Source organism: Marmota marmota, unplaced genomic scaffold (assembly GCF_001458135.2).
Source record: "Marmota marmota marmota unplaced genomic scaffold, marMar, whole genome shotgun sequence".
Taxonomy (NCBI): Eukaryota; Metazoa; Chordata; class Mammalia; order Rodentia; family Sciuridae; genus Marmota; species Marmota marmota.
The window spans coordinates 2446-118829 of record NW_026000082.1 but is presented as its reverse complement, the minus strand read 5'-3'; the positions used below and the strand labels follow the sequence as shown (position 1 = coordinate 118829).

Here is a 116384-nt window from a genome sequence, read left to right as displayed (position 1 = left end):
AAAAAAAAAAAAAAAAAAAAATCACCAAGTTTAACTATAAATCTAATTGGATTTTGAATTATTATTCATGAATAGGGACTGCCTCCGTTCTGTGAAACGGAATGAGAGTTCCACCAGGTGGGTAAAACAGTGGGTTCAATGGGTTTCGTAAGGCAGGAACAAGGAAACAGAATGGGGGGTGGGGAAACTGATTGGTTAACACTAGGTTATTTTAGATCATTTTTTGTAAGGGCTAAAGCACACTCAGATATCATATTTTAAGTCTTCCTTAAAATTTGGGTTTCATGATGTGGCATTTAACCTGAGTGACTCCATCTTGGTTTGGTCTGATCTGCTGGGGCCAGTGTAGGAGCTCAGTCCAAAACAAAGTCCTCCCATAATTTATGTTTAACAGTTCCCTGAAAATCTTTAATGCCTTTCATATAAGTAAGTTATTGACAAATGTTGAAAGAATGAATGAATGATAAACAATGGCCCCAACTGTTAATTCTATCTGCTACCTATGAGAAGGAAACAATATTACATGAAGGCATCAAAGAGCTTTCAGACCTCAGTGTGTGTTATGGTTTGCAGGTGAGGGTGTGCTCCCAAAGGTCCCATGTAAGACAATGCAAGAAGATTTGAAGGAGAGATGATTGGGCTATAGCCTTAACCTAATCAGTGAATTGATCCCTGATGGGATTAACTGAGTGGTAACTGCAGGTGGGCTGTGGCTGGAGAAAGTGGTTCCTTGGGGGCGTGGCATGGGGTATATACTTGAATCTAGTAAGTAGAGTCTTTCTGTCTGCTTCCTGGTCATCATGTGAGCTGCTTCCTTCTGCCACACTCTTCCTCCTTGATATTCTGCCTCACCTCAAGCCCTGAGGAATGGAGTCTGCTGTCTATGGATTGAGACCTCTGAAACCATGAGCCCCCAAATAAACTTTTCCTTCTCTACAATTGCCCTGGTCACGTCCTTTAGTCACAGAAGCAAAAAAAGCTGATGGAAACAGTGTGTTTTCTGAAGCTCTTTCATAACACTGCATTATTTTATCATCACTGTTGCTTTTTCCCTAAACTGCCATTGTATAATTGATGAGAAAGCAATGACCTAATGTATATAATTTTCTTCTCAGCAATGCAGTCTTCTTTTATCTCCTTAGATCATTTCAACATGACACTCATTTTCAACTACTTTTTTTTTTTTTTTTTTTGCTTTTAGCTGAAACCCTTCTTCAAATGGCTTCATATGGAACAGTTAATAATACCTCTGTGAGCAACAATATTCCTCATTTTGGGGGGAGCAAATCTATCTGCCACACTAATTAGATAGTTCTCTGGCTGATAATCAGGGACAGACAGTGCAATAGTGCAGCTTGTTAAAGAAAACGGCCAAACAGGTGTAATCACCTTCCAGAACATTAATTAAAGAACTTACTTTAAAAAAAAAACAACAACTGCTGAATTCTAAAAGGACATTCTTGTACCTGATAGGAAACTTGGCATAAGGAAATGTATTGCTTACAGATAATTCTTTTTGTTTGTTTGTTTTTGGTGCTGGTGATCGAATCTGTGTCTTCCCATGTGCTAGGTCCCCAAATTATAGATGATTTTATTGGTAACAGTCAAGAGGAGATAATCCACAAGGATTCATTTTATTACATATTACTGTTTTAAATGCCTTCTAATTTTATTTTGATCCAGCCTGTTCATTTTCTGAATGAAGCTGAGGTTGGCTTGGTGATGTGTGCAGGGCATTCTGGGGACAAAACTTCTCTCTGACTCCCAGACCAGGCTCTGTTACAACCCACGCTCAATTAACGACTTAGAAACCCATCAGCGGTTCTCATCCTACTTGAATGTTCAAATTACTCAGATACCTTTTTAAAGAACAACTTGAAAACACCAAACTACGATAACCAAAGTACGAAAGCCTGAGCCCCACTGTCAGGCCCGAAGATACTTTTTAAAAGCTCATCAGGTTTTTTTTTTTTTTTAATGCACTGCCAAGGTGGGCAACCACCAACTTGCTTGCTCCTCCTTGTTTAAAAAAAAGTAAAATTAAATTTAAAAAATGGAGCTTTCACTCTAGTCCATTATGATTTTTCACCCCCAGTGCTTTCATCACCTCTTTTCCTCGGGGATAATAGATGCCAATCAGTAGGAGCTCCCCCTTTTTGGTACGGGGATTGAACGCAGGAACACTTTTACCATTGAGCCACACCCCCAGCCCTTTTTATCTTTTTTTTTTTTTTTTTTTTTTTTTTTNAATTCTCTCTCTCTCTCTCTTTCTTTAAAAAAAAAAAAAAAAAAAAAATCACCAAGTTTAACTATAAATCTAATTGGATTTTGAATTATTATTCATGAATAGGGACTGCCTCCGTTCTGTGAAACGGAATGAGAGTTCCACCAGGTGGGTAAAACAGTGGGTTCAATGGGTTTCGTAAGGCAGGAACAAGGAAACAGAATGGGGGGTGGGGAAACTGATTGGTTAACACTAGGTTATTTTAGATCATTTTTTGTAAGGGCTAAAGCACACTCAGATATCATATTTTAAGTCTTCCTTAAAATTTGGGTTTCATGATGTGGCATTTAACCTGAGTGACTCCATCTTGGTTTGGTCTGATCTGCTGGGGCCAGTGTAGGAGCTCAGTCCAAAACAAAGTCCTCCCATAATTTATGTTTAACAGTTCCCTGAAAATCTTTAATGCCTTTCATATAAGTAAGTTATTGACAAATGTTGAAAGAATGAATGAATGATAAACAATGGCCCCAACTGTTAATTCTATCTGCTACCTATGAGAAGGAAACAATATTACATGAAGGCATCAAAGAGCTTTCAGACCTCAGTGTGTGTTATGGTTTGCAGGTGAGGGTGTGCTCCCAAAGGTCCCATGTAAGACAATGCAAGAAGATTTGAAGGAGAGATGATTGGGCTATAGCCTTAACCTAATCAGTGAATTGATCCCTGATGGGATTAACTGAGTGGTAACTGCAGGTGGGCTGTGGCTGGAGAAAGTGGTTCCTTGGGGGCGTGGCATGGGGTATATACTTGAATCTAGTAAGTAGAGTCTTTCTGTCTGCTTCCTGGTCATCATGTGAGCTNTTTTTTTTTTTTTTTTTTTTTTTTTTTTTTTTTTTAGGCAGGGTCTTGCTACATTGCTTAGGGTCTCTAAGTTGCTGAGGCTGGCCTTGAAGTTGGGGTCCTCCTGCCTCCTCCTCCCAACCCACTGGGGTTACAGGTATGAGCCACCACACCTGGTGAGGAGGAGCACTCTTACCCTACCACAAGGCAATCTACAAGCTTATCTTCACCTTTCTTCTTTCTTTATTTCCATAACACAAAAGAGGAATGCCTCTCCTCTGCCAGGCTAATCTCTCCACCTGGCCCTGGACCCTCTCCTGCTCTGGTGTCTCTTCAGAGACTGGCTATGGTTATGTGTATGCCATACTTGTTTCCAGCATTTTCCATTGACTGGCTCAAAACAACCATGGCAGTGACGAATTGTCCATTCCCACTTTCTTTCTAACAGAACTACTATGTTACTGATGGCAGCCATGTGCCCAAAAGGCATATGGCCCAGCCTCCCTTGCAGCAAAGGTGGTCAAGTGACTAAGTTCTGTTCAAGGAGATGTGCATAGAAACGGTTAGAGGGTTTCCAAGGAACCCTTCCAAGAGGAGTATGGACAATGAAATAAATATCATCTCCTCTCCCTTCCTCTTTCTTTCCTGCTGACTAGAAAAAGGACCTGACAGCTGGAGCTTCAGCAGCCGTCTGAGCCCACAAGGCAATCTGGAGGTAGAAGTCATGCAGTGAGGAGGGTGGAACAGAAAGACAGACGGAGCCCATGTCCCTGATGATTTGAGGAGCTGCCCCAGATGACTTATCTCAACTTCTTTTAACTGAAACCAGCATTTTGGGGTAGTTAGTTTTCTGGAACAGAGTCTATTTTGCCTAGGTGGCCTCAAACTCCTGGGCTTAAGCGATCCCCCTGCCTCAGCCTCCAGAGTAGCTGGATGACAGGCATGCACCATAATGCCCAGAGGACACTGATGCTTATAAATCAGTTATTGGAAGTCTTGCTATTTGTATTTGATTTAATCCTAGTGGTAATAGGTAAACAAGTACATTTTACAGAGAAGGGAAGGAGTATGCCTCTCCAGTGCTTACGGAAGTCTGCTTAGCATTTCATCACAAAATGTCATAGGTTGGGTGGCTTAGACAACAATTTTCCAGAAGCTGGAAGTCCAACATGAAGGTGGCACAAGTATTGGTGTCTGAGGCCTCTCCTGGCTAGTAGATGACCATCTCCTTGCTGTGTCCTCACATGGCCTTCCTCTGTGCTCATGAGGAGAGAGGGAATGAGAGAGGGAGAAGGACAACTCTAATGTCTCCTTCATAGAAGGTCACCAGTCTTTTTAGATTAGGACCTCACCCTTATATTTTCACTTAAAGTTAATTCTCTCCCTGAGGCCCCTCTCCAAATATCTTATATTGGAAGTTAGGGCTTCCACATATGGATTTGGGGACACATTCCGTCCATAATATTGTTCATCTATTCTCTCCCTTGTTCCCCTTCTCTCTCTCTCCTACACTCTCTCCCTCTTCTGTACTGAGGATTGAACCCAGGGGTGCTCGACCACTGACTACATCCCTAAACCTATTTTTTAATTTTTATTTTGAGACTGGATCTCACGAAATTACCCAAGTTGGCCTTAAACTTGTGATCCTTCTGCCTTAGCCTCCCAGGAGGTGGCTGGCATCACAGGTGTGTGTTACTACACCCTGCCCTAGTTCCTCTTTTCTAGGGACTGCTCCTTACTTCCTGTCTACATGATCTTCAGTGTCACCCCAATCAGCCAGCTGCAGTCAATTGGTACACACAGGTGACATATATACCTGCTCCCTGCTAGGCCAATCAAAGGCCTTTCCAGGACCTGCTTCTGGAAACCCCAATAGAGTTGAGCATATATACTTGACACATGCTGGACCAAGCAAAGCCTTTATTATGGTTTGGATATGAGGTATCCCTCAAAAGCTCATGTGTGAGACAATTTGCAAGAAGGTTCAGAGGAGAAATGATTGGGTTGCGAGAGCCTTAACCCAATCCATAAATTAATCCACATAGAGATTAACTGAGTGGTAACTGAAGTGGTAGAGTGTGGCTGGAGGAGGTGGGATTGGGGCGTGGCTATGGGGTATATATTTCTTTCTAGAAAGTAGAGACACCTCTCTGCTCTCTTATCATGTGAGCTGTTTCCCTCTGCCACATTCTTCCTCCATGATGTTCAGCCTCACCTTGAGGAATGGAGCCCGCCTTCTATGGACTAAGACCTCTGAAACCATGAGCCAAATAAACTTTTCCTCCCCTAAAATTTTTCTGATCAGATCTTTTAGTCACAGCAGCAAAAAAGCTGACTGAAACAGCCTTTTTCTAAGAATTTGGGAATTAGATCTGAGAAAGAGAGAGAGGGGCTAACTCTCTCCAGTGACAGAATATTCAATACCTGGTTTAGAATCTGTTGTCAGTCTTGCTTTTCTCCATGTGGCCAGAATAAAAGGATGGGTCTGCAGTCAGAGCAAGAAGAATAAACAGTAAACAGAAAGGGGCAAAGAGGAGAGATGGAATGAGAGTCTTAAATGCACTGAGTCCCTGGCTTTGTTAATAAGATTCAATCACATTCTTGATGGATGGTTCGTGAAAAATTTTTATCATTCAGTCTTTATTCTTAAGCTACTTATACTTGGGCTTCTCCTATTTATGATTGTGAATCTTAACTAATACCACTCCCTAGAATAAAAATGCAAAGGTTTTTATCTTTTTAAGTGTCCCAGAATCCACATGATTTTAATGATTAGCAAAGACTTACAGTGTTTGTTTTATCTTATACATTCATTTATCTGAAATTGAACAGGGACAGCTTCACAAAGAGATATTTGATGCTGTTTTTAGCAAATTGTTGCTGAGGTTAAACCTCAAGTCATCCTGATGACTCTTTCTTTCACCAAACCTCTTTGCAGTGGTAGATGGAAGAATTGACAATAAATACAATTCAACTTGAAGAAAACACCAGAATTTTACAAGATCACATTATCCACTCATGCACTCTACCTGGAAACCTAAAATAGAACTAAATGTTTAGTGTTTTTACTTTTATAAATGATTGTATTTGCCATATTTTAATCTCAACAATTTCCCTGGATAAAGGCATTTGATATCATTTAAGAGGAACAACTCTCTAAACTACACGTCTGAATTTCAGAGTGTGAGTAAAGTATGGCTAACCAAAATGTACAAGCAAATCGATTCAAACTTCCTTCCTATTGCTGTAAACAAAACTCTTCTGCATGGTACCAAGTTTGAGGAGATGGATGATAGAAAGAGAAAGCACCTTCATGAGGGTCGGCACAGAAACTAGATAACTCTGTTATAAAATAGGGAAGAAATGACCCAAGTGTCAGCTCCCACATCTGTGAATAGGCTTCAGGGATACTGGGTGTCATAGCTGTTAACCCACAAACCCCACAAACTAAATATTAGTGCACAGATGGAAGAAAATGCATCTGCCATAAATGGGCTGCACGAATTGTTACTGAGTTCTTCTCATTCATTATTTAATCTTCCTCACAATCTGCGAGGTGGGAGTTATCAGCACCATTTTGCAGCTCAGGAAACTGAGTCAGAGATATGATGCCCCTTGCCTAGCATCATCAGTCAGTGGTGGAGCTGGCTCTTGAGCATAGGTCTCCTCCCTCCCACTGAACATGACCAACTCGGCACCCGGCACCCATCAGTGCCAGGAATCCCTCAACCCAGGGGAGTCGCTGCTTCAACTATTGGTTTGAATCACCCTGCAAGCCTGGAAACTAATAGCAGTTACACCAAGAGGGTATGAAAGTTAGCAGGTGTGTGTGATAGGGCATTGGGAAAGGCACCCCTGCTACACACATTTGGATTCAGCCATCTACACAGTAGACCATCTGAAAACAAGGCTTCACCACTGAATGAGACATGTGATACTGGACCGAGTCCTGTGCCTGGGTGAGTGTGACAGATTTTCTCCCAAGAATACTATTGGGACACTCAACAAAATTTTAATATTTTAGATCATAAAAGGAAATGTGCTATCAATGTCAAATTTCCTACATTTGAGATCTTTACTCTGAATTTTTAAAGGCACATCTTTTTTTTAATGCTTTTATGAATCCATTATAGTTATCCATTATAGTTGAGCTCATTTTGACATAATCATACATGAATAGAATTTAATTTGTTCCGTTTAAGTCCCCAGGTCTCCTCTTTCCCTTCTATCCTCCCTTACCCAGTACCCTTCCCTAACCTACTGATTTTTCTTCTATTTATTAATTTTTTAATTGATGCCTTATAGATATATATAAAAGTGGAATTCACTGTGGTACATTTAGACGTGTATATAGCAAAATTTTGTCAAGGTCATTCCTCATTTCTTCCTCCCATTCTTCCTCCCTCTCCCTCAAACTCCTCCTACTCCACAGATCTTCCCTCTCTCCTTATATTAGATGCCCCCAACACTGTTTTTCCCCCTTACTTTACTCTAGTTACTGCATATGACAGAAAACATTCAACCCTTGACTTTATGATCTGGTTTATTTCACTTAGCATGATGTTCTCCAGTTTTATCCATTTACCAGCAAATGCCATAATTTCATTCTTCTTTATGGCTGAATAAAACTCCATTGTGCATATAGACCACATTTTCTTAAACCATTCATCTGTTGAAGGGCATCTGACCTGGTTCTATAACTTGGCTGTAGAGAATTTTGCTGCTATAAACACTGATGTATCTTTATCACTATAGTATGCTAATTTTAGTTCTTTTGAAAAAATTCCAAGGAGTGGGAAAGCTGGGTCATACAGTAGTTCTGTTAGCAGCCTTTTGAAAAATCTCTATACTGCCTTCCAGAGTGGTTGTACTGATTTTCAGCCACACCAACAATGTACAAGCATACCCTTTCCCTCCCAGCATTTATTTATAGGCTTGATGATTATAAAGGTATATCTTTTTTTATGTCTTTCTTAACATGAAAACACTCTGAAATATTAATAGCTAAAGTGCCATAATACAAACAAGCAACCTGTCTCAGAGTTTAGCAGAAAAATTATATGGAGGGGGAAAGAGAATGAGAATAAAACAATTGGACAAAATGTTAAAAGTAGATAATCTGGTAAAATATATTTGGAAATTCTTTGTATGATTTTTACATTTGTTCTGGAAATCTGAACTGCTTCAAAATATGACATTAATAGAAAAAGAGCTCTAGGCTTAGACTCAGGAGTCCTGGTTTCAGGTCAAATTTCCCATTATCCATCTAAGTGGTGTTTGTTCTTTCATATAACCTCTCTATGCCACATCTCTCTTTCATCAAAAAATAAGAGTTATTTGTTTTAAATGTGGATTGGCATTCCATTATACACACAAGCCTCAAATATCCCAGTCCTTTTCACTGGGTGGTTCCGTTGTAGGGAACAGACAAGGCAAGACACTGGAGACAGTAGGAAACAGATTTATTTGACTGCAGCAGGGTTCAGAGGGCAAAGCTTTCGCTGTAATCAATCAATTCCCCTGAACTCTGAGTTCAGACAGTTTCAGAACTTTATACCCAGTGTGTAAGGGGAGGGGCTCAGAAGTTCACAATCTGCAGAAGTTCACACAAAAGCAGCTTTTTCTTTTACTGTTCTGGGCAAGTTAACCCTTCAAGGACAACACCTGAAAAGGAGAGAGCTTCTTCTCCCCTTTCTTCCTCCCCCTGCCAGCTGTTACCATGGAGCCCAATTGGTAACATCTTATCTTTGAAATGCAAACATCTCTGTGAAGCTCAGGCCCAAGGCCAGAGGCCTCAAAGGATCTGGTTTCTTATCACAAGTTGCATTTGCAAACACATTTCTACAAACTATTATATATATATTGTTGTTATACTAGATAGTCCACAAATGTATGTGAAAAACTAGTTAAGAAGTGTTCAGCTGATCTCTTTCAAGCCCCTGGCCAAGTAAGCTAGAGTCACAGGAAATAGGAAGCTTAACTACATTGAACTCTTCTGTAGAGATTCTTTTGCTGATAGTCCTAAGATCAATTACAGTAAAGATTTCTGGAGAAGCTTAATTAAGATTTTATGTGGAGGAGGGGGGTTCCTCTACAGTTTTGGCTTCTTTCCTGTTAAAAACAGTGCTGCAGTGAACATCTGTTTCCATGTTCTCTTATGCTCATGTGGAAATATATCACAGGCATCAATGTGGGTAAGCTCAAAAATAGAACATTGGGCTGGGGCTGTAGCTCAGTGGTAGAGCACTTGCCTCGCTCGTGTGAGGCCCTGGGTTTGATCCTCAGCACCACATAAAAATAAATAGATATTGTGTCCGTCTATAACTAAAAAATATTTTAAAAAAATAAACATTGAGTGGAAGAGCACACCACAAAATAAAATATTTAATGTAATTTTATTTGTGTAATATTTTCAGATACTTAAAAAAAGTTCATAAATTTACAGTGGAGTTGTTGGGTGTGTGGGAGACCTTGCCTTTTGGTTATCTAAGGGATAATTGGGCCAATCCTGAGTAGAGAATTTTATCAATTTTTTGGGCTTGATCTCCAGAGTTAGACTGAGGGTGTCCAAATTGTTGAGAAGGCATTTGAGAGAGGAGTCCGTGCCCCCCATGGACTATGAGGAAGGGTATGCTATGTTGACTGGAGAGGCATCCCAGTCGAGCCAAATATCAGAACAAGACCTCAGAGGGAGGATTCGGTCGTCACCAACATCCACCAGTGAGGGAACTCGGAGGGCCGTGGCAGCTATGGGTCACCAAGTTTTTCAGAACGAGAAGGGGGAGCAGGAGACCCAAGCTCAAGGGAGAGGGGGTTGCCAGTTCTCAAGCCAGCCAAGACCCATAAGGAAGGGGAAAGGCTCCAAGAGGACCACTGTGACCGTGAAGGTCTGGGTGGGGTGTATTCCTCCCCTCGAGACACCACAGGGGCTGCTGGATGACAGATGGCCAGTTCCCTGTTACCATGCCTCAGTGGGTTTAGGAGTCCGGAGAGGGAGATTCACCGATTTGTAGGCAGATGGTGGATGCAAAGAAGGCGATAGAGAAGATGGGTGCAGGTTGGTCTCCACTCAGGTAGTGATTTTATTGGGGGGCTGCTGGAAGGGGAAGACAAGGAGAGAAAGAAGAGTAGCTTCAGCTTAAGAAGGGTTGCTTTGGGGATGTGGCAGGTGCTGATTGGCAGGGTGGGGATTGGTCAAGAAAACTTTTGACTTTGGCGCCCTTCGGAGAGGAGGGGAAGGGTAAGGGGTTACCTGATGCTCTTCTCAAGAGATGGAAACTTAACTTCAGCACGGAGAAACCCAGTGGGGAAAATAAAACCAAAAGGTAAGGTCTTCCACACACCCAACAGGAGTAATATTTACCAACTTTATCATACAGCTAACTTCTGGGCAGGGAAGGAACAGAAGGGCTGGGGTGGGCATTAGTTGTACCTGTAATATTTATGTCTTAGAGGGGGCATAAAGAGAGAAATCCACAGTAAAAAGGGGTTCAGTAAAGAATCTTGCAAGTTCCTTCCAGCTCTAATGGTCTACCTTCTAGTTAGATTTGTTAGCCTGTTTATGAGTGTGTGGACACTTGAACAGAAGTCAACAAGCACATACAAAATTCTTTATGCAGCGTGTTGGAGCTGCCTCAGGGTGGTCAGAGATGAATGAAACACCAATTGGACTGCTTTGAAGAAAAAGTACTTGGAGTTGTGTTAAAGAAAAAGACTTGGTTAATCATTTCCTTGAGATAATAGTATTTAAGTTACAATTAAAGTATTTAAGTTACAATTAAAGGAGATGATGAACACAGGTGAGAAAGGCTGGCTTTGGTTGGAGATGTGCTTTTAGCCATGTATTCCTGATAAAAACAGGAGCTTTCCATTCTTAGCTCATTGGCTCAGAGAATGGCCTGAAGGAAGTGACATCCCAGAAGGAAGCAAATTATTGCACATTGGAATCGACTGGTTCTCCATAAGTAGCTAGGATTGAATTGCATATGCTGCCATAGCAGAAAATCATATAGAAATAGAAAATATATTTTTAAAAATCAAGAACTGGTATCATTTAAATTAAAAAAAAAATAGAAATTTGGTAGTATCTGCAACTTGATATCCAAACTGGATAATTAAAGCAAAAGTTCATCTAGTAATACATATACTCTTGTGACAAAACATCTACCTCTGAGAGTCACCTTCTGTAAATATAATCGGAAGAGGGGTTTATCCATCAGGGCTCTTTTGGTACCAAAGAACAGAAATTCTGATTCAAATGAACTCAAATGAAACAAGCAAATCCAAAGATAGACTTAACCTCAAGCTATGCTTTGAGCAAGAACTCGGACAATGGCACCAAGACTGTCTCTCTCTATCTCTTGTGCTTTCTTCTGCAATATAAACATCATTTCCAGGCTTCACATGATGGCCACAAATCTAGTCTCAGGCTTCCTTTGCTGTTCCAGTTCCATGGAAAAAGAGATGGTCTCAGCTAAGTAGTTCTTACACAAACTCTAATATTTAGATTGTTTGGCACAATCTGAGTCTCATGCTTGTTCCTGAACTAATTAATCACTGTTTCCAGGGAATGCATGGCTCTCATTGGCCAAGTCAAGTCACATACCTCTTAGGAGTCAGCATTGGAGTTATCACCACTCAGCACAACTTCTCAAACTTTGATATGCATCCAGATTGTCCAGGGGAACTTTGAAAATGCAGATTCTGACTCAGTAGGTCTAGACTAGGCCCAAAGAGGCTGCGTTTACAACAATCCTTTCAGCACATGTTGTGAAAATTCTTTATACAGAGCCTTGAGCTACCTACAGTATAGCCAGCTGAGACTCCCAGGTAGTCTGCTGAAGTGCTAAGGATTGCAAATGTTCTCAGATGCAGGCTGAACCTGTTACCTAGTATGAGGGCCTAGTGCCAAGTGAGCCCCTTGTGCAAAAATTAAGAATTTCAAGAAAAAGCATCAAATTAATGCTCAGCATTTCATAGCAGAGCATTAAACCAAGCACAGGGGTCTTCTCAGCCTATGGCCAGTTCAACTTCACAGCTCACATGGCCATGAGGCCTTATGCTTTGCTGTATCTGAGTTGGGTCAAAGCAGGATTACTCTGCACAGTTTGGGAAAATCAAACCCTCTGGGTCCTTCTCCCAGACAGATCCAGCAGTAGCACCAGTGATTGGCTTATTGCAGAGCCCATGTATCTCTGTTCAGTCTTATCAGGAGAGGCCTGAAATGCTTCCTCCTCTTCCCTCAATTGCCGCTGATTCTGCCCCCATATTAGGTGAGATATTCTTGGGTGTCCCCAAAGCCACATTTACAATCACATCATTTAGCACATGGCATTTCTGTTAACTAGTCTCTTTGTCCTCCTTCCTGGCTTATAAGTTAGGGGAGGATGGGGCAGTCTGTCTTGCTTACCTTCGTGACCCTTTTCACAGTGCCTGGGATAAGGTTTCACATGTATCTATTAGCCAAGTAGACAATTATGGTAATAGTGAGCATTTTAGGCATTCTGGTGGGTAAGGAGTGGTATCTTACTATGGTTTCAATTTGCATTTCTTTCATGACTAATGAAGTATAGCACCTTTTCCTGTATTTTTGGCCTCCTGAATACCCCCTATACTCATGTGCTGGGGTTGCCATAACAAAGCTCTACCACAAACTGGGTGGCTTCAACAGCAGAACTTTATTTTCTCACAGTTCTGGAAGCTGAAAGTCTGAGACCAAGGTGTGGGAGGTTTGGTTCTTCTGAGGTCTCTCTGTTTGACAGGCAGATGGGTGGCTGTGTTCTCCCTGTGTCCTCATGTGGGCTTCTAGGCACTTCTGTGTCCTGGTATGCTCTTATAAAGACATTGGTCATACTGAATCAGGGTCTATCCTAATGTTCACATTTTAACTTAATTACTTCTTTAAAGACTTTATCTCCAAACAGGGCCACATTCTGAGGTATGGGGATTGGAACTTTAACATGTGAATTTTAGGGGGTCATGATTCAGCCCATAATACAGTCTTTCTGCAGAAATATCTGTTCAGGTCTCTTGCTTGTTTTTCTTTTGAGTTATCTGCTAATAGGAACTCTTTATATATCTTGGATTCAAGCTCTTGGTTGTTGGTTAAATATGTTACAAATACCTTTCCACTCTCCTAATGGTATCTGCTAATGTATTGGAGTCCCTGATTTTAATGCGGTTCAATTTTCTTTTATAGTAACCATAAATGCATTTATGCATTTATTTACTGTTTGGAAAATCCTTGCCTCCTCCAAGGTCATGAGACATTCTCTTATGTTATCTTTGAAAAGCATTATTTGTTATACAGTGCATATTTAGACATACAGCTCACTTAAAATTTCTTTGTATGTATGGTGTAAGGAAGAGATCAATGTGTATTTTTCCATACATATATTTAATTAACCTAATACCAATCATCGGGAAAAAAAATCTTTTCCTCTTTGCTCTTGTATTTTATATCTAAATTTTCTGGATGAAATTTTCATAATATTGAGCCTTTAAATATATAATCTTCTTTGTATTTATCTTTCTTCAGTCTGTGGTTTGATATCTCTTATTATTTTGGAAAACTATCAGAAATGATCTCTCCAAATGTTGTTTCTGTCCTCTTCTCCCTCTGTGGACTCTAGTTTCATGTTAGAACTTTTTATTGTGACACACATGTCCCGTAATTCTTTCATCATTTATCCATCTGGATATTTTCCTCTAACCTATATTCCAGTTTACTTATTTTACCTTAGGTCCCATCTAATCCCCTGTTAAAGCAATCCTTTATGTTCTGGCTTTGTAATTGTATTTCGTAGAACTTCCATTTGATTTGTTTTTATAGATTTCAGTTCTCTGCCCACATTTTTTTATCTTGTATTTGAATTCTTAAAAACGAATTTCTTCGGTTCTAAAAGAACTAAAAATCTCATAGTTTCTTTTAAATCCATATCTAAAGACTCCAATACTTTATATCTTCTCGGCTTCTGCTTTCATTTTCTTTTAAGTTTGGGGTCGATTCTTATTTTTACAGGTCCCAATAATTTTTACTGAGCTCTCACCCTTGTATATGAAAAATTACAAAGGCAATTTCAGGCTCTGTCTACTATTTTCTTTCTCCAGACAGGACTGAATTTCGTTTCTGGCAGGAAGTTGAACTAGAGGTGGACTGTTAATGCCATCTGGGTCTGAACAACCCAGCCCTAGGCCCATTTCTTGTGAAGTCTAGTCTCATTCACACTTACCCCCAGGATGAAGCCCTGTGGCCCAGCTGACAGCCTCTAGTATTTAGCTTCATTACTCTGCCCCTCCATTTCTTTGTGCCCACCTCTCAGGGGACTCTCAGCTCCTCAGCCCCATATTTATGAGATATCTGAGGGGAAAGAGAATCCAAAAGCCAGGCTCATATCTAAGATTTCTTTTCTTTCCAAGTCTTGGTCCTGCAGGTTCTCACTGTCTTCCCCAATCATCTGCCAGTTAAGTTTGGATGTAAAAATATGAAATCAGAATCAGCTTCTCAGATACCGACTTTCTCAGGACACACAGACTGGTCCGCTTGTCTTTTGTTTTTGGTTTGTTTTCAATTTTTTTATTTGTTCTTTTTAGATATTATGGTAGAGTGTATTTTGACATATTATACGTCTATGGAGTAGAATGAATCGGACATAACTTTCCTAGGTTCATATGTGAATACACCACCAGCAAAACTCCACTCTAAGAACGGAATCCTAATTAGAGTAAATTACACTGAGGTGTCTTTTGAATGCCTCTTACTACTCCCTCTTGAACACAGAGCCCCGTCACCAGTCTTGGTTTTCTCTAACAGGCAGGAGTCTACCTAGGGACAAGCATGCCTTTCTATAGTTTAGATTTTTTTTTTTTTTTTTTGGCACAGGGCTTGAACTCAGGGGCACTTGACCACTGAGCCACATCCCCAGCCCTATTTATTTATTTATTTTTTTTAATTTAGAGACAGGGCCTCACTGAGTTGTTCAGCACCTTGCTAAAAGACTTTTGTTGAGGCTGGCTTTGAACTTAGATCCTCCTGCCTCAGCCTCCCAAGCCACTGGGATTACAGGTGTGCACCATCATGCCTGGCTATAATTTAGATCTTAAATGTCCCCCCAAAGGCTCAGGTATGAGAGGCTTGGTTCCAAAGTAGTACCATAGGGAGGTAGTAGGACTTTTAAGAGGTGGGACTTACAGAAGGTCTTTAGGTCATTGGGGGCATGATTTTTAAGGGAGCTGTGGGAACCTGGTCTCTTCCTTCCTCTCTTGTTTGTATTCCTTGACATGTGATACAAGCAGTTTTACTTTGTCACACACTACCCCCATGATTTCTTGCCTCACCACAGGCCTAAAAGCAATGGGTCTGCCGAATCTTGGACTGGAACCTATGAAACCATGAGCCAAAACAAACCTTTTCTCTTCATAAGTTAATTATCTCAGGTATTTTTGTTATCACGACAGAAAGCTGACTCTCACATATTTAAAAATATGTCCTCTGAAGAGTTATTGCTTTGAAGACATTTTCCCCATGACCTCTTTGCCAAATCTGTATGTTTTAAGTTAGACCAAGAGCTCTGTCTTAAAGCTGGGTTGTTGGACAGAGCTCAGCTAACAGCATGAATACATCTGTGAGCAGCCTGGTGTGAGAATTCTGCACAACAGCAGCTTGGAGAGTGACTTCATTGGGGGAAGTCACCCCTAAACTTGGGTCCACCTGAATCTCAGAATGTAGCCTTATTGGGGAAGAGGGTCCTTCAGATATAATTATTAAGATGAGGCCATACTATAGTGGGACCTCAATCTAATGACAAGTGTCCTTATAGGAAAGCCACATAGGGACACAGGCATAGATCAGATGGAGCCATAAGCCAATGAGAACCAAGGGCTGGTAACTGAGAGCCAACAGAAACTGGGAAGAGAAAAATGATTTTCCCCTGAAGTCTTCAGAGGGAGCACGACTGGCTTTGAATTCAGACTTCTGGCCTCTGGAACCATGAGAGAATAGTTTCTGTCGTTTGAAGCCACACAATTTGTGGCAATTTGTTATGGCAGCTGTAGGAATGAATACAAACTTAATCATAACTTCTGTCCTTTATAGTATTAAAGCTGAGACACTGTCTGGATTTAATCAGGGGTTTAATTTATAGAGGTGACCGAGTGACCACATGGAGAGGTCAGTGCCATTGAATGCTTTACTCCTCACATTTCCCAAGAGATGGGGTACAGTACCACACAGAGCCTCATGGAGGGGTACCAGGGTTGGTTAGGAGTCCGAAAAGGAGCAAGGGAAGAGCATAACCCAGAACCTTTGTGTGGCTCCATGAGAATCAATGGGTGAAGCATGATAGATAAGGCAGAACGGGCTTAGGATGGGACAGTCTGAATAATTTTATTGGGTTTGGGTTACTGAGATGGTTTCTAGTTGATCAGTGCCTCTCCCTGGGATGGTTTAAGGCAGGGGAAATCCTGGCTTGGTGTAATTATTAAGATGAGGTCATATTATAGTGGGACCTCAATCTAATGACAGGTGTCCACACCATGGAGTCACCACGCCATGCAGATGACTTGGTGGGTGAGGGTTGGATACAGAGGTTCACTGGGGATGTGGACTTTGGTCTGTGTGTGAAAGACATGTTCAGAGGCATGTCCTTTACCATTTCTAGGATTAGCTAGCCTTGGAGGAACAGTCTCTCCCTCAGCCCCAGGATGTCAACCATAAAGATACAGAAAATAACACAGTCAATACGGACATACAGGGAGAAGCAGAAGTAGTGGAAAGGAAAGAATCTTCTTTTCAGTGCCACATTTCTTGAAAGAATAACTCACATTTCATGTTCTCCTCTCATCATTTCTCACGTACTGCTTGGCTTTCTCCCTCTCCTCCTGATGCCAGATCCAGCCTGTACTTGCATTTCTGTCACCTTCCCCAGGAGTCCTTTCCTTTCCACCTGCTCTACATGGTAGAATTGGTCTCGTGTGCATCGATGCTCTTTTTGTACCTGATAGAAACTTGGATCCAACACCTTAAAAATTTCATTGCAAACATTTGCCTAAGTGTGTACTCCCTCTACTAGAATGCACACTGCCAGACCATGAATTTTGTCATTAATGTTTAAATTGTTTCTATCCTTGATGTTTAGAATGGAACAGGGAGTGAGTTCCCAGTAAATCTTGTTTAAATGATGTAGGTGGATGAAGGTTCTCCTCTGAAGCAGAACTGTCTTCTGCTCCTTGGCTGCCAAGGACACCTCCTCCTTCATCCTCACTGATCTTTCTCTTCTTATTTGCCCCCTTCCTCTTACAGTTTCTTGTCAATCTCACTTTTTTTTTTTTAGGTCCATTAAAGGCTATTGTTTCTAAGGGTTCCAAGAAGCCTATAAAATGTCCCTGAGTGTGATTTCATCCATTTTCATATTTTCAGTCACCACACCATGCAGATGACTTCCACGAATGTGTCTAGGTCAGAGTTTCAGGCTATGTAGTCATCCACCTAGGAGACATCCCTACCTCACAGCCCCACACTGCTGCACACTCCACACATACAAAGCTGAACTCATTATGTTCCTCATGGGACATGATTCTCCTTCAAGTTTCTTAATATTCTTCCTTGAGGCATTCTGCTTTTTAGTTCCAGAGTGACTTACTTTAAAAAGAGGATTATGTCGATTTTTTTCAGTCCCTCAGTCGTTCTCTATACCAAACTCTCAAAGCTAACTGCATGATTACATGGACAAGAAACTGCTGGACTAATTAGGTGAAAGCATGTGTTAGTTTTCTGCTAATATAACAAATGCCTGCGTTATCAATTTATAAAGAGAAAAGGTTTCTTCTATTTTGACAAAGTTTCTTGTTCTCAACCTCCCCTCCTTGATGATGAGGATACTACTTTCCTTCTGGCATAGACAGGACATCTTCCATGTGGGGTTTTGTCTCCTGCTTTCAGGAAGAAAAATGGAGAGTCAGAATATGCTTCTTATTCCTGGTGTTTGTTTGTTTTTTTTTTTTAAATGCGTATAACTAAATATATATGAATCCTTATTTCACAGAAATTACTCAAAACTCCCCTAAGCTCAACTGCACATAGACTCCCTCTTGCTTCTTTCTATACAATCCCTGTCTCCATGCATCAACTTTCTCTATACCTTTTTGGGTATGCAAAGTTCCTGTCCATCCTCACAGACCGAGCTAAAGTGTAGCTATCTGTGTCATGCTGATTTTGATTTTGTGAGAATGATTCCCTGATCTCAAGAAATCACATCTCTTTGGATTAATTCTGCAGCGGTGCATAATTTATTTGTTTATTTTGTTTGTTTGTTTGTTTTGGTACTTGGGCTTGAGCCCAGGGCCTCACACATGCTAGGCAAACACTGTACCACCGAGCCACATCCCCAGGCCAGTACTTACATTTTATAACTGTTAGAGATACTTAGGTACCACAAGAAATCAAACTTGTGCTTGAGAGTGGGTAGACAAGGCAAAGAAGGACCTTTTATTTCTGCCAGAAGGGTGTGCTTCAGAACCTGCCTAGCAAGCTTACTGTGGGTGGGCAGTGCGCAGTTCTGCCCTTCACCTTGATTGGAGGACTCTGGGTACAATCTAGGCGATTGGCTAATTTTAAAATTAGGGCGGGCATAGGGAAGGGCTATAATTAAAATGACTACAAACGGCTCCAATTAAGGCTGAATACTATAATCTGAAAATGGACCACCAGACTTTCTATTTCTCACATAACTTACTCTTGCATATGTCATGCTGGTTTTAGACATGAAATATCCACACATATTGACATTCTCTGCCATTGGCACTGTTAGCTGAATGAATGGTTGAACAGCTAAACAAATGTCACAGATGGGCTTTAGGAAGATTAAATTGGCTAGAGAGTGATCAGGAATATAGTACAAAGGCAATGAATTCTAAACTGGGATACTAGTAGTGACAATATAAATACTAAGCATACCAAGATGAAAAGGTTAAAAGGATTTGGTGACCAAGTAGAAGTTTAGAAGAAAGAAAAACCAATTCTAAATCGATTTTGTTCAATTATACACCCCGTTAAAATCCAAAAATGAGAACATTTACTGTGGGGAAAAATTGTACACATACTCATTCACAAAACCTTTTTTTCATATTAAATTGGGAGATTCCTTTCTTAAACATCCTCCATTCAAATTTACAGATCTGTACTTTACAGTTAAGAGATTGGATGGCTTGAAGAAGGGTGGTTCCATGTCCCAACCCATGAACATCTTGAAAACCAGCTGGGTTAGTGAAGTAGAGGATGGTGGAAGTTTTCAGAATACCAAGGAGTTATCCCAGCCACATGTCTAGCAAGTGAATCTCGACTTCTTTACACACAGGCCCTACCAAAATGAAACTGATCAGCACATGAAATGGGTATATACAAAGGAAATCTGTAACTCTAAAAGGCTATTTTTTTTTTTTTTTTTTGGTGGTGGTGCTGGGGATTGAGCCCAGAGCCTTACACATGCTAGGCAAGTGTTGTACTCTGAGTTACATCCCCAACCCATCTAAAAGGCCAATTCAGATTATAAGCCTGAACAAGCTTTGTCCCATGTGAAACTGTATCCTTATGTAAATATAGTCATTCTACTTTCCAATCCCCGGAAACTATGACTGTGTTAAATGACATGAAAAAATAGAATTAAGGGGCTGGGACTGGGGCTCAGCAGTAGCGCACTTGCCTGGCATATGTGAGGCACTGGGTTCAATTCTCAGCACCACATATAAATAGATAAATAAAATAAAGATCTATCAACAATTAAAAAAAATAGAATTAAGGATGCAGGTGGAATTAAGGTTGCTAATCAGTTGACTTTGAGATAGATTATCCAGGGAAGCTGCAAGGAGCTGAAGACAACCCAGAAACCCATCAATACCAGTTATTTTAAAATTTAAAGCTCAGTGGTTAAGCAATTCTGGGTTAAATCCTGATAACAACAACAAAAAAAAAAAATACATACACACACACGCACAAACACATAAATGGCTAACTAAAAGTAGCAATAATGTTTTATAAAACTTACAACATATGAAAGTAAATATATAAAAATAGCACAAAACTATATGAATAAATGTGTATTCTTGCAAAATTATTTGATTATATATGAATTGGTACAAAACTATTTGAAGATAGACTAATGTATAATAACACATATTTGCAAACTATCAGACACAAGAAAAGATGTTGCAAGATATACAGTTTAAAACAACAAAATGAATGCCATATGTCATCTGTTTGGTAAAAATAACAGAAGAAGTAGTGTTTACTATCAGTGATTATGTGGCATGCTGGTGGAAGTGTGGGTTACAACCTGGCATAATCAATTTTAGTGAAGAGATTCCTATCCTTGATCCAACAAGGCACTGGTGAGATCCTGCTACACACAGGTAAGAGCACCATATATTTATGCATATGTATATGCAAGAATATTTTGATTTTGGTGAGTATTTGCATTGTTTGGAACTGGAAAAAACCTGAAAACCTATATGTAAGAGAGTGGTTGACTAAATCCTAGTACATACATCATATAGAATACTTATTGCTATTGCACTCTATGTAGCTATGGAATACATTGTGTAGAATACTTGTAGAGTTACAGCTATTGTCCATGTTAAGGCAACGAAATTTATTATGTGGTAAAGGAAAAGACATATGTATAGATAGACACAGAGATACAATAGCTCCATCTGTTTACATATAGAATATTTATATATTCTATATTACTTAAATATGGAAAACCTATATGCTTTCGTGTATCTGGAAAGGCATAAAGAGAGATAGAAGGGGCTGGGGATGTGGCTCAAGCGGTAGCGTGCTCGCCTGGCATGCATGCGGCCCGGGTTCGATCCTCAGCACCACATACAAACAAAGATGTTGTGTCTGCCGAAAACTAAAAAAATATAAATATCAAAAAATTCTCTCTCAGGGGCTGGGGATGTGGCTCAAGCAGTAGGGTGCTCGCCTGGCATGCGTGCGGCCCGGGTTCCATCCTCAGCACCACATACAAAGAAAGATGTTGTGTCCGCCAAAAAATAAAAATAAATAAATAAATATTTTAAAAAAAAATTCTCTCTCTCTCTCTCTCTCTCTCTCTCTCTCTCTCTCTCTCTTTCTCTCACACTCTTTCTAAAAAAAAAAGAGAGAGAAGGAAAATTGTTGAAATTTGGTGCTACTTATAGTGTTTGGTAGAAAGGGATGCTTAAATGAGTTTCTTCCTGTATTCAATTTAGCTGAGGTCCTACAGGCCCAAATCAAAACACTTTAGCATGTGTCTCACACAGATAGTAGTGCTTTGTAACAGTGACATCTGGTGCCTCACGTTGTCCTCCTGTTTTAAGCAGAACATTCATTATCCTTGTTCCACAATTTCACATGCTGGGTAGAGGATGGGGTGCAGGTAACAAGTGTGTTTTAGTTTTGGGTCATGAACCCAGGAGAGCCCTGTCTGACTAGGAAGTAAAGCCTGGCTCTGAGCTGGAGTCAGTGACTGAACCGGACTCTGGATTGTCTCACGTGGGAAATCAGAGAGAATTTACTATGGTTAAGAAACGTGGAGCAAAGGAATAGTTGGGGTCTAGGAGAGTGGAATGCAGAAAAGGATGTTAATGCTGACCAAAAACCCACATCCCACAGTACTCTTCACACTTGCACTGAGATGTGAGATGGGGGAGGGAGAGAGAAAATGGGAGATATAGCCCACGGGTAGGGTGCTTGTATTTCCTAGAACTAGTATTTCCTAGAAAAGGCCTAGCATGTGTGAGGCCCTGGGTTTGATTCCAGCACCACAAAAGCAAAAAAAAAAAAAAAAAGAATACATGTACGATTTTACTATTTTTGAGAAATTTTACTATTTGTGAGAAATTTGCTTGTATGTGAATTGCTCTCCTCTTTGTTAACCTACCAAGTTTTGTATCACCAACACTTCTACCTTAATGGCCAGATGATTGTCATTGGGTCACAAGATCCCTGAATCCCATAACACCTGTGTTTACACTGAGCTGCTGAGAGGAGCAGAGCCAGTTTGTGAACCAAGTTCTTATGGTGCAGGAACCTGTGTCCTTCGGTGTTTAAAATGTGTCTCAATCTCTCAGTTTACTCTTTACCCTTTATTTTTATTTAGCAGGGCCTGTGGCAATCTAAAGACCTTTTGCAAATGCATTGTTCCTCTCTGAGACATGACATTTTCCATGTGGCTTGTCCATCTATAAGAGGTGTCTATGCCTGCTCAATGTCCATTGAGAAGTTAGATTATGTTTTGAGAATATTAAGGGTTCACCAGAATCTAAGAATCTAACATGGTATGTATAATAAACCTTTTCAATGCACAATAAGTATATTTAAGGATTATACTGATTTCCTTTAACACTTTGGAATGATGAATCAAATTAATAAGTCAGTGAAAACTGTTGAAAATTAAACTTGCAGAAAATGAGGCAGGAGGGATGAACAATTACTCTTGGATGCAGTCCCTTCATTGTAAGTAAAAGGTTAAAATCATGTTAACTTCTTGCCAAGTTTCATGGGTAGCAGCACTCACCTGATGCTGAAATCTCTCTGTTGGCCACCACCTCTTACTATTTATCCTAAGTGACATTTAGGCAGGATACATCTCAGTTACTCAGAGAACAGTGTGAGTAAGTATTTTCAAGGTGGTTAGTATCAACAATGAGCCAAAGTAGACCTTTAAAGGGGTGGAAATGGAAACCAAACTAGTATTTCCTAGAAAAGGCTCTGTCACTGTCACTGTGGTTATTCGCATCACTGAATTTTTGATTTGCAAAGGCCTTCATCTGTGCAGAAGCCTGTATCCACCCATAGACTTAAAAATCATCACCCCCAACAAACACAGTTGACATCTTGGTTTATGGGATCTGGCTCTCTTGTTTCGCTAGGACTTCTTTGCTGCCTTTGTTCTTCAGAAAGCACAGAACCAAGAGCTGCTTTTTTGTTTTATTTTTTGTTTTCTTGGATTTTGGGGTTTTTTTTGGGGGGGGAGAGTGGCTGTTGCTTGTTCTTCCTCACTAGTCAGGTAACCACAGGCCACTTCCATGTCTCTATTACTCAAAGTCCTGAGGAAGAAAAGGAATAGAATGGAAAGAGGAAAGTAAAGAGGTCTTTACAGATGGAAGGGTCACTGACTTACAACAACTATATATAATTTTCCAATTGTTTTTTAAGTTGTAGATGGACACAACACCTTCATTTTATTTATTCATTTTTATGTGGTGCTAAGGATCGATCCCAGTCCCTCACACATGCTAAGAAAGTGCTCTGCCTCTGGGCCACAATGCCAGCCCTCCAATTACCTTTTAACTGTTCAAAGTTTTGAAGATTCAACAATACCAAACTTTGATCAAAGAGAACAAGGTATCTCCACAAAAAGTCAATTCAGTTTAATAAATGTTTATTGAGCTACCTGTCCCGTACCACTCATGCACCAGGTGATGGAGATAAGGGAGTAAGCAAAACACATGGGATCCTTGTGCTCATGGAGCTTATAATCCAGGCAGCATTCAGTATAAGAGAACTACTATTAACAGTAACACAAATGTTCCCTCAACATGAACCCTGCCTGGAATGGTCTGAAGGCATGACAGTTCTTCTAATAATATTTACATAAGATTAGTTATCTTCTGACTTCTTGAAAAAAAGAGAACCAAAGAAGGCTATCATTGTTATCTGAATCTTATTGTATTCTCACAATTATTTACTGTGCTTGCTTAAAAATCAGAGTCCAGTCCTGCTCCAGTATCTCTCATCTGACCCCCACAGAGAAAATGCCTCAGAGGTATTTGGAACACCATCTAGTGTCTGACTGAGCAATTTTGTAAGATGCTGTAGATAAAACTTAGTAGAGCAGGGATCTTTCATCATTTTAGATTATGTACTCCTCCAATTAAAAAAAAAGGTTTTTAAGAATATATCCTACATATGCATGAATATACATACACATCTGAATATGGTCATACATAAAAATATAAATTGAAACTAAAAATAACATGGAATAAAATATATGTTTGAATAATTACTTTATGAACAAAATAAAAGGCTTTCTTCTCCCTTAAAATTATTGAAAAAGAATCTGATCCATAAATTATGCAAACTCATTATTAACCTTTGGCTCCCATAATCTTATTCTGATTTCAATCAGTTGTTCTTTCTAAATAATCAGAAGCCATGCCTAATGGCGTTTTTGTTTGTTTGTATGTTTGTTTAACAAGGGTTCAAAATCCACTGAACTGCTCAATTAAAAGACTAGATTTCGAGAGGTATGTGAGATTGGACTCACTACTATAAAAGTTATTAAAAACAAATCAAAGTAAGTTAATAATGTTAGCCTCTAGGAATAACATTGCTGTTGATCCTGTGTAGACTCAGTGAATCAATGAGCAAGCTCATTTTTTCACATTAAAAATTGAGTCCTTTGCACACAAGTAAATAACATATTATGATAAATATTTATTACAATAAATTGTACTTCATTTAACTCTAGATAACACAACTGTCATACCATTGTAATCAAGTAATTGTGTTAGATATGTATATATTCTTTCAGAGAATGTTGTGCAAGTTTTTGTATTTTTCTTTGTTTCAATTGTTTACTAAAATGTAGTCTTATTTCTATTAAACAAAATTTGGCCAAAACAAGAAAAAAAAAATATGGAAACAAGAGAGTAAATTGTTTCCAAGGTTTTTTTTTTTTTTTTTCCTTTTTTCTCCCTCCCCACTTTTCTTGTTCTTTCTTTTCCTTTTCTTTTTTTTTTTTTTTTTGTACTGGGGATTGAACCCAGGAGCACTTTTACCACTGAGCTACAACCCCAGTCCTTTTTACTTATTCATTTTTTTTTTATTTTAAGAGGGTCTCCCTAAATTACTTAGGGCCTCCCTAAATCACTGAGGATGACCTGGAACCGCTATCCTCCTGCCTTAGCCTCTAGGATTACAGGGATTATGGGTGGGCACCACTGTACCCAGTGTTCCAAGATTTTTTAAGCTTTCTTTTTTGTAAGTGGCAAGCTGAGATAATTATCAGCAAGAAAAACACAATGGCAAGGTTTTGAAATACTTGGACTTTTTTCCCCCCTTTTATTGGTTCTTTTTAGTTATGTATAACATTAGGATTCATTTTGACCTAAGTATAAAATCATGGAGTATAATTATTCTCAGTTCCCAGGACTTCCCCTTTCCCTTCCCTCTAGTCTACTGATCTTTTGCATATTTACCTATAGTTTTTTTTTTTTTAATTAGTATCTTGTGGACGTACATGATGGTGAGATTTACTGTGGTATATTCACATGTGGTACATAGGAAAGTTAGATCAGATTCATTCCACTGTCTTTCCCAATCCCATCCTTCCTTCCTTCCGCCTCATTCCTCTTCTTCTACTCCACTGATCTTTCTTCTATTTTTATCCGCCCCCCCACCCTTATTTTGGTGTAGCTTTCACATGTTAGAGAACATTCAATCTTTGACTTTTGGGGACTGCCTTATAAACTACTTCTTTTAAAATGTTCTATTTAGAACCTACAAAATGAGAGAAAATCTTTGACATCTGCACCTCAGCTAGAGTATTAATATCTCTCTCTCTCTCTCTCTCTCTCTCTCTCTCTCTATATATATATATATATATATATATATATATATATATATATATATATATAAACTCAAAAAACTTAGTACCAAAAAAAAAAAAAAAGACACAATAACCCAGTCAATAAATGGGCAAAGTAACTGAACAGACACTTCACAGAAGAAGAAATATGATTGGTTAACAAATATATGAAAAAAAGTTCAACATCTCTAGTAATTAGAGAAATGCAAATTAAAACTACACTGAGATTTCATCTCACTCCATTCAGAATAGCAATTACCAAGAACACAAGTAATTAATAAATGGTAGGTTCACTCATACACTGCTGGTGGGACTGCAGAGTGGGGTGCAACCACTCTGGAAGGCAGTATGGAGATTCCTCAGAAAACTTGGAATGGACCATCATATGACCCAGTTATCCCACTCCTCGGTATAGGACTTAAAATCAACATACTACAGTGATGCAACCGCATCAATGTTTATAGCAGCTCAATTCACAATAGCTAAGCTTTGAACCAACTTTCAACAGATGAATGGATAAAGAAAATGTGATATATATACACAATGGAATATTCCTCAACCATAAAGAAGAATAAAATTATGGTCTTTGTTGGAACTGGAGACTCATGCTAAGTGAAATCAGCCAACCCCAAAAAACCAAGAGCTGAATATTCTCCCTGATAGAGAATGCTAACACACAATGAGGGGTAGGGGAGGGGAATAAAAATACTTTGACTTAGACAAAGGGGAATGAAGGGAAGGGAGGGGGGTATGGGAATAGGAAAGACAGAATGAATTGGTCTTTCCTATGTTCGTATATGAAAACACAACCAGTGTAACTCCACATCATGTGCAACCACAAGAATGGGAAGTTATACTCCATGTGTGTATAATAGATTTTACTGTCATGTATATCTAAAAAGAACAAATAAAATTTAAAAAATAAAAATAATAAAGGTGCTGAAGTTGTGACTCAGTGGCAGAGCGCTTGCCTAGCACATATGAGGCCCTGGGTTCGATCCTCAGCACCACATACAAATGAATAAATAAAATAAATGTATTGTGTCCAATTACAAAACAAATATTTTTAAAAATTTTAACAACAACAAAAAATATTCTCTTTAGCTGAGTGCAGTGGCACACACCTTTAATCTTAGCTACTCAGGAGGCTGAGATAGGAGGATCATAAGTTCAAAGCTAACCTCAGCAACTTAGTGAAATCCTAAGTAACTTAGCAAGACTCTGTCGCAAAATCAAAAAAGGGGAGGGTGCTGGGGATGTGGCTCGGTGGTTAAGCACGCCTGGATTTAACACCAAATAAAAAATATTCTATTTATAACTTCTTCTCACTTGGTGTTAATATAATCTGAAAGGGCAAAAAAAGAACTAGTGAGTTTGGGGGGTTTTCAACACTATTTTTATAAAAAATTTCTTAGATACATTACAGAGGTAAATAATGTATTATTGAGAATTATATATCATCACAGAAAAACTTAGCAAGTTTAGAATATTTTTTTTCTTGAAAAATACTTTACACATTTTTTTTAGTTGTAGATGGACCTAATAACTTGATTTTATTCATGTGGTGCTGAAGATGGGATCCAGTACCTCACACATGTTAGGCAAGTGCTCTACCACTGAGCTACAACCCTATCCCCAATAACTCACTTTTAACCAACTCTTTTAATTTTGTTACAAATGATTTTCACAATAATGTACCATCTTGTTACAAAGTAGTATTGATTCTATAATTTGAAAGTTACTTGTTTCAAATTATTTACATAGACAAATTACTGAAGAATGTAAACTACAGTATGTCAAAATCTCAGAATTTGTACACTGTCAATCATAAGACATACATGTTCATATTTAAGGTCTCCTAAATTACAGGAGGTCTTAAGTTACTTCCTGAGCAGTACGGTGAGGCCATTGTCCTTAGGTTAGGCAGGGCAAGTTCAGCAAACCCGGACTGGACTCAGTGGTTTGGAAGAATACTACAGAGACAATGGGGTGGGGTGTGGGGAGCTACTGTTTTAAGAAATGCTGCCTAGTAGTAACACTAGTAGTAGTCACTGGGGATGGCACTGAGTGAAACAAGCGGTCAGGAGTGATGGGCTCTAAAAGTGAATATATATCAAGAAAATTTTTACAAATTTATTTGATTTAGCTATGCCTTTCTTTCGAATGTACATGAACAATGGATAATAAACAGGAGTCTAAATAAACCTAAAAAGAATATTTCAATAAATATAACAATTTTAAAAGGTTCTTAGTGATGAGAAAATGTTGTGCCATAATTTATGAGACAGTTCTTACCTGTACATGATGGTATGTTTTATGACCAATCAATTCCCAGATTCAATGAAATAATGTTGCAAGGGCGCCGCTGCCACTCCCCACATTGTGTCCCTCTTCAGAACCGCACTACTATTTATGGCTGGTGTCAAGTTAACTCTTAAAGGTTAATTTCTTTCTTGTTCTTTTTTGGATTTTTAAAATTTTTTTAAATTTTTATTTTTTATTTGTTTTAATTAGTTACACATGACAGTACAATGATCTTGACATATCATACATTTGAATCAAATGGGGTATAATTTCTCATTTTTCTGAGTGTATAGGTTGCAGAATCACATTGGTTATACAGACACGAATATACATACAGCAATACTAGTGTCTATTTATTCTGCTGCCCTTGCTATCCCCCTTTCCCCTCCCTTCCCCTCCCATCACTTCTCTCTACCCAATCTAATGTGACACACTTCTTTTTTTCCCCTCACATCTTTCTACATGTAATCTGTATAACGATGAGGGTCTCCTTCCATCTTCCATGCAATTCCCCTTCTCCCTCCCACCTCTCTTCCCTATTTAGTGGTAATCTTCTTTTCATGTTCTTCCTCCCTATCTCATTTTGAGTTACTCCCCTTATATCATAGAAGACATTTGGCCTTTGTTTTTTAGGGATTGGCTAACTTCACTTAGCATAATCTGCTCTTATGCCATCCATTTCCCTGCAAATGCCATGATCTTGTTATTTTTTAGTGCTGAGCAATATTCCATGGTATATAAACGCCACTTTTTTTAATCCATTCATCCATTGAAGGGTATCTAGGTTGGTTCCACAGTCTAGCTATTGTGAATTGTGCTGCTATAAACTTTGATGTGGCTGTGTCCCTGTAGTATGCTGTTTTTAGGTCTTTTGGGTATAGTCCGAGAAGGAGAATAGCTGGGTCAAATGGTGGTTCCATTCCCAGCTTTCCAATGAATCATGCATTTTATCCGATCATAATGGAATGAAATGGGAAATCAACGATAAAATAAGGAAGAAAAATTCCTACATCACTTGGAGAATAAACAATATGCTACTGAATGAACAATGGGTTACAGAAGACATCAAGGAGGAAATTAAAAAATTCTTAGAGATAAATGAAAACACAGACACAACATATTGAAATCTATGGGACACTATGAAAGCAGTACTAAGAGGAAAATTCATTGCATGAAGTTCATTCCTCAAAAAAAGAAAGCCAACAAATAAATGATCTCACACTGCATATCAAAGCCCTAGAAAAAGAAGAGCAAATCCACAACCAATGCAGTAGAAGGCAAAAAATAATTAAAATCAGAGCTGAAATCAATGAAATCGAAATAAAAGAAACAATTGAAAAAATTGACAAAACTAATTTCTTTCTTAATTGTTTGAAAGCAAATACAGATGAAAGTTCTTCCCTCATCCCAGTGGGTGGTCTTGCACTCTGCTGGCTCTAGACCAGGGCGCTAGGGGGAGGTAAGAGCTGGGCGGTCCTGAGAGCTTAGAGGAAGAACACCTCGGGGAAACTTCTCTGGAGGAGTGCCGCCAAGAGTGCCACTGCTCCCAGGCGGTGGGAGCCCAAAGCAAGAGTGTCTCCATTATCCTATCTTGCTGTGCGCTGACTCGATGAGTCAGTCTGCGCTGTCTCATGACACAGGCTGGATTACCCACATTTTTAATGCAGTGTGCAGAGAGAATTACCTTGCTCAAGGCGACACAAGCACAGCCCACAAGTGGCGGAATCCCCCGCCTCCTCTTGGACAGCTAGCGGGGACCACAGGTCCGGGCTGCACGCCCCGCAGCTGGACTATTCAGCAAGTTTCCTTCTGATAGGTGGCCGCGGCCATCGCTGCCACCCAGTGCCCCCACCGGGAGGCTTGGTGGCCAGCACCGCCTGAGAGCGGGAGCTGGCAGTAGGGGCGCACCAAAGGCCACTGCGGGAGACACGTGAGACCAATAGCATCCGGACCGCCGGGTCTGCGCCGGCGCTGGCCACTGTTAGAGCGCAGTGAGTACCCAGGGAATGGCTTGGGGGTGGAGAAGGCGCTGGGGATCCCAGGTCCAGTCCAAGCCGGGTATCTAAATACCCTCTGGGCTTGCCTCTCCCCGGGGGATTTGGGTGGCATTCTCGCTTATGGCCCTAATCCTTTGAGCACTGATGTTCTCTCATGGGGGCTGGTTTAAAGTTTGGCTACATGGAGAAGGGGCTCTCAGACTGAGCCTCTGAGGCATTTGCTGGGACAGAGCACAGAGTAGTAGTGCACTCCAAAGCATGAAGCAGAGGACTCCCCTCAGGGGCCAGCCTTACTCCATCCCCACAGGCGTGACTCCTTGCTTTGTAAGGAATTTCATGTCTGTACAATTAGATCTAGGTTTTACAATTACTAACCCAAATACAAGATTTTCCCAAGTATGTCTGAAGAACAAGGAATAGTCAGTCTTTTTTATTTTTTTTTTTTTAAACTCTGGTTAATTGTTATAATCTGCTAAGTATGTGCCCTATGTGGAAGAGCTTCTACTGTGTCCCTGACCCTTGGGTATACATTGCTAACCTATATAATAATTCTTTAAAAACCCAGTGAAGGGGCTACTGGTATTCCCATTTTGCAGATGTGGAAACTTGAGCACACAGATAGTGAATTCCAAATTTTATGTTCCTTTGACTTGTAACTCTAGTTCATAACATTATATCTACACCCGCATGAGCACACAAATACTATATTCACTTTCTCCATTTACAAAGAATGTACACTACTACCCTATTTCTCTGTGCAATTCAGAACTGAGAGAATTATAGTATCTAAAAGCCATTTATATTATAGTATTATAGTATATAAAATTATATTATCTAAAATCAATTATAGTATCTAAAAGCTACTAAAAGTATAGTATCTAAAAGCTACTATCAATTATAGTATCAATTATAGTATCTAAAATCCATCTCTTCTCCCATTCCAATGCAAAATTCTCTGTTCATTACTATCATTCATTAGGCACAGCAAGCCCTGGGAGAGTTTGCAAAGTGCTGTTATTGTGTGTCACAGTTGTTGAATATCACCATGGTTAGATAGGACAGTAAATTTCCAAATGCTTCAGATTCTGATCTTAGTATTCATTCTTAGAATGAATTTTAGTATGAAAAAAAAAATTTCTAAAGCACAGGTGTGGGTTTTAAAGGAGAAGAATCCTCATGCAGTAAATGTTGCATATCATTTATCAATGTGACTTTATTTTTTAATTACTGCACATGCTTTGTTTTCTAGCACATCATTTCTCACCCTTATAATTGCACTCACAGCACTGCTGTCAACACTTACATATAAATTTGTGCAAACTAACCTGGAAAGAAAGTCAAATCCGGGGCTGGGATTGTGGCCCAGCGGTAGAGCGCTCGCCTAGCACGGGCAGGACCCAGGGTTCAATCCTCAGCACCACATAAAAATAAAGACATTGTGTTGTGTCCATCTACACCTAAAAAATAAATATTAAAAAAAAAAAGAAAGTCAAATCCCCCAAGAAGTCTTGGATAGTTTAGTCTTTGAAGTTTCTAGCACTCTCTACTAGAATTTGCTGGTAACAATGTTTGTCCTTGTTGTTTTCAAATACAAATATGTATTGAATGTCTATCATATTCAATTCATTTGCTGGACACTAGTAAAAGTAAAGAAATATAAGACCCAGTTTCTGTCCTTGAAGAGTTAGAATAGGCATTTGGCATGAAGTCAGAGAATTGGAATCTCTTCATAGTAAAACAGATGAATGGGTCAAGAGCAGAGCTGTTTAAGTTAATTCTAACAATGTGCTTGAAAATTAAGTGATATTGTCCTTTTCATTATCATCATCAAAATAGCAATGATAATGATTGAGCTCTCACTATGTACCAGGCACTATGCTGAGAGCTTCCCAAGTAATCCTTGAAATAATCCTGTGAAGCAGATGCTAATTTTATTCCCTTTTTACGATGAGGAAACTTAGGCTGAGTGATTACATGACTGTCACAAGCCACGCAGCTAGAATTATTGAGAGCTGAGACTTGAATGTCCTGGCCAGGTCCTCTGCTCATCTCATTACTGCTCCAGTTGCTCAGCAGGCTCTTGTGGAAGTTGGGACTGGGATGATGGGAGTACAGATGGTTCAATTCATCTTCATGTGGGTCACTTTGTGGCATCAGCATGGAGCACTGTGGGTTGCTGAGAATAAATGAGGAGTGCGAGCCAATTCCCACAGAATTTAGATGGACAGAAAGGGAAAGCTGGTGAGATCAGCAAACATCAAGAGTGAATTTTCAACCCAGGCATGGTAGTACATGCCTATAATCCCTGCAGTTCAGGAGGCTGAGGCAGGAGGTTTGCAATTTCAAAGCCAGCCTCAGTAACTTCGAGAGACTCTGTGTCAAAATAAAAAATAGAAAAGGGCTGGGGATGTCAATGGTAAAGCCCCTCTGGGTTCGATCCCTAGTAAACACTTCCCCTCCCCTCAAAAAAAAAGTGAATTTTCAAAAGGAATTGAGAGGAAGGGAGGAAGAAAGGTCATGGGAAGTATTGGGGAATAAAATCTACCAAATTATGCTATGTCCATGTAAAAATACACCACAGTGAATCCCACTTTTTTAAAAAAAAAAGTTTTAATTTCTCAGGTGATCACGGAGTAAAAAGAGAAGCATGGCATATTGTTCTAATCTAACTCTGAATTTATTCCTGGTTTTCTATGTTATCTTGGTCACCTTGCAGATTTTTCCCCCTATAGTATAGTGAACCAAATGTTAATAACTGAGTTATAGACTCTATATTGTGATAAATTGATAATAAAGATCAGAAAAGAGATTAAGATTAGAAATATTGGGCTGAAGATTTAGCTACAAAGTAGAGCACTTGCTTAGCATATGCAAGACTCTGGGTTCTATCCTTCAGCACTGCAAAAAAAAAAAAAAGAATATTAATTAACATTCATTTTGCAATGATATGCAGGAAAAGAAACACATTAACATCAAGCAGAGATATTGAGATGTGCAGAAACTTCAGCTGAATTCCTAATTTACATGAGAAACCTTGTGGGGTGGTCATTAATCTTAGCTTTTTTGCTTGATTTTTTTACCCCCTTCCCAAGTGTGCTTCCAGTTATCTTATGATAATTATGCAACTCCTGCAAAACTCTCAAAACAATGCAACTATAATATGCTTCAATATTTTTAAATGTTTTTAGTACATTATAGTTAGACATAATATTGGAATTTATTTTGACATAATTATGCATGCATGAAATATAATTTGGTCAACTGGTATGATGGCACATTCCTGTAATCCCAGCAACTTGGGAGGCTGAGGCAGGAGAATTGCAAGTTCAAAGCCAGCCTGAACAATTTAGTGAGACCCTAAGAAACTTAACAAGACCCTGTCTCAAAATAAAAAAGGGCTACGAATGTGGCTCAGTGGTTAAGTGCCCCTGGGTTCAATGCCTGGTACCAAAAATAATAATAATAATAATAATAATAAAAAGAAAGAATAGAAGTATAATTTGTCTCATTTCAGTCCCCAGCACTTTTCCCTCTTTCTCCTCCCCCTGTTCTCCTTTCTCTATTCTACTGGTCTTTCTTCTACTTATTATTTTTTAAATTGGTGCTTCATAGATATACATAAAGGTGGCATTCACTGTGGCATATTCATATGTGTGCATAGCATAATTTATCCAATTTCATTCCATGGTGCTTAAATATTTTTAATGCTGCATAGTGCTTTATGAAAAGACAGAGATTGATGTTACAAAGTTGATGTTACTATTCTCCATTAGGCACAACAAGCCCTGGGAGAGTTTGCAAAATGCTGTTATTGTGTGTCACGGTTGTTGAATATCATCATGGTTAGATAGGACAGTAAATTTCCAAATGCTGCAGACTCTGATCTTAGTATTCATTCTTAGAATGAATTTTAGTATGAAAAAAAATTTCTAAAGCACAGGTGTGAGTTTTAAAGGAGACAAAACTTTCCCGGATTTCACAATACCAGAGATCCAAAGGTCAATTTCTTAGCAAGACCGTACAACGCCATAATCTACAAATAAAGACGTGTAAACTGAGGATGTCAAAAGAGAGAACTTTCCAATAAAGAAGGAAAGTAATGGAAGAGATTTAATTTTCTCAATAAGTATTGATTGCTTTGTGTTATTTGTTTGTTTTGTTTTGAGATGAGGGGTCTCGACATGTTGCCAAGCTAGCCTTGAACTCCTGGGCTTAAGAAATTCTCCTGCCTCAGGGTCCCTGGGCACACACCATTTTTAAAGCAAGAAAAGGTAGCTCTGAAATGTAAAGTTACTTTCCTGACACAGGTAGAAGTGGAGGAACCAGGGATGGCATCAGGTCTTACATCCCAAAACGCCATGCTCTTTCCAGTACATCATCCTTCCTGGTAGGAGATGGCTTATGTTATCTATAGTTCTATTAAAATGCAGAGAGAGAAAATTGAGGAGGCTGGATTTTGAAAAATTGTTTGAACAAGTGCTGTGAAAGCTAATCAGAGAAAAAAAAGAACACATCAAATACTATCAGTTGATTTGAAAGTGCCTTGTTTAAGACTCCCTGTCTTGCTTCTTTTTTCTTTCTTTTCCTCTTATTAATCTGTTGGAGGGATGCTTGTTCATTTTCTAAGGTGGCTCACAGTAAGTACCAAGGATTCAGTGATGAGTTGGGGCAGGATAAGATTCCCTAATTTATTTCAAATATGATTTGTTTATACGCAAGATTTCAGGAGCCTATCAATTATGTCAAGTGTGATTTATCCAAAATGGAAATAAAGAAAACTAGAATTGACAGAAAGAACATTACAGCAAGTCAGAAAAGAAGGCAGAAAAGGGTAAGGGAACTACATGTAAGAAAAATGATAAAGAGATATGAAGAGGTAAAGGAGAAAATATGCTAAAATTAAAAAAAAAAAAAAAAAGTTTAAAAGTCTCCTGAATTTGAGCAAGAAAGAAATTTTCTGTCCTTGGGTAAAATTAAAAAGAAACCTCAGAACTACAAACACTTACCAGTGAGATAAGAGAAAACTTAAGGGAGCCCCAGCAGCTACAAAGAAAGGAAAACATGTGTATAAAACTCAGCTGGGGAGTCGGGGGCTGGGATTGTGGATCAGCGGTAGAGCGCTTGCCTAGCACGGGTGCGACCCGGGTTCGATTCTCAGCACCACATAAAAAATAAAGGCATTGTATTATGTCCATCTATCTACAAAAAAAAAAAAAACAACAAAAAAAAAAAAACGCAGCTCCAGTCAACCATGTTTGTACCACTGGGTAGAGGGGGAGGGAGAGGTAGTTGATGTGGTATTGCTTTCCTTCCCCTTTAAACCATTTCACATACCATGAAAGGGCAGAATTGATGATGAAGCCCATGTTATGGCTTGTTAGATTTTCCATCACATGGTGGGCTCAGAAAAATAAAAAGGAGATAATGCTTCAGTCAGAAGACTGTTTTTTTTTATAACCTAGATCAAGAAAAGCCATAGAGAAAAGCGTGGCTCAGTGACCAAGCTGTGAATTAGCTACTGGGCAGGTTTGATTTGTTCTGTCCCTATATTGCAATAGATAATTAGATGTTTACATATTATATATGTGTACAGGATTTTGTTGCTTGATCCTTTTTTGAAGGAGGTGGGTATCAAATGATAAAACTTTCTGAAGATTATATGCCTTAGGCATAGTAAATGATTTACCTGAGGGGTGACACAAAGATTGTTTGTAATTTTCAGAGTCCCAGAATGTAATAGATCAACAGAATATCACATTAGTATTAGTGGTCGCTTTAAGATTAGCATTATTTGTCTTTTGCAGCCATTATTGCCACTAAGAAGCAGCCTCCCATGCTAGAAGCAATACTGGATTAGAAATTAGGGGATCTAAATTCTGATGTGGATTCGGCTATCAACTCGATCTTAGACAAGTACCCTCTTTTCTCTAGGTGTCCATTATCCATCTGTAAAATAGGGAAGGTGGAATAGATGACCTCCAAAGTGCAGCTTTATAATGATCTACCACCAGTAAACCATATCTGTACATAACTTTGCAAACAAGAAGGGACGAATTTTGTTCCCTGCCTCCCTAAGTCTACTAGTCATTAGCAGCTTAGCAGCTTGCATCTGTGAGAGAGCCAGACTTGCTGCATGATCAGAACAATCATTTGGTAGTTCTGTGGTAGCCCAGACAGAAATATCAGTTATGGGGAGGGAAAGAGACAGCAGGGGCTAGTGGGTGCCATCTAACCTCTGAGGTCCCTTCTTTATTGCCTAACATACATTTTCCCCCTACTCTAACAAATCACTGAAAGTCATAAATGATTTAGGAAAGAAATGCTAAGCAGGACTCAGGAGAAAATAGGAAGTGGCCTCAGTAGAGACTATACTCTGTGGCAAGTATTCGCAGGGGCCCATGACACTGGCAGGGTAGTCCAGGCGGTGTCATTATGTCTGTTGCAGGATTAAGGAAAGGGTGCCTTCGCAGCTGGTAGCACTCAATGGGATGAGACTTGCTGCCATTTTCCCTTGAACTTAACATGGTGCTACAGAAGCAAGCTAACCTAGAAGCACAAAGCATTCCTGCCCACGTGAAATTTTCACCCGTGGAAAAAAACAAGAATTGTGTTGTTTTGTTTTCCTAGCCGTGTGCAGACAGTTTTGAAGCAGCTGCATGTTCTGTGCTTCTTCGGGAGCACAGTGTGGGGGGGGTTTAGGGGGCGTGGGTTAGGGGGTTGGCCGCCGCCCTCCTGCCAGCTTGGTGTGGTTCCCACCCACCCCCACCCTCTGTGACATTGTTTTCACTGTCTGGAAACTGTCACAACTTGAGTGATGAGTCAATGACATGGCACACTCTTTGATTCTCTGATTCAAGTTAGAATTGTAGTATTAAGATCGACCTATAGGCAGGCTGTATGAAAGATGTTTACTGTTGATAGCAGGTTTCATTTTATTGGAAGATACCTCATTTACTTGAAGGTCTTTGGGGCTTCTGAGCTTCTCATAAATGGAGTTGTTTTCACAGAAAATTAGCAAATGTGTGTTTGTATCAATGTACTATGTAAACTCAAATTACCATTTTATCTGTTTCTTATGTATGTTTATATTAAATACTACATGTAAAATACCTTACATATATTATAAATGGTATGTCTTAAGCTATTTAATATATAGGAAATTTGAATTTATAAATATATATTTCAAGTATGAATACATCCATTTTAAATCCTTATTTTGACCATTTAAATATTTTACTATTTAGGGAATGCTATAACTTCACAAATTGAAATGCATATAGTGCTATTTATATTATCCTTTATAATTAGGAAGCAGAAATGTTTAATTTCTATGTATCTGTTCATTCAGCCATCTTCTAATTCAATACATAACTTCCTCTATGCCGATGTAGCAGCTAGGTTGGCTATGGAGGGACAGAAAATTACCCTCCTTCCTCTTAGAGTCTCAGTTGGGATCAAGAATTAAACTGACATATAAGAGGTTAACAGGAGAAAAGCATACAAATTAATTTAGCAAGTTTCATGTGGCAGGGGAGGCCTTATAAATAAATAAAGACCCAAAGAAGCAGTTAGTCAGTTACTTATACACTGAATTGGACAAAGAATAGCAAACTCTGAAAATGTGACTGAATTATGTGGGATGCTTAAAAGATAAGTTATTCTAGCAAGGTCTGTACCGTATTCTCTCAGTCTCAACTTCTCATCCTTAAAGATAAGGATGTTGCCTATCTTTCTAGCATGAGGAAAATGTCTTTCATATGGTAATTTCATCTGCTTTAAAAAAATAGTATGAAGGTCAAAGTGATCATCTTGAACTTGAGGTGTTTCAAATGTCTTCAGCCTAAATAGCTAGTATTCCATCCAGGCTGGTATATTTTTAACCTTTTCACCAAACCAAAAATTTATTAATAATGCCAATCATAATGTAGTATAATAAAATTTAATGTGGTTTAATTCCATTAAACTAAACTAGAAATAAACTAGATGAACACAGAAAACCCACGTAAGTTTCATCCAGGTCAGCACTATGTGCCACACACTGTGGCATCTGCACACCGCAAGATAATGGAGGGACAGACACCTCAATCAATTAGTTCTGCTTAATAAAGCAGGTGCTAAGACAGGAGGATGCCGGGAGGCGGGAGGTTTCAGTCTCACCTGAAGACGTAAGTATGGCTTCCTGAGGTCTGACCGTGTGTTTTAGTCAGCTTTTTTACTGCTGTGACTGGCAGAACATCATGGGGGAAGAGTGTGGCAAAGGGAAACAGCTCACATGGTGATCAGAAAGCAGAGAGAGAGAGAGAGCGAGAGAGAGAGAGACTTGACTCTCCAGATACAAAATATATTCCCCAAAGCCACATCCCCCTCTTCCCACTCCTCCAGCCACACCCCACCACTTCAGTTATCAGTTAATCCCTATCAGGGGACTAATTCACTGATTGGGTTAAGACTCTCACAACCCAATCATTTCTCCTCTGCACCTTCTTGTGNAAAAAAAAAAAAAAAAAGAGAGAGAGAGAGAGAAGAAAGAAAAAGATGATGAGCAGGAAGGCCATGCTGTGGCTGAGAAACCCTTTGTGGTGAAGACTTTGGATTTTATTCTAATTAGCAATAGGGACACATTGGAGGTGTTTAAATGGTGTTGGTTATAATGGGTAACATGATCAGATTTACCTTTCTAAAAGGTAGTTGGCTACCTAAGGGTAAGGATGGACTGGAGAGATGTGTTAGAGGGCTCCTGTATTCTAGGGGAGAGATGTCAAAGTAGATTGGAGTAGGATGGGGACAGTAAACATGCAGAGAAGTGGATTGAACTGTGACATATTTTTGAGGTTCAGTGGATAGAACCAGTGATGGTTTAATTGAAGAGGATGACAAAAAGAGTAGAACCAAAGATGACTTCTGAGTTTTTAGCAACTTAGAGACATGGATGACATTTGCTGAAATAGAACAAGCTGAGGGAAGAACTGGTTTGAAGAAGGGAGGCAAAACTTTGACTTGAACTTAGTATTGAGAAGACTATTTTATATCCAGTAGGTGAAGACAAGGAAACAAACATGAAACCAAAGCTCAGGGAGCTGTCTGATTGCAGATCTACATCTGACAATCTTCAGCTCATAGATGCTATCCAGAGGAGCGCCCCTAGGGAGAAAGTAGAAAGAGAGAGGGGGAAAATAGTATATATGTGTAATCCTGAGTGTGCTGAGATTCTCCACAGCTAAAAATCAGGAGGAAGAAGAGCAGGCAGAGAGACTGCTGAGGAAATGCCAACATTGCTAGGGTCTTACCTGCTCGATAACTAGGTGATAGGTGGAGGAGTTCAAGAGGCACTTTTCTAGAATCCCACCAGGGCAGGAATGTTGTGCCTCTAGTGCTTAACATGGTACCCGGTACCTGAAAGATGGCCATCAATCTGGATGAGTCAGTGATTTGTTTTCTTAGGCTCTCCCAAATATTCTGTCACATTTTCTAGGCCTGGGGATAAGAGGTGAGCATTTGTGTTGGCAACTTCCCAGTGGACTGATATCACAGAAATTTCCAGCCTACATTATAAATTTGAGGCCCACTTTTAAAAGAATTTAGAGAATTTGTTAAGACGAGTAGAGTCACTTCTTAAGTTTGAATTGAGAACAGATCAGAAATCAAGAGCTTACATTTTCTGAACCATTCAAAGTAAAAACACTCTCCAGACATGGTGGTGCATACTCGTGATCCCAGTGACTCAGGAGTTAGAAGCAGGGGAATCTCAAGTTTGAGGCCAACCTAGAAAACTTAGCAAACCCTGTCTCCAAATAAAATTAAAGGAAGAAAGGACTGGGAATGTAGATCAGTGGCATAGCATTTGCCTATCGTGTTCAAGGTCCTAGGATCAATCCCCAGCAAGTAAAGATAAAATAAAATCAGCCAAATAAGTCACAATAAACAAGTGAACAAGTAAAATTGAGCTTCTATAGAAACCCAAACAACCCCCTTTAGACTGCTGAAATTCCTTTCTTATTGCCAAAGAAATCAATCTTTTACTAAGTTCCTGGATGGTTATGAACATTTTTTTTTTTTTTGGTGATGGTGGTGGCGGGTACTAGAAATTGAACCCAGGGATGCTTTATCACTGAACTACATCCCCGGCCCTTTTTACTTTTTGTTTTGAGATAGGGTCTTGCCAAGTTGCTGAGGCTGGCCTCAAACTTGCAATCCTCCTGCCTCTGCCTCCTGAGTTGCTGGGATGACAGGTGTGTGCCACTATGCCTGGTTCATGAGCCTTTTTTATTCTACTGTTGTTTTGAATCACATGACTAGATTAGAAATTCTCTCTAGTCAAAGTATTCCATTTAACGATGATGACGATGCAACCCTGTTTGGAAAAGAAACAAGTTTTGTGTGAGACTCAGGTTACATAACTTGTACATGCTCTCAANGATGCTTTAAGTTATTCTGAATGATTTTGGTTCTGGTATTTTCTGAATGTATTTGACATGAATGAATTTGTCTTCTTTTACAAGGAAAAGCACAGGATTGAATTGCAGAGTCGACTGTTGATGGCACATACTCTTAGAGGATGCTCTTTGGAACTTGTTTTTTTGACCATGTGGCTATTGATTAAAGCACACATTGGTAAGATATGTCTAGAAGTTTATATTTAGAAAGATTTGTGTTTTAAATTCTCAGTTACAGATGACCTGTGTGTTTATTGTAAATGTACTGGTAACGGTCTTTTATAGTCAATCTTTTGTCATTTAAATGGATAAGTCTGATTCTGTGTTTATAAGCAGTATATATTTTATTTGATTTATTCCAATGATGAATGTAAGAGTCCAATCATATCATTTTCTTTTTAAAAAGTAGTTAGGTAACCCTGCTAGAAAACCCAACTGGTCTTCGTAAATTTATGATTTACTTTACAGTATATTTTAACAGAGGGTATTTATGGATAAATTAGTTATGCTAAAAAAATGGCTGACATTTTCTCTGCTTTTTTAATAAGAGTTTATTTTCAGCTTTCTGGCATATTAGAATCAAAGAAGATCAAAGAAACCAAGACCAAACATACAAATAAGATTTAAGAAAAAGAGAGACTCTATTTTAGCTTTGCAAATAAAAATAAAAAGAATTTTCAGTATTTTCTTTACTTGATTTAAATAAGTTCTTGCTAGGGTTGTGGCTCAGGGGTAGAGCACTTGCCTAGCATGCGTGAGGCAGTGGATTCGATTCCCAGCACCACATAAAAAATTAAATAAACAAAATAGAGTTATTGTGTCCATCTACAATTAAAACCATTTTTTTAAAAAAAAAGTTCTTTACCAGTTCCTATTTAAGGTAGTTGATCCAAGCATTCTTACAATTACTTTAAAAAAAAAAAAAAGACAATTTTCAGTGGAGGCTTTATATCATCCCTGAAAATTCAGGGTGAATCTTTGTTTCTGAGATTTTTAAATTGAACCTTGTCAATGAAAAGCCTCTTGAGGAAAGCAAAATGCTGAAAAATGAAGTAATGCTTTAAGTTATTCTGAATGATTTTGGTTCTGTTTTAATAAGCATTTAATGTGGCATCTGGAATGTAGTAAACAGTATAGAAAACTCTGTTAAGAAGAGGAATACATTCATGAAGTTTATATTAGCTGTTTCAGGTAAAAGTTCATCCACTCCAGGGTCTTACATCTTGAAGAAATATCAAAATATGGCATGGTAACACTCACTTTCCATCTTTGATGCCAACTCCCAACACACCAGAGCTTTTGAATGTTTTCTCTTTGTTATAAAATAATGTTGCAGATTCACACATATTTAATACCACGAATATAGCAAGAGAAGAATTATTCCTAAATATGATCCTAAAGTTTGCAATAGTCTTTTAAACCTGTCTTTTTTCTCTCTCTCAGTATGAGTATTGAAGTAAGCATTATAAATCACAAATAGTGATGAAAACAAATGCAATTTATTCTGGGAAGCCTTCTTTAATAGTCTGAAATTTTTACATACACAAGATGCTGGGTTTTCCTGGAACTGTGTTCCTGAATGTTCTTCCAATTCTACTTTCTCACCATCCTCCTATTTGTAGTTTTGATTACAGTATTACTGTTTTGAGAAGGATGAATGTTTTAATTTAAATACAGTTAGACTTTAATATGATTGCTTCCTGCTCTCTTGTGCATCACCAATACTGCTAGAGTGATATAGGTTATTTATATTCCTGTAATCTGTTAGGTTTAATTTTATCCTGCTTTTGGGATTGCAGCAACCCTCCACTTTGAAATGGGCCTGTTATTGTCAATCAAGTATTGCTTTTGTATTTTATTGCAGATGTGTGCACGAAAGGAGATGTTACTGTGAAGCCCTCCGATATAATTTCACATGGATCAACTGTCAATATTTCATGTTCCTTGAAACCCAAACAAGATTGTTTACCCTCTTCCAGATTGAACACATTGGTCCTCTACAAGATAGACAAAAAGATTGGTCACTACCCCGGTCGCTCTGTCAGTATTCAAGTCACAGATCTTTCCCTTGGTTCAACCTTGTTTCGCTGCAGACTTGCCTGTGGGAGAAGTTATGAGACTCCAGTATGTGGGGCAGAGATCCTTGTTGGTGGTGAGCATTCCTTTCTGAGTTCCTAAAAACAGGTGATCTTTTGGTGTTTGTCATGTGTTAAGCAGAATCCAAACACAGGACAGAATTCTTTCTTCTCCTATCACATGAAATATTTTATCTTGATGCCAATATAAACATCTTGATGTAAGAAGTCTAGAAATCAGTAGATTCAGGGGTCTTATTTGATAAGATTCTCCTTCTCTCTCTCTTTTCCTCCTCTTTCTTTCTTACTTTCCCTTCCTACCTACCTCTCTTTCTCTCCTCTGTGTCTGACCATTAAGACCATTTATTTACCTATTGTCCCTGGACTCTAATGGTAGGACACTGGATTTCTGCAGTTGGGTCTTTGTGTCTTCTTGACTTATGAACATTTGCTCAAAGCTGCAACTTCCAAAATACAGGAAAGATGTATCTGCTTCACCTTAGCAACTCAGGTGGATGACACATGGCGTAGCGCCTCTTCCCTCTTCATTTAGTACCTAAAACGTGGTCCTTCCATCCATGCTCACCCCTGACACTGGTCATTGTACTTATCAGAGGTTAAAAGAAAACCATGATTATACTTACAACCTTTTACTGGGATCTCTAGAAAATTGCCTGAAGCAAATCCGACATGCTAACACTTCAAAGGGGAAGGGGAGTTGTACAGTCTCAGGTAGGCAAGAATGAGGAACAGAGCCAGAAAATGAGTAAAAGCAAATACTATTTATGTGTCACTTAACAATGGGGATAATTCTGAGAAATTGGTCATTTGTTGATTTCAGCATTAAGCCAACATATAGTCACCTAGAATAAGATGGGTACAAACAACATCATTGGGCAATACAATCTCATGGATCACTATCATATATGTGGCCCATCATTAATCAAAATATCATTGTGCAGTGGTGCATAAGGGCACAAGGTAGTGATATTCCTGAGCTGGCCATAGCTTCAACAGAAAATACATGTGGTTGTTGTCACTTAGGGACATCACCAATACAGTGACAAAGGAAAGAAAGAAGAAATTAACTGACTCCACTTGGTCTAAGTTTACCTCATAGGACATCAACTCCCCTGCACTTCTGGCTCTCATTGCTTTCCTCCAGGAAGCTGCTGAGAGGAAAGAACTGAGATGTGACAGCTGGCATCTGCTGCATGAGCTACAGGCACAGGGTGAGCCAGCAAACACTTAGCTGCAGTTTGCAGCTACTCAGGTCTAATGGGGAAAGCTAGTGAGTATGCATGGACTTTGAATGATTCCATGGCACTTGTGCCTCAGGGATTTCAGGGAAGCTCTGGAGTGGCAGGTGAGAGGCATGAGACTAGGAATTGCTGTAGCAGGCTGGATGACCCAGCTTTAGGGACATGGCCCATGTCATAAAGGCAGTGATACAGAGCTCAGTGAGGTTTCCCGTAAAGGTGGAAACCTCTTCTCTGTGACCTATGAGGTTATGATTGCTGCCAGGCAATTTCCTGGAGAGCCATCAGAAGCATTGAGCAGATGACCAAGCAAATAGCCAGGCAGATCATTGGTGGAGAGGAGGCATAAACTAAGTTCAGTACTTCTCTTCCAGTTCAGGACCACCTGTTCAAAACATGTATGTATTGACCATGTGTTCTCACCATTGACAGTCCTGCAATAGAAGGTCCATCTGTGGGCTTTGAATCCCAGCCCTACTATGAACCATGAACCCCTACACAACTTAAATTCCATGAGTCTCAGTTCCTCTATCTGTGTTATAAAGATAATAATGCCTACTTTGTAGGATGGTTGCAGTGATTGTATGACCCTTATATGCAAAGTGCTTACTCCAATGCCAGGCACATAATGGCACTTAAGTGACTTGCACTAGGGTCACAGTTCCATCCAGTTGCACTCTTCTTTTTCATGCATGCATCATGCTGGGTAGCTGTGCATTGACCATAGACAAAATTATATTTTTTCTCAAAAAACACTCTTGGAACAGGTGTGGTAGTGCACGCCTATAATCCCAACAACTTGGGAGGCTGAGGCAGGAGGATCGACAGTTCAAAGCCAGCCTCAGCAACTTAGCAAGGCCTTAAGCAACTCAGTGAGACCTTGTCTCTAATAAAATATTAAAAAGGGCTGGGGATGTGGCCCAGTGGTTAAGCACCCTTGGGTTCAAACCTCCATACCAACAAAAAACAAAACAAAAACCACCATTGGAGGATTAAGTTCTCGTTCAGTGATAGAGCCCTTGTCTAGCAGGCAAGGGTTCAATCACCAACACTGGAGGGAAAAAAAAAAGGAAAGGAAAAGAAAAGAAAAAGAAAACACCATTGTTTCTTACCTCCCTTCCCTCAGAGCATCTGTCACGCAAGTAACTCACCATCTTACCAGATAGTGTTGCATATTTGCATTAGACGTTCTCAGCCCTGCAATATCAATTCCCAGGTGTCTACAGTGGTACTGGCATTTTCTTCTTTTTTGTAGTCCTACAACAGCTTTGACAGTACCTTTCGGATGTACTTAGCGATTTCATTCCACTTCATAGCTGTGCTCTCATAGATTAGAGTGCTGCAAACCCTTTTCACGTTTTACTTTTCCAGCCAGTATATGGGAACATATGTATGTGACAGTTTGCAGCATCAGAAGGTCTAGGGAGGTGGTAAAGAGTATCTCTCATGGTTCAGTTCAGTTTGGTGGTGCTGCCGAATGTTGCATGTGCAATGCTCAAGTGTAAACCACACAATCAAATGGCTGCTCTTTGGGCAAGTTTAGCACTTTTGAGAAGAAGGATTGACTGGAAGTGACACCTTACTCTGGGTATGCAACTCATTCCAAGAAAAGACACAATGAATTTTGGTTTCACTCAATATAGTCAGCTCAATGCTATCTGGTGAGGGAGTAAGCAGCCTATTTTCTTTTTGTGGTAAGGGGTAGGCCATTGTATGTTGCATATCATCAGGGGTCTATCATCAGGTTTTTCAGAACTAGGAATAGGCAAACTGTCTTTAAGCATTTTCTTCCCAGTTCTTTCTCATGCTTTGGCTTCTCTACTGCCCAGAAATCATTCAAATTATGTAGAAACTAAGCAATCAGTGCACAAGCTTAACCTCAGAAGATTGAACTTAGAAAATGAAGATAATAAATAAAAGACCTTGGGTTCTTGCTTTCTCTGTTGATATTTCTGAAAGCTGTTTTTCTAAAACTTTATTTCCCATATGATGTAGGGTTTTAAAAAATAATAATTACCCTAATCTTCTGACAGCGTCTTCTATTGTGAGTTCTATTGTAAGTTCATAAGAGTGCAGAGACTTTGATAGCTGCTTTTTCCTTGGCATCAGTTATTATACATTTATATCAAGGAGAATTTTGTCCAGTTTCCCCTGGAAAGACAGTCCTGGGCTAAGGGACATTTTGATTTCATGATCCACTGAACTCACATTGAAAATGTTGACTTACTCTATGGGTGAAAGTCATTGTCTTTAAGATGAATTTCCTCTTTTATAGGAAGGGTAGGAGTTGATTATTTATTATGTAAAGTGCCACGTTCTTTATCTTACTGGCTCACCAAAAGACTCGAGGTCTTTAAGGGCAAAAATGGCAACTGGGCACAAGTATTTGCTTTCTCTTCCCCTGAAATAAAGCCAAGATGCTATTAAGTTTTCCAATAGCACATATCCTCAAGGTCAAAAAGGATGGGAGGGGAGACACACCAAAACTAAAATTTTGAAGTTGGAAAGGAGATGGACAAATGATAACAGTTAGCCTACATAGGTAGCCAGGAGAAAAGTTGCAACCTAATATAAGGCAGACACCATTTTGGGGGAAAAACTCAGAAATTGACACCATGTACTTCTGGAAGGGACAGTAAAAGTAGGGTTAAAAATAGAAGATTTGACTGTAAATCTATTTGAAAAGTGCTTTGGGTACCTGAGTCCTTCCCAGCTTCATGCAGCCAGATAGGTGCTGCTTGCAGCACTGGAACCTGGAGGCTAGGGATGGGGGAATGCTGGATGAGAAGACTCAGCCTGAAAAGCACAGCAATCAATGGAATATTGGCATACAGCTTTCTTCAAGCCTGAACCCTCCTTCAGGCAGATTTTAAAATATTTTTTCCTAGGAAATCTGACCAGGCCAAGAGAAAATGCCTGAAAACATTGACAACAAGGTTTCTTCCCCTAAATCCAGATGGAGTGAAACCCAGAATCATCAAATGCCCCCACTGAACATAGAGCTGCAGTGTCCCACTCATGTATATGGGCAAAAATACCTGGATCGGAGGAAGACATCTAACAAGAACAGAAACCAAAACAAACTTATGGAACAAACCATAACAAAGAAGAAGAGATAACATGTAGTCAGAAGTGGTAAAAACTATTCTTAATACCCCTAGCAAATTAAGAGAAAATATTGTGAACAAAACAAAGGTATGATGCTATAAGAAGGAAATATACAGAAAACGCTCCCCTAAAATTAAAAAAAAAAAAAAAGATAAGCAGAAAGGAAACCCTTTGAGGTTGTCTCTTCCTAGATAGTAGAACAAAAAGATCAAGAGATAAAATATAAAATAAGAAAACATAACTTATGAAAATTATAGATTTTACTTTCCGAAAGAGAAAGAGAGGAAGGAATCATCAGAAAAATAGTGCAGGAAAGTTTCCCAAACTGAAAGAGAAGAGTTCCCAGAATGTATGAACCCTTTGAGAATCAATCAAGAAGGATGTTTGAAAATAGATCCCCAGTAAGTGCATCCTTGTGAAAATCCAGCATAATAGAGCCAAAAAGAAGAATCTATACTTTCCAAAGAGGAAAAATAGACTCTATGCAATATCAGAATGACTCAAGGCCACAGAGAACAGCAGCAAACTGGAACATAGAAGAAAATAAAGCCCTGCCATCAGAGTACTGAGTGATAATTTCCTTTCAACTTAGAATCCTCCATCAGGCCAAAGCAGCAGTCTACCTGAAGGCAGAATGAAGACATTTTAAACCATGCTCAAACTATTTCCTTCCACACACCATTTTGCAGAAAACTGTCAGAGGATACACTCCACCAACACAAGTAATTAGGTCAAGAAAGAAGAAGGCATAGAAGTCCCAATGCATCTGAATATTTGAAGTGATTCAGATAACTGGGCCGAGAGTTGTATTAATAAGGAAACAAATAGAAAAACAAGATAATGAATTACTAATTCCAAGACAAAAAGTTAATAGTATTCCAAATGGCTCAGACATGAGTAATGTGTATAGATGTATGTGTACATTGTATATATAAACACATACTGTATATTCATGTATATTCATGAATATATATTTATGTAGTATATACACATATCTGTATACATAATATTTACATTTATGTGTCTAGGTATACACGTAAGCATAAACATATATATATATTTATATTTTATATACAAGCATAATTTTTATATACACTGCATGCATATATATATATATATATATATATATATATAAAATCCATATGCATATATATATATATAATCCATATGCATATATATATATATATAAGAAAAAGTCTGTTATTTTAGGAAAAGAGTTTTTTTATTTTAGTAAATAAAGCTATATGCCCCTTTAAAACAAAACTGAAGCTCTGAGATGGTAACTTGTCCAAGGTCACACAATGGACATTACTGTGCCATGTCTTTGGGTGCTAGAGACAAAAATGATGTTTATTTCATCAATCACATCTTTTGGAGAGGCAGGCACTATCTAGGGCTTCCATAGTATGCTTCTTTTATCTCACCCAAAAGAGCATCTATCTACATGTGGGTCTCAGTAATTAGGGAAGAGTGGGATGATGGGCTAAAGTTTTTTCTCTTACCTCCATTGAGTCTGAGAAGCTCCAATTTTGAGTCCTATCTTTGACTAGAAAATGACTTCATTTAAAAATACCTTCCTTGAAGTAGAAGGAACCATGCTTGTCTTGTACACCTTTGTATTTTCACAGCTAACACTGTGCCTGGCCCGTGGAAGGTCCTCAGAGAGAACCTTTTATGTACATAAAGAATTACTTTGTAAATGTACATAAAGTGCTTCAAGCAATGTAGTGCAGAAATTAGATACAGGTAGCATAGCTCATGACTAGTGCAAGTGGGTAGAGGTCTTTGCAACCAGTTTCATGTTAGTGGAGAAAGATAGTCCTAATTTTCATAGGTTTCTAATATTGAATCGGCACCACTCTAGTAATGTTAGCTTATCATCACCAGGGGACGTACAGCTGGCAGTGGATGTTCACCTGTTAGGCAAAATGGTGGAACCTGGGATAAAAGGCTTGGACATGTCCGCCACAACTGGGCTGGAGCCCTGATCCTGCCATTTCATAATTTTTTTTTAAGAGAGAGAGAGAGAGAGAGAGAGAGAGAGAACACTTTTTAGTATTTATTTTTTAGTTTTCAGTGGACACAACATCTTTATGTGGTGCTGAGGATAGAATCCAGCGCCCCACGCTTGCCAGGCAAGCACACTACCGCTTGAGCCACATCCCCAGCCCCCATTTCCTAATTTTGCTGACTTGAGCCAAATAGTCCACCTAAGTCTTAGTTTCTTCTTTTATAAAATGAGGATGGTAATATTCAAATGGGATATATTTGAACTTGACAGAAACTGGCTTTATCTGGATTTGTGAGGCTTGGGGGAGATATTATCATCTTGTTGGCAAATAATAGCAATGTGATTGATATTTCAAATATGATGTCTTAAACTCTTTCTTTTCTTTCTTTTTTTTTTTAAGTTGCTCCAGAGCGGCCTCAAAACTTAACTTGTACACAGAAGGGAGAACATGGGACTGTGGCCTGTACCTGGGAGAAAGGACAAGAGACTTACATATATACTAAGTTCACTTTACAGTGAGTGAGATTGTGGTTTTTGTTGCTGTTTGTTTGTTTGTTTTTGCCACCTGCATGGGGGTGATGCTCTACCACTGAGCTACATCTCCAGCTCATGACTGCTCTTGCAGTGGTTTTGTAGGTCCTCTCTTCGATGACATTTAGCAACATCATCAGTTTTATGATATCGCCAGGAGAAGCAGCAACAGATACCTCAAGACAATTAAATGCTTAAGAATAAAATTCTATCATTCATCAATTAAAATTGTTGCAAACATCTTGTTGCAACCTAACATCTTGGGTCTGAATTCTAACTCAGAGGTTTTGTTAGGGAACCCAAGGCCAAGTTAGGGGTGTACTTCCTGCTCAAATATGGTTAGACTGACTATAAAATACCTTTCTTCTCCTTTGGAGTCACAGACTCTTAGGGCCATGATGTATAAATAGACACTTCCTTATGGTAGCTTCTCATTATCTTAGAGGAATTTCTTTTTAAAGCAGAATTGGCTGATGTGAGAGAGTCCACAAGAGAAGAGAGCCTGGGGAGATTCCATTTTTTGGAGTAGGTTCCATATTCCTTTCCAAGACCCATTTGGTCTGCACTGTGCCTGAATGAGTTGGAGATGAGGAAAGACAGTGGGGCCAGGAATCTGGTCTGTCCACTGCTGTGCTGGGAGCTGTCACTTTTGTGTAGTCGATGTTGAGGTGGCCACAGATCCTTTGGATGATGGTTGTAACTGCTTGGGGGGAGCCAAGATGATAGCTAGGGTTTGGGGAATTCTGGCAGTGTAGACACATACACTCATCTACATAAATATCCAGAAAGGGGAAAAAAAAAGTTCTACCAATGAAGAGAGAAAACAGAAATGTGGGAATAGAACATAAATATTCCTATAGTGTATACCCTAACAATAAGACTGACCTGAAAAGATTGTCTAAAATTTTGTATGTTTGAACCTTTTTATCTTTTGAACAGAACACATAAAGTATCTTGCTAAACACAATTTTATTCTGTTTATAGGTTAAATGGACCAAAAAATGTAACACGGAAGAAGCACTGCAGTAATTGTAATTGTTTGGACCTTGGAATCAGGCTATCCCCCGAGTTATCTGAATCCAGTTTCATGGCCACAGTTACTGCCACCAACAGTCTTGGAAGTTCTTCTTCATTTCCGTCTACATTCACATTCCTGGACATAGGTACGTTTTATTTCACTTTTTATAAGTGTGATTCACTGGAACATGGAAATTATTATTATTTTTTAAATCACTCAAATCTTTTGCCGATAGCTGTTTTGACAGAGGTCGATGGGAAGTGGCCAGCCGTGCCTTTACCAAGCATAGGTAAAAGATAGAAGTTACTTTATTCAAGTGTAAGGCCACATGCCTATGGTCATGTAGAGATGGCTATGCCAAATGGGATCTTTTTATTGTCTTTACTAGAGAAATGAGTCCCTGACTTCAAACACCATGAAAGTGCCTATTGCCAGTAATGCCATCAACTGAAAAGAGGGTCCCAGGAGCTCATTCAGGAAGCTCTGGGGAGGCCCTTCTAGGCAGAGGTTTCTTTTTATCTCTATGGCTATTCCCACTGTTCAGATTGGCTACAAGTAGACCGGCTGGACGAGAGCAAACTACAAATAAGATTTATCAAAATATAAATGCATCTTGCTCTGAGAATACTTAGCTTCTACTCCCCTCATCAGTGTGGTTACTGGCATAAGCCAGTCCCAGCATGTATCTGAGCAAATATCATTGGCCCAGTTCAATCAGAGGCAGTTCTCAGGCATCCCAAGTTCTAACGATCCCAGGTGGGACTGGGCTTCTGGCCTGTCTGAAGTCTCCACCTCACTCTTCTCTGTTCCCACGGCACCTCTTTGCATAAATGCTGCTAACCATGAGTCTGATCACAGACATTGACCATGAACTTTCCTCCATACTTCTCCCCATCCCACTTCCCATCACTTTACACAAATCATTCATCTCTTTTCTTTGTTTGTTTGTTTTAAGACAGATTTGCCAAGGCTGACCTTGAACTTGAGATTCTCCTGCTTCACTCTTCCAAGTCACTGGGAGTACAGGCGTGCACCACTGTACCGGGCTTCAAGACCATTCATCTCTAAGCTACCCTCTCTCTCCTTGTCCTTTCCTCTCTCCCTCCATCTCATTGCTATAAATTTTTCTACCAGCATTCTTCCTCCTTAAGCAACCACCATTAGCTACGTCTGTCTTCTTAGTCACGGAATCTTTCAGGTTTGGAACATTGGTTTTCCTTTAATCATTGGATTAAGTGGAGTTGATACATGCACTACTTGCCAAAAATGAAGTTTAAATTTGGAGAAACCAACTTTATTTTTTTATAGTTTGCGTCAGTACATAAGGCAATTTCTGATCATGGAGCCTGAATCACACTTTTTTGTTTGTTCTGGTTATTAGTGAGGCCTCTTCCTCCATGGGACATCAGAATCAAATGTTCAAATGCTTTGGGGAGCAGATGTACCCTTCGATGGAGAGATGAGGGGTGGGTGCTACTCAGTCGTCTCAGATATCGGCCCAGTAACAGCAAGTCCTGGAATATGGTAATAGTCTTCAAGGGGAAGGGAGAAAACATTACAGTGTTCTTAGTATCCCTGCACAAACCTCTGTCTTATCATACCAGCAAAATATGGAGTTTAAGAATATTTAGGGGGTGAGGTATGATTCAGTGGTAGAATACTTGCCTAGCATATGAGAGGCCCCGGGTTCAATCCCCAGTACCACAAAGGAAAAAACAAAAAAAGAATCCTGAGAGTACACACCTGTGATCTATCAGAAAGTCATGTGCATCTCTATTAACAAACATCTGGGTCATGGTTATGAATTTTTTTTAAGCCAAAGGAATTTATAAACCAATGTTAATTTTCTACAATTTATTTTTAGTAAAGAATTTATTTCTCTTTGTTCTCTCATTCCCTAATCTATATTACTTTTTAACATTTTTAAAAAACATATTGGAAAGAGGAATAACTAGGCAATGTCCACAGAGGCTTATGTGAAACTAACTAGTATGAAGAAAAGGCCTACAATTTGATATAATATTAGGCATTACATTTTTTGCAATAAAAAGGATAGAATTATGGTTTCTTCCAGAATTTTTGCAAAAGATAATGACTTATAATACTAACAGTGGATCAGTTTCACATATAACTGATACCCAAAAGATGTAAAATAATTAAAAAATTTTTTGAAGCCAGTTCTGTGTCTGTGTTAAAACATTTTATCACATACCAATTTTACCCAAATAAAAAATGATATCTAGTGTAGAAACTTCTACAGAGCTTTTTGAAAATGAAAGTTTTGAATTGTTAGTCATTTTCTAGCTAACTTTAGGATCTTCCTGGGAATGTGAATAGATGAGTTCTTAGTTCCCAGAGATTTCATTTTTGTTTTTTAAATGGGAAACTATTATTCAAGATTCAGGTCATGTATGTTCAGTAATGCAGTTATAAAAAGGGTCATCTGGCCTGGCTTCTTTTTTTTATGTTAAAATTCTTTATGTAATTTAGTATTAACCATCACTTTAAAAAATTTTGCCAGGTACAGTGTTACACACCTGTAATCCCAGATACTCGGGGGACTGAGGCAGGAGGATTGTAAATTCAAAGCCAGACTCAGCAATTTAGTGAGGCTATAAGCTACTTAGCGAGACCCTGTCTCAAAATAAAACACAAAAAGGGCTGGGGATGTGGTTCAGAGGTTAAGCACCTTGGGCTCAATCCCTGTGTTTTAGTCAGCTTTTTCACCACTGCAAGTAAAAGACCTGATCAGCACATTTGTAGAGGAGGAAAAGCTTATTTGGGGGCTCTCAGTTTCACAGGTCTCAAACCACAGACAGCAGAATCCATTCCTCAGAGCTCCAGGTGAGGCAGAACAACATGGCTGAAGAGGGTGGCAGAGAGAAGCAGCTCACATGATGATCAGAAAGCAAGGAGAGTGACTATTCTCCAGATAGAAAATTTATACCCCAAGGCCACACCCACAGGGACCACCTCCAACCACACCTTACCTGCATTCAATTACCACTCAGTTAATTTGATTAAGGCTCTTATAATCATTTCTCCTCTAAACCTTCCTTCATTGTCTCACACATGAGCTTTTGGGGGACACCTAATATCTAAACCATAACACCCTGGTACAAAAAAAAAAAAAAAAAAAAAAAAAACTTATTTGTTGTTTGTCCCACCATTGCAAAATTCTGTTCTTCAGCAAGATTAACTTACTAGTTTCCAAAAATGAGTAAGAATATGTGGTCTCTGTCACTAGACACTGGGGAGGGCCAGGGGCAAGGGGATTCAATAAGGGCATCAGAGCACAGCTAAGAGATTTCTTCTGATTCTTCTCTAACCCAGTAGGATGACTATTGCTTAAAAAAAAAAAAAAAAAATCTATGATATATTTCACATGACTCAAAAAGAAGATTGCTGAATTCCCAACACCTAAAAATGATTAATGTTTGAAAGGATGTACATGCTTATTACCCTGATTAGATTATTACACATTGTAGACAAGTATTAACATAATATACAAATATTATTTCTCAATTTGCAAAATCTTGTCCAATTCAAGGTTAATGTCACAAATGCCAGAGGAAGACATGACTTGCTGGATCTGAAACCACTTACAGAATATGAATTTCAGATTTCCTCCAAGCTACATCTTTTTAAAGGAAGCTGGAGTGATTGGAGCCAATCACAGACAGTGCACACACCTGAGGGAGAAGGTATGTGTTCGAGGGAAAAGGAGGGAGAGGAGGAAAACATGGGAAGAGGAGGCGTGATGATTCCCTTGGAGTAGAATCTCTGAGGCACTTGTACTGAATCAGAAAATATGATTGCATTAACTAACAGGTCAATTTTGGGGCTGTGCTGGGGCTCAGTGGTGCACACTTACCTGATATGTGTGAGGCACTGGGTTCGATTCTCAGCATATATAAATAAATAAAAATAAAGATCTATCAACAACTAAAAAATATTTAAAAAAAAAAAAAGTCAATTTTGACATTAGCTTAAGTGTCCAGAGAGAGCGATGTTTATACTGCTAAGAAATTTTTAACATTAAGCAAGTCCTTTTGCCACTGGTCCCATAGGCTACAAGTTTGTGACTCGGTAATGTTGGGTTAGACTTATATCTATTTCTCCTCCTATTTTAGTAACTCTTGTTTTATTCCACAAAGCTGTACCCAGTAATTAACCTCATTCCTTTATAGTTAACCTTGATACATTTTATCTTTTTGATCCTCTGAAAATTAAAATGACCCCTATGAGCCATACTAAAAGCTTGAAAGAAGGTAGGCTCAGAAGACATAATATTCTAAAATAAAATGTAATATCTAGCAATTCTTCCTCCTCCAAATATACAGTGCAGCACTTTTTCAAGCCTTTGATCTTTAGTGCTCAAATAAGCACCACCACACCACCCACAGCTGGGAAAAACACAGCAAATGTATTTTTCGGTCTATTAGACTTTTCTTTTTGGTGATTATTGGAGAAGCAATTTTTTTGAAGTGTAAGCAAACATCTTTTTGAAGAAAAAAATGTCTACATAAACTTTATGTCAATATTACAGGTTTGGGGGCTGGGGTTGTGGCTCAGTGGTAGAGTGCTTGCCTAGCACATGTGAAGCATTGGGTTTGATCCTCAGCACCACATAAAAATAAATAAATAAAATAAAGGTATTGTGTCCACCTACAACTTAAAAAAAATTAATAATATTACAAATCTTTGAAGATACAAGAAATTATCATCTAAATATTAGTTTTTGAAAGTACTCAATTACCTGGCACAGTGGCACATGCCTGTAATCCCAGTGACTTGGGAAGCTGAAGCAGGAAGATTCAAAGCCAAGCCTCAGCAACTTAATGCCACCCTGTCTCAGAATAAAAAATGGGTTGGGGATGTACATCAGTGGTAAAACACCCCTGGGCTCAATTTCCAGTGACCAAAAAAAGAAAAAGAAAAAGCATCATTCAATTAATGATACAGTATAGAATTTTTCCTAATTTATGTAAATTTGGCTCAGAGGAAAATTATTGGTATATAGTCCATTGCTTATTATCTGGAGCTTTCATGATTTGGGGGGTGGGGTGTGATATCCGGGATTGAACTCAGGGGCACTCGACCACCAAGCCACATCCCCAGCCTTTGTATTTTATTTAGAGACAGGGTCTCACTGAGTTGCTTAGAGCCTCTCTTTTGCTGAGGCTGGCTTTGAACTCGCCATCCTCCTGTCTCAGCTTCCTGAACTGCTGGGATGACGGGCGTGAGCCACTGTGCTCGGCTCTTTCATGATATTAATGTGAGAAAACCTAAATGCTTGTTTGTGAGACTCGTGGATATGTGTACAGGTAAAATAGACTTGCGATCATGTTGCACTAGTTTTCTTCAAGCCGCTGGTGGCTTTTGGTAACTGATGACACTTAGTGATGGTGCTCCAATGGCATTCAAGGTCTGACAGGGGATCTATTAACAGAATATTATACCTACTATATAATTTGTGGAATAATCTTAGTCTTCTTTTCTTCTTATACTAAGTACATTTCTCTGTTTAAAGATATTTTTAAATGAATTCATCCAACAAATGATAATTAATTACCTCTCATTTTCTGAAAAAATATCTTGTGATGTTGGTCTTGATCGGAGAGGTATGAAAAGATTTTTCTATTCGTATTTTTTGAAAGCATTTATCTCTTCAATTAAAACTTCAAGGCAGGGTGGTATAACTCTTATATCCTAAATCATAAACCATTATCATGTCCAAGAGCAGCACCTGGTCCCAGTGGTGAGGCTGCCGGTGGCAGTAAGCTGAACCCAGGTGGCCCCTTATCAAAGTCACTGCAGGCGTTCATAGAGAAACCGAGCTCTGAGACACAGGCTCACCAAGCTCCTCGGCTTCCTTTCCACATCTGAATCTCCCTTTTCTGTGTTCAATCTTTCTGGGGATTGTCGTAGGGTCTCTGTTCTTGCCCCAAGCTGTGTGGTTTTCGGCCCTTACCACAGTTTCTGTATCGGTTTCTTTATGAAACACCAACTGATGTAAACCTAAAAGGTGTGAATTTTTTTTAACACTTCTTCCTTTTAACCCTTTAGATGTGTACTCATATATAACTTGGCATTAAAAAAAATTACTAGTAAGCTTTTTTTAGGTACTCTCAGAAACTGTGAATGATTGCAACCTTGAATTCCCCAAATGGAGAGGAACCTACTGTCTCTTGGTGACCAGGGCAGCTCCTTACTTCATTTCAGCAGGGTGAGGGAGTTCTTCACTCCATATGGACCTTTCTTTTGTTATTAAGTTCAACTCCTCTAATGGCCTTCCAGGAGAAATGACCACTAAGTAAAGGGTAGAAATAAAGAAACCACTTTCCTGTGTTTAAGAGAACAATTCCCAAATCAATACCCATCAAAGACAGACCTGATACTGGGAAGTGAGCAACTGTATTTCCCTTCCAAGGGAGTACATTCTGGAATCTGGGCTTTGAGGTGTTCAGACAAACATGAGAATAGGCTAGGTGCTGGGGAAGGTGATCCCTCACCATTCAGAACACCCAGTAGAAGTCTCCACAATGATGAATAAGATGTTCTTTAGAACATCTTGCCAGTATGTTTCTATCTGTTCATTCTCCATTTTTTAAAAGTCTTATTTACATGTTTGGCATTAATCAACTCTGTTATAGACAATTAACAAAGCAGATCTAGATAGTAAATATTTTCAGTTTCATGGGCCATATAGTCTCTGTCACAACCACTAAACTTTGCTGCTGTAGTATGCAAGCGATTATTGACACTGTCAATAAAGAGACACAGCTGGGTTCCAATAAAACTTTATTTGTGGACACTGACATTTGAAATATTACATAATTTTGTCACTAAAAATGATCCCTCTTGGGTTGGTGGTGTGGCTTAGTGGTAGAGCTCTTGCCTGGCATGTGTGAGGCACTGAGTTCGATCCTCAGCACTACAGAGAAAAATAAATAAAGTTATCTGCAACTAATATATATAAGAAAGATTCCTCTTTTAATATTTTTCAACCCTTTAAAAATGTAAAAAACATTATTAGTTTGCTATTATACAAAAATGGACATCAGACTGGCTTTAGCCCATGGGCCATAAGCATGTCAACCCCTAAACTAACTATAACCAAACTGGTTGGCATCCTACTTGTCTCTTTGCCTAATGCTTGAAGGGCACAAGAATGAATGGTTCTTGACCTTTCAAAATTTTGAAAATTTTTTTGCTGGAGCCAAACATCCTTTACTCCCTTTTCTTCAGTCCTTTGAGTCTCCTCTCAGATTAGCACCTATCCTGGAAGAGTGAACACTTTTGCTCAGCTTTTTGACCAGATGGTGACCACCCCAATAGAAAGCAATGTTTGTTCATGAATCCCTCTAAACAGAAACCACTGGAGAGAATATATGCTTTTCTGCATGGTCAATAGAATATTTATGTCTCAGGAACTATGCCAGGTACTAGGACATAATGGCAACCAGTCAGAATTTCAGGCTAAAGCAATTACAGTTTATCTTGGAAGGCCAGGGAAAGATTCCCAGGGGAGGTAACACCAAGATAAAATGCAAAATCCAAAGGGAATCTGGTGGTTTTCCTCACTACTGTGAACTAAATATTTATATCCCCAGAAAAATTCCTATGTGGGTTACCCTGTTGTAATGGTATTAGAAGGTGGGATCCTTGGGAAGTAGTTAGATCTTGAGGGTGGCGCCCTCATAAATGGCACAGTGCCCTTATAAGAAAAGGAAATAACAGCTCACACTCTCTCTGTTTGCCATATGAGGATACAGCAGGAAGAGGGCTCTCACCAGACACCAGAGCTCATAGAACTGTGATCTTGGACTTCCTCCCTCCAGAACGGTGAGAAATAGATATTTGTTGTTTAAGCCAGTCAGTTTGTAGCATTTTTGTCATAGTAGCCAAAACTGGTTTAGGCACTCCATCTAGAACATAAATCCGACAGGCTCATTGCAGTAGGGAAAGGGAGTTACTTCCTCCATGAAATACTTGATTCTCTTAAGTCTCATGTTCCAACCACCTATTTCTTCATCTCTTCACTTAAATGTCAGTGATATCCCAAACCACAAGTAGCCTCAATAAAGACTTACGTTTTTCCTCCAAAATGAGATGTTTCTGAAGTGCTTCTGCTTCAGTCTTTCCCACCTCAGTAAACCATCACCTTCCTCATCATGAAAGTCTCTTTTGCACATGGCACCTCTATCCCAGGTTGTGTGTTTGCCCTCCTCACATATAGCTCCCACAAATATGCCCTTCACTTGTTTATGAGCTTTATAAATGTATATACTATACGTAATCTGCAATTCACTTTTCTCCTTCAGTGCTCTAACAAAGCCCTCATTGATTGTAGTATGGAAGAAATGATGTGGATGAACTAGGACACTTGATTTCCTCACCATCTTCTCATGTACAATAGTGTCTCCAAATAAAGTCTTTGCATGATAAATTAAAAAAAAAAAAAGAAAAGAAAAGAAACACTCCCTGAACTTGTGATCTGGATGTTAAAAGGTTGTGTTTCTTGAAGAAGTGGGAAAAAGATGGAGGAAATATTCAAATATATCCAATGCTGCTGCTAAGACCCATGAAATAACAGAAGACATGACTGTGAGATTTGGCAACATGGCCAGCCAGGAGCTGTGCCCGTAGCATGGCAGAGGAATCTCAGCTATTATGGGGTGAGAGCAAATGTGGAGTAAGGAAATGAAGGAATCAACAATTCGCAGTTCTTTTCAGAAAGTTCTATGAAAGAGAAGAGATGTGAGGTTGCATTGGGTATCAAGTAATTCCGGGTTTTGGGCTGGGGTTGTTGCTCAGTGGTAGAGTGCTCACCTTGCATGTGTGAGGCACTGGGTTTGATTCTCAGCACCACATAAAAATAAAATAAAGGTGTTGTGTCCATCTACAACTAAAATAAATTTTAAAAAGAAATTCTGGTTTTGTTTTTAGGCTCAGAGATAATGCAGTGTACTTACAAGGGAAAAATAAGGGCCCAGCAGACAGGGAGAATGAATGATACAGGGAAGTGGGGAATAGATGTAGGAGAGAGGTTCTTGATTGAAACAAGAGGAGGGGATTCAAAGCTCAGGTTAAGGATTTGGATGGGGATGGGAGTAAGATGCTCCAACCTTGTAACAGAGGGAGTGTTGGGTTGCTGATGGGGAAGTTTGGAAGTGTTTTCTCTTTTCTTTTTCTTTTCTTTTTTTTGTACTGGGAAATGAACCCAGAATGTACTGCTCTATCACTGAGTTACATCCCAGCCCTTTTCATTTATTTATTTGTTTGTTTATTTATTTATTTTTTGAGGCAGAGTCTCACTAAGTTGCCCAGCTAATCTCGAACTTGCAATTCTTGTGCCTCAGTTTCCCTAATGGCAGTTTGAAAGTTATCATGGTGGAGGAAATGAGGGAATTCCTGTCTGATTGTTTTCCTTCACTCCGTGAAGCCAGAGGCAGTCATGAGTTGAGAGAAATAGATGATTGCAAGTGGGCAGGTGCGGGTACTGATAATACCAGCCCTTGGGAACAGCCCTCATGTGCACAATGAACCACCAAGAAAAACGACAGGAAAGAGGTAGAAAGGGAGAGAGTGAACCAGTGCTAAGTCATCAGGCAAGAGAGATGGGGGAATCTTCCAGACTTCACAGGCAGCTCAGCAGGTGACAATGTCTGAAGGTGTGGCTCTACTTCTAAACCCTTGTCTACTCAAGTAACTGGAAGACCTGATTGAATTGAGTATTAGAAACTAGATGTTAGATGAATGTCATCACATCCCAAAAAGTGGACATCAAGGAACCAAGAGGATAAATGGCTTACCTCTGGGTTGCCTGCCCTGAGCATGATTTAGACCAGGATGAGACAAAAACCCTTTGTTCCCTCTCCATTCGCATTGTTCTTGATCTCTCCACTTTCCCTGGCTGGGAAATTCCTGCAGAGCGGCTTCTGTCCTCCCTGTGATTCAGGTTCCTGTGTCCAGGCTCCCTGCACTGGCCTCAGCTTCAGATATGGATGCTAATCTCAAAAGCAGCATGCGGCTTGGCTCTGATTTGTTTACCACCTAAACCGATTCTTAGAATCCTAGAATCTCAGCATTGCAGAATGAACTCTCAAGGTCATTACCCATTTGGGCTAGTCTCCTGATTAATATAGGAGCCCCTCTCTTTTCACTTAGATAGCTTTCTCCTCGTTCAGTCCTCCTGCTTTCCCCTTTACACAGAAGGTAGTTTCATCTCAGAAAGGCTGACTTCCATTTCTCATATTTGTATTTTTAGTCATTTTTACCCATTTGCGTTGAATTCACTTGATGGCCTTGGCCTTTGACATTCTTTTTCTCGCTTGTCTGTAATAGTTTTCTCTGTCTTTTGTTAGACAACACTGAGGTTAGAACTTTAAGTGATTTTGTGACAGTTGAATGTCAAAGGATTCTTCTCACTATTAGCCCTTATGTTGCTTTAAGCAGCAGAGATTTGACACCCCTGATCATGAAATTTTACACTTTGAAACTCAGAGAGATTCAACTAATGATTTCTCTCCTGTGGAGGCATAACACCACAGGTGGGCGCCTTTCAAATTTCAGTTTCACTGCAATTTATTCTGGGAAGAGAGTGTCATTCTAGAATTTGATTCTTTGCTCTGTAATAATCTATTACATTGGGGATCTTTAACGAGGCAATGAACATTTCTTTTAAATTTGTTACCAGTATGTAATGAAATGAAGGCATTTACTGCTATGAGCAAGTCAACTGATTTGATGCTGAGCACACTTAATCCTAATTACATAGTCGAAGTCTAGACTGTCGAGTTTGCAGAATGTTCATATCTTTGCACAGTATAGTGGACTGTCATGGGACAGTGGGACCTTTGGAGAAGCCAGAGCTAGGGGCTCAACTCTCCTCTTTGCCATTTACCAGCTAAATGTTTTGTTTTGTTGTTTTGTTTTTTCTTTTTGAGACGCTTAATCACTGAGCCAAATCCCTAGTCAGTTTTATGTTTTATTTTGAAACATTGAAACAGGGCCTCACTAACTTGCTGAGGCTGGCTTTGAACTTGCAATCCTCCTGTCTCAGCCTCCCAGGCTGCTGGGATTACAGGTGTGTACCACCATGCCCAGCTTCTAAGCCTTTTGTAAACCATCTGTCCTCAGCCTCCTTGTCCTCAGCTGAACAGCAGTGTGCTCCGTTCCCACCCCCTGCGCTGTGTGAGGATCAGATGAGATATGGGCATGAACTGCCCGAGCATTACCTGGCTCTAAGGAGGTGGTAATGTGTTCAAGGTCAGGTTCTCTTTCTTCAGTGGCCTATAATGTTTTCCTTTTGTCATCTAGACTAGAAGATAGAGGGCCCAGGTTTGATTTCTGGGACGCTCTTCATAATCCTGAGGAATTGAGAGTGTTTTCAGAATGGTTAGTGGAAGCTTTTCTTACCTCTCAGTCCTCACCACAGGGGTAAATATTATCACTGATGGGAAGATGGAGGGACCAAAAGTCTTTAGCAAAGAGCAGAGGTGGGTATTTAGAAAACACAAAAAGTGAAGAGGATGAGAAATCAGAAAAAGGAAGTGACAAAAGAATATCCAAAAACAGGCCCTCCTGAAAGGGGTGGGAGGATTCTAGAGAAATTGTAAACTTTCTCAGAGCCAGGCCACTGCGTGATACAGAGCCAAGGCTGTGAACTACTGTGGGATCAGCAGTCTTGTGTTCAAAGCCTCCCTTCTCTGATTATTGGTTCTGGGGTCTGGAACAAATTTCTTAAGATTTAAGCGCTTCAGTTTTCAAATAAAGAAAATGGCAAAAGCTGAATCTGCTGAGAGCTTACCATGTGCCAGCTCTCTCCATTTAGATTCTCAAGACAGCCCCATGTGAGGGACAGAATTATCTTCCTCACTCGACATGGGGAAACTGGCTGAAGGACACAGTTAGTGCTTATTTAAGAGCTGTAGATGGCCTGGCTCTGGAGCTCACACGTGAACCACGACACCAACCTGCATCATGGGGTGTAGGGATGTTACTGAAAGCTCAGTCCTTGTACCCTATGCCAACCCAATAATGAGGATATGGTTTTGAGAAAAAGGAAAAAGAAGGCTTATTGCTTTGTTAGCAAAGGAGGAACACAGGAGACTCCTGTCCCAAAGGCTATGATTCTGCCATCAACAGGAACAGGGACTTTTAAAGAGGTGAATTCCACCTCTTCTCTGTTGGAGTTGTAATTCACTTGCTAATTTGGGAGATAGTCATTTCTGAGATCTTCTAGTGCCATGGTGGGTGTTGTACTCAAGGACAGATAACTCTGCCTAGGATGAGGAAGAAAGGTAATCTTGTTTCCCCTGAGATTAGGGAGGAGTAGGGAGAGAGGAAGAGAAAGAAACATGTCTATTTTAAAAATAAGTTGCAGGGGCTATGTTCAAAGCATAAAGTGGACCATTGTTAGAGGAAGGATGTGAGATGGAGATGTAAATAGGCTCCCTTTCCCTTTTGCTCTTCTTCTCTCCTTGGCTGCTTATCTTCTGTTATCTAGAGTAAAACTTAATTTTCTAGAAATTTCCACCTGGTTAAATGGAACTTTCTATTACAGAAGGAATCCCAAAGTAGCCTCACATCAAATACACCTTAAGTTTCACTGTTAAAGAAGTTGGCACAGTGGCACACGCCTGTAATTCCAGTGGCTCGGGAGGCTGAAGCAGAAGGATCACAAGTTTGAAACTCTTGATCAGCAATTTAGCTAAGCAACTCAGTGAGACATTGTCTCTAAATAAAATATAAAAAGGAGGAGGGATGTGGCTCAGTGGTTAAGCATCCCCAGTACAAAAAAAATAAATAAATAAAAGGAAGTTGGGTTGGTACAACCAAAGCCTATTTTCAGGCATTGTTTCTATTGATTCCACTCCTAGCTGTAAATCAAATTAAAGCAAATCTAGTAACATGATAGTAGAGGAAATAAAACTACTTCACCTACCAATCCCCCACACAAATTGATTGCTCACTTTTTTCCAGTATGCTTGACTTTCTCAAATGAAATTAGACCATATTTGACCATTGTCCAATGGATAGATGGTTATTTCTTCTACCAGTTCCATAATATTGCCTAATTTGTTCATGTTTATTTATCATTTAACAATTACTGGGCGACTGTTACATCCTAAACACTGCACTTTAGATACAAGAGGAAGTGAGGGGAAAGGGAAAAATAATACAAGGGGGACAAATGAATGTCAGTAGAGGGGGCAGAGAGAGAAGAGGCGAGGGGAGGGAAGGGGAGGGGGGATAGTAGAGGATAGGAAAGGCAGCAGAACACAACAGACACTAGTATGGCAATATGTAAATCAATGGATGTGTAACTGATGTGATTCTGCAATCTGTATTTGGGGTAAAAATGGGAGCTCATAACCCACTTGAATCAAAGTGTGAAATATGATATATCAAGAATTATGTAATGTTTTGAACAGCCAACAATAAAAAATTTAAAAAAAAAAAAAACACTGCACTGGGTACTGGGAATTTTAAGATAAATGAGATAGTCCTTCCTTTCAAGTAGATCATTGTCTAATGATCAAAAAACAAATAATTAAACTACAGCATTGTTATGCTTGAATTCGGGACTCCCAAAAGACCACCAGAGACCAAGATCGATGTAAGCAGCAAAGAGGTGTTTATTTCGAGCTAGCTCGATCCTCGGCGCGCACATAGCAACTGGTGACACTGAGAGGCCCCAGCCCAGGGTTTGCAGCAGTTTTATACACTCTTTGGGGAAGGCAGGGACTTCACATACATCATAGCATCTCTTAGCAAATCATCACACACCGCGGGAAAATCATAAAACAACTCTAAAACATGATTAGCACATTCACTGGTGGGAACAAGTTGGGTAAGGGTGATTGGTTACTACAAGAGGGGGATTCATTTGAACTGATTGGTGTAAGCCATGAGGGGAGTATGTGCTGAACTACATGGTTTCCCAACATGTTATCAACCACCATAAACTACTGGGAGGGTCATCTGGCATCCCAGGTATTTTCCTGGTCTCATGCTGATTGGTGGCTGCTAGGGGGTTGCTATGGGTCCCCACCTAGTCTGACTGAGTCAGGGACACCTGGCTCAGCAGATCTCTCCTGTTATTTGTAGATAAACAACTAGCAGGGTGAGTATGTGCCTAGGACAAGGGTCCTCTTTCCAAGTATGTCCTCTTTCCAAGGACAAGGGTCATGCCCCCTTCCTTAGACAGCTTTGCTCTGAAGTAGAGGCTGGTTTTTCAGCATAAGTCAGGATCAGAGATAAGTATAAGGCTTGTCATTTGCATTTGTGTTTTTACAATATCTAAAAATGCTTTTTCCTTATGTCTTTATTTTTCTATTGAGACCTCTTTCTATATTCCAATAAAAAAATCACTACACATACTTTCTTTGAGTTTTTTAAATTAAATTCTTATATACCAGTGAAACATGTATTAATACATATTATGGGAAACTTAGAAATTAATTTCCTCCTCATCTTTTAAAAAAAATTGTTTTTAAAGTAACCTCCTTTTTTCTGACTTTTTGACCAAAGATATACTTGTTTGTTGTTCAATGAAAGAAAAAGAAGATACTGTTTTACAAAGAAATTGAAATTATTCTATAATCCTTGACTTTTAAAGGTTTTTTTATTGTGCAAATATTAATGAAAATTCATTTTTCCCCCCTTTCAAATCAGAACCTACTGGGACCTTAGATGTCTGGTACATGAAACAGGCCCTGGACTACGATAGACAACAAATTTCTCTTTTCTGGAAGGTAAGTTTTCAGTTTCAAATTTAAAATCAAGGAGATTATATATTTGAGTGATTATATGTTTTCAAGGCAGAAAAATACCTTTTTTTTTTTTTTTTCTGTTGTGGCTTTGATATGAGGCTTCAAAGCCTGTGTAGGAGCTCGCTTTCTCAGACTTGGCTCTGATCCCTGCTGCAGTGCTCTTTCCTGCCAGATGAGGAGGGGGGCTCCAGCCCAGGCCCTCCCTCCAGCCACCTGAGCCTTTCCTCATCCCACTTCCATTCCTTCCATTCCTGGCATTTCCACCCTCTCACCCCAACTACGCTGTCTCTTTTAACTCTTGTTACCAAAGCTGGTTCCTTGTCCCCGATGCCAATCCAATAATGAGGACATGGTTTGGAGAAAAAGGGAAAAGAAGGCTATGATTCTATCCAGCAGGAACAGGGGGCTTCTAAAGAGGTGACTCAAAGGCTACATTTCCTATGTTCTCTGTTGGAATTGCAATTCACTTGTTAATTGGGAGACAGTCATTTCTGAGATCTGATACCATCCAACAACCAAGTCTGGATTACTTCGTTCCTATGGTGGGTGTTGTACTCATGGACAGATAACTCTGCTTAGGATGAGGAAGAAAGGTAATCCTGTTTCCCCTGAGATTAGGGAGGAGTAGGCAGAGAGGAAGAGGAAGAAACAGGTCCATTTGAAAAGTGAGTCACAGTGGCAGAGCAGCAAGGGCTAGGTTCAAAACATAAAGTGGACCATTGTTACCTCTGTCCCCCTCCCTTACATAAGGGTGTCCAGCAGTGACCATGGTAACTTTCCTCAAGATTTGGTAAATAGAGAAAGCTGTGGTATGGATATTTAGGAATGTGTTTTCTATAGTCATTGAAAGAGAGAGGGTGTAAAGAAAGCTGCCCTACCTCCAGAATATGTGTAGTAGTAGAAAATAACACGAATAGGAATAGAAAGTAGCACTTCCTCAATGGACGTAAAACAGGGATAGATTGAGCCACCTTCCAGAACACAGTAAGCCCTTACGGTAGAATGAGAGTTTCACCAAGTGCCGGAAGCCACCATTGCAGGTCCATTCAGTCCTCACAAAACCCTGTGAAGTGCTAACATCCACCTAGCGGATAAGAAAACCAAGCCTCAGGAAGAGGAAGTTCTTGCCCAGTGTCACCCACTAACTACAGGGCTGGGACCTCCTTGGTTACTTCATGGTATTTTCTTTGAAAGAAAATGCTATGTGAATTGAGCTACTGCTAGGCATGCTCAAAAGAAAAGGTCTCCTAGTGAGTGTACTCCTCTTTATTCCTCAAACTCACATCCCTCTCGCTACACCTCTTCCAGTCAAGGGCAAACAAACAGTTTTGGAATTATGAACCCCATGAGCAGGAAACCAGAAGAGTCACAATGATGAATATGATGTCCTCCATTGGGTTTGATAGTTGCAGTCTTCTTCAATTTTAAGAAATGAGCTTGCCCTTACCCTCCCTCCCTCTCCCCCACCCTCTCTCCTTCTCCTTCTCAGTCTGGTGTACTAAAAATAGCCTAGTGACTCATGATCAAGCTCTTCCCTTTGAAACTAACTCTGCAGCTCAACATTTATTTTAAAATAAATCTGCTTTTTAATAGGAAGAAAATTCTCAAAGCAGGACATGCAGAGAAGCCACAATTTGCAGTAGAAAATAGCTCAATTTGTTGGCTGTTGGTTTTCATTTTCACAAGGAAGGAACTGGTTAACACCTAAATTTCTCCTCCAAAAAAAAAAAAATGTCCTCAACAGTGATCTGAAAGAGACTTTGTGAATCCTATTTCGTGTCTCTCTCCTCAAGGGTTCCTCTCAGCAGAAAGAGAGTAATGATAATGGAATCTATAAAGCCAACAAGACTAGTGTGGGGTCAATCAATGAGGGGACACAAATGATTAGAAACCATAGAGCAGGGAGGGGCTCCAAGGTAAAACCAGGTGTTACTACAGCATGCCTGTGTGCTTCTTGGGGTGTCAGAGACTACAGACCATGCATCACCATGGTGGTCTGAAAGCCGAACCAGAGGCAAGTCAAAGTAAATGCCTGTTAACCACAAGTCCTGCTCAGCATTGTGCACATGCAAATGCTTCTGAGTTACTCACTTTGGCCTTGTCCTCATCCTCACTAGTTTCTAGAGAGACCTTGGAACTCAAAGTCTTCAATGCCCTTTGAGTCTACCCTTCCTCTTGTTGTAAATATCGCTTCTACTTCTGCCAGGACAGACAGAAGTCGCTGCTGCCTGCCCCCCAACACACACACAGGCACCCATCATAAAATTCTTTCTTTTATGAAACCAGAATGTGGGCCTCAGAAGGGTGACCCGGACTGAATCTGGCCTATGTTAGAAACTAAAAGGTCAATACTAGAAGTGTCTGTGATTGACACCAGATGTAGTCATCAAAAAGTTGGATCCAGTCCTAGCTTTTGCAGGGCCATTATAGGATTAAATCCTTTTCTGTCAAATCCTGGGCTTGTCCAGTGGCCCCCAACAGGCCACTCTGTTGTGGAGGGAGGGATGAAAACACTGCCTAGAGAAACTGGGATGAGCAGTCTTGCTTTGGACCACAGACCTCTAGAGCCACAGGGATGCCATCCTCCCCCACACATACGCACTCATTTTTATAAATGTGGAAGCTGAGGTTTCAAGAGGGTTCTCCAATGAGAGGCCTTGGGGTAACATGGCCCTGTTGCAGGAGACATAAATCACTGTCCCTCTTTGTGAACCCAGCCTGCCCCCCCCTTTCCTACTGGGGGTTCCTCATGCCACACTCAGATAGACCTGGGGATTCAAGGGGGTGATGCTGAGGCACAAGGATGTCATCTGATGTCAGCCCAGAAAAAAAATGTTACAGCTAGGTTAGACGCTTTGTGGTGGGCCCAAGTCATCTCTCGCTGAGCAAAGACGTAGTGTGCTGGGGTTTTCCTTCTTTGAGCAACACTGGGAAACCAAACACAGGGGCCACCCCCACAATGTCAGAGAGAAGCACAATGGAAGCCCCAAGTAAAACCCCACAAGCCTGTGACAAAGAGCACGTTCCTCACGTCAGGGGACATGTGAGATGACCTTTCGCTTTTGTAGGATGTTTACATTAGAGGAGAACACTTCACGCTGAGGGGATGCAGCCCCTTGGGGGGTGTGCATGGCTGGGTGTATGTGTGGCATACGTGTGAATGCATGTGAGTTTTGAACGTGAGCGGGATGAGTTTGTGCAATACAAATCCATGTGAGGGTGAGGGTGTCACTGAGTGTGTATGTGTGAACATGTGTGTGTAAGGGTGTGAGACTTGTGCATGTGACTAAGTGAGGATGGCAGTGTGCATGTGAGTGTTGGAAGGTGTGTATTTGTGGGTAGGGTGGACGAGTGTGGTGTGAGCGTGTGAATGTGAGCATGCTCGTGTGTGAGGGTGGGCATGTGTGAGTGTGTGGGTGTGTTGAGGGTGAAGGGACCTTTGCTTTGTTGTTATGGTTTCCACACCATTACTCATTTCCTCATACCTTGGTTTTTCCTGAAAGCTCCATTTCTTTATAACTATCCTGTACTTTTTTGAATCAGCTATTTTTAAGAGAAAAGGTATTTTCTAAGTTAAAGCCAAAGAGTACAACCTAATGTATGAAATGAAATGAAAATACCTGGGCACTGTTAAAACAACAGATGCAGTAGCAGGTAGGAGATGGTGCTCGGTCCCAAGCAGCCCAGTGTCCCGTGAGAGCCCTTCACAGGCTCAGCAAGCCCTCCCTCCAGTCCCCCTGGCTCCTCCTGGGCGGTTTCTCTTGATTTCCTTTGCTTTGGTGAAACCTTTCAATCCCTGCACACTTTCAATTCCAGCACACTTTTCTTTCAGTTAAGATAGCATGTATCCTTTAAAAAGAAAGTTATCTTCAATATATATGGATGGTGGTTGAAAAAGTATGACTATGGGTTAAAGCCACATTAACCTTTAGCATTTCCTCTTAATTTCTTCCGTCTTGATCATACCAAGCCATAAACCTTTTGAAATGATGGTGGAGATATGGAAGAGAAATAGCCACGCACAAAGGAAGCTGAATTCTTTCATGTGTTCTTTCAAACCAATAAATATATCAAAGTTCCTCTTTAGTACTAAACTCATGCTGTGTGGCAGGGATATGAAAGTGGAAAAGACCAATCCAGCCCTTAGGTCCTGGAATTCACAGTCCAGTGCAAGGATTGGAATGGGAGCAGAATGTCAAGGACACCAGGAGGTATTGAGCAGGAGTTTAGAGATCAACTGGAGGAGTGGTGGTGGGCTTGCCCGGAAGAGCAGGGAAGTTGGGGAGTCCCTCCATAAGGGATAGTGGAGCTGAATGCTGAAGGACAGACTCTCCACAGAAGAGTGTGAGAACGCTTGTCAGGGACTGTGGATTCATGATGGAAAGCATCGCTTTAGCGAAGCTCTGTTCCACAGAAATATAAAGCCAGCCACCGTTGAAAGCCACGAGTGATTTAAAATTGTCTTGTGAGCCACATTTTTAAAATGTAAAAAAGAAACAGGTGAAATTAATTTTAAATAATATACTTTAGCCCAATATATCCAGAATATCCTCATTTCAAAATGTAATCACAGCCAGGTGTGATTACAAACCTGTAATCCCAGCATCTCAGGAGGCTGAGGCAGGAGGATCAAGAGTTCAAAGTCAGCCTCAGCAAAAGTAAGGCACTAAGCAACTCAGTAACACCCTGTCTCAAAAAAAAAAAAGGTCTGGGGATGTAGTTCAGTGGCCAAGTGCCCCTGAGTTCAATCCCCAGTACCCCCGCCAAAATGTAATCGCTATTTAAAATGATTGGGATATTTTACAGTCTTTTTTCCTTTTCTCCTGAGTCTTCAAAAACTGTGTGTCTTCTAAGTATCTGCACAGTACAGAAGTTAAGAGCTTCCCACCTGGCAGAGAGGCAGCACCGGTTGGTTTATTTCAAGGGCTTCCTCTTGGTACTGCATACCTCCAGAGTTCTTCCACAAGCAATAGGGAGAGAGTTAGGGAAACTCTTGTTCCAAAGATGGGGGAGAGATTTGTTATTTTTTATTCACCTGTTCAATGGGCAACTTGTTTTAATAAATAGCTACCCTCAAAGGCAAAATGAAAGTAAGGATAGCAAACCCCAGGTCCCAAGTCACAGCACAGCCTCAGAGACACTGGCATGACTAGGGACAACTTTTTCAAGACATTCCTTTGTCTCTTGTCCTAGTGTTCTCTGTCACGTGAAGAATATTCCAACCTCTATCACAGTGCCCTGGGGGGATGCCTTCTTTGGCTTCCTCATCTGAAAGAGACTTAGTGCAAGTAGAAATTACTATCTGGAACTTGATTTATATTGACACGGGACAAACGTCCATTGAAAATCCCTAGGGAAGATTGTCTGCCAGGTGCCTGAAACCCTGCTATAATTACATGAGGTTTCCAATCTCAGAATCAATATCTCAATACAAAAGCAGCAGATGGCAACATTTTGATGATTTTGTTGCAATGTTCGACTCCATCTCCTTTCCTTTCTAGTCCTGGTCCCATCACAGACTGGCACAGCATTTCCAAAGATATTTTTGGAAAGAAAGAGTTGCCTTGCCTTGCTTGCTAGTCCCACGTGTTATGCCAGCTGGAACATTGGGAATTTTGGTTAGAGAGCAGAATGTGTCCAGGGACAAAAACAAGAGGGTGGGTAGGAGGGAGAACAGAAGATTAGAAGCAGAGTTGGAAGAGGAGTTAAAGTTTGGCTCTCATGAAGACTCCCTTTATTTTCCTGTTTTTTTCTAGCTACAAAACAAGATAGAAGTCATTATGCCAGGGTAACTGCTGTGAGGTGTCACTGGGTTCAGTCAGTTCAGTCCTGCAGAGGATCTGAAGAGTCTACCCAGTGCTAGCAAGGTCCCACTGTTGAGAATTGTAGACAGAGCTGTGCTACCTGGGTTCAAGGTCCAGCTTCCCTACCTACTGGTCATGTGTTCTTGAACAAGGTATTTAACTTCTCTGGGCTTTACTTTCCTTGTGAGTAAAGTGTGGAGAATAATGGTATAGACCACATGAGGTTGTTGTAAAAATTAATAAGATCATTGTGAAAAGTGTGCGCTAAGTCACTGTGGGGTGCGAATGTTGTACATGACCCAAGAGTGCAAAGATGACCTGACAGACTGGGGGAGATGGAGCGGTGGACGGGAGATTTCAATGTCATAATTTAAAAAGCAGTGTGTAGTTGGTGTGAGCCTGTAGTCCCAACTGGAGGAGGCTGAGGTAGGTGAATTGCTTGAGCCCAGGAGTTCAATGCCAGCTTAGGCAACATAGTCTCAAAAAGAAAAGAAAGAAGGGAGGAAGGGAGGGAGAAAGAAAAACTTCAAGTGACTTTGGACTGGGGCTGCCGAAGGTAGTCATGAATTCCAAAATCAAGGCACCCAAGTTTAAACTCACAAATTAAATGTACTTTGTAATCAACTACGTCACATTGGTAAACCTTCCATATAGAACTGCAGGTGAAGCCAAGAGTCAAGATGGCCTGGGTCTCTGGAGATTGGTAGAGGGTGGAGTAGTGCCGATTGTGATGATGTTGCATTACTTCAGACTAACCAAGAGAGGGGAACTCACCGAGTGTCTCTGTCTTCTCATTTGTCATGTGCACTCTTTGGAACAGGTTACTTCCCTTCTTAACTCATGGATGGGAATTATCCTCATTTTAAAAATAATAAAGTTGAGGCTCAAATAGGTAAAATAACTTGCCCAATGTGAACAGTGGTAGAGCAGTGGTAGAGAGCTAATGTAGCATGTGTGAGGTCCTGGGTTCAATCCCCAGCACCACAAAAAAAAAAAAAAAAAAAAAAAAAAAAACCCACGAAGTCAGCAATACAAGCTGTGACTAATGTGTTCAATTTCCCCTAACTTTCTAAGGAGCATTGATTATAGCCACTCTTCTTTGATGTTGGTTAAGCTCTAACAGATTTTTTTTCCTTATTATTTGCATCAGAAGTTCTGAAGTAAAGTGTTACTTTAGGACAATTCCATTAGGTGTAAGTCCTGAGAAGAAATGCTTTGTCAATTCACAAGAGACCCCTTTTCTCCAACAGACCTTTGTTTATTTTTGTTTTGTAGTGCTGAGGATCAAACCCAGGGCCTCGTGCATGCTAGGCAAGTGCTCTACCAATGAGCTGCATCCCAGCCCCAGAGTTTTAATTTAAATATATATATATATATTATTACTGCCATAGATGGCACTAGAGTTTCCAGGACTAGATACCACCAGCATGTCATAGTCTCAACTGTGTTGAGTTCTGTTTTGTCATGGATTTCATTCACCACGTTATCTCTGATGCTGGAAGCCTTTTCAGGCAGTGTAACTTTCACAGCAGCTTATTGAGGGAGCTCTTCACTCTCCACTTCTCAAACCTTATTCAGAAAGAGTTTCCACGCTGTTTCATTCATTTCCCACAGGACAGGATGGAGCAGAAACAAAACTGAAGGGGACAAACAATAGGAAAGCTTGTCCTTTTTTTGCATACTCTTACCAACAGAAAAGAATGAGGATAACAGAAGGAACAGTGGCCTGAGAGCCACACTCATCACTGCCAGAGACGGCACAAGGGTTTCCAGGACTAGACACCACCAGGGATGTCGCACATTTGGGTGGCTGGGTTCTGCCTCACATCCACTAGGGGGCGCTCTGCAATCTCACATGCCTTCCTTGTGGGGAGTATTTGACTTCTGAGCTCTGAACCTCAGCATCCCCATCAGAATGGGGAGTAGTAAGGGCTAAATGTGACAATAGAGGTAAAACTTCTAACACATGGTTTACTAACAAATGTTATTTTCTCCCCGTCACGCAAATAAACAGCACTAGAATATAAATATGTTCACCTGGGAAGACAGCTGGCTTCTCAGGACTGCAGGCCTTCTAGGTTCACAGCTTTTCTCCTTGTGACTCAGAGATTGCTGGTCCAGAAAAGAATTCTGGACCCCTACCCTTCCCAAATTTCTGAACTCATGCCCAACATTGATGTTGTATGTCAGAACATATCACAACCCCACAATTAGAGAAGCAGCTTTGCAACATCCTGCTAGGAAAAGTGATTGGGGATTCCAGTTATGCAACATGGCAGACTGCACCTGCCACTCCATTGTCTCAGGCTTAAGGAGTAGCATGTCACAGTAGAGGGAATACTGGTCTAGAAATTGAGCGCTCTAAATTCAATCCTCCCTTCTCTGTCTATCCCTTGAGCAGCCTTAAGCAAATCATTTCATTTCACTGAGTCCCTGTTTCTGTGTTTATAAAATACAGTGTTGAATTCATTGTTAATCTATAGAAACTCTTCCAGTTTGGTGGTTACACAAAGATATTCCATTCCATCTGGGCCAAGCATGATCCAGGAATGATGATCCAGGAATTATATACATTATTTACAAATTTTATGTTGCATTTCTTTTTTAAAAACAAATGAGTTATATTGTTTTCAGAGGCTTTGGGAGACTAAGTGCCCACTTGGCTAAATACCTGTTTTCCTATTGGCTTATTGAGATTTTTGTTCCATGGATCCTATAGGACCAGTTTGGTTAAGGAGACCAATTACCCAAGAGAGAGTAACCTTTATCTCCAGACTTGAGCTTGACATTTTATGTGAGCCATATTTATATAATACCATATGTATTGCCATATGTATGGCCCCAGGATGCCATATTTACTTGTCTACTACTTTCACTCCACCCCAACCTATTCGTAATCTTTTTAACTCTAAAATATGAGAAACAGAGGAGAAATGCAAGGGTCTGTGCCCTTTACTATTCTCTGGAAACTTTGCGATCCTTCTGAGTCTCACCTCTATTGACTAGAAGGCTATATGATCAGCTGGGTTTTCATGGCTGTCACTATGAAAGCTCAATGAACCCGAGATGACATTTACCCCCTTCTTTCAGCATTTCACCATTTAATCAAATGAGATTTCTGGGGTGTCTATGAAGGACAGTGAAAGAGTAACAAAGTCTGGTTTGCAAGGTGCTTTTTTTTTTTCCTTCCAAATTGGTGCTCTGTTTCCTTAGTTGTTAGAGAAGAACTGAAGCCCCTTGGGTCCCTGGAAAGAATGGGGAATTTTGTGAGCTTGGTTAACTCTTGGAAAGTGCCTTGGCGAGGGAATGTGGGGCAGGGTGGGAGTAATACACTTACCTCTGGACTTATAGAGAAGAAACAGAGAAGGATGCACTGAAAGATAGCTGAGGGAATGGTCTTTCCTGACAAGCTTTTGCTTTAATTTATGTTGTTTTTCTTCTCTGACAATGGGCATGTTTATTAATAACAGTTTAGAATATAGTACTTTAGAAAGCACTTGCTTATTTTAATCTGCACAGCCAGCTATGAGTTCAGCTGTGATGGTCATCTGAAATGCTAACTGTGGAGAAAGACTGAATGTTCAGGCTGGGGATGTGGCTCAAGCGGTAGCACGCTCGCCTAGCATGCGTGCGGCCCGGGTTCGATCCTCAGCACCACATACAAAGATGTTGTGTCCGCCGAAAACTAAAAAAAATAAATATTAAAAAAGTATCTCCCTCTCTCTCCCTCACACACACACACTCTCTCTTTAAAAAAAAAAAAAAAAGACTGAATGTTCACCCACTGGGTTCCCCACTTGGTGCAGACCAAGGCTTGAGATCCAGGATTGAGCCTCATGGACACAAAAGGGTTCCAGAACAAATCTGTATTAATCATGCTCCCAGAAATGGAAATATAAAAGTTGGATGCTCATGGATTCATCTGCAGGGAGAATACAGATGTTGGGCCAACCAGAAGGCTTGACTCAGCAAAGTGGAACATTCTCTCCCAGTATGCTAATTGTTTCAGAAACCAAATTATAATAAGAAGGCCAATTTATTCACTTAAAGTGACAAATACAAATTTTAAGTGAACAAGACATTCATGTTGCCTATTCTGTCCTGACAGACAATCTTCATAGGAAACCAAATTATTAGCTTTCTTGCTGATCAGGGAACCTGAGTGAGGGGCATTCTCCAATCCTAGATGTGTCTTTCAGCAGAGGTAGCTGGAGACCCCCCACTTACAGAAGGGATACTTATGCCAAGAAACTACCACTTACCCCTGGCAAGCCAAGCCTTCCTTGCCCTATGCTAGGCAGGGATAGGCACTGCCAATGTTAGGCTTGACAACTCTCCATGTTCTATGCTTCTGCTTTCCATGGTCCTTGTCCAAACAGGGGTACAATACAAATAATTAGTTTTCTGTTTACTTCCTGGGATTGCTCCCAAATGATCTCAATTGGAATTTTTGCAGTTCCAAAACTTGTTAGTCACATATTTACGAACAGTTTCTTCATTTCCTAGCACAGATGGCTAATTCAATTCACTAAGTATAGATTTTACTGGTTTAGCTCTTGAAAGTCTTGTGTTTGGTGTTTTGAGCAGGATGATACTTTCTTATATAAAAAGTTATACGTGTATGGATGTGTGTGTTTCATAAATTTAGCAACAGAGGCCCACAATTGCTAAGAGCCTCATCCAGGGTCTGTGTGATTGACAGAACTGGAGTTCAGATTCAGATTCAGTTCTTCTGAGTTCATTCTTGTTCAATGGGATGGTTAAAGTTGTTTACCATTAGTACATTTTATTTTGATGCAAGAAAGGAAAATTGCTGTGTTTTGAAGATTTATTTTTTAAAGATGCTGATTTTTTTTTCTTAAATGGCAGTTGTGCTGATAGGTCATTGCATGAAGTGTACAGTGGAGATGAAGAGATACACATGAAAAGGTCACTCAGATTTGGCTGCCTGAAGCAGGAGCCAAGAGAACCAGGCACACAGCAGCCAGAGATCTTAATCTGTGAGTTAATAGTACATGGATGTGTTTTGTTGCAGAATCTGAGTGTATCAGAGACAAGAGGGAAAATCCTCCACTATCAGGTGACTTTGCAAGAAGTGACAGGGAAGAAAATCACACTACAGAACATCACAGGACACAACTTCTGGACCTGGGTGATTCCCAGAACTGGGATTTGGACTGTAGCTGTGTCTGCAGCCAATTCAAAAGGCAGTTCCCTGCCAACTCGCATTAATATAACCGACCTGTGTGGCTCAGGTAAGGTACCAAATTTTCTTTACTATTACCTGTGGGAAACTGTGTCTTCCTTATCTCTTCTTTCCTGCAGGCCTGGCCTAGGGCCTGACATGAGTAGCCACAAGTTTAGGCCTTATAGTTAACAGCCATCTCTTCCAATCAGTCTTTGAGTGGTTTGGACAAGTGAATTAGCACTTCTGCTCTTCAATTTCCTCCTCTCCAAAATAGGAATTCTATTAATGGTTGGGCAAGTCATTGGGAGACTCAATACATAGCAAGTGCTCAATAAATGTTAATTGAGGAAATATTAGTTACACTAAATTAAATTCTAACAATTTTCAATCAGACTAATATTTACAGAAACAAAAATAATATATAATATTGTTTTATAAGAAATATTTTATACTTATGTTCAAAACATTTTAAAACCAATAATATTTAAATGAAGTTCTGACTGTAACGAAATTATGGTAAGATCTTGTTATGCTCCATCTCTTCATTACACAAATTTTAGTGTGTATCCAATTTTCTTCATCAAAAATCTCCCAACTTTATGTAGAGTCTCACACTTATAGTCATCTTCTCTGAAAATAATTTCTCAAGACAAAAATCCCATGATTTGCTAAAAAAATAGATACTTCTCAAGATGTGCTTGTAAAAGGATTTCATGTCAAGATTATTGGCCTAACTTCAAAAAAAATTGCCTACATAGAATAAAACTCGATAATTAGATCCTCTCTTAAAATTTACTGTAATAATTCTATGCATATGTAAGTCTAGCAATCATCATTTCAAAGAAGTTTCTACCAAAACATTATTTGATGTAGACTGTTAAATCCTGATTACACACCTTTTCAGTCATGTAATGAAAACATAGGATAATGGTGTAGATGAAGATGACTAGAAGAAAATACAAGTAGACACTGAAATAACCTTGAGTTGGCACGAGGCAGGAATCACTCTTAGGAGATAAGAATTATTCTTACAAAAGATGTGACTACAGTGACTTATTTGTTCTCTCACATGAAAGGAGTTCAGAGATAGACCAGGGTGGTGTGAGAGCTTTGTGACATCAGGACTCTGGGCTCCTCATTTTTACCCTCAGCCAAGCTTGGCTTTGATCCTCAAGATGAAATTGGTCCAAGATGGTTTCTAGAGCTCTAGCTGTTTCCCTGTAGGCAGCAGAAAGAAGAAAGAGAGAAGGGCTCAGACTCACTCTTGAGCTGTGCCCCATGTCACACAGCAGGGCTTGCCCCTGTTGGCCTTCATTGGTTACCTGGCTGTACCCAACTACAAAAGGGGGCTCAGAGCTATCTTTTAGGCAGCAATGTTCTCTCATTAAAGAAAATGAGGGGAAGGTGTTTAGTAGGCTGTTGGTCCTCTCTGCCTCGTGTGGAAAGGCACCTAAACAGAAATCTTGAAGGAAAAAGCAGATTAACTTTGACTTTAATGCATAGGAAGAAAAAATTTAAAAAAAAAAGATACTGTAAATAAAGTTCAACAAGTAAATAGCAACTGAAGAAAATACATAGTACATTTTTAGCATAAATAGAGTTGATATCTACATATTTTTAAAATATCTATAGCTAGGTAGATATCTATATTTTTTTTTCAAATATATAAGCTATCAGGGGATATGAACACTCTAAAAAGAAAGCTGAGTGCTATGGCACACACTTGTAATCCCAGTGACCCAGGGAGCTGAGGCCTTGAACCCAGGAGAATTGCAAATTCAAGGCCAGCTTCAGCAGTTTAGTGAGGCCCTAGGCAACTTAGTAAGACCCTGTCTCAAAATTTTAAAATTTTTTTTTAAAAAAGGGACAGGATGTGGCTCAGTGGTGAAGTGCCCCTTTGTTTAATACCTGGTACCAAAAATAAATAAATAAATAAAAGGAGCCAATAAAAATATGAAAATATGTATAGTTTAACTAGCAATCAATGAGAGGAAAATCCTGAGGAACCAGCTGGGTGTGATGACACATGCCTGTAATCCCAGTGACTCAGGAGCTGAAGCAGCAGGATCACAAGTTCAAGTCCAATTTCAACAATTTAGAGAGGCCCAAAGCAAAATAAAAAAGGACTAGAAATGTAACTGAGGGTAAAACACCCCTGGGTACCAAACAAACAAGAAAAATCATGAGAAACCAAATCAGACTGACAGAGTAAACAGAATCGGTGTACCTGTCTTGGTGAGATATAGGGAACAGGTACTCTTGTATGCTGTTGGTAGGTGTGTAAAGTGATTCAACATTCCGGAAAGCAACTCAGCCATATATAATGAAATTTAAATATGAACATATTTCTTGACCAGCAAATAATCAGATAAGTGTTTAAAATGTAAGTACAAAGACATTTGTGGGAAAATTGTTTGAAGTAGCAAAACTCTATAAATGACCTAAATGTATAATAGTAGAGAATGAACTGTTTAAATACACCTTGATGCTTATCTACCTTAATCCCACAAAAGCATTAAAGTAATACTGTAACTATATTTGGGGGGAATGGGTGGATACCAGGGATTGAACTCAGTGGCACTTGACCACTGAGCTACATCCCCAGCCCTATTTTGTATTTTATTTAGAGACAGGGTCTTGCTGAGTAGCTTAGTACCTCACTTTTGCAGAGGCTGGCTTTGAACTCATGATCCTCCTGTCTTAGCCTCTCCAGTCACTGGGATTACAGGAGTGTGCCACCATATCCAACTTAACTATATTTTTATTGACATGGAAAGATGTACATTGTAAGTGACCAAGGAGATTTTCAAAAGTATACATAAAATAATGTCACTTAAAATATATATTTACATGAGTATATAACTTTTGCATAGTAAAAGGAAAATCTAATAGAAAATAAGAAAATGCTCACAGAGGGTCATCCTTGCATCATGGGATTACAGGTGACTTTTTTCCCCTTTTACTTTTTATATTTAATTTTTTTTCCTTCCATGGGTAAGTATTGCTCATGCAATTTTAAAAGTCAATGCTGTGATACTGAACTGATGTTTTCAAAATGTAATATATTAGAATACCTTACTTTCCAAATCTCATTGCAGATAATCCTTGAGGTTATAAACCTGATAAATGTAATGGTCCCATTCTAGTGTCCTTATTGAAATTTGGTGACAACTTCCCAAAGTGACACATTTCCTCATGTTAGAGTGCACCTCTGCTTTATTCCTTCAACAGTCATTTACCGAGTATATATTATATAAGGTAAATTAAATTCAGCCATAGGTTAAAAAAAAAAAAACACCAAATGCAAGGTTGAGGTTCTCAAGGTACCTTTACCAAGTAGAAGAAGAGATGGATGTAAAAACAAGTTAACTGTAGTCAGTATAAGTGTGAGGTCAGAGCCGTGCACAGGAGTGCTAGAAACAAAGAACCAAAGCATGGGCTTACCGAGTATGAAGAAGCAAATTGGTGTTAGCCAGGTAAGCGAGTGCAGGTGTGCAAGTGTGAGCGTTTTTATAAAGTGAGAATTGAGCAAGCTTTAAGTTTAAAGGAAGAACTAGCAGTGGGGGAGAATAAATAAAATTTGTTTAATATTGCAGAGACCTAGTGCCTGTGCTCAAGAGCTCCTTAAATTATAGGAGTCAGAGGTTGGTACATTCATAAATGGGCCTAGCAGTTAGAGCCACAGCCTACCTCCTCATGAAAAGCAGTGCTTGCCATAAAAGCACTGACAGGTTCTGGGGGTGCCGTGCATGAATCAGGAATCTGAGAACAGGTGCGTCACTACTGGGTCTCTAGACTGCAGCTTTCGCCCTGAAACTTCCTAAACTTACCTGGAGAACCATGAGCTACAGTTAAGCTTTTGTTCCTCTCCCCAGAGAAAAAGAACAACTCTGCCCATCAATCCAAGACAATAAAACATACTCCCTAATGAAAACCAAAATAGGCAGTAACAATAATATTTTAAAGCCCAATAAAAATAGTTGATAAAACCTAATACCTCTTGTCGACAAGATAAAGAGATAGATAAACCTCTGATCAAATCAACTGGATGAAAGAGAGAGAGGGAGAGGGGCAAATAAAACATTGGTAAACATATTTTCCCCTGGCAAACTTTACAATCTAGATGAGATTAATAACATTGTGAAAAATGCAAAATGTTAAAATTAGCACCAGAAGAAACTTTTTAAAAGCTAAACTGTAGCCAGGTACTATGGTGCATGCCTGTAGCTACTTGGGAGGCTGAGGCTGGAGGATCATGAGGTTGAGGCCAGCCTGGGTAACATAGCAACTTCCAATCTTAAATAAAGAAATAAACAAATATCCAGCAAAAAAAGCCCTGAACTATAATCCTTTAAAATGTTATTGTAACCATTTAAAATGTTGAAATAAGATTTAAAAACTTATTTGTACCTCCATGCTCTCAAAATAAATAAATAAAGCCCAGGCCCAACTGTTTTATAACTGGACCCCTCAAAAAAAAACTCCTATGTTATTCAAGTTGTTACAGAAAATAGAAAATAAGGAAAGCTGTTCAACCTATTTTATGGGGCTAATTTAATTTTGATAGCAAAAACAGATAAAGACAGTACAAGAGAAATTTTTGGCTAGATCACTTGTCAACTTTGACACATTGATACATAACCTAAATGAATTATTAGCAATTTGAATCCAATACATGTATTAAAATTCATGCCAATAATTCCAGTTTCCAGTAGATCATATAAAACACTTAGAAGTCATTACTCTTTCCTAACACAGGTAAAAAGATGAACGAACTGAAAAAAATCAACAATTATTTGATCCACCAGAGAAGTCAAGTCACAGAAGGAATCACTGCCCCCAGAATTGAAAAGACAGACAGGCAAGCACCTAAGGGAGGTGGGAGGGACTGAGAAGCATTTTCACAGTTCACAGTACAGGGACACAGGCTCACTAACAGACTGAGACCTAATCACAAGTCTACAGAATATTTCCCTGCTCTACATCTTTCCACCTTACTAAATGTCCACTCATGCAGTTTCATCTACTTGGTACATTATATGTGCCCTTCACCAAAAAAATAAAGAAAAGAAAAAGAAAAAGAAAAAATACAAGGCATACTAAAATACACAAACAAACAAAACCACAGTTTTGAGAAGAGCAAGCATCAGAACCTTACTTGGATACAGCACAGATGGTGGAATTATCAGACCTGGAATTTAAAACAACTATGATTAATATACTAAATATTTTAATGGATAAAGGAGAAAACACACAAGAGGAGATCAGTAATATAATCAAACAGGTGGAAATTCTAAGAAAGAATCAAAAAGAAATGTTAGAGATCAGAAACACTGTAGTCAAAATGAAGGATGTCTTGATGGACTTATTAGTACACAGGACATGACTGAGGAAGGAATCTCTTAGTGTGAAGATATTACATTAGAAACTTCTAATCTGAATAGTAAATTAAAAAAAAAAAACACTAAAAAAAGCTAACAAGCAAAAAAACACATTACACAAAAACAGTGGAATGGCTACAAAATGTGTAAGATACCCAAAATAATAAAAATACTAGAAGGGAAAAAAGAACCAAATACATAATTGAAAATGCAATGATGAAAACTTTTCAAGTTACGTCAGAAATCAAACATGTATAAAAGAACACCAAATAGGATAAATGCTTTAAGAAACAAAGACAGGACTAGGGATGTAGCTCAGTTGGTAGAGTGCCTGACTCACATGCCCAAGACCCTGGGTTCAATACCCAGCACCACAAAAAAAAAAAAAAAAAAAAAAAAAAAAAATCACAACTTTATATCTAGGCATATCATTAGTACTGCAGAATATTTAAAATAAAATTTGGAAGAAGCCAGCAGGGGAAAATCCTTACTTATAGGGACAAAAATCTAAGAATCACATCAAACTTCTAAGAAATCACGTAAGCAAGAAGAAAGTAAAATATCTAAAAATATTGAGAGGAGGCAGGGGAACCCAACAACCTAAAATTCTGAACCCTGTAAAATGATTCATCAAAATTGAAGAAGAAATAAGATTTTTCAGTGTTCTTTTTCTTCAAACAATTGAAGGAATTTGTAACCGGTAGACCTGCCTTTGCAAGAAAGGCTAAATGAAGTTCTTCTGAGAGAAGAAAAATTGTTTAAAGTAGAAACTGAAATTTACATTTTTTTTAAAGGAAGAACATCAGAGAAGGAATAAGTAATGGTAGAATTCAAACTTTATTCTTATTTTTAATTGATCCTTAGCTCTTTATGCAAAATAACAGTAGCAACAATATATTAGCGTGTGTGTGTGAGTGTGTGTGTATGCACTTATGCATGCTTATATGTAAGTAAAATGAACGGCAGCAATAAGACAGGTGACAGAGAAGGAATTAGGATTATTTTGTTGTTATAAGATACTTGCACTATCCACAAAGCAGTAGAGTGTTATTTGAAAGTGAACTTGAATTAGTTCTAAATGTACATTGCAAACAATAGGGCAAGCACTAAATATAGTTTAAAAAGAAGTATAATGGATATGTTCTAAAATTAAAGCATATAAAATAATTGGTAAAAAACATAAAAGTCTGGAAAACAAGAAAGGAAGGAACAAAGTACAGGGTGAAACGTAGGAAAGAGTAGCAAATATGATAGATATTAATCTAACTATATCAATAATCACTTTGAACATCGATGACATAAATACACCCATTAAAAAACAGAGATTATTAGAGTGGATTAAAAACAAGACTGAGTTGGTGGTTTTTTTGTTTTGTCTACAAGAAACCCTTTAAACATAGACATATGTAGCTTAAAGGTAAAGAAATGGCAAAAGATATATACCATGTTAACACTAATCAAAAGAAAGCTGGAGTAGCTGTATTAGCACACTGCAGAGCAAAGAAGTTATCAGTGACAAAGGGGTCATGACAGAATGACAAAGGAGTCAGTTTTCCAAGAAGACAAAACAATCCTTAATGTGTATAAGCCCAATAACAGGAATCAAAATACATGAGGCAAAAACTGATAAAACTGAATGGAGATATTTAAATCCACTATTATAGCTGTAGACTTAACACCTGATCAGCAGAAATGGAAAATCCTGAAGACAGAAAGCCACCAAGGACATAGTTGACCTCAACAATACCACCAGTCAACCAAATATAATGGACATCTCTAGGCTACTTCATCTAACAACAACAGAATACATAGTCTTCTCATGTTCATATTCAATAAGATAGGCCAAATTCTGGCCATAGCATGTATCTTCATGAATTTTAAAAAGTAGAAATCACACAATGTCTGCTGTCAGACCACAACAAAATTAAACTAGAAGTCAATTACAAAAAGATACTGTAAAATTCAAAATACTTAGGGATTAAACAAAAGAATTCTAAATAACATGCGTCAACGAAAAATCTCAAGAGAAACTTAAAAATATTTTCAACTAAATTAGAATGAAAATAAAAATGAAAACACAATTTAACAAAATTTATGGGATATGGTGAAAGCATAGAGGAAAATGTATAGCATTAAGAGCATTTATTAGGAAAAAAAAAAAAAAAAAAAGAAAGATCTAAAATTGATCATCTACACTTCCACTTTAGGAAACTAGAAAAAGGGAAACTGGAAGAGTAAGCTGGGCACTATAGTCAGAATGGCAATTACCAAGAATACAAAGCAACAATAAATGTTGCTAAGGATGTAGGGGGAAAGGTACACTCAAGCATTGCAGGTGGGACTGCAAATTGGTGCAACCACTTTGGAAAGCAGTGTGGAGACTTCTTTAAAAACTTGGAATGGAACCATCATTTGACCCAGTTATCCCACTCCTTGGCTTATACCCAAAGGACTTAAAATCATCATACTACACTGATGCAGCCACATCAATGTTTATAGCAGCTCAATTCACAATAGCTAAACTATGGAACCAACCTAGATGCCATTCAACAGGTGAATGGATAAAGAAAATGTGTTATATGTGCACAATGGACTATTACCATATGGATTCAGCCATAAAGGAGAATGAAATTATGTCATTTGCTGACAAATGGATGGAACTAGAGACCATTATGCTAAGTGAAATAAGCCAATCCTAAAAAAACCAAAGGCTGAATGTTCTTTCTAATATGCAGATGCTAACTGACAATAAATGGGGCCAGTAGCGGGGGGATTGGAGGTTCACTGGATTAGACAAAGGGGAACAAAGGGAAGGGAGGAGGTATGGGAACAGGGAATACAGTAGAATGAATCAATTACACGACCAATGTAACTCCACATCATGTTCAACCACAAGAATGGGAAGTTATACTCCATGTATGTATGATATATCAAAATACATTCTACTGTTATGTATAACTAAAAAGAACAAATAAAAAAAATAAAGATTAAGCTGGGAGTAAGCAAAGAAAGAGAAAAAATATCAACAAAACTAGAAGCTAATATTTTGGAACGATCAAGAAAAGTAATGAATCTGTAGCCAGAACAAATAAAACAATGGGGTATATGCAAATTAACAATTTCAGAAATAAAAGGGGGTTATCACTATCAATCTCATCAATATCAAAGGATGACAAGTGATTAGAAAGGCAAAGACCTTAACTATTCATAAAAATCAGCTTGAAGTGTACCATAGACTTAATTGTAGAAGGAAAACTATAGCCAGGCACGGTGGCGCATGTCTGTAATCCCAGCAGCTTGGGAGGCTGAGACGGGAGGATAAGGAGTTCAAAGCCAGCCTCAGCAACTTATCAAGACCCTAAGCAACTCAACCCTATCTCTAAATAAAATAAAGAAAGGCTAGGGATGTGGCTCAGTGTTAAACACCCCTGGGTTCCATCCAAGTACTGAAAAAGAAAAAAAAAAAAGCTCAAAATCACATATCATTAGAAATTTTCAAATTAAAGCAATAATAAATATCACTGCACACCTGTTGGAAAAAAACAAAGATGCTGAAACATGAAATGTCAGCAAGGATGTGGAGCAACAAAGACCTACTCATTACTGATGGGAATGCAAAATGGTACAGTCTCTTTGAAAGATAGTTCGGCAGTTGCTTACAAAACTAAACATTGTTATCATATGATTCAATAATCATACTTTTTAGTATTTCCCCAAATTAGTTCAAAACTTATGTCCACAAAAATATCTGCATGTGAATGTTTACAGCAGTTTTGTTCCTAACTTCCCAAACTTGGAAGAAACCAAGATACATTTGGTAGGTGAATGGAGAAATAAATAAATAGTGGTACTTCTAGACAATTAACTATTATTCTGTAGTTAAAAAAAAAACTCTCAAGCCAGGAAAAGATATGGAGGAACCCGAAATATCTGTTACTGAGTCATATTAGTCTGTTTTCCATTGCTGTAACAAAAACACCTGAGGCTAGATAATATACAAAGGAAAAGAGATTCTTTAGCTCACAGATTTGCTCAGCTATGATGAGGGCCACCTTGGCTCTGTCACAATGATAACATTGTGAAGGGGGCACATATAAGGGGAGGATCACATGGCAAGAAAGGAAGCCAGAGGGTGATCTGGGGTCAGGCTTGCTCTTTTATAACAACTCACTCTTGTGAGAATTAACTCTGTCCTGGAAACCAGCATTAACTCTGGCAAGGGCAGGACCTGCAATGACCTAACCTTCTACCACTAGACCCCACCCTTAAAGGTCATCACCTCTCAATACCGCCACACTAGGGACCAAGCCTCCAACATGTGAACTTTTGGGGGACAAGCCACATCCAAATCATGACATAAATGAAAGAAACAAATTTGAAAAGGCTCTATGCTGTGTGATTCCAACTATGTGATATTCTGGAAAAGGCAAAACTATGCAGAAAGTAAAAAGATCAGTTGTTGCAAAGGTTGTGGGGGAGGGAAGATAAATACGTGTAACACAGACGGTTTTTAGTGCCGGGAAATAATTCTAAATGAGGCTGTGATAAAGAATACATGTCATTATGCATTTGTCAAAGCCCATGGGATTTATAATACCAAAAGCGAAGTCTAATGTAGACTATGGACTTCAGGCAATAACATTTGCAACGACTCCTCCCATCCCAGAGCTGGAGAGAGAAGGTGGCTGTTCATATGTGGAGGGGTGGGAAGTAGATGAGAAATCCTATTCTGCTCATTTTCATTGTGAACCTAAAACTGTTGCTACAATTCACTTAAAAAAAAAAAAAAAAAGGAAAGAAATGGGGCTGGGGTTGTAGCTCAGTGGTAAGAGTACTCACCTAGTATGCATAAGGCACTGGGTTCGATCCTCAGCACCACACAAATATAAAATAAAGATATTGTGTCCACCTAAAATTAAAAAATACTTAAAAGGCTCTTGATCTTATAAAAAAAAAAGAGAGAGAAAGAAAGAAAAGTACAGAATGATCAAGTAGGGTTAATCCCAGGAATGGTTAATAATAGAAAAATGGTTAGATGGTTAATAGAAAGATGGTTAATAATAGAAAAATATGTCAATGTAATTTATCACATTAATACCCAAAAAAAAAGGATATGCTATTACCAGATGTAGAAGATATATTTAGTTAAAAAAGCCTTTAGGGAGCTGGGAGCATAGCTCAGCAGCAGTGTACTTGCCTGTCATGTACAAGGCCCTGGGTTCAGATCTTAGCACCATAAACCAAGCAAAACCATCAATTGTAAATTAACAGGACTTTTTGTAAAAATAAAAGCTCTTTAAAAACTATGAATAAAACACTTTAGCTTTTTAAAAGATTCTCTACCAAAAGCTTGAGGATACCTCATCTTGATGAAGAGATAAAGGCATACCTGTAATCCCAGCTACTTGGGAAGCTGAAGCAGGAGGTTGCGGGCTTGGGATGTAGCTCAGTGGTAAAGTGCTTATCTAGGTTGTACAAGGCCCTGGATTAAATCCCAGTATTACCAAAAAAGAAAAATAAGAGGTACAAGCACATTCTCTTTAAAATTAGCAACAATCTAAAAACAAAGAAGGAAACGAGATTTAATAGGAGGGTTTGAAGGAAGTGATATCTTAAGTGTGCAGCTAATAAGATTATTTACACGTAACATTCAGCAAGGCCAGGAAACAAATTATTAACACTAATTAGAGAGTGTAGCAAGTCTGCCAGAAATAAGAATAACACACACAGGTCATTAATAGTAGAAAAAGTAATGGAAAATAAAATGCCACTTAAATAACAAACTAAAAGTATAAAGTGTCTAGGAATTAAGCTAATGAAGAATATACAAACACTTTAAGAAGGAATTTTTAGGGCTGGGATTGTGGCTCAGTGGTAGAGCGCTTGTCTAGCATGCGTGAGGCACTGGGTTCGATCCTGGCACCACATAAGAATAAACAAGGGTGTTGTGTCCATCTACAACTAAAAAAAAAAAAATTAAAAAAAAAGAAGGAATTTTTAAAACTCCATTAAAAGATATCAAAGAAAGGCAGGGTATGGTATCCTGAGCCTAGAGTCCCAGCTACATGGGTGGTAGGGACAAGAGAATCAGGAGTTCAAGGCCACCCTGGGCAACACATGGACAACAGAGTAAGACCATATCTAAACACACACACACACACAACACACACACACATCAGAGGATATCTGAATAACTTCATCAAAATAGCATATTTATGAATGGGATGATTTAATATTTTAACAGTATCAAGTATCCCTAAGTTAAACTATAACTTAGTGTTTGATAAGTATGGGATGCCAAATGATATTTGGAAAAATTAACTCACTGTGTAGATTAATAATAAAGTAGAGCTGGGCTATAGCTCAATTGTAGAGCACCAATCTAGAATGCACAAGGCCCTGGATTCAATCCCCAGCACTGCAAAGTAAATAAATATAATAATAATAATAATAATAATAATAATAATAATAAATATATTCCCTTTAAAAATATAACCCCTTGTCCCAGCAGCTCAGGAGGCTGAGACAGGAGGATTATGAGTTCAAATCCAGCCTCAGCAACTGCAAGGTGCTAAGCAACTCAATGAGACCCTGTCTCTAAATAAAATACAAAACAGGGGTGGGAATGTGGCTCAGTGGTCAAGTACCCCTGAGTTCAATCCCTGGTACCATAAAATAAATAAATAAATAATCCCTTGGATGGATTTGAACTGAAAGTCTCAATGTAAAAAGATAAAACTAAAAATAAAAATAAAAATAAATAAATAAATAAAAGCCAAGAGGACAAAACATAACTGAATATATTCATGACTGTAGAGGGGAGGATTTTATAAATAAGACTCAAAATGCCCAAACCATGGATAAATTTACCAACATCATTGTAGCTATATATGTGGGACAAACACATGATAAAGTTATCAGAAAATTAACAGACTGGAGTAAAAGTGTTGAAAACCGATAAATGAATAATACTTAGAACATAAAAGCTATTTCTGGTCCGGGTTCCATCCTCAGCACCACATACAAAGATGTTGTGTCCGCCGAAAACTGAAAAATAAAGATTAAAAAAAAAATCTATTTCTGCCAATCAGAGAAAACAGGAAACTCAACAGAAAAAAATGAGTGACATTTATGAATAGGCAGTTAAAGAAGGACAAAGTTGAACAGTGAGTAATCGGTGAAGAAAAGCTCACTAGTATGGCAACATGTAAATCAATGGATGTGTAACTGATATGATTCTGCAACCTGTATACGGGGTAAAAATGGGAGTTCATAACCCACTTGAATCAAAGTGTGAAATATGATATATCAAGAACTATGTAATGTTTTGAACAACCAACAATAAAAAATTTAAAAAAAAAAAGAAAAGCTCAGCTTCACAAAAAATCAGAAAAATGAAAAGAACACCATCAAGTATTATTTTACACATTTTAAATTGGCAAAAATTAGGAAATCCAAATATCAAGGGTTGATGGAAGAATGAGAACCCTCATGTTAATCTTGTTGGAGCATCAAATGACTATATATATGTTTGTGGAGCTGGGAGTCAAATCCAGGGCCTTTGTACATGCCGGGCAAGTGCACTACCACTGAGCTAAATCCCCAACTCAACTGGCTATTTTACAGATTGACCTCAATTCACTTAGTATTAAGTGAAATTATATGTGAATTAACTCTACAGCTGTGCACAAATATCCAGAAATGCACAGCTGCACAAGAGGTCATGTAAGAGATCGTTTCCTGCATCCCTGTCTGTACTGGCCAAGAGCTGGAAGGAACCTCCAGCTGGTCACTTGGAGACTGGACAAGGAAAGGGTTTAGGCAGCTGTTTGAAGGAAAGAGCTGGATTTCCATATAGCAGCATAATAGATATGTCCAAGAAACATAATGTTGAGTGAAAACACATTAGAAAAAGCCTTAGATGAAAGAGCTCTCAATAATCTAATATGTTCATGAAAACACAACACACAAGCACAAATCCACACTAATTTTCAAGGACACATCTAGAATCATATGGTATTACATTCCCTAGAATAGGCACTTGGGGCACACAGGAGTGGAAAGAGGAATGAAGCACAAGGAAGATAATAACTCTACAAATAATTCCACGCCATCTTTGCAAGAGCTGGCAGTGCTAATTCTCCACAGTCTGAGAAGTAGAGAGACCCTAAATCTGCGGTGCTGAAGTCCTTAAAGAGAGATTGGGCAGGGCGTGGTGACCTGTAATGCACATGCCTGTAACCCCAGCAGCTCAGGAGACTGAGGCAGGAGCATCAAGAGTTCAAAGCCAGCAACTTAGCAAGGCCCTAAGCAACTTAGCAAGACCTTGTTCAAAAAATAAAAAATAAAAGGGTCTGGGGATGTGGCTCACTGGTTGAGTGCCCCTGAGTTTAATTCCTGGTACCCCCCCCAAAAAAAGAGCAAGAGATTGGTTCTTCCTAAAACTTGGCTGGGATGAGCTGTTGTGTTTTTCTACCTTTATCTATTCTGATTTTGTCCCGCTTCTTTTTTCCCCTCTAAAGGATTGCTGGCTCCTCACCAGGTCTCTGCATATTCGGAGGATGTAGATGGCATTGTGGTGACCTGGCAGGCCCCCGAGAAAGCTGCCTCAGCTGTTCAGCAGTACGTGGTGGAATGGAGGGCACTCCATCTAGTGGGCAGCACACAACCTCCTCCAAGCTGGCTGTGGGTGCCCCCCTACAATATGTCAGCTCTGATTTCAGGTACTGAATTGTTCACTTTCACCTTAGCAAGCTACCAAGTTCACATTTGTTTGGGGAAGCTGCAGACCAGGATCCAGAACCTTGCCTTCAATGACATGATAACCCAAAATGACAATGGACAGTGACAACCTAAGTCCATCAAGAAAGCACAGCAGGATACACCACTAGAATCATAAAAGTCAATGTGCTGAGTAAAAAAAACCTGATATTTATGGAAAAATCGTATCCCTAGCACAGTGCCTAAGAAGATGAATGTACTTGAACCCAATGATTATGCTAAGAGCTAAGCTGACAGTGTGACAGTGTGATAGGTACCTTTACCTTTGAATTTTTTTTTTTTTTTTTTGGTAGAAAAAGGAAAAAGAAGGTTTATTTCTTTGCTAGCAAAGCAGAAACACAGGGACTCCTATCCCAAATGCTGTGATTCTGCCCATCAGCAGGAACCAGGGGTTTTTAAAGAGGTGATTCAAAGGCTACATTCCACATGTTCTCTGTTGGAGTTAAAAATCCACTTGTTAATTTGGGAGACAGTCATTTCCAAAAAAATCTTCTGGTACTATCCCCAAAATCTGGATTATTTCATTCCTAGGATGGGTGAGTGCTAAAGGACAGATAACTCTGTCTAGGATGAAGAAGAAATTCCTTTGGAAATTTGTTCAAATCAAAACAATCATGCAGATGAACAGTCATTATTTTGAACCCATCATACAGATGAGAAAGGGGATCTTTCATTTCCTATTCTGCTACTTATCATTGCTGTGATAATAAATCCAGAATTGTCTGTATGGTAATGGGTGTCTCTATTCCTCAAGTTCTGAATGTGGCAGTGGTTAGAATTGAGAGAAAACATCTGAAAATATATTTACATGTTTGGACAGAACTTGGTTAATTAGTTATTTCAAGTACAGCCTAATGATTTTAAGTTCTGGGTCTGCAGCTACACTACCTGGGTCTGAGTCTTGGCTCATGTCACAAATAGCTGTGTGATCTAGGGCAAATTACTTAACTTGTGTGCCTCAGTTTCCTTATCTGAAAAATAAGCACAGTATTACTTCATGGGATTGTTGTGAGAGCTAACTGAATTAACATGGAAAATGTTTTGAATGGGGCCCGACATACATTAAGTACACAATGATTTAGCTATCATAATGTTATTACTAAATGTTCAGACCTAAGAGTTTAATAGGTCTGCAGGCTCTAAATCCCATATTTTCATTGCACCCTGACAATCATTACACCTGTCTAGGAGGATGTTGTACACCCTTCTTAAGGACCCAAGATTTGTATGATAAAATAAACAGGGCACAGAATATGATGATACAGGAGCTGGTCCTTAACTGTGTGCCCCTTTTGTAGTCTGGCTGCCTAAACTTCTAGTAGGTTAAGTTTTAATCATCACCCTTAAAGAGAACATTGCATATATAACCCAGCAAACTTCCAAAGAAAGGTGAGCAAGTCATTGGGAGACTAAAACTTCAAATCCATTTAGCCTATAAAAGAGAATTCTAGGTATGTGGGTGGGTGGGGGGAAGGGGCTGGTTGATGGTATGGCTGTTGCTTCTTTTAAACAAGTATGGGCATAAAATGGGGGTGCCTGTAGTCTCAGTTATTCAGGTGGCTGAGCAAGGAGGACCACTTGAGCCCAGGAGTTGGAGGCTAAACTAGACACCATAGTGAGGCCCTGTCTCAAAAAAACAAAACAAAAATGTGTTTCTTTTGCTGTCCCTGGAGAACAAGCCTAAATCCCAAATGGGAATTAAAAGAAGACAGGTATCAATTTTGAGAAGCAACTTTGATGGTCTCTAATAGGACAATCAATTACCTCTCAAGGCATCATCCCAAGTTTTTGCAGTAGAACCAATTCTCTTTCAGGACTGTTCTGCCCATCAAATCAGACAGAACCGTGGATAGAAAAAGCATTCACTGAACTGTGAAATTGTAAGTTGTTATTACAAACTATATCAGGACTCACCATGGTGGACAGTTTGAACTATTTGCCCTATAGTTCCTTCTTTGGAAATCCTCTGATTCTTTACAAACACCATGAAATAGATGACAATACAGAATGTTTTATGCACTTAGTAAGATAAGTGTTGTTAAGCTCTTTAGAATTATGCACTTGAGCAAAATCAACATACTAATGAGTAAAATGACTTTATTAAAATAGTTTCGCTGCTTGGAAACACTTGTTTAGCTATCAGTTTATGTCGATGTTAGATTTTAGAAATATACACTTGAAATATTAAGTAATTTATACTTGCCATGAATTTTAATGGGCCTTCTCTGGTAAGATCCCCCATTGCCATTGGTCGCACACCAACCTGTTCCCAGTTTCTGACTGGGGCCAGAGTTGAGTGTTCAGAATACAATCTGATGCCTAGACTGTAGGTTGGTGGGGCCAAAGCTGGGTGAAAATGCTTCTGACCATGTGAACATTCCTTTTACAAATATACACTAGTACAGTGCCTGGGGTGGGGGCCGGGCTGGTCTTACATCTAGATGAATTGGTTCCCTCTTCTGCCTGCTCCCATCTCACTTCCTCTTCTCTCACACTTGAGAGGTGAAATTAGCTTTCTGCAGAAAAACCACTTAAGAGATGGCTTTTAAACATGGACCGGGGCCTTTGCTCAAGGGCACCAGGTGTGTATGTATGTGTGGAAGTGGTGGGGCCGCACTGTAGCAAGGAAATTAAAAGACGGGGGAGGGGGGGACTAAATGAAGGTCTTAGGAGTAGGGAGTTTTTCCATTGAAGGTTCTTGAAATGTGGGGCAGATGTGATTAGGGAACGTTCATACAGAATCAGTCAGAAAAATTGAACAGAACCAGGGAACAAGCCTTGCTGGAGTTCTACTGTCTTTGGAAAGGGTAACACAGCTGAGTTATGGAGCCCCATGTTTTCCCTCCTCCAGTAAGAGTGGCCCATTCACAGGAAGAAACCCACAGCATCTGATATGGCAGTTCCCAAGGCTGCTGCCCTGACTCAGCATGGAACCTGGAACCTAGTGAGCTCTTCTGGAATTACCAGATCTCCATCTGGCATACTCACTGGCACCTTCCGTGACTAAGGGTAGAACAGCCAGGCACTGGGAGCAGAAAGCCACACCAGAACCTTCCCAGATGAAATATGATTCCATATCCTCTGTGGCCCTTTGAACTTCTTGGTCTGGATGCCACCCACAGATGATCTTTGGATTATGGGACTAGGGCTGGCGAGGGTTCTTTTCTCCATTTCATTTGGTTCACAAACTGGAATTGGAAATCGTCCATGGCGTGCTTTCCAATTTGTGATCTCTTCTGACAGGACTGGTTGCTTTGTGTGCTGCCTACTTACCGGAACATTTAAGGGACAATGGATTTTTATAAAAACACATCCAATTTAGTAAATTATTCTATCATGTAGAATTCCTCTGCTCCCCCAAAGAAGACCTTGAACTTCAATCAATTGTCAGTGTAAGGGACTCTAGCAACCTATCAGCAGAGCATTAAGCAATATTGGAGAGTTCTTACTTGGACCTCCTGCTCTTTAGTTACCTAGCAGAGATTATCTCTCTTTTTCCTTTAAAATTTTATTTGGAATTTAAAGATATAATATGGGCAGGATATATGGGGGCAAGGTTTTTTTTTGTTGTTTTGTTTTGTTTTTGTTTTTTTTACAGGCAGCAGAACTCTTGAGATTAGTGGAAATAGGAGTTTGGGGAAAGAGGAACTTGCCAGTAAGCTTCATGACTGACAGTAAAGGGCAGTGTGGCTCTTTAAAAGCTGGGAAGGAGCATTAGCATTCCTGGGACTCATCCAAATCTCCAGGCTGTGAAGCAACTTGGAGACCTAAGTGGAACAAGGGAGGGAAGGCCAGGCAGGAGCAAGGGGTCGGGTTGCACTGAGAGTGCCCTGGTTAGTCATCCCCACTGTGCCATCTGGAGCCACCCTCTCAGATCCTGATAAGCATCGTGGAATTAGAAAAGCTACTCAGGTGCTGTGCCTGCAAAATGCCAGCCTCACTTTCTTGTAAACAACAAATGATTTCTTTGTAGAAGTCAGAGGTTTTTTCCTTCAAGGTGAGTTGTTAGTTTGTTTTGCCCCCGACATGTACACCCTCCCCAAGTCAGTCTGCCTGTGTTTGTATTCCTTGTTGGAACCTGAATGGATTTGTCTCCTTAGTCATGACAATCCTGTTTGTATGAAGAGACAGGTTGGTTGGTTGATTTGTTTCATTCTTGGAAGTTGGGAGCATTGATTTCTAAAAGCGGGCATCATGGCAAATAGGATGCTGAGAATTTGTAACTCAGGTCATCTCTTTATTCTCAGTCCAGACTGTCCTTGAACCATCTTCAGACTAAGGCAAGAAATGCCCTGGATGAAGATATTAAAATGGCTCCCTGAGTGACCCACCAGGCACAGTACACCTATTCTAAGAACTCCCTTTTCCTTGCAGAGAATATAAAGCCCTACGTCTGTTATGAGATCCGAGTGCATGCCCTGTCCAGGGATCAAGGAGGATGCAGCTCCATCCGGGGTAGCTCCAAGTACAAAGGTGAGCCTTGGGACCTTTTGCCAAATTTCACTTCACTTTTGGATTTGGAGGGTGACAGAAGTCTCCTATGACCTTCTTTTCAGCACCACTGAAAGGCCCCCACATCAATGCCATCATGGAGGAAAAGGGAAGCATCTTAATTTCATGGAACCACATTCCAGTCCAGGAGCAAATGGGCTGCATCCTCCACTACAGGATATATTGGAAGGAGAGGGACTCAAGCTCCCAGCCAGAGCTCTGTGGTAAGTGTGAGGATCCATGTGCTGTGGGGTCTCCTGTTTGGATATGGGGAAAACCCAAGTTTGGGCATGTGTGTATCCACACACGGTGCTAGCACCATGCCTGGTGCTTGGTACTCCATAAGTATTTGTGAAATGAATTAAATTAAGACAAAAGTCATCCTGTGCCAAGCAAATTGTAAGACTACAGAAATGAAGTAAACTAGGTTCTCAAGGTGCCTGTTCATAGGCAGGGAGAGCATTTCAAAAAGCAATCCAGGCCTCTTAATACTAACTCTGTAGGCCCTTGAGGTTTGTGAACAACACGTTTGGAGAACTCTTTTTTTTTTTTTTTTGTACCAGGGATTGCACCCAGAGGTGCTTAACCACTGAGCCATATCCCTAACATTTATTTTTATGTTTTACTTTGAGACAGGGTCTTGCTAATTTGCTTAGAGCTTCACTAAGTTGCTGACGCTGGCTTTGAACTCACAGTTCTCCTGCCTCATTCTCCCAAGTGGCTGGGATTACAGGTGTACACCACTTTACCCGGCAACATTTGGAGAATTTGTAAATCCTCACATTTGGAATTGCCACCAAAGCACATTACTTTCTCCTTAAAATGAATAAATTACAATACTGTAAGCCTTTATGACCCATAATCATTCTATAACTATAAAGCCAAAGCAATTACAATAAATTCTGGCTGCAGCATTATCTCAAATGATTTCATGAAATACTACTCATTCATGTAACTGTTTTAAGTCACTTCCAAGATTTGATGTTCCAATCTTTGATTTAATCAGAGCTTTTTTTTTCCCCCCCTTGGCTTCTTCATTTCATAAACAATTGGCTTTCTTTCAGGAGCATTTATCATAAAGAAAGAACATTTTTATTCATTCATGAGCATTATTAGGTCCAAGAAAAATGTAACAAAGCTATCCTGAGAGGTAGATGACAGAAGCCTACCTACAGAAGTGACTTTTTCCTAAGGGATTGTCTTATCTCTTGATCTTAGAAGATCTGCAGTATTGCTTCTCTAAAAGTGCAACTTCCAAAGCTAGTTACTTTTTATTATATAAATATATGTGCACATGTTAAAAAGTTCAAATAGTTCAGAAAGATATAAAATGAAAATTCTCCCTTTCTTTGCATTTGAATTGTTAGCAGTTCTTTGTTCTTAAAGAAAAAAGTAATGCAAATACAAGAATATATTTAGAATCTATTCTATATTTTGATCTACACTTTGCTTTACCATTCAATAATACATACTACAGATCTTTTGCTCCATGAATTTGCCTCATTTCTTTTTTAACAGCACCATAATATTTCATTATAAAATCTTACAGTCATTTGCTTATCTAATCCACCATTGATAAACAGAATATATCACCAAACAGAACTGCTTCCCACTGACTCCTCAGGGTGTCAGTTCTGAAATACATCCCAAGAGGTGACCCCAAGAGGTCAATTGACTTCTTCATGGGCCACTTGGAATTCTTCATGTGAAATTTGACCCCAAAAGCCATTTTCATTTTGACAGAGTTTACAACCATGGTCAGTTGGCTCTTGAAGCCATTCTTATAGATATCGAAGGAAATATCTATCTTATTTTGCTGCAAATTGGATGAACCTAAAGTCTATGTAAGATTATTTTAAAAGGGAAGAGAGCAAATTCAATTCATTGTTCCATTTCATAACCATTTTAGGTTATACTTTCACTTAATTTACTAAACACTTATTGATGATGTTCCCTTCAGAGATGTCAGTGGGGAGAGGGAAAGAGATATGCAATATAACTGCTATAATTGAGAACTGACAACAGCTTATTGCATTTGGCAAACAGAAATCATTTGTGAATTCATGAGAGTAGTTTCTGGACGGCAGTAGTAGGTAGAGGAGACAGGAGGAAAACACCAGCAAAGAGGAGCATCACAATAGAAAGCAAGGGTGGTGCTCTGAGAAGCAAGAGGCTCCATCTCCCTTATCTTGGCACCATTAACCAGGCTGCAGTCCTAAGGCACATGCAAGTGTTAGGAGCCCAAAGCAAAGGATGTTTAGTCCTCCTGGACAGGAAAGGGGAGGAAGAACTGGGTCTAAGCCGTCTGCATGTTATTAATCCCACAGGAGATTCTGGTACACAGCCTCTCCCACTTAGGATCCGTTACACTTCACTACCACTGAATGGTCCCTGCTAATAGACTCCAAGAGTTCAAGGGCAGAAGTCATGGCAATTTTCTCACCACTGTCATCTCTACCTAGAATACACCCAGATACACAGTAGGTGCTTAATTAAAATGGTATTTCTTGGATAACAAATGGGTGAACACTTCCCTATCCTCTATTATACCCAGTGAGGATTCTTAGGTAAAAACTTATTTCCAGGAACAATACAGCTATTTTACCTGGCCCACTTGACTCTCCTACCCACTGCCTTTCTGTTGATTGACAACTATCACATCTTTGCTAAACTGTTGCCTTTATTATTGATCAATCTGAGTCTAAGGTTTCGCATGGCTGAAGCTTTACTGGCCCACTTTATCCCTGCCAGGGATCACAGCCCAGAGGCAGCAGAACCAGTCTTTCCTGCTTGACTCCTGTCTCCCATTACACAACTCAGCCTATTCTGCCAACCAAACTGCTGACTCCACCACCCTCTTCTGTTCCCCCATAGAGTTGCTATTTTTGTTCTTCAAATATACATGTGTGAATAAACTTTATAAGCCATGCAAACCATACAGATCCCATCCCTTCTGTTCCAACATCTCATTTCACTCCTAGAGCTCAGGATACCCTCACACAGTTGGATGGTTGTCTCCCCAATGCCTGCTGATGTTTTGGTGCAGAAAGATGAGCGGAAGCTCTTTCTAAAATTAATCTTTTAATCTTCTGATTTAGGAATAGGGAAAGGGTGTGTGTGTGTGTGTGAGAGAGAGAGAGAGAGAGAGAGAGAGAGAGAGAGAGAGAGAGAGTGAGTTAGAGTTCAATCATAATACAGCTTAATTCTATGCAAGCAATTTCACCAAGCTACTAGTAGACTTGGGAATTTTCCACAAGATACTTTTCCCAACAGGATGTAAAATATAAAAGTCACTCTGAGAGTCACAGCTGTGAAATGATCTGCTCAGGCCTCGGCACTTTGGGTTGAATGGAAAGGACACACAGGGCTCCATCTTGCTAGCTACCCATGAAAAACAGGACTGTGGAAGGCATCAGTTTTTTCCTTTAGATGGTGAACTCTTCGAGGTTGGTTCTGTGCTCTGTATGGTCAGTGCCTTGCCAGCCAGTCAACAAATACCCATGAGTGTTGAAATCATTGCAGCGTGAGAGTGTCTTCGGATTTGCCCAGGAGTTTGTGAGCCAGTTTGTCACAGTCCTAGTTTTCACTTCCACCCCCACAGGCACCGGCATCTGAATGTGCCAGCCTCTCCTTCTGCTCCAGCGCTGGCCTTAAGGTTACACACCTCCCCAGCTTTTGAGAGTTCACCCCAAAACCCTCACCCTGCAAAACACTGGAGATGAGCTACCAACACTCATGTTTCTTGGGGGAGAAAAACAGCATGGGTGCATTGCTCAGAAAACAAAATCTTCCCTGCAGAGAAACTGCAGGGGTGTTGAGAGCATAAGGAATTAGAAATCTGGGTGTACAGCTACCAAATCTAACCTCAGTACCATTGCTCTAGTTGTTAATGATTGATTTCATGACATACTGAAGCAGACCGTCATGTTAAGCCCTGTAAGCTCAGGACCCCGAGCCTACAAAAATGTACGAAATCACAATTTTAAAATGTTAAGTAAATGTCTATTCTATCTTTTGAGAGTACTGGGGATTGAATACAGGGGTGCTTCACCACTGAGCTACATGCTCAGTCTTTTATTTTTTTAACTTTTTATTTGCGAGAAGGTCTTGCTAAACTGCTGACCTCAAACTTGTGATACTCCTGCCTCAGTCTCCCAAATTTGCTGGGATTACAGGCATGTGCTACCGGGTTTCTGTTCTCGAGATTAAAAGGCTCAGGGGTCACTCCAGTTGAAATGGGCTGACTGGGCTGTGCAAAATAACCACACAAGAGACACAAATACCTTTTTGTTTGGGGTCACAGTGACAGCTCCTCTGACCTTAAGGTTCCACAGGAAGAGAGAAGCTATTCAAATGAGGCAAGGGGTCAGGTTTCAGAGGGCTGAGTCTATCTTCATGATGTCCACTGTCAGCAGGTTGACTGACACCTGGGTAGGCCACACCCAAGGACACAGTAAGAGAAGGGGACACACACACAGGGTACTTCCATGGAAGATTCTATCCTAAACAGGGCAAGGAGTTATATTACAAAGGAACAGGTGAGCATAGCTTCACCCATGGGGCTGTAGCAAGACACACCCATGCACTAGACCCCGACCCTCGAACCCAAGAAGGGTGGGGAAAGCTCTGCCACATTTCTGTGACTGAGCGCCTCAGCACCCAGCCGGGGAGTGTGACTCAGTCACATGCAAGGTTGGTCTCCCACAACACCTATTTCATTAATTGCTAAATGTAGCTGCTTTTAAAAATTCCCTTTTCTTGAAAACAATTTGTATACTTACTTTTCTCCTTTAGAATTCTCAAATGTACTTGATAAATGCCAGAAACACTAAAAATTACTACAGCTAAATTATTTCAAAGACAAAAAATGGCAAAAAAAAATGTGTAAGATTTTACCACAAAAAAAGGTAATATTTAGTTTGTTTGGTACACTATAGAGTGAGACCTTCATAAATGACAATTCTAGGCCCTACTAAAGTATTAAGCCCTGATGAATTAGGACAATTTTAAAATGGCAATGTATTATTCCCTTTTAAATTAAATGAAGCATTAAACAATAAAAATGAGTGAAAGCCCACACTGAACAATTTCCTTTAATACATGCTTTTCTTCTTTCATTTGCCTTTCAGAAATTCCTTATAGCCTCTCCCAAAATTCATATCTAATAAACAGCCTGCAGCCCAGAGTGACATACATCCTGTGGATGACAGCTCTGACAGCAGCTGGTGAAAGTCCCCAGGGAAATGAAAGGGAATTTTCTCCACAAGGTAAGAGATGACTTTAAAGATGGTGAGTCCACCCTGTATTCTTACAAGTGTACACTCCCACTGCATGCCATATCGAAAACATCAAAATTTCCTTAATTCTGTAATTCCTTTCTTGCTGCCATACCTTTTCACTTGCTGTTGCCTCCAAACAGGAGTGCCCTCCCCCTCCACTGTCTGCTTAGACACAGTGTCAATTCATTTTCCAAAACTCAACAGAAATGTTTCCTCCTCCAGGAAGCATTCTCAAAAGCACCTCGATCTTCCCTTCCCTTTACCCATACTCAGATTTTTCCTTCCAGTACGCAGGAATTGACATCTGTTTATCTCTGAACTCAAGATCTAGAGTGGTCCCTAATACATATTCACTAAACATCTGTTCAAAGGAAGAAAGTCACATGAGCAATAATAGTAGCACTTACTGCATGAGGTAGTTGTTATGTAATAGTCATTCTGAAAAGTGCTGTTACTGTAACAAAGTACCATAAACTGAGTGCTTCAACCAACAGAAATGTATTGTCTCACAGTTCTAGAGGCAAAAAGTCCAAGATCAAGGGGTCAGCAGGGTGTGTTCCATCTGGGGGCTGTGGGAGGGGATCTGTGCTTGGCCTTTCAGAGCTTCTGGTAGTTTACAGACCATCATTGATGTTCACTGGCCTGTAGATCTCTGCTTTCATCTTGTATTCTCCCTGTGCCCAATTTTCCTCCTTTTTGTAAGGACACCAGTCATTGGATTAAGGGCTCATCCTTCCAGTACTTACCTTAACTAGTAATATCTGCAGTGGCTCTATTTTCAAATAAGGTCACGTTTTCAGGTAGGACTTCAACTATGAAGTTTAAGGGTAAACAATTCAAACTATAATACATACTTTAGCTAATTTATTCTTATCAAACTTACATGGCTATACATGGCCCATATTTCCAAACACTTAATATGAAATATATTTTAAAATGTGAGGGAATTGTACTAGTGAGAGAACTAACATGTAGAAAGATTATCCAAAACCACAGAGATGGTAAGTGGCAGAACTACAAACGAAACTCAGATCTTAGTTCCTTCAGTTAAATTCGAGTGTATGAGTAAGTGACCCAGCTAACATGGGCTTCTCTCCACCTGCTAAGTCACACTGTTCTCTCTGGCAGCGCTCATTTGCTTCTGCTCTAAGCGTACAACAAGCTGTTGTTGCTTTATGACATACAACATCAAGTTGATCATTTCGGGACTTTGTTGTTCTGTCAGGAAATTCTCCTTCGGAAAACTATCAAGCCTTCTTCTCATCTTTCTAGTTCTCCTATGAATGATGAGGTGTGAATAATTAATGTGGACTAAAGACCCATCATCTCTCTATTGGGTGGTTTCTCCTAACTTGTCCCATCAGCCCAGAAAGGAAGGTAGATGATGAAGAAATGGCAGATCATGCAGATTGTGTTGGGTGGAGAAAGGCTGCCTCCTTAACTCCCGAATTCAGCCTTGTTAGCACATGGCCTAAGGGAACTCTGCCTCTGCTCCTGTGGCTCCTTCTTTCTCCTACCCCTTGCTGACACTCCATCTCTGGTTGCAATTCATCAGTAGTTCTCCAGGAACCATCAAGCTAGAATTCAAATTTCTTGGTCACCAGGTCCTACCTGGTCCTGTTAGCCATCTAGCTCTATCCTTTGCTATACATCTCATCATTCCTATGATAAAGTAAGACCAGACTACCTGCACCTGCTTGAAAGTGCTGCACTCTTCCTCCTTCCAACACTTCGCCTGTTTCCTGGTCTGGTCTGGTCTTAACTTGTCCACTTAGCTGATTCCTATTCATCTTCTAAATTCTAAACTTTTGAAATCATGCCATTTTCAAAACCCTCCTCAGCTCCCGCAGTGAGGCAGTTTCCTATGTTGTTCTCTGCTACACTGCCCATGAATACTGTGAATGCACATATCCCATGACATTATAAGTTGATGGCTTACATGTTTACACAGCTGTCTTCTGCACTGTATTCACAACTTTGTAAGACAGCAGAGCCCATATTCTATTCATCTTTGCATCTCAGCACCTACTAAGGCCTGATACGTGGTTAGTACTCAGTAAATGTTGGGTGAATTAATAAATAATTTCAATAGATAGTGAAATGCTCTCATTCTTTTCATAGGAAGGAACAAGCATAATTTCAAAGATTCTCAGATAGATAGAGGGCTTATCCAATGGCTTGGTAAAATTAGTAGCTACCATTTCTTGAGGGCCTCGGATATTCAATATATTTCCATATGCTTTAAATACACCATCTCTAATCTTCATAACCACCTGGAAGGTAGACATCATCATTCACATTTTACAGATCAAGTAATTGAGGTCTGCAGATCACACATCTGTTAGTAGCAGAGCTGGATTAAAACTTGGAGCTCCTTTTTCCCTAACCAAATGCAAAAAAATGGCTTGACCTTGTTCCTGAGCCCAACCGCCCAAGAGCTGTGAGTAGGGCCCAGAGAATTCACACAAAAAGTAAAGTTCTATTTATAGGTCAGTATTTTGAAATGTTCATTGAAAATAACTGTAATAGGATTTTCTAACTTTTCAGGTAAAGCCAGTTGGAACATGTTTGTGACGCCAAGCATTTGTATTGCCATCATCATGGTGGGTGTTTTCTCAGTACGGTACTTCCGGCAAAAGTGAGTTGGTTATACCTATTTGGTAAATGTATTTTTAAAATAATAATATCTGTTACTGCTATGGTAACAGACATACTCATACATTGCTGGTGGCAGAATAAATTTATTCACTGTTTTTAGACAACAGTATGTGTTGAGTTTTAAAAAGTGTACCTATGCCCTAGCAATTCCTACCTAGGTATTTATATTTAAATATATCATAGATATGTGCAGATAGTGGAAATTGTTTACTGAAATATTGTTCATAAAGAAAATATTTAAATAACCTAACTTCCCACTCTAATGGGATTGGTTAACTAAATCACAACATATTGCATATTATAACATATTATGCATCCATTACAGATGATGTAGAAGCTGGGCATGGTGGCACACACCTGTAGTCCCAGCTACTCTGGAGGCTGAAATGGGAGAAAATCATCCAGGCTGGCAGCCAGCTTTGAGCCCACAGATTTCAGACCAGCCTGAGTAACATACCAAGATCCCATATTAAAAAAAAAAAAAAAAAGATGATATAGAAGAAAATTAAATGCTATTTGTTATATTATACTTTTTAAAGCAGTTTGCAAGACAAATATACATATATTAATTTCTTAGAAATAGTGAGTATATACACACATACATATGAAAGACATATAAATTGGTCGTACATAATATAAAAGTCAAAATATGCAGGGCATGATGACACATGCCTGTAATCCCAATTACTTAGGAGGCCAAGTCAGGAAGATTACAAATTCAAGACCAGCCTGGGAAACCCATTAAGACCCTGTCTCAAAAATAAACAAATAAATAAAATGGACTGGGTGCATAGTTCAGTGGTAGAGCACCATTGGGTTCAATTCCCAGTATCACATATACACACTTTCTCCCCCAGGTTAAAGAAATAAGCTTAAGTAAAGGGCTAATATGGTGGCTCCAGTCACCAGGGACATAGCCATCTTCTGTTTTTCTGCTACACTGTCCTGACGTAACTTCCATCCTCAAGTTCACCTCATGGTCCAGTAGTTGGCATCATAACTAGAAAGTGGTCTTTAAGTTGGCTGTACTGTTAGCCCACTAAATGAGGGTACTCTTCCTAGGAAATAGGGGAAAATAGATGGTGGGAGGCAATTAATGTTCTACCCCAAAGATATATAACACAATATTAATAGAGGTTGTATCTGGGAATAAAATCAAAGGTAATTTTAGTTTTTTTTCTATTTAACTATAATTTCTGAAATTTCTTTAGTAAACATACATTATTTTGTAAAGAAAAATATTTAGTTTGTTATTTGATACAAAGCTTTCTTCAAATCCCAGGTAAAGAAATAGAAATAGTCAAAGTAAAACTAGCTCAACATCATTGTGCTAGCCATTGAACTTCTCAGGAAGGCTTTAGTTTATTGAAGATCTAATGTGTGATAAATATGTCAAAGCAGTGCTCTCTTAGGTATACTTTGAAAAAGTATAACGCAACAGTCAACTAGGATCACATATAGGCTCTTCATAGAAATAGTAGATATCAGGGTGAAGGCTAAACTGCTGTTTTAAAAAAAAAATCAGGAAAACTCAAATACAGTGTTTTAATTTTAATTATTCCTTCCATATACCAGTTCTTAGGAAAATCATCCAGGCTGGCAGCCAGCTTTGTTCCAGTCACTTGGGAACCTAATTTTCTTCCATCTTATTGGCCAACGGCTATTGCCCTCAGTTGCCTCTATACCAGACTACAGATACCAGTGATCATATTTCTTTGGAGAAAAATACTTTTCTTTATGTCACATGACAATATCTCTCACTTTAAAAAGTTAAAAAATTATAGAGACCTTTCTTTGTCAAAGTTCATTAAAGCTAAATCTTTGAAAATGTTTCATACTGGTCTTAAAATTTTCAAAAAATAGGCAAAATATTTAAGTCACATGCAATTATAAGGTTTTTTTTTGGAGTTTTTTCCTTCCATATCATTAAAAACCTGTATTTCTTCTGATCACCAAGTACAAACATTGCTAACATACTTAAGTTCAAGCTATTTATACCTTATTGTATCCTGAGTATTTTTTTTAACTTTTAGTGTAGTAATTTATTAATCATCTTAAATTCTTTGTAAATATTCTGATTAGCTCAACAATAAGTTCCCAAAGGATACAGGATCAGGTACCCTTACTTGCTGTTCTATCCCCAGCATGAAGCACTATGATGATCACATATTTAGGAGCTTATTCAATGTTTGTTGAATAAATACATGACTGGATAGTGAGAGATTGCTAAAAATCACATTGAGGAAAAATTTCATAGTTTATTTAGCAACCCCTAAGGGGCTGTATGGTGACTCTTTATCATCCATCTGAATTTCACAGGAAACTACTCCATTATCTTTGTCCTTGAGGGTTTATATTTTACTCTTTGCATACTAAAGCAACCCCCACACCAAAATCACTACACTGGAAACCTGTGTTTCCTTGCCATTGTATGTGCTTAACCAAATGTCATTGTTTTCTCATCTATAGGGCATTTGTTCTCCTTTCATTACTCAGACCTCAGTGGTGTAGCAGAGACATTCCAGACCCAGCAAACAGCACTTGGGCCAAGAAATACCCCATCATGGAGGTAAGGCATAAAGTCTCAGTAGTCAGTCAATGGGTTGCTAGTGATGACCACATCTAAGGTTCCTATTGTAGTTACAAGGAACCCTGAGATCCTATGGGTAAGCCGATGTCACTCAAGCTGAGTTACCACTGTTATATCTGTTTTCTTCCTGAACTGAAGAGCAACCTATGCAACAAAACACTAAAAGAACCATAGTGTTCTATTCCTCTATAGGTCTTACATTCCCTTCCTCAACTCATCTTATTTCAAAAGAAATAAGAAATATTTTTTTTTCCATTTGCTGAATACTAGTCTGAGCACTGACTCATCCAAATTCAAGATAATTGAAGCTTTTGACTTTCCCAATCCTGACTGAACATAGAACAGATAAATAAAAGCAATACTATTTTGGTTTTGGCAGGAAGCCAGTAAGCTATTCCATTGTGCAAAGAAATGGTTTTAAAGGAGAGGTTGCTCAGCTGGCAGGCGAGAGGGCCAAGGGCAGTGAAGGGAGCTGCCACTGTTGCTCAGTAAAAGGAGGTGAGAACAGCTCACAGGGCAGGATGGGCCATTGTTAGTGGAAGGCCTGGAAATAAAAGGCATCTGTATTATGGAGCAAGACTGCATTTAAGAGGAGCAATAGGTGAGGGAAGGAACGTGCCAATATCCTTCCCATTGCCCAGGGTATTGACAGTCCCAGACTCCCTTTCTCAGACCTTACTTAAGCCCATCTTCTCCAAGATTCTTTTCTTTAATCACCCAGTGCCGCCTTCTGTCATCCATACCCTTCCTCAGCCAGAAGCCCATTACTACCAGACTCTGCTTTGGGAAGGAGCTGATCCCAGCTATCTCTGCTTTAGGAATTCAAGTCACTGCAGTTTAGTGCCTTTGGAATCTGGCCAGAGGTCAGCTTCTGCCACTACAATGTGTGAGACTCTTGAACAACTTACTCTACTATCCCAGCCTAGCTTCATCCTCTGTACAATAGGAATGAACAATATCTCCTTTGTATACTGTTGAGAGGACTAAATAATGTGAAGCACAAAGGTCATACAAAGCAAAGATCATTTACTCTCCTCCTGGGAACACGCATATTTTATGACTCCTCTCTATCAAAGGATTTGTCCCTGTTAAGTCACAACAGTGATAATGACAGAAATATGTATACAAACATTTATAAATATATATAATGTACCATATATAATTATACTATGTTGTATATTCAGTATATTTATATATAGTATATATCATTTATTTATACATTATATATAATATATATTTTTAAAATGTATACTATATAGCACATATTACATTTATTCTACTATAATATATAATAGCAATAAACATATTTCATATGTATTTCTATATCATATATATGAATTTCTATAACATATTCAATGTGTATTTCTAATATAGAATACATTATATATAATATATAAATATGAATACTGTATACTCCATATAGTATACTACATAATATGTAAGCATACTGTATATAGAATTTACTTATATGTATTTATATAATATATATTTATATATTACTTTCTATGTGCCAGGCACTTTTTAAATTTTTATTATTATTATTATCTAAGTTGCTTATAGCCTAAGTTGCTGTGGCTGGTTTTGAATTTGTGATCCTCCTGCCTAAGCCTCCCAAGACAGGCACTTTTAAAACATTGCATACATTAACATTTAATCCACATAGAGTTTTAAGAGGTTGTGCTAAACTGGGCTCAGTAGCCCATGACTGTAATCTCTACTTGGGAGACTAAGGAAGGAAAAATCAAGTTTGAGATCAGCCTCAGCAACTTAGTGAGACCTGTCTCAAAATAATAAAATAAATTGGGGATGTAGCTCAGTGGTACAGTACCCCCAGGTTCAATCCCCAGTACTATTAAAAAATAAATAAAAAGAGGTTGTGCTATTATTATCCTCATTTTTCAGATGAGGAAAATGAGGCACAGAGAAAGAATCAAGTAACTAGTGCAACACTAGTTAGCTAATAGAGGATGATACTAGATTCACATACAAGCAATATGTGCTGTCCACCATCACACTGTACATTCCAACAGAGCTTTAAGCATAGGGTGAGGGGAGTGTTTCTACTGGTCCAAACCTCTGAGCTGAGCAGACTAGCCCTCACTTGGTGGCAATCTTGCGATGATCCATGGAAACACTCTATAGCCATGAGGCCTTAGAAGGATGTCCCTGCTGGTGTTAGAGGGATTCAAGTGCCAGGAGTTGAAACAGATGAAGTTGAAATTCTCTTCCAATGCTGAGATTTCAAGGTGTTAAAAGCCTAAAACAGCACAGGGGAAGTAGCTCTGGGTCAGTTGCAGACAACTGCCTTCAAACTGTAGCTTTAACATCAGGACCTCTGCCTGCCTATGCACAGGTAATATAGGGGATACAGAGTCATAAGCTTATAACAAATGCTAAGAAAAATGTGTAAAGTGTTAGAGAAAGTAAAGTAGGAAGAAGGTAAAGAAAGGATACAAATGCCCAAAGTTGTGTAGCATAAGTCCACTCATTGCAGCATTATAAGTAAAAGCAAAAAAAAAAAAAAGGATATGTGTGTCTAAAATTCTTTGACATCCTTGAAAGCAAAAACAGTGGTCTAAAGTGAGTTCTAATCTGTATGAAAGGAAGGAAATTTTTATACATACCTATATGCCTGCAATAGGTATACAGGATATTTCTGGAAGCTACATATGATTATAGGAAACCAATAATGGCAGTTGCATCTGGGGGAGAATGTTGGAAGTATGAGGGCCATTTTATTTTCATTAAATATTCCTTTTGAACCTAAAAAAAAAAAACCAGCCTTAGCATTGGTGAGGCACTTAGCAACTTAGTGAGACCCCATTTTTAAGTAGAATACAAAATAGGGCTGGAGATGTGGCTCAGTGGTTGAGTGCCCCTGAGTTCAATCTCCAGTACCCCCTGCCAAAAAAAACAATGAAATTAGAAACTTTTAAAACTTTAGGTAGCTTAAACATGGCATCCAAGAGGAAAACCTTGAAGCAGCCTCAGAATGCCATATGGCTTGACCCTTGAAGTGAGTAGACTATTTTTAAGGAGTCATATTGCCCTCCTGGTGCCTGCTGAAGGCAGACTGCAGAAATACAAGGGAGTGTTTTTCACTTCCACAAAATGTGCTTTGAGCTCTCAGGCCTCACATCCCCCTACCAGTTCTTATGTGAGTGAAAAAAATCATGTGCCTTAAAGCTCTGAAGGAAAAGGCCAAATCATAAAAGGGATTACTGGGATGGTATCCAGCTTGTAAAAGCTTAAAATAGTGTCCATGAGGTTCCTGGACCAATGAAGGCTTAAAGAGGACTTCCCCTCCAGGGCTTGGCCCAAGGGCCTACTCTGTGAAAGCTCTGAGGAACAGCAACTTCTCTGAGTATTGCCAAGGATTTAATGGAGGCAAAGTGAACACCTCACCTTGTGAAAACAACCAGCCCTTTCCACACCCTGCCTAATCTCTCCCACATCTGTGGTAGCAGCACTTTGGCAGCTCTGCTTCCCACAACTGCCAGCCATGTTCCAAGCCAGATCAACATTCCAAGGCCAGTTTGGATAGTGAGCAGAGAAGAGGAGACTTCTAAGAGAAACACACACGTGCCCCTTCTAGCTCTTGTGAGGGACCTTCGTGGAAACCTAACAGCCCCATCACTCACTTTCTTGATCTTTGCCATGCACAAGGCAAAGGTGGCAACATCAGAGGCCAATAGATAAATTGTATTCTCTTGCACAATTTGTCATTTGACAAATGAGAAAACTGAGGCCCAGACAGGTTGATCAAGTTTATCCAGGCCAGTTGTTGGAGTTGGGACTAGTCCTCAGGGTTTGCCCTGTCCCAAGGCTATTTTTATTTTTTGTCATTCTACTCCTCCTTTAATACATGGTCCCTATGAGCAAATGGCTTGCAGACATGTAAAAGGAGGAAGAAAAAAGTGGTAGTACAAAGCATCATGTGTCAAGAAACTAACTTGTGGTTTCCTCACTCACGTAGGAATCCTATAAAAGGAATGGCCAATAAGGGTTTCATGGAAAGGGAAAGGGCCAAGAGAGCACAGTGGAGCAAATATTAGCAGGGCGAAGTGTCTTGGTAGCACTACAAGAATGTCTTAAGTAAGTCTGGACCATGGCTGAAGGAGCAGCCTGAGAAGGGAAATAGGGAGAAGTAGAGGAAGAAGCAGGAACTCATGGTCAGGCTGAAGTGTGTATATGTAAATAATTGGAACTCTGCTTTAGAAAAATCAGGCAGTTCATGTGTAGGATACTTTTTAGGATGTAAAGAGAGTCCAAATAAAGCCTGGTAAAAGAAATATTTGTGAAGTGCCTAGGACTTGGATTCAGGAATGGGCAGAGAGTTCAGAAAGGAAAGAGATATGACACTGAAGAGCTAGTAACCAACAGGATACTGAGAAAGAGAAATTCATAATTATGAAAATTGTTTGCTAATTTTTATCTGTTACAAAAAAAAATTAGCTAAAGGAAAAAAGAACAGAAAACTTCCAGAAAAGCTATTCAAGTGGTCTTTCTTGAAAGCAGATCTGACAAGGATATTATCTTGCCTGACCAATGTTAACTGCTTTCAGTAGTTCCATCAAAGACCAAACCCTTTAAGCATCCCTTACAAGGCCCTCCACGATGTGACCCTCTCCTATTTCCAAAGCCTCAGTTTTCCAATAAGAAGAAATAACTAGCAGGTTCCAGAATATGTCAGTCCTCTTTGCCCACCACTTCATCCTTGGGACATACTCCACATCTCTCAGAACTCAGCTCTAGCATCACTTCAGTCACTACCCCTTGACAGAAAATAGGCTCAACCTTTCCTTTGTACTCACTGGCCCTGGAGGAAAACAGGTAGGACAGCTCAATTCCCATTAGAAGAAACAGCCAGGCTGAAGGCTGATCCAGGTAGTGACTCACTCACTGGGGGTTGAGGGAGAAGTCCCTGCCTCCTGCCTACCTGACCAATGTTAACTGCTTTGCTTTCCTTACCTCTGAAAATTAAGGGTCTACAGTGTTCCACTTGGGGCTGAGGCAGTCCAGGTTGTGAGGCCTCTGAGAAACCTATATAGCAATAAGAGCTGCTTCTTCATTCCTTCTCCCAGGAGAAGACACAGCTGCCCTTGGACAAGCTCCAGATGTCCTGGTCCACTCCTGAAGAGCCTGAGCCGCTGGTCATCAATGAAGTTCTCCATCAAATGACTCCAGTCTTCAGACACCCCCATTGCCTCAAGTGGCCAGTAAGGGGACAAGGAGTCCAAGGTTACTTTACCTCTAAGGAAGACACAGTGTACAGTGCCTCCAGCCCTTTACCTTCCAGAGCTCTCAAAGCTGAGACAAGACAGCTAGTGGATCTGTATAAGGTGCTGGAGAGCAAGGACACTAGCTCAAAGGCAGGAAAAATAACCAGCCCTTTGACAGTTCTCCCAGGGGACTACCTTCCCAGCCATGAGGGCTACTTACCCTCCAACATTGATGATCTCCCTTCACATGAGGTTCCTCTCGCTGACCAATTGGAAGAACTGGAGCCTCAGCACATCTCACTTTCTGTTTTCATGTCAAGTTCCCTTCACCCACTCAACTTCTCCTGTGGTGAAAAGCTGACTCTAGATCAGTTAAAGATGGGGTGTGACTCCCTCATTCTCTAAATGGTAAGGCTCCAAGCCTGAAAAGTCTGTGTCCTCAATCAGCACAGCATGCCCCATTTACCCAGCCCTTACTCCAGTTGTCATAATCCTTGGTAGCATCAGTTCTGGCTGCAGCTAGAGGGTGGTCCTGCCAGCTTTCTTCAAAGCCTAAAGGTTACATGTGGACCTAGAATTCCCCACCTGAGTTCCTGACAACTGTCTTGGCTATGCTAATAAGAAAGGGAGAGCTGGGATGTAGCTCAGTGGTAAAGCCCTTGCCTCACATGCATGGAGCCCTGGGTTCAATCCCAGTTCAAAAAAAAAAAAAAAATTTGGGGGCTGGGGATGTGGCTCAAGCGGTAGCGCGCTCGCCTGGCATGCGTGCGATCCGGGTTCGATCCTCAGCACCACATACAAACAAAGATGTTGTATCCACCGAAAACTAAAAAATAAATATTAAAAAAAAAAATTTAGAAGAAAGGGAAAGGGGGGAAAGGAGTGGAAACCAAACTCTCAGTAGTAATTTGAGTCCAAAGGATCATTCAAGCACCTACTATTTATAAAACACCACCAGGCTTTATCCTCTATATCAGTTGGAAATGTTTTATTTGCCAACACTGTCCAATACAGTATACACTAGCTACATTGACTGTTAACCACCTGAACTGTCTAGTGTGACTTAAGAACTGATTTTTGGGGGGGAGGGGGTGCTGAGGATTGAACCCAGGACCTTGTGCATGCAAGGCAAGCACTCTACCAACTAAGCTATATCCCCAGCCCAAGAACTGAATTTTGATTATAATCAAACAACTATATGTGGCTAGTGGCTACTGCATTGGATAGTACAACTCTAGATGTTGAATACACTAATGAGAATTATAAGGAGCCTTCAAAACAAGTCAACATAGTTTTATAGATGCTGACACCAAAAATACCGGTAAACACCAATATAAAAGGGCCTCCAAAATGTTCACAACTATCACTTATTATTCCTACTTTTCCTAGTTCTGCTTGTTTCATTTTACCTTGCCCTTTCAGTGAAATCAAGGCAGAATGGTGGAGAGCTACTTAAACCCACCATGGGACCTTAGGTAAGCCAGCCTCTGGATCTCTTGGAAAGGGCTTTGACCCCTAGTTTCCTCTTCTTTTTGCTGCAGCAAGTACTGCCTTCAGGACCAGGGCTATCTCTGGGACTAAGACCTCAACTCCAAGTGTTGCACTTTGAACCTTTTCCAAAAGTACAGCAGAAAAGTCCATGAACCTTTTTCTTAAATCCCCAACAAGCCTGGGTGAAAGCTTTACCCACTCCCAATGACTAACACTGGAGCTGAGGGAGCTTCTTATAATCAATTCATTTGTTCAACTCATCTCTTCTCACAAGGTTCTATTCTTTTAAGTCACCTGATACAGTTGTTTCCTGTCCCAATACCACTACAAAGGCTTATTTCCCTCTTTCTAGCCTACAGAACTCATGGATGTTTATATTAAACATCTTTATTAAAGGCTAATGGGTGAACCTTTATGAATCAAACACACTCAAACAAAACAGATCAGAAAGTTCTTCTCTTCTAAAAAAAAAAAGATAAGCAATTTTATCAACTGACCAACTGATGGATCTTTACAACTTTTACCAGATTGTTTCCAATAGATTAAAATTAAAACCTCATGAAACACAATGTTTGCAATGTATGCCAAAAATAGCTTCCTTATTAATAAAGCACTCATATGGATTAAGAGGAGAAATGCTAACACTTTAAAGAAAAACTGGACTATGAGTAGGCAAATCATAAAGTACATATTAATGCCCAATAAACATGAAAAAGTCACCCTGAATCAAAGAAATGCAAATTAAATATTATTAAATGATATTTCACACTTATCAGATTAGCAAAGATTACTTAAAAACATTAGCCAGGTATTAATCAGAGAAACTGGTGTGTTAGCAGTTTTCTGGAGGGCAGCTGGGCAATATTCAATACAATCTGAACAAACAGCTGGGCATGGTGATGCACATTTGTAATCCCAGCTCCTCTGGAGCTGAGAAAGCCCAGCCTCAGCAATTTAGGGAGATCCTATATCAAAATAAAATTTGAAAAGGACTATAGAGATAGAGCTTGGTGGCAAACACTTGCCTGGCATGTGCAAGGAGACCCTGGGCTCAATCCTTAATACCATTAAAAAAAATTGAAATAGAATATGTAACTTTATTCCTATCAACGTAGCCCAGAGAACAGCATAAATATCCTAATGTGAATGCAGGATTCCTCAATAGCATTGATTAAAATAGGTGTGAGAGCCTCAATCACCCTTCGGTAAGAATCAGATTCCACTAGTTTTGACACCCCGTTGCTTTACAGTCTATGTAGAACAAAAATGCTAATTAAACTGTAATATGGCATTATTTTCAATAATACTTTTTTTTGGTAGAGGGGCAGTGCTGGAGATCTAACCCAGGACCTCCTGAATGCCTGCAAGTGCTCTACCACTGAGCTATATCCCCAGCCCTCCTTTTTTTAAAAATTTGAGAAAGGGATTCAAACTAAATCACCCAGGCTGGCCTGGAACTTGTGATCCTTCCTCAACTTCTGCTCAACTTCTGGAGTAGCTGGGATCAGAGGCTTACATTTGACTCAATTTTGTGGCTTGGGAATTGTTGAAATGCAAATAAACATCTTTCTTTTACGCTAATTGGCTCCATACTTTGCTAGTAGTCACTTTTTATTTATGAATGTCAAAACTGTTCTAAAGTAGGTTCTTCTCAGACTTCAATCAAATCTCTAAAAAATCTATTATGAGCTGCCAGTCCTTTTGAGTCAATTCAGGTCAATTTTTGCACTTGGGATTAAAGCCAGGGGCACTACTCTACCAACTCAGCTACATCCCTAGCCCATTTTTATATATTTTTTGAGATGGGGTCTTGCTGTTACAGAGGCTGACCTTGAATTTATCAACCTCCTGCCTCAACCCCAGAATGGCTGGGATTTACAGGTGTATACCACTGTGCTGGCTTCAGGCCACTTCTCAACTTTCCCAACTTCAAGGAACTCTATATGCCTGTCAGGTGAGGTTCAAAATACCCTCACTTTCTAATGCTAGGCATTTTGCCACCTATTAGGTAATAGGAACCAAGGAAACATTATAAGGGGAATTACAAGATCCTCCAAGAATAAACTTTCTCAAGGACCCAGAAATTTCACTGGAAAAGCTTAAAACATCCACAATCCTGACATTTGCATAATTGGAAGAAAATTATCAAAACTCACTTATTAAAATCCCAACTCACTTGTTATCTAATGTAATCATCACTTTACCAAGTTAGTATATAATGTACCTCCCTGCACATTAGCACCAAGAAGTGAACTTCATAACCTAAAGATATTTTCTTGTGGCCCAAACTGAGAATCCAGGAGACTCCCTTTCCCACCTCCCATCTCTCAAGGTAAAAATAGGAATTCCCAAAATTTCATTTAGAAACAGAAATCTTACTTTATTTATTCCATCACAAAGGGAGCAAAAGACCATTTGCCTTCTTTTCACAACACTGTGGAAAACACTTGTTTCCTAAGTTATTCTCAACCCCATACTATAATTCAATTTGACCAGATTCTGTCCAATGCTTGTAAACAGAGCCAACTCCCACCCTCTGTGATCTATGGCAGGGTAACTTACAGAGAAGCTGTGCACAGCTTTTTAAAATATTACATCCACTTTTTACTTGCTTGTAATAGAGGAAAAATAATTAGCAAGGATGTTTAGTAAGTCATTCCTCCAGCTAGAGGGAGTCTTCATTTCAAAGTTTTCTCTAAAAACCTGAGGTTACTTTTAAAGTTTAACAACCCTAGATTGGTAAACCTAAAAAAGGAAACATCCCGATGCCCTGTAAGGGACATACTAGTTATGTTCTTCAATCAACCGGTATTGGCAATTTTCCCTTAATAAACATTTTTCTCTTGAAGAGAACTTCTCAGATGTTGTATTTTTCAATTAGCTACACAGCATCAAAAGCACTTCTTCATTCAACAGGACTTCCAGCTCTAGCAAGACTCAAGATGCAAGGGATCAGTACAACTGCTATAAAAAAATAATGTGGATTTTGACATATAGTGACCAAGTGCCACTTAATCTTCAAGATACAGTATACTGTAATGAACAAAATACAGTGATGTGAAGTATATAATATACCTGTTAGGTAGGATTATGATTTTTCCCCCCATGGCTAGTAGCCAGTGAACATCTAACTTAAAAAATGGTTTTATCAAATCCAGGCCTGTACATTGTTCAGAAGATCCTAATCTAGCCTTTAGTACCTAAGTAGTGCCTTCATCAATATGCATACTACAAAATGGAACACAAAACCAAGTTGAAGCCAAATTGTTTGCAGTTTTAAAGGAAGTTGTTTTACCACAAAAGAAAAAAAAGTCCTTGTAAATTTAATTAGAAATTCCGAATTCCCAGGGGAAATGGACAATTATCTACCTCCTAACAGTTGTTATATGTGAATCATGAAAGCCCAAACACTTTTGGCCATGTAATGGGGGAAAATAAAAACATTCATCTTCTTGGATGAATTTTGTGATTTCTAAAATAATCCAGCAATGTTAATATTCTGATAAACATTTAACATGCACTTGTCTAAGTATTATCACGTGGCTGGTTAACATGCGTGATTACAACCCAGGTGTAAAATGAATTCAATATGCAAAGTTCCCAAAATAAAACAAAAATTTTCTGACATTACTCATTAGCTAATAGAATATTTAGTCCCAATTTGATTTCAGGCAAATGGCAAGAATCAGCTACCACAATTGAAGTGATACGGTATAAACCAATAGAATTGTCCAAAGCAACTTCCCGTTTTCTCCTAACATCAGAATCCTGAATATCAGCCCTTCACTCAACATTTCCACACCAGTAACAGGTAATAAACTTAAGAAATAAAGGCCACAAGGTCAGTTCACAGTAGTTGTCTCAGACCTGGTTCACATGGTGTGAACCAATCATCTACAGTTTGTCTTCCACATACAAAACCTAGGAATTATCTATGCAAATGCAATAGGAACTGCCATACCCTCCCACATGGGCAGCAAAAGGGATGTTACTGACTTGATACCTAATAACTCAAGGACTGCAAATTTCCAACTTTCAACTGTCACTTCTCACCTTTTCCTTCTATTTAAAAGTGGACTCCCAGTTACTTAGTACCTATCACAAACGCTATAAAAATTTTGCCCGGTTTTGTTGAGACGATGACATCCAGGGATGCTCAACTACTGACCTACATCCCCAGTCCTTTTTACTTTTTGAGTACAAGTTGCCAGGCTGACCTTTTAACTTGCAATCCTTTTGCCTTAGCCTCCCAAGTGACTAGGATTACAGGCAGGTATGCCACCATGTC

At 39.4% G+C, this 116384-nt stretch overlaps 2 protein-coding genes across 10 annotated transcripts in view; both read left to right on the top strand.

Moving 5' to 3' along the window:
* The window catches only part of Il23r (interleukin 23 receptor), a 75202-nt gene extending 70247 nt beyond the window's left edge, over positions 1–4955 (top strand). Inside the window, exon 12 of the mRNA XM_048815174.1 lies at positions 4943–4955. The gene's annotated coding sequence lies outside the window, so the exon portion shown is untranslated. The remainder of the gene's footprint in view (positions 1–4942) is intronic.
* Positions 4956–29482: 24527 nt separating this feature from the next.
* On the top strand, positions 29483–111228 carry Il12rb2 (interleukin 12 receptor subunit beta 2). 9 transcript variants are annotated; one of them, XM_048815168.1, is made up of 17 exons: positions 29483–29987; positions 40493–40604; positions 42406–42578; positions 43622–43733; positions 49280–49394; positions 50395–50573; positions 51810–51952; positions 53979–54132; positions 65114–65193; positions 76051–76270; positions 90107–90307; positions 94740–94838; positions 94922–95080; positions 99986–100123; positions 102683–102773; positions 105263–105362; positions 110468–111228. In XM_048815168.1, exons 3-17 carry the CDS (start codon positions 42540–42542, stop codon positions 111008–111010), a joined length of 2373 nt encoding a protein of 790 aa, XP_048671125.1. In that variant the 5' UTR covers positions 29483–29987; positions 40493–40604; positions 42406–42539; the 3' UTR covers positions 111011–111228. The 9 variants fall into 9 exon arrangements, with proteins under 9 accessions (XP_048671125.1, XP_048671123.1, XP_015340371.1 ...); XM_048815167.1 differs by lacking the exon at positions 29483–29987 and adding an exon at positions 37675–37753; XM_048815166.1 differs by lacking the exon at positions 40493–40604 and having other exon boundaries at positions 42291–42578.
* Positions 111229–116384: the final 5156 nt, after the last annotated feature.

Excerpts from the sequence above, each read along its gene's own strand:
- Il12rb2 (XM_048815165.1), top strand. Across the intron at positions 40,605-42,290 it reads ATTGATTAAAGCACACATTG|ATGTGTGCACGAAAGGAGAT; the intron begins GTAAGATATGTC and ends ATTTTATTGCAG. Across the intron at positions 65,194-76,050 it reads AAATTTCTCTTTTCTGGAAG|AATCTGAGTGTATCAGAGAC; the intron begins GTAAGTTTTCAG and ends GTTTTGTTGCAG.